At 41.9% G+C, this 144,179-nt stretch overlaps 5 protein-coding genes and 2 long non-coding RNA genes across 16 annotated transcripts in view; 5 read left to right on the plus strand and 2 right to left on the minus strand.

The window, feature by feature from the left end:
* Positions 1–4,094: 4,094 nt before the first annotated feature.
* LOC139578839 (leucine-rich repeat LGI family member 2-like) lies at positions 4,095–15,542 on the plus strand. Its single transcript, XM_071406919.1, has 8 exons — positions 4,095–4,464; positions 4,728–4,799; positions 5,487–5,558; positions 5,868–5,939; positions 9,941–10,012; positions 11,234–11,403; positions 11,997–12,161; positions 13,764–15,542. Exons 1-8 carry the CDS (start codon positions 4,178–4,180, stop codon positions 14,597–14,599), a joined length of 1,746 nt encoding a protein of 581 aa, XP_071263020.1. The 5' UTR covers positions 4,095–4,177; the 3' UTR covers positions 14,600–15,542.
* A 668-nt stretch (positions 15,543–16,210) lies between these two features.
* Positions 16,211–53,272, plus strand: LOC139578840 (coiled-coil domain-containing protein 149-like). 6 transcript variants are annotated; one of them, XM_071406922.1, is made up of 14 exons: positions 16,211–16,410; positions 18,946–19,093; positions 24,971–25,132; positions 27,979–28,017; positions 31,426–31,533; positions 31,746–31,862; positions 34,157–34,329; positions 34,482–34,554; positions 34,962–35,046; positions 44,248–44,395; positions 44,630–44,706; positions 45,042–45,077; positions 46,363–46,674; positions 46,946–53,272. In XM_071406922.1, exons 3-14 carry the CDS (start codon positions 25,073–25,075, stop codon positions 46,963–46,965), a joined length of 1,248 nt encoding a protein of 415 aa, XP_071263023.1. In that variant the 5' UTR covers positions 16,211–16,410; positions 18,946–19,093; positions 24,971–25,072; the 3' UTR covers positions 46,966–53,272. The 6 variants fall into 6 exon arrangements, with proteins under 6 accessions (XP_071263023.1, XP_071263021.1, XP_071263022.1 ...); XM_071406920.1 differs by lacking the exon at positions 18,946–19,093 and having other exon boundaries at positions 16,212–16,410; XM_071406924.1 differs by lacking the exons at positions 16,211–16,410; positions 18,946–19,093 and adding an exon at positions 20,372–20,917.
* LOC139578842 (extracellular superoxide dismutase [Cu-Zn]-like) lies at positions 52,792–56,165 on the minus strand. Of its 3 annotated transcripts, none has more exons than XM_071406926.1 (2): positions 55,993–56,165; positions 52,792–53,674 (listed from the first exon to the last, which is right to left on the minus strand). In XM_071406926.1, the coding sequence occupies exons 1-2, from the start codon at positions 56,148–56,150 to the stop codon at positions 53,005–53,007; spliced, it is 828 nt and encodes a 275-aa protein (XP_071263027.1). In that variant the 5' UTR covers positions 56,151–56,165; the 3' UTR covers positions 52,792–53,004. The 3 variants fall into 3 exon arrangements, with proteins under 3 accessions (XP_071263027.1, XP_071263028.1, XP_071263029.1); XM_071406927.1 differs by having other exon boundaries at positions 55,908–56,066; XM_071406928.1 differs by having other exon boundaries at positions 55,877–56,066.
* Positions 56,166–56,511: 346 nt separating this feature from the next.
* Positions 56,512–58,148, plus strand: LOC139578843 (uncharacterized). Its single transcript, XR_011675630.1, has 2 exons — positions 56,512–56,612; positions 56,743–58,148. It is a non-coding gene; the product is annotated as an uncharacterized lncRNA (long non-coding RNA).
* A 6,476-nt stretch (positions 58,149–64,624) lies between these two features.
* LOC139578845 (ATP-dependent RNA helicase DHX15) lies at positions 64,625–78,783 on the plus strand. Of its 2 annotated transcripts, XM_071406930.1 has the most exons (15): positions 64,625–64,677; positions 65,091–65,240; positions 67,261–67,609; positions 68,314–68,507; positions 69,110–69,269; positions 70,314–70,532; positions 70,773–70,940; positions 71,207–71,293; positions 73,997–74,146; positions 74,449–74,557; positions 74,807–74,998; positions 76,697–76,819; positions 77,585–77,775; positions 77,916–78,085; positions 78,283–78,783. In XM_071406930.1, exons 3-15 carry the CDS (start codon positions 67,391–67,393, stop codon positions 78,398–78,400), a joined length of 2,100 nt encoding a protein of 699 aa, XP_071263031.1. In that variant the 5' UTR covers positions 64,625–64,677; positions 65,091–65,240; positions 67,261–67,390; the 3' UTR covers positions 78,401–78,783. The 2 variants fall into 2 exon arrangements, with proteins under 2 accessions (XP_071263031.1, XP_071263030.1); XM_071406929.1 differs by lacking the exons at positions 64,625–64,677; positions 65,091–65,240 and adding an exon at positions 66,011–66,211.
* A 27,314-nt stretch (positions 78,784–106,097) lies between these two features.
* Positions 106,098–144,179, plus strand: part of LOC139578867 (storkhead-box protein 2-like) — a 58,905-nt gene continuing 20,823 nt past the window's right edge. The window contains exon 1 of one of the 2 annotated variants that reach the window (XM_071406977.1): positions 106,098–107,169. In XM_071406977.1, the coding sequence (XP_071263078.1) occupies positions 106,848–107,169 (322 nt within the window). In that variant the 5' untranslated portion in view covers positions 106,098–106,847. Of the gene's footprint in view, positions 107,170–124,319; positions 124,504–144,179 lie in introns of those variants that run through there. The other variant, XM_071406978.1, reaches the window with a different exon arrangement.
* Positions 122,582–124,270, minus strand: LOC139578870 (uncharacterized). The gene is made up of 2 exons (XR_011675632.1): positions 124,139–124,270; positions 122,582–122,841 (listed from the first exon to the last, which is right to left on the minus strand). It is a non-coding gene; the product is annotated as an uncharacterized lncRNA (long non-coding RNA).

Genomic DNA, 144,179 nt, shown 5'->3' on the forward strand with positions numbered 1-144,179 from the left:
TATGCATAGTCACTTTAACTATACATTAATGTACATACTACCTCATTTGGGCCGACCAACCAGTGCTCCCGCACATTGGCTAACCGGGCTATCTGCATTGTGTCCCGCCACCCACCACCCGCCAACCCCTCTTTTACGCTACTGCTACTCTCTGTTCATCATATATACATATTCACTTTAACCATATCTACATGTACATACTACCTCAATGAGCCTGACTAACTGGTGTCTGTATGTAGCCTCGCTACTTTTATAGCCTCGCTACTGTATATAGCCTGTCTTTTTACTGTTGTTTTATTTCTTTACTTACCTATTGTTCACCTAATACCTTTCTTGCACTATTGGTTAGAACCTGTAAGTAAGCATTTCACTGTAAGGTCTACACCTGTTGTATTTGGCGCACATGACAAATAAACTTTGATTTGATTTGAATCTTGTTTCTCATGGTCTGAGAGTCCTTTAGGTGCTTTTTGGAAAACTCCAAGCAGGCTGTCATGTGCCTTTTACTAAGGAGTGGCTTCCGTCTGGCCACTCTACCATAAAGCCCTGATTGGTGGAGCTGCAGAGATGGTGTCCTTCTGGAAGTTTCTCCCATCTCCACAGAGGAACTCTGGAGCTCTTTCAGAGTGACCATCAGGTTTTTGGTCACCTCCCTGACCAAGGCCCTTCTCCCCCGATTGCTCAGTTTGGCTGGGCGGCCAGCTCTAGGAAGAGTCTTGGTGGTTCCAAACTTCTTCCATTTAAGAATGATGGTGGCCACTGTTCTTGGGGACATTCAATGCTTCAGAAATGTTTTGGTACCCTTCCCCAGATCTGTGCCTCGACACAATCCAGTCTCGGAGCTCATGGCATGGTTTTTGCTCTGACAAGCATAGACAGTTGTGTGCCTTTCCAAATCATGTCAAATCAATAGAATTTACCACAGTTGGACTCCAATCAAGTTGTAGAAACATCTCAAGGATGATCAATGGAAACAGGATGCACCTCAGCTCAATTTCGAGTCTCATAGTAAAGGGTCTGAAAACTCATGTAAATAAGGTATTTCTGTTTTTTATTTTGTATAAGTTTTCAAAAATGTCTAAACCTGTTTTCAGTTTGTCATTATGTGGCATTTTGTGTAGAGTGATGAGGAACATTTTAATTTAATCAATTTTAGAATAAGGCTGTAATGTAATAAAATGTGGAAAAGTCAAGGGGTTTGAATACTTTCCTAATGCACTGTATACACATTTAAAAAAATGTTTTACCAGAAGCATTTAACTGCAGGGCACTTCCACATGATATGGAATGTGCCTACCTTATTTACATACAATATTTCCATATCCTTAATATCCTTTGTCTGCGCTTATGGACTGTCCTCTTCATTTCAAACCACATGTTTTCAATGGGGTTGATTTTGTGGTCAATTAACAATTTCTCTGTGAATTTTGATGTGTGCTCGGGGTTATTGTCTTGCTGGAAGATTCACTTTAGGCAAAATTTTAGCCTCCTGGCAGAAGCAACCAGGTTTTTGTCTAAAATTTCCTGCTACTTGGTAAAGTTCATGATGCTGTTGACCTTAACAAGCGCCCCAGGACCAGTGGAAGAAAAATAGCCCCATAACATATAAGATCCCCTACCATATTTTACAGTAGGTATGAGGTACTTTTTTGCATATGTTTCTGTTTTTCTACACCAAACCCACCACTGTTGTGAGTGGCCAAAGAGCTCTATTTTCATGTAATCTGACAGCACAACCTGGAGTTTGCTAAACAGCATTGGTACTTGGATTGGAACCGATGCTTTGGTCAGACGACATGAAAATAGAGCTCTTTGGTCACGCACACCAATGGTGGGTTTGGCGTCAAACTGATATTATGCAGAAAAGTACCTCATATACCTTATAAATTGTTTTATTTTATTACTTGTTAAACAAAATCTCTTTCTCTGACCAATTGTTAGTAGAAAAAATAATATAATTTTCTAAATGTTTGTAGTATACAATAAGAACTCAGTTTTGAATAATTTATTTTATTCAGTCTTTTTGCTAATCTTTATCAATGGTGCCACAATTTGGGAGGTAACTGTATATGTTGTGTGGGGGATATAGCCAGAGCACTTACTGTTATAAATGTTTAATGTACACACTTATCGTTAATGCATCTTATCTTACCTAATTCAATCACAATGCCATTAGGGTTGTCAATATATTACATTAGCAGAGGTTATGATATAGAGGTCATAAATCAAAACGATGAGTTGCAAACAAGTCCACAGCCCTACAGGCCTATACAGAGTATTCTATGGTTTTAAATGTAAAATGTGTCTAGGCCTAGAGGTAGAACTATTACATTTGATCTAAGGTAGTCTAAAAGTATGGAATTGCTTCATCATCTGAGCTGGACCTGCCTCACTGTTTACACTAGCTTCTACAGTATATCCGCACAGTCAGATTCCACAGCCACTAATTGAGATTCACAGCTACAAAGTAAGATTGGCTACAAAAATGATCTTAATTGAAATGATCTTAATTTAAGGTTAGGGTTAGGCATAAGGTTAGCAGTGTGGTTAAGGTTAGGTTTAAAATCAAATTTGATGAAAATAAATGGTAAATATGGGTGGGGTTTATGACTTAGAAGCTAGTCTAGGAGTTAGACATGAACCTGCCTCTCCTGTAGTTATCTTTCCTTGTCGTCTGTACTGGTGTAGGATCTTAATGTGATCACTCTTTTGTTGCTGGGAATTTTTTCTGCACGGCAGGAAAATCTAATCAAATGTTATTTGTCACATGTGCCGAATACAACAGGTGTAGTATACCTTACCATGAAATGCTTTCCTACAAACCCTTAACCAACAATGCAGTTCAAGAAATAGAGTTAAGAAAATATTTACTAAATACACTAAAGTTAAAATTAAATAAAGTGGCATATTGTAACGTCCTGACCAGAGTTCTTATGTGTTTTGCTTGTTTAGTGTTGGTCAGGACGTGAGCTGGGTGGGAATTCTATGTTGTGTGTCTAGTTTGTCTGTTTCTGTGTCCAGCCTAATATGGTTCTCAATCAGAGGTAGCTGTCAATCGTTGTCCCTGATTGAGAATCATATATAGGAGGCTTGTTTTGTGTTGGGATTTTGTTGGGTGGTTGTTTCCTGTCGCTGTGTCTGTGTTAGTTGCACCACACGGTACTGTCTCGTTCGTTCTTTTCCTGTTCATGCGTTCTTCGTTTTAGGTAGTTCTCATGTTCAGGTCTGTTTAACGTCATTTGTTGTTTTGTAAATTATTCAAGTGTTCTTCGTGTTTCGTTTTGTTATTAAATTTCATTATGTCTACATACCTCGCTGCGTGTTGGTCCGATCCATGCTCCTCCTCGTCTGAGGAAGAGAACGAATATGACGACCGTTACACATATGAGCTTCATGAATTACACAAATTCACTGAAAACACGCAAAAACAACGGTTATATTAACAGGCTATTGCACTTTTCATTGAGCATAATTTTAGACCAATAATTGCCTAACCACCATTCATGCAACATTATAGACTAAACTTTCAAATCCTGTTAGGCCTACTGTAGGTTTATTTTTCTGCGACAATAGGCCTATTGGTCAAATTAAAATCCTACACCTGTAAATCAACCATATTCTAAACAACTAGGATGGCCCATGAATTTAGTTGTAATCAGGCATCAGACAAAACAAATCTATAAGGGCGCGATATTGGAGATCACGAGACATGTATTAAATTGTTCAAGAGAGGTCACAAATTGTTTAGTTTAAACATGGAGCTGTAACATAATTGCGGACAGTAGCCTATTTAGCCTATTTATAAAGGAGAAATGTATCCCGACAAAAAGCAGATATTGCCATGGCGGACACGTGGGTTTATGCGTTGGGGAAAAAAGGGGACAATTTATTTGAGAACATAAATACACTACAATCCTATTTTCAAACAACAACAAAAACAGTCTCCTTTCTCCGCTGCACATACCAATAATTCAAAAATCACTAGTCTATCGCACATATGGGTCAACTTTCTCACCTATTGGAGCTTTGAAAGAAGGCTAACTACTGATATTATCATCAACATTTTTTAATTATTTTAATCGACCGTAGTTTGCCTGGAATCCCGGAAATCTTCCTGAATTGCGTTGGATGCGAAATTAAGAAGCCTAGCGGGAAGCATCTGCAGCAGAATCTGCTTATGTCAGGTGTTCTTCTGTCCACTGCTGTATTCAAGGCACGGAGCGGTGAGATAGAGGTGGATTGCATCGAAGTCACTCTCTGTCATTGTCATACATTTCAAAAAATGTTAGGCTCGAAGCATTGGTTATGGATCAATTTGATTATACTGTGTCTCGGTCAAGCCAGTCTAGCTGCACCTAAAAAGGTTTTTCGATGCCCTTCGGGATGCTCGTGCTCCAAGGAGACCATTATCTGTGTCGGGACCTCAAGTGTACCACGGACTATGCCGAATGACATCAACTCACTGTGAGTATTGTCCTCAATTTATTCATCATCACACATAGTTGAAAGGAAAATACAGTAGGCCTATCACATGGAATGTTGAAAAACGTGCAAGCATGAATTGTGTAATGACATGAAGTTTGTAATGACTTCAGTGTTACAAATGTAGAATAACCCACTTTATATCTGTCAATGATTTCCTCGTTACAGACTATTTAGACAACTGAAGCATATTAATAGGTTAATGCTGGTTTCATATTGTCAATATTATGTCGATCTTCCACCAGGAGCATAGTAAATGGATCCCTCGCAGAAATCACAGAGGCCATGTTCTCCCTCATGCCATCTCTGCAGTTGCTGTACGTAGCCACATAATTTACATTTTCAGCAAGTACATAAGAATATTTTGTTTTTATAGTAACCTATACATGGATCCAGCAATGCAGGCCTACACCACTAACTGTAAATGCAATTCTGATGAGGCTTTGGTCCTGTACGGCTCAGTTGGTAGAGCATGACGCTTGCTAAATCAGGGCTGTGGTTTGAATTCCTGGTGCTACCCAAACGTACAATGGATGTATGCATGACTAAGTCGCTTTGGATAAAAGCGTCTGTTAAATGGCACAAATTATTACTATATCAGACAGAGACACATGCAGGGAGTCGTGTCAGACTGAATTGCCTTATTTATGAACAGTATCTCAATGACTTCGATAGTCTGTTTGGTCATTGTGCCTTGCAGATCGAAGGTCCGTCACTCACTAAAAGGTCCGTCACTCACTAAATGACTGGATATTATGATGTAACCATGAAAATGATTACTACAGTAATGATTTCAATTCTTCACTTGAAACCACACACACACCTGCGCGAGTACGCATGCAAGCCCTAACACGCACACAACTCACTGCATCCATGCTGCTAATATTTTTTTTCTTCATCTTTAATAAGTTTAACATTTGCCATCCAAATGTTAAAAGTGGAATATGCTATGGAATTTTGGCTAATACGACCCAAAACGTATCATTTTTTTCTTATTTTCTCAGGCTTCTCAATTCAAATTCATTGACCACCATCAAAGATGATGCATTCTATGGCCTTCCTCATCTTGAATATTTGTGAGTATTTGGTTCAAACTAATTTGACTTCCTCTCCCCAGTCAACTGTTTTTGCAGAGAAAGTATGATTAACAAACATCTGAATTAATCTTCAATGTCTAAACACATTTTAAGGTGGCCTATGGAGCACTAGTGTATGTGATACCTGTAATTCGCCATAATTCTTTCTTCATTTTTGTCATATAAAACCAAAAGTTGTTAGCTTTAGTAAAATAAGTAATTTGATGTTTTTAAAAGTGAATAACAAGCTCAAAAGACAGCTAGAGTAACATCATTACTCCCTTAATTTATTACATTTGTGATTAACAGATTCATAGAGGGCAACAAGATTGAGACTATCGCCAAAAATGCCCTCAGAGGTCTCCGAGACGTGACTCATTTGTAAGTCTGCTGATACCATTTCTACCATCTCTATTCTACCCAGGGCTGTAACTGCATATGAAGACACCAAGGTCCGGACCTCTGTAATTGTTTAGAATTTTAAAAAATTACAGTACAAGTCAAAAGTTTGGGCACACCTATTCATTCAAGGGTTTTTCTTTATACTATTTTCTACATTGTATAATAATAGTGAAGACATCAAAACAATGAAATAACACATATGGAATCATGTAGTAACCAAAAAAGTGTTAAACAAATAAAAATATATTGTGTATTTTAGATTATTCAAAGTAGCCACCCTTTGCCTTGATGACAGCTTTGCTCACTCTTGGCATTCTCTCAACCAACTTCACCTGGAATTAGTTTCAAACAATCTTGAAGGAGTTCCCACATATGCTGCTGTTCCTTCACTCTGTGATCCAACTCATCCCAAATCATCTCAATTGGGTTGAGGTCGGGTGATTGTGAAGGCCATGTCATCCGATGCAGCACTCCATCATTCTCCTTCTTGGTCAAATAGCCCTTACACAGCCTGGAGGTGTGTTGGGTCATTGTCCTGTTGAAAAACAAATGATAGTCCCACTAAGCGCAGACCAGATGGGATGGCGTATCGCTGCAGAATGCTGTGGTAGCCATGCTGGTTAAGTGTACCTTGAATACTAAATAAATCACTGACAGTGTCACTAGCAAAGCACCCCCACACCATCACAACTCCTCCTCCATGCTTCACGGTGGGAACCACACATGCGGAGATCATCCATTCACCTGCTCTGCGTCTCACAAAGACCAGTGGTGGAAAAAGCACCAAATTGTCATACTTGATTAAAAGTATAGATACCTTAATGGAAAGTTACTCAAGTAAAAGTGAAAGTTCCCCACTAAAATACTACTTGAGGAAAAGTCTAAAAGTATTTGGTGCTAAATATACTTAAGTATCAAAAGTAAATGTAATTGATAAAATATACTTACGTATGAAAAGTGTAAATCATTTCAAATTCCTTATATTAAGCAAAGCAGACGGCACCCTGTCTTGGTACACTACTACACTCAGACATAATCTACAAATTATGCATTTGTGTTTAGTGAGTCTGTCAGATCAGAGGCAGTAGGGATAACCACGTATTTTCTTGATAAGTGCGGGAAAGTCCTCAACTGGCAGCTTCATGAAATAGTACCCGCAAAACACCAGTCTCAACGTCAACAGTGAAGAGGCGACTCTGGGATGCTGGCCTTCTAGGCAGAGTTCCTCTGTCCAGTGTCTGTGTTCTTTTGCCCGTCTTAATCTTTTCTTTTTATTGGCCAGTCTGAGATATGGCTTTGTCTTTGCAACTCTGCCTAGAAGGCCAGCATCCCGGAGTCGCCTCTTCCCTGTTGACGTTGAGACTGGTGTTTTGTGGGTACTATTTAATGAAGCTGCCAGTTGAGGACTTGTGAGGCGTCTGTTTCTCAAACTAGACACTCTAATGTACATATCCTCTTGCTCAGTTGTGCACCGGGGCCTCCCACTCCTCTTTCTATTTTGGTTAGAGCCAGTTTGCTCTGTTCTGTGATGGGAGTAGTACATCGCGTTGTATGAGATCTTCAGTTTCTTGACAATTTCTCGTATGGAATAGCCTTCATTTCTCAGAACAAGAATAGACTGACGAGTTTCAGAAGAAAGTTCTTTGTTTCTGGACATTTTCTGGCCTGTAAACAAACCCACAAATGCTGATGCTCCTGATACTCAACTAGTCTAAAGAAGGACAGTTTTATTACTTCTTTAATCAGCACAACAGTTTTCAGCTGTGCTAACATGATTGCAAAAGGGTTTTCTAATGATCAATTAGCATTTTAAAATGATAAACTTGGATTAGCTAACACAACGTGCCATTGGAACACAGGAGTGATAGTTGCTGATAATGGGCCTCTGTACGCCTATGTAGATATTCCATTTAAAAAATCAGCCGTTTCCAGCTACAATAGTCATTTACAACATTAACAATGTCTACACCGTATTTCTGATCAATTTTATGTTATTTTAATGGACAAAAAATTTGCTTTTCTTTCAAAAACAAGGACATTTGTAAGTGACCCCAAACTTTTGAACGGTAGTGTATATAGAGAGAGAGATTTTTTAGGACCTCAGTCAAGGTCTCAACTTACTGTTGAGAGTTAGAATAGTAGAATACACAAGGTGCAATTTTGAAACTTAGTTGTGAATCAGCAGTTTTTCTTTTGTTATATGTCACTCACAGACAGTCACTCAATTAGCCCAAGTCAGTTAAAACATTTTTGATTGTTAAATTAGTCTAGTTAGTCTAGCCAGCTATATAAAATTGCAATAATCATGGCTGAATTCCCGACCCGGCACTCAGGGCATGTGCCCAGGGGCCCTGACTTCCAGGGGGCCCCCATTGATTTTGTTTGTCACTCCCACTCAGATATCATATTAGCATGGCATAAGTCATGGCAAAATGTGTAGAATTGCAGAAAAGGTGCTTTAAAACTGCAAAAAAGGATCCACACCCCATGACAAAACATTTAGAATTGTAGGAAATTATCTGTAAAACAGCAACCCCCCAAAAATGATTTGTTTACTTTTTGTTCATAAAATACTTTTTCTGCTTACAAATCCCTTTGTACGCATTCAATTATAGTTTTGAATCCTGGTGCTGAGTTAATGTGTTGCGGCTAATTGTGTAGCTAATAGGCTATGGCTGAATCTCAAACCAAACACTTGGCCACTAAGTCCTTTATTGAGTGGTGTTGTGTTCGATAGTGATCATTCATGTTTTGGCCAAAAGGAGCATTGGGACAATGCGCACTCCATGTCCCAATTGCCTCTTAGCAATATTCAAAATTCTAAATCCATTTGCGAGCATCGTCTCCTGCGATCTGTCTTGTACCATGACTCACTTTCTATGAAACATGGGTACTGGGAACCTGGGGAAGACACCGATGCATACTCGGATAGACAGTGAGAAAGTTGTAAAAAAAAATATGTGCAAGTATATCGGTCACAAGCGCAGCAGCAGAAGACTCAATACTGTACAGACTCAGGGCAGAGCAGGCTGTTTGCTGCTTCATTAAAACGTGTTTATTGTGATAAAATGATGTTACAACAGTCCCTAGCTAACTAGGTAGCTAGCTTGCTTGTGGAAGGAGAATTTCATTTAGTGTTGCACTTAGCTGGTTGGTTAGCTTTTCTTTCGTTTCATGTGAAGTGACTGGCTCAGGCTTAGCTAGTAAGTTATCATGTACATGATCAAACTTCAGAAATACACAAAACCCCTTAGCTAGACTTAAACTTAAAAATTCATTACAGATTTCTTGATTTATCTTGATTTATTCTCATTATTTTTGAGAGAGGCGTAGAAGTGACTGTTGTTGCTATGAAACATGATAGGATTCATTGGAAGAAGTTGCTGCCAAGGGCGCCGAGTCGGCGTTGGATGCGCACTCAATAAAGAGGCTTCCAAAGGGCGCAGTGGAGCCATCAATGACTCAAGTACTAGCATTTTTAGATTGACTCTATTGACTTGTAAGTGCTCGAAGTACTCAAAGTGTTCGGTTTGAGATTCAGCCTATATGTTTATAGATCAACTTTTTGCTGACCCCCCAACCCCCCCTGTCCAAACCTCACTAAAACTCAGACAGACCCTGTCTCTGCCATCTCTTCCATCTTTATTGTCTCTCGATCTCTATTCTATTCCATCTTTATAATCTCTACCATCTCTATTTTCTATCATGTTTATCATCTGTACTATTTCTACCATCTCTTCCATCTTTCTACCATTTCTATCGGCTCTTATCATTTCTCTCTCCCTGATCATCTCTCTGTACCACCTCTGTCATTTCTATCAGATCTATCAATCTCTTATATCTACCATTTCTATTGTCTCTACCATTTATATAATTTCTATTCTCTACTATCTCTATCATCTCAATCCTCCACCCAAGAATCTCTCTCCATGATGACACATTATTTTTCTCTCCGTCTCCTGCCGCACTGTCTCTCGCAGGTCGCTGGCTAACAACAACATGAGGGCTTTGCCAAGGGATCTCTTCCACGATCTTGACTCCCTGCTAGAGCTGTGAGTAAGAAACCCAGCTAGCAATCACTTATAGGACCACAGGTTTCTATGAGGCAGCACTGACACTGCACCAAACATCTCTAATTGACAGTTGGCAACCCGCTCTTATTAGGCTTTTAAGACTACCGCCTTTTGCCCGATGTAAGGAGGATGAATACTGAAGATGGGCTGCCGGTGCTCCTCTATAAGCTTGCTATCAGGGAATGGTGGTTTGCGATTTATTGAACAAGATCACATTGAATATCTGGATATCCAATGAATAATGGTTTTGAATATAATATTGACAATGAGATTAACAGGAAATGGTTGCTATATGAGTATAGCAACCATTTCCTGTTTATCTCATTGTCAATATTATATTCAAAACCATTATTCATTGGATATCCAGATATTCAATGTGATCTTGTTCAATAAATCGCTAGTTCAGTCAGAATGCTGCTTGTGCTTAAAGAGTTAATGGTCAATTTGTGTATATACCTCAATGTTTTGTTTTTAGTAGGTTTAATAAATAAGTGCCTTGTTCAAATGGCACACTACATTTTTACTAGGGACAAGCTTAGTCCCGCATGCATATAGGGCGCCATTTTTGTCACAGAACAGAGCACATATCTGTGAAAAACATTGTAGAACTCCAGCACATATCTGTGAAAAACATTGTAGAACTCCACATTTATAATCTGCAGTGCAATATAATTTGAAAACGTTATTTAATGTTGTGCATAACTGCCAATTGCTCATGCAAAATGTTGCCCGTAATGTGTTGTTGTTTTGGCATTTGAAAAGGTGTATGGGATGTTACGCCTGGTCCAGAGACAACCTTCAGCCCCTTTCCCCTAGGTCCATCTGAAGAGAGATTGGATAGATGAAATCAACATGATGACATCTCTACCTGTTTCATCAAATCTGAAAACCCACAAGGGGCTAAGGAAAGGGACTAGGGGTTGTTTTGAAAAAAGTGTTAGGGTTAGGGTTAATCTGATTTTAGGGAAGTAGATAAAGGGCTTCATTGCCACAATCCCAAACTATCCCTTTAATTGGTGTCCAGGAAACTAGCCCCTATAGTCCAGACATTATTTTCTTGCAGTGTGAGGATACTGGATGGCATACATGTTCCCATTATTTTAACTGAATGCCCTAAGCTTTGCCTTTTACTAAGTGATCACATTCTATCTTTTGGTGGATTCGTTTATGTTACTGCATCCATCCTCTGTCACATGTTAGGGATTTGAGAGGCAACATATTTCAGTGTGACTGCGAGAACAAGTGGCTGATGATGTGGCTGAAAAACACCAACGCTACCGTATCGGATGTCAACTGCGCAGGTCCCATAGAAATGAAGGGCAAACGCCTGAACGACCTTCCCATCCCGCCAGACGAGTGTATCTCCACGGGTAATTTAACCAGCGCACCTCCACACTCCAGTCAAACATAAATGTCACACCCAACCAATTTATATTATTTCTCCTTTTAAGAATTATATTTTTGGTGTGTGTGTTGAGGGGGAATCAAATATACAGTTATGCATTTTATTTATAGGCACATCTGTGTGATACTGTAATAATACTATACACATATACTGTAGTAGCTCTACATACTATGAACCATGTTTGATTTACATATATACACAAAGATTTCATGACACACAGTCCTTTCACACCATATATGTTGTCTGTTCAACAGTTGATCAGATTTCTTGTAACAACACAAATACCTTTTTAACTCTTACATGGTAAAATACATTTTACTTTCTGTAATAATGTATTGGACATCATCAGTACTTTGCTGTTGAATAATTAACCAAAAATTACCAATATGGACAATGGGGGCTTTAATTCTTCGAATTCAAGTTATATTTAATTATTAATTTGTTGTAGCTTATTTGGAGAGTTGCCAGATTATTGTGGCCTTGTGTGCATATCAAATTCTCCTCTGTACACATTTTTGTGTTATGTTCATCATGTTGTGTTCCTTTTCTGCCCCACAGACTTTGTCCGTCATCAGTCCATTCCAACCCAGGCTTTGTCGGCTGACATTTTCTCCCATAAGGAGGACATTTATGTGGCGATGGCTGACCCCAATTACAACAGCTGTGTGGTCATGGAATGGGACCACATTGAAATGAATTTCAGGCCTTTCGATAACATCACAGGTTTGATTTCTTTTCGTGTTTTTTTTTTTGTGTGTGTGTTTTTTTTATTGATGTAGGCCTATCCTTGTTGTTTAGTTAAATATACTAGAAATCTCACCATCCATTTTTTTTGTTTTTCAGTTGTACTATACACTGAGTTTACAAAACATTTCCATGCTCTTTCCATGACATAGACTGACCAGGTGAATCCAGGTGAAGCTATGATCCCTTATTGATATCACCTGTTAAATCCACTTCAATTAGTGTAGATGAAGGGGAGGAGACAAGTTAAAGAAGATTGTTAAGCCTTGACACAATTGAGACATGGATTGTGTATGTGTACCATTCAGAGGGTGAATGGGCAAGACAAAATATTTAAGTGCCTTTGAAAGGGGTATTGTAGTAGGTGCAAGGCGCCCCGGTTTGAGTGTACCAAGAACTGCAACGCTGCTGGGTTTTTCACACTCAACAGTTTCCCGTGTGTATCAAGAATGGTCCACCACCCAAAGGACATCCAGCCAACTTGACAAAACTGTGGGAAGCATTGGAGTCAACATGCGCCAGCTTCCCTGTGGAATGCTTTCGACACCTTATAGTCCATGCCCCAACAAATTTAATTTAGGCCCCAACGAATTAAGGCAAACTCAACTCAATATTTTTTAATTTGTAAAAACATTGTAATTTTTTATTTAACTAGGCAAGTCAGTTAAGGACAAATTCTTATTTACAATGACGGCCTACCCCGGGCAAACCTGGACGACACCCTATGGGACTCCCAATCACGGCCGGATGTGATACAGCCTGGATTTGAACCAGAGACTGTAGTGATACCTCTTGCACTGAGATGCAGTGCCTTAGACCGCTGCGCAACTCGGGAGCAAATATTAGGAAGGTGTTCCTAATGTTTTTTACACTCAGTTTACATTTGTTGTTCCACACACAATTCAATAGAAATCACACATTTGACTGGCCAGGACCTTAAAACAACTTATCTAGTGTGAATGTATATTGAGAAACATTCTTTTCAAGTTTAAGTTTTTATTACACTCATATAGCAGTCAATATAAACTGAAATACATGAGCATACAAAATATTAAGATAAGAGTAACAAAATAAAAAGTGTAAGTAAAGACATTTTATAAAAAATGTCCTGCGTCTTAAAGTGGCTCCTTAATCAATGAGCAGAAATATAAGGTCGGCCCCAACGAATTAAGGCAAAGGGGGGTTGACCTCTTGTACTGTTCAGTTCTAGACATTGGTATAGTCAGTTGGTTTTGGCTGCGGGTGTTCCTGCCTGTCACTGTCAGGGGGGTAACCAGTCTTTGAATTGAGATTTTAGGAGGCTGACAACAAAATCTGTGCAGAGTTGTGTCCTTATTTCATGAATCCGGGGTAGGGACAGGGTCTGAAGTGCCTCAGTATAACTGGAGTATCATCCTAGGATGATGTAGCATGCTCTTTTCTGAATAATTTCCAGGTCATCAGACTGGGCCTGGATCAGTGAACTATTCCATCACATGAGTAGTGGTAGAGCTTATAGGACTTGATAATTTGACTATATTTTATTTCATTTTGTTCTCATTCATAATTTCACTATTACTAATTATTTAAATATTACTCCAGGAAAGTCTGTTGTTGGATGCAAGTCTGTTCTGATTGACAACCACGTCTTGGTAATCGTGACTCAACTCTTTGGCGGCTCCCACATCTACAAGTTTGACGATCAACAAAACAAGTTCACCAAGTTCCAAACCATTGAGGTCTTCAACATCTCCAAACCCAATGACATTGAGGTGTTCCAAATAGCCGGCGAGTGGTACTTCATCATTGTGGACAGCTCCAAGGCAGGCTTATCTACTCTGTACAAGTGGAACGACCAAACGGACCGGAACGAGACCGGTTTCTACTCCTACCAGTTCCTCCACGAGTGGTTCCGAGATACGGACGCCGAGTTCGTCGAGCTAGACGGGAAGTCCCACCTCATCTTGGCCAGTCGCTCTCAGGCGCCCGTCATTTACCTGTGGAACAAGAGCAGCCAGAAGTTCCAACTGCACAGCGAAATCCCAAACGTTGACGACGTGGTGGCGGTCAAAGCCTTCCAGGTAGACGAGGAGCTCTACCTGGCCATGACGTGCTACATCGGGGACTCCAAAGTCCTCAAGTGGACCAGCAAGCAGTTCACTGAGGTGCAGGCCCTGCCTTCTCGTGGCGCCATGGTCCTCCAGCCGTTTTCATTCAAGGACAGGCACTACTTGGCCCTGGGCAGCGATTACTCCTTCACACAGATCTACTTGTGGGATGAGGAGATCAAAATGTTCTCCAAGTTCAAGGATATCTATGTGCAGTCTCCACGTTCTTTCAATGTGGTGTCCACTGACCGGCGTAATTTTTTATTTTCCTCCAGCTTCAAAGGGAAAACTATGGTCTTTGAGCATGTTATTGTCGACATAAGCCTGTGAAACTAGAAAGCTTTTATTTGTGCCTAACACCATCAAATTATTGTTTCTGACACATTTATACCCGTTGCCATGAGTAGTAAATTATTTATTTATTTCATGAAAGATGAATATAGTGTTTTAAATTAGTATTTTTCATTTGCAATGAACTATGGTTTAGACAGTCTCTGCAAAACTATGAATTTCTCTTTGTTTACATTTGTTAACATTTTGTTATTGAATGTAATGATAGATTGGTAAAATTATTTCCATGTTAAGTTTGAAACCAAAATATTCATATTAAAGCAATGACAATATGTGAAATGTAACCCGCATGATGAACAATGGCTGCCAATACCTGCAATGGTCTTGTACAGTGACTTATCAGGGATATGATTATAGCAACTGCACAGTATTTACAGCTAGCTGTTAAACATTAACAACTATTATACCTTTACTGAACATAATGAATAACGGAACTGAAATTGATGATGGCCAGCTATATGATGGAACAGTGCCTGGCTAATAGCAAAACAGAATGTCAATAATGTAGTATGAATTCCTATGCAAGATAATGATACATATCTTTCTGTATATTTAATGCTGTTCTTTATTAATATGCTTTATTATATGCTGTACTACATTAGTACAGTTAGCTAGAACTTCATTTATATAATACACATATATTCCTTATCTAGTGTCATGACCTTGCTGCCTTTACCTTCAACATGTTAACTATGCCCTACTACAGTATGTTACCTCTGTACAATGTTGATGTTCTGAACAAATGGTGTTTTCAGACACATCTATCTATGTACTGTATATAAGTTAGAAATACAGAAAATGTATTGAATGTAGATTCCATTTGGCTTTAAGAAGATCCTCGTGAAATAATTGTTCTCCATTTATTATTTAACATTTGTGGATTTAAAATGCAATAGAATTAAAGCATCTGACAGGAAATCTACTACACTATTGTTTTTGTTCCCATTATTCTGTACAGCATACCTAGCACTTACAAATGCTGAGAATTTGTCTGTGTTGCAATGATAAAGTGCCCAAGATGGCAAAGTTAAGATGTGTAGCCTTGTCAGCACTGGGCCTTTGTGACAGATTTATCTCTGGCTTGCAAGAATAGAGGACATCAGTGCATCGGTAGGCTACATGTATTAGCCAGTCTTATGAGAATAAGAGAAAATGTAATGTGTGGGGAAATTTCCAAACCACTTCCATTCCTTGATTAGTTGTCAATCAATTTTGTAAGAGGAGGGCAAGTAGGCCTATGCTGTTATATTCCTTTCTTTGTGAAACAACAACACATTGTCAATATTCTTTGAATACATTAACAAAGGCTATGAGCATTACCTGATTCTGTATGCTATAGCCTTTAAACCTATGCATTTACCTCAAGATGAGTGTGATAAGTGCACCACCCTATGTTTAAGACCGACATTGCAGGGCATTGAGGCAAAAGGAAAACACAATATTTCGTTTACAAATGCATTAAAATGTACTTTCCATGTCGGCATATTTGCATAACAAAGAAGACACAGATCACACTGAAAGGTCAGTCATATTCATATTAATGACCCTGATAGCTGCGCAACTCTGCTGACGTTTCACACGCACGCACGCAACTGACAGACAGGCGGAAGTGAGGTAGACTGAAATAGCATAATGTCTTCCTATGCAGAATAAATACAGTGATGCTTCCCTCCTGATACTGACTGTACCTCCAAGCTTGATAAACGACAACATTGAAAGGCTGCCATAAAACAAACGAGATGAATTCCTCAAGAAGAAGCGAAAGTGATTGGCAGGGTTTGGTCAGCGAGGTGAGTTTATTCAATATGCCACTGCCTCCATGTCAAACTTAATCCCAACCCCAATACATCGGCTCACAGCTGTCAGTATCTTTATCACGTTGTTTGAAATAAATGTGGCTACAGTATCTCGTTTTTGAAACACTTCCTATAGCCTAAATATGAATGTTTGTCGGGTAGCCTATTTAATCTACAACGCAGTTGCATATTTCAAATTCAACATGCTAGCCTACAACAAACTAGAACTGATGTGTACAGGGTATTTTATTTCCAATACAGAACCGCTACGTCGTTTCTTTTGATAAATATGACGGCTTGAACATGGAATGAGATCCAACATTTTGACGCATGTTCATTTTAAATGGAAATGGATTAACCGTGGTTTAATGCGATTATAACATCGTCCTCGTTTGTTAGGAGGGAGGGAAGACTGCCTAGTACTGCACTAATAAACATCTAAATGTTTTCAATAAAGTCCATTACATGTTTTCCTGCTACGGACATAGTCTTCCTTGTGGGCCTAGGCTATATGCTATCCCCGATAACATTTGGGAGCATAAGGAAGTACATTTTGAGAGAAATCCAGACAAATGTTTTCACACGGTGCTGTACTGTTGGCCTACAGTACATTCTAAGCTTATTTACAGAAGCATTTGTTAACAATTAAGGTAAGGTTAGTCAGTCAAAAAGCACACAGGCGCAGAACAGGAATGTGACAGCTATATAAAGCATTATATAAACTATTCCAATCTTTATTTTGGTCATGTATTCATTAGGTGTGTAATGCAACGCTATGTACAGTCGAAGTCGGAAGTTTACATACACCTTAGCCAAATACATTTAAACTCAGTTTTTCACAATTCCTGACATTTAATCCAAGTAAAAATTCCCTGTTTTAGGTCAGTTAGGATCACCACTTTATTTTAAGAATGTGAAATGTCAGAATAATAGTAGAGTGATTTATTTCATCTTTATTTCTTTCATCACATTCCCAGTGGGTCAGAAGTTTATATACACTCAATTAGTATTTGGTAGCATTGCCTTCAAATTGTTTCACTTGGGTCAAATGTTTCAGGTAGCCTTCCACAAGCTTCCCACAATAAGTTGGGTGAATTTTGGTCCATTCCTCCTGACAGAGCTGGTGTAAGGTTTGTAGGTCTCCTTGCTCGCACACGCTTTTTCAGTTCTGCCCACAAATGTTCTATGGGATTGAGGTCAGGGCTTTGTGATGGCCACTCCAATACCTTGACTTTGTTGTCCTTAAGCCATTTTGCTACAACTTTGAAAGTATGCTTGGTGTCATTGTCCATTTGGAAGACCCATTTGCGACCAAGCTTCAACTTCCTGACTGATGTCTTGAGATGTTGCTTCAATATATCTACATAATTTTCCTTCTTCCCTCTTCATGATGCCATCTATTTTGAAGTGCACCAGTCCCTCCTGCTGTAAGAACCCTTACAACATGATGCTGCCACCCCCGTGTTTCACAGTTGGGGGGGTGTTCTTCGGCTTGCAAGCCTCCCCCTTTTTCCTCCAAACATAACGATGGTCATTATGGCCAAACAGTTCTATTCTTGTTTCATCAGACCAGAGGACATTTCTCCAAAAAGTACGATCTTTGTCCCCATGTGCAGTTGCAAACTGTAGTCTGGCTTTTTTATGGTGGTTTTGGAGCAGTGGCTTCTTCCTTGCTGAGCGGCCTTTCCGGTTACGTCGATATAGGACTTGTTTTGCTGTGGATATAGATACTTTTGTACCGGTTTCCTCCAGCATCTTCACAAGGTCTTTTGCTGTTGTTCTGGGATTGATTTGCACTTTTCACACAAGTACGTTCATCTCTAGGAGACAGAATGCGTCTCCTTCTTGAGCGGATTGACGGCTGCGTGGTTCCATGGTGTTTATACTTGCGTACTATTGTTTGTACAGATGAACGTGGTACCTTCAGGCGTTTGGAAATTGCTCCCAAGGATGAACCAGACTTGTGGAGGTCTACAATAAAAAAAAATCTGAGGTCTTTGCTGATTTCTTTAGATTTTCCCATGATGTTAAGCAGAGGCACTGAGTTTGAAGGTAGGCCTTGAAATACATCCACAGGTGCACCTCCAATTGACTCAGGCTAATTGACATCATTTGTCAGAAGCTTCTAAAGCCATGACATAATTTTCAGGAATTTTCCAAGCTGTTTAAAGGCACAGTCAACTTAGTGTATGTAAACATCTGACCCACTGGAATTGTGATACAGTGAATTATAAGTTAAATAATCTGTCTGTAAACAATTGTTGGAAAAATTACGTGTCATGCACAAAGTAGATGTCCTGACTTGCCAAAACAAGTTTGTTAACAAGAAATTTGTGGAGTGGTTGAAAAACGAGTTTTAATGACTCCAACCTGAGTGTATGTAAACTTCCAACTTCAACTGTAGATGTAATGTATAGGTAACAAATTACTAAAGAAGGAGCTAGAGATAAATATAGTCTAACCAGAAAACCTGTTCCCCCCCCCCCCCCCCCCCACCTTCCAACTGCCCGATTCTGCTGGTCTTCGAAGATTCTGCCATTATGCTCCTGAAGTTGCCGTTAATAGGCTACACCAGCGGTCGCAACCTCATCCATTTGCAGTGCCACGTTATCGTACCATTTCTACTGATCTGCATTGCAGCCTGCAACATTGTAGCCTGCAGGTAGAAAATGTCCAGGTAAAAATAAATATCCTATAAATCACATTGGCTATGCATGGCCTGTCAGCAAGGAACTTTAAACATTGTATTAACTATTAACTTTGATAGCACCATCAGGCTGGACAAACTTTAACATTGTATAAAATCATTTGGGCCCTCTGAGTTTTCCGTGCCAATAAGCTCCTGACAAACAGACACAGCTGTAGACTACCTTCTACCTGATCTGAGTGTTACATTTGTTTTCCCCTTTCATGCTGAGTGGTTGTCAAAAGGGAGAGAGGGCTGTAAAGATTTTTCAAATAGGCTACTTTGAGGAACTATTGTCATTCTCAATGGATGTAAAAACAGACTTTGTTTACTTGCTGTTTGAGGCGATGGTGAGTTAAGACAATCAGAAATAGTATCAGATCCCCAACTGGGCACATTTTATAAGCTATCATTTGCGCGCACGCCAGGTAGCCTAGGCCTACTTCTATGCGTAATCGGGTGCGTGTCCTTACTCAAGATTGACAGTAGCGCTCAAAACAAAAGACAAATAAATTGATAACTCGTAAATGTAATGAAATAAACCCCCCCCCCAAAATGTTCACGTGTAGCCTAGGTTGTGCACCGCAAACAATGTGTGCACTCCTACAATGACAACTTTAAGACTGTAATAATATATTGAATGCATAAACAGAAATTACCGTAACCAAACAAACATTGTAGAGTAGAAATGATGTGAATTAATGGTAAATGTGGTGATACTGGTGTGCCATCCCCGCGGCCTCACTGACAGCTGTGAATGTCTCGTGTGCCATGCATTCTTTTTTATATATTTGCCACTAGTTGACAACAAAAAAAATTGTATATATTTGCCACTGGTCGACCAACAACCTATCGACCAAACAATCGACTAAATGGGATCAGCCCTACTTTAAGAAAATATCTCAGTGACTTTGAAAGAGGGGTCTCAAAGGAGCATAGAGGGTTTAAAGTGTGTGTGTGTGCATGCTCAGGCATGAGATTTCAACCAAATTGAACCATTATGGGAGATTCTGGAGCAGTGCCTAAGACGGCGTTTTCCACCACCATCAACAAAACACCAAATTATGGAATTTATTGTGTAAAAATTGTCACATCCCTCCAGTAGAGTTCCAGACACTTGTAGAATCTATGCCAAGGCACATTGAATCTGTTCTGGTGGCCCAATGCCCTGTTAAGACATTATGTTGGTCAGGGTTCCCATGGGTCCTTGAAATCCTTGAAAGTTTGTTAATTTGAGAGAAAAAAATCCTTAAGTTTTTGATAATATACATAAATAGACATGGGTCATTGAAAGTGCTTGAATTTATATATTTTGTGCAAGAATAGAAATTGCAGTTCTTTAGATTTAATTATTTTGTAACTTAACGTCAGTAACAGACTGACCACACCGCTCGCGTCGCGTGCGAGATGTAGAAAATGTAGAAATCTATGTTATTCAATTATTGCACCCACACTGCTCGCGCACGCCAACGAGCGTCTGCGTTGCCAAGGGCTAAAATAGAAATCAGTTCTATTTCTGATGCAGATGCTCTGCAATTCCTGCCTCTCCCATCTCCTCATTGGTTTATAGAAGCAGGTACCCACATGCCATCTCCTCATTGGTTATACCCATCTCCTCATTGGTTATACCCATGTGGGTGACTGAAAGACGAACAAGGTCAGTGGCGGTAATGCACCTAATTTATGAAAGTTGTCAATCGCAATGTAAAGTCAAGAGAAGAAAAGGCCTGGAAGGAAGAGAGATGACTAGAAACGATTCGGTTGACCGTTTTATGTGTGGATTAATTGGCGAGTAGAGGACCTTGTGCATTTCAGGTAAAATAACAACTCAATGTTTATATCCCAGGACAAATTAGCTAGCCAAATAGGGCAAATTAGCTAGCAAGCTAACTAGCTAAATTGCCATAAATGTTTAATGCTTTTCGACCTGTCCCCAAATTAATATATTTGGTTCAGAGTTTGTTTTGATATTTTAACCTGCGTGTCGTGATCGCGTTTGGTGTGGGGGGACAAAATTAATGTATGCACTATGGCGCACAATGGTTTGGGCGCAGCTGATTTGGGTTTCGCGTAATAGGCTAAGTTCCGCTGTCTGCATGTGTGTCTTCCGCCGTCTGTGCGTCCTTGTTTCACGCGTCACCTGCCTCGCAAGTGCGACGGTCAGGTGCATGCATGAGTGATTGAAGTTGAATGATGCAGGTTAAACAGCGGCAAGGAAGCGAGAAAGCTAACGTTAAGTGAACCTTCAACTCTGCCTGGAAAATGTACATTCCAGGACTCGAGGCTCACCAAAGACATTTACAAAGACTGGCTTGTTAAAGATCCGCGGGACATCCATATGGCGCGATGAAGAGCCTACAGCAAATCAATAAAAGTGCACGCCATGGGCGAAGCAGGTATGACGAGCCATGCTGCTGGAACATCACACATGACGGCACTGCACAAGTTAAAAGCAGGTAGGTCCTACCCCTGGTAACATGTAGAAAGGAATACAACAACCATAGTTAGTTACTAACGTTAATTAGTTAGCTAGATTATTCCATCTCTTCGCAGTTGGGTAAATTAACTTTAACGTTACAGAATTATTCTGTAAAATTAACGTTTGCTAGGTTGTTGTTAACTAACGTTATCTAGATGTCAGTCAGTTCTCCCACAAAATCACACCTGTCAATATAGTGCTAGCTAGCTAATGTTAGCCAACTTGAGGCAAGCAAAGCTGGACAGTGAACATTTAAAAATAAATGACGGTTTGCTGACATTGACTGAAAGTTTACATTTAGTTAAAGGACGTTAACTAGAGTCGTTAGTGACAACGTTTCATGACTAATGCTAGTTAACGTTAACCAGCTAGCTAGTCATTCATCAGACTTGGACACTTATTTTCTTACAGTTCCCACTCTATTGAACTAAGTGGAAAAGTCATTGTCATCTACATCACCACCTAGACAATCTTCTACAACTACTACCACATTCACCACCTCCTCAAGACAGTCCGTCATAACTTCCCAAAGAGGACACATTGTGGGCTGAGACATTGTGGTGTCTGAATATGATGAAGTCTCACTACTCTTTCCACTCTAGTGAACGCACGGGTGAGTGGTATGGTTTATAAACTGTCACCTGTAACATGAAATTATTTTTAGGAACATGTTTGTTTTCATATTCTCTCTCTGAAACACGTTCACACACAGGCTATAAACAGAAATAAGTGTTTGAAATCAATCTTTTAATTTTTTTTAATTTTAGGTGTGCTGTTCTTAGTGATGTTCCCAGACAGTGCAGTAGCCAAGACCTTCGCATGCGGGGCAACAAAGACCAGCTATGTGTGCACAGATGGCTTGGCTCTTCATTTCAGGCATTTGTTGTCTAAAAAACTGTCTGCTGGGGGGGAGGACTATGTTTTTCTCTTTGATGAGAGCCTTAACAGAAAAACAGTCAAAGCAGTGTGACTCACGCCTGTTTATGGGATAAGGACAAAGTCGTGACAAGAATTTATGATTCTAAATCCATGGGACATGCGACTGCTTTGGACCTTAAAGCTGTCTGAGAAGAGCACCGAAGATCTACCAAAGAAAAACATGCTTCAGATCTCCATGGGTGGACCAAATGTAAGTTGGGCATTTTACTCAAAGGTTGAGAAGTCCCTCCTTGATTTTTATGTACACCTTATAAACATTGGCAGTTGCGGTCTCCATATTGAACATGGAGCGTTTCAGAAGGGAATGGAAGAAACCGAATGGAAAGTCGACAGTGCACGCTATGTACCAACTTCTGAAGGATACTCCAGCCCGCAGGGAGCACTACCTTAGCATAATTGGATCATCAGATCCCCCAATGCCACTTAGGTTTTGCAAGGCACAGTGGGTTGAAAATGCGCCCGTGCTTGAACGAGCTTTAAAGTTTTTACCCCATATGGCAACATGTGAAGGCTGTAGATCCAGGCACAAAGTCCTTTGAGGTGATTCAGGAGGCCGATAAGGACCCTCTCATGACAGCAAAACTGAATTTTATCTTGTCATTGAGCAAAGAAGGGACACCATTCCTCCACACGCTACCAGACCGATAAGCCCATGGTGCCATTGTTCAAGCTGCTTAAGAGCTTGATAAGCAGATTCATTAAGCCAGACCTCATGAAAGAAGCGAAGAGCCCTCAAACTTCTTGATGTAGAGGTGAGCCAGTCATCCAATCACATCGACTCCTCACAGGTAGACTTGGGCTTTGTTACTTGAAGAATTGTGAGTGACTTGCCCGCAGGGAATTTTTTTTGCCAGAGAACATTGATGGACTTCAAAATCGCTTGCAAGAAGTATATGGTCACAACTGTTAACAAACTCATTGAGAAATCCCCATTGAAGTACACTCTGGTCTCGCATTTTTCTTTGATCCAAGGGAAATGGCAGGCACAAATGGAAAGATGCTGTCTACAGCAAAATCGAAGATGGCCCTGACCTACCTTGTAAATGGTCAACGGGAGGAAGAAGATTGTGATAACATCATTTGACAATACTCACATTTTATTGATGACATTGTCCAGGCCCAAAACTCAGAGTTTGTAAACTTTGATCCTGTCCAAGACAGCGTGGACACATTTACATGAGTACATGTCAAAGGACAAAGAGTTCAGAAATCCTTGGAAACTTTCCTGCCAACTCCTCTTACTGTCACACGGTCAAGCCTCAGTAGAGCACGTATTCTCCATCAATCGGCAGATTGAAGTGGAGAACTTGAAGATTCATACGTAGCACAGAGATGTATAGTTGACCACATAAGAGCTGTGGGTGGCATACATTTACATTTAAGTCATTTAGCAGACGCTCTTATCCAGAGCGACTTACAAATTGGTGCATTCACCTTATGATATCCAGTGGAACAACCACTTTACAATAGTGCATCTAACTCTTTTAAGGGGGGGGGTTAGAAGGATTACTTTATCCTATCCTAGGTATTCCTTAAAGAGGTGGGGTTTCAGGTGTCTCCGGAAGGTGGTGATTGACTCCGCATAATACATACATAATGTGTGCATTGACAGATCGCTGCTGATGTCAGTGGCATCTGCAAGGCAGAGGTATGTGACGCATCAAGAAGAACAGACAGAAGAATGGATGAGCAAAAAACAGAAAAGACCTTATAGATTAACTTAAAGGGAAGAAAAAGACTGACAGTTGACATAAATGCTCGTGAGACCTCGGCAGACAAATTTGCACTTAAAGCGGAGAGCACAGGCAACCTCACTCTTATTACCAAGTTCAATAGCCTGAGAAGGGGTGCTAAAGATAAGAGCTCAAATAGCTGAAATAGAAACACTACTCAACAAAAAAGTGAATGACCTAAAAGTGAATGATCATGTTTTTGCTCTGCGACATGTTTCGTGTTGTTAAGCTGGTGCTAATGAAATAAACGAGGAGTTACTTAGCTCTTCAACTCGTAAATAAGTCTTGTCTTTATCGCTCATCTTACACAATATATTGTTTTGCTGTAACACAGCACAATTTGAGATGTGTTCACACATTCAAGCGCCTCTCTTTTTAATTGTCTGTGAGCTTCTGTAAAGCCTGCTAGTTCTCATTATAATAATTCTCAGTGTTGTAACTGTAATTAACCTTGATTCATGTCTCAAACTATGCCATGTTGGGTCCTTGAATTGGGCCTGGTAAGGCCTTAAAGTCCTTGAATTTGATGTTTAAGAAGGTGTGGGAACCCTGGTTGGTGTTTCCATTATTTTGGCAGTTAGCTGTACAGTGTGTCCTGCTTATAGAAGTTTAATATGTCCCACACAGTGATCTCATCATGCAGGCAAGTTGCCTTTTTTACAGTATGTCTGATCTGCTTGCACAAGATGACAATGTGTGTTCCTGTCATGTGTACAGTTCCTGGTGTGTAAGCGCAAGTTGGAGAGCAAGAAGGAGGCCCTCCTGATTCTGTCCAAGGAGCTGGATACCTGTCAACAGGAGAGAGACCAATACCAGCTGATGGCCAACCAGCTCCGAGAACGCCACCAGGGACTCAAGAAGAAGTACAGGGAACTCATAGTGAGTCTACACCCTCGGAATAGGGTGATTTTGGATCAGTTATATTTTCAGAATTAGGGGAGGGGAATCTGATCCTAGATCTGTACCTAGGGGGAAACTTCACCCCGGAGCCACTACTTCACACTACTACTCCACAACTGCTCCTCACATTGCTACAATACCTTACTACTGCCAATCTCACACACACTGAATTACTACACAAGAGGGACATTAAATGCCTCATTCAATCAAAAGTTGTATTACCGAGTTTTAATAATTCAAAGTGACACTTCCGGTATCACAAGAAATATGAAGATCAAGTTTGATTTGTTGCATGCTTCGTAAACAACAGGTGTAGACTCAGTGGCATGCTTACTTATGGGCCCTTCCAACAATGCAGAGAGGAAAAAGATAAATAATAGAAAAATAATAACACAAGGGATAAATACACAATGAGTGTATTGATAACTTGGCTATATACACAGGGTACCAGTACTGAGTCGATGTACAGGGCTACGAGGTAATTGATGTAGATATGTACATATAGGTAGGGATAAAATTACTAGTCAACAGGATATACACTGCTCAAAAAAATAAAGGGAACACTTAAACAACACAATGTAACTCCAAGTCAATCACACTTCTGTGAAATCAAACTGTCCACTTAGGAAGCAACACTAATTGACAATAAATTTCACATGCTGTTGTGCAAATGGAATAGACAAAAGGTGGAAATTATAGGCAATTAGCAAGACACCCCCAATAAAGGAGTGGTTCTGCAGGTGGTGACCACAGACCACTTCTCAGTTCCTATGCTTCCTGGCTGATGTTTTGGTCACTTTTGAATGCTGGCGGTGCTTTCACTCTAGTGGTAGCATGAGACGGAGTCTACAACCGACACAAGTGGCTCAGGTAGTGCAGCTCATCCAGGATGGCACATCAATGCGAGCTGTGGCAAGAAGGTTTGCTGTGTCTGTCAGCGTAGTGTCCATAGCATGGAGGCGCTACCAGGAGACAGGCCAGTACATCAGGAGACGTGGAGGAGGCCGTAGGAGTGCAACAACCCAGCAGCAGGACCGCTACCTCCGCCTTTGTGCAAGGAGGAGCACTGCCAGAGCCCTGCAAAATGACCTCCAGCAGGCCACAAATGCACTCTGGAGTAGGTTTTTTCGTCAAGAATCTTTCTGTAATTTTCTCCGTTCATCTTTCCCTCGATCCTGACTAGTCTCCCACTTAAAAACATAATGATGCTGCCGTAGGGATGGTAGGGATGGTATTGGCCAGGTGATGAGTGGAGCCTGGTTTCCTCCAGATGTGACGCTTGGCAATCTTGTGTCTCATGGTCTGAGAATCCTTTAGGTGCCTTTTGGCGAACTCCAAGCGTGCTGTCATGTGCCTTTTACTGAGGAGTGGCTTCCGTCTGGCCACTACAATAAAGGCCTGATTTGCGGAGTGCTGTAGAAATGGTTGTCTTTCTGGAAGGTTCTCCCATCTCCACAGAGGAACTTTGGACCATCAGATTCTTGGTCACCTCCCTGACCAAGGCCCTTATCCCCCGATTGCTCAGTTTGGCTGGGCAGTCTAGGAAGAGTCTTATGGGTTTTTAACTTATTTCATTTAAGAGTGATTGAGGCCGCTGTTCTTTTTTTACATTTCATTTTTTAATTAACATTTATTTAACTAGGCTAGTCTGTAAATAATAATTTGTTCTTAACTATGACTGCCTACCCCAGCTAAACCCTAACGACACTGGCCCAATTGTGCGCCATCCTATGGGACTCCCAATTCACGGTCGGTTTTGATACAGCCTGGAGTCGAACCAGGGTCTGTAGTGACTCTTTTAGCACTGAGATGCAGTTCCTTAGACCGCTGCGCCACTCTTGGATCTTCAATGCTGAAGAATATTTTTGGTACCCTTCCCCAGATTTGTGCCTCGACACAATCTTGTCTCAGAGCTCTAAGGACAATTCCTTTCGATCTCATGGTTTGGTTTTTGCTCTGTCTGTGGAACCTTATATAGACAGGTGTGTGCCCTTCCAAATCATGTCCAATCATTTGGATTTACCACAGTTGGACTCCCATTAAGTTGAAACATCTGAAGGATGACCAATGGAAACAGGATGCACCTGAGCAAAATTTAGTCTGTAGCAAAGGGTCTGAATACTTATGTAAATAAGGTATTTCTGTTTAATACTGTCACGACTCCTACCGAAGGTGGCTCCCCTTCCTGTTTGGGTGGCGCTCGGCGGTCGTCGTCACCGGCCTACTAGCTGCCACTGACTTTTTCCTCCCCCTCCTTATTTGTTTATTGGTTACACCTGTTTTTAGTTAGGGTGATTAGTAGGGCTTTATTACCCAGCAGGCCCGCCTGTTGGGTGTGCGGGATTGTTTTGTTTACTGTTTGTACATGCGTGTATGTCACGGTTCGTGGTAGTTGTATTTTCGGAACTATTTTGTTCCCCTTGTGTGTTGGGGCATTTGGTTGGAGTGGCGTCGTGTTTCACCTTTGTGGTGATTAAAAGTTACGCTACTCTGAAGTCTGACTCTTTCCTCCACTACACCCCGGGCATTACAAATACATTTCCCCCCCAAAAAATAAGAAAACTGTATTCGCTTTGTTATTATGGGGCATTGTGTGTAGATTGAGGGAAAACAATGATTTAATACATTTTAGAACAATGCTGTAATGTAACGAAATGTGGAATAAAGAAAGGGATCTGAATACTTTCCGAATGCACTGTATAGTACTTTATTTCTTTACATTTCATAATTTAATAACTATAGTCATATCAATCATACAATTTTACCTTGACTTAAGCTAAGTGATCTGTCCTCACTATCTTTTTTTTAAATTTTCTACATTCTAGGATGGAGACTCCAGTCTACCACCTGAAAAAAGAAATCAAGTAAGTCGACATCAATAGACGCCATGGCGTCAAAATATTTAAATGTTCTTACTAATTGTAGTAACGTGGCAGTCTAAATGTGTCGACTGAAAAGTAAATGATCAACCGTGTCAAATTGGATGACCAAGGTAATGGTTTGCATTATGACTGTACTCTACTGACATAACACCCTTGGCCAGCAACTTCCCTATGTCAAGGACGTTATAGTATGCTAGACTACACAGCAAATTTGCGGTGTGTTAAAATCTCTGATGAGGTAAGTGTTGTCATTGTAATATCTGAATATTGATTCTAGTGGGGTTAACAGTGGGATCGAAATTGACGCCATATGCGGTGAGTAAATTAAGTGTTATTTGAATCACAGTGGAATCAACGCCAGTTGGTGTTACTCGACTGTGTTGCTTTAATTTCCATTAACTCTGAGTGAAAAAGACATGGGAGGGGCCTCATCATATTTCCCAGCATTCTTTGTTGCAGGTTGCTTTTTAGAATAGTTTATTTTAATATGTATGTTACTGAATTAATTAATTGATCTTATGCTACACAAAGATTAATAAAAATTGGAGTAGTTTTAAAATGTATATGTTAAGTGGTTGGACTTATTTCACCCGTTATTGAGATGGTTGTTCCAGTTTAGGTAGTCTTATTTATCAATCTCCCTACCTTGGCAGGTATTCTATCTACAGATGCGGGTGATTAAAAGTTCCAACTGTTGTATATCCTAAATGGATTCCAATAGGAATTATATAACACTTTGCAAGCCAGCAGAATATTACTTGCCGATGTAGCCTGCAAACCAGGAGTTTCAGACCACTGTGTTAGGGTAAAACTAGGCTGTCAAAGTCTGGTGTTAGGTTCTTATTTTTCTGAGTAAATAACTCAAGAATACTAGAGAAGCTTTAACCAAGTTTAATCATTCCCAAAGGTTCTGTACAGCTGAAATCAGACAGCAAACATTTCAGACATCAGAGTTTATATACATCCAAACTTAAGACACTCCTCCTCCTTACAGTTTATGGCTCCACAGGAAAGAAGGTAACCAGATACTAACCCTGATTACTCCCTTAAGGGGAGCTGACCTCACCTCCTGATCCACAGATATCCATCTGTCTTCCCTATATCAACACATCGCTCTCCTCTCCTCCATCAAACACATTCCAAAGCCTTCTGTCTTTCTTCAGAGAACCATTAACTTCTAACATAGTCTCTTTCATTTCCTATCATTCATTTACTACCTCAATGATCAAAGTTTAGCCAATTCCAACAATGGTATTGTCAAAAAAAAATTGTGTTCTCATAAATAATTAAATTTTTATTATAAAATATGACCTTACACACTAACTTAGTGAAGGCTACAGGACTGAAAACCATCGAATGCAACAATCATGTCTCTGTCACTAGGAAAGACCGTCATGGGTGCAACAGGTACCTCTAAAATTCACTCGAAAGGCACTCTGAGAAATAAATATGCAAAAGGATTTAGTGTTAACACCCAAAAAACAGTTACTGTAAGACCACAGGTGTTAATTCCATTAGACTAAGAAAATGTAACAGCGTCAGCTCTAATAAAGTGTACATTTATCAACAATATTCTGATGGTTCACATACACATTAAGAAAGTGTTACATTTAACATTGTTGGTGTTAAAATTCTGATCTCAAATTTGCTGTGTAGATGTGAAAGAACAGTACCGTGCTTCTACACCTGCATTGCTTGCTGTTTGGGGTTTTAGGCTGGGTTTCTGTACAGCACTTTGTGACATCAGCTGATATAAAAAGGGCTATATAAATACATTTGATTTGATATCATGTACAGTTGAAGTCGGAAGTTTACATACACTTAGGTTGGAGTCCATTAAAACTTGTTTTTTCAACCACTCCACAAATGTATTGTTAACAAACTATAGTTTTAGCAAGTCGGTTAGGACATTTACTTTGTGCATGACACAAGTAATTTTTCCAACAATTGTTTACAGACTTATAATTCACTGTATCACAATTCTAGTGAGTCAGAAGTTTACATACACTAAGTTGACTGTGCCTTTCAACAGCTTGGAAAGTTCCAGAAAATGATGTCATGGCTTTAAAAGCTTCTGATAGGCTAATTGACATCATTTGAGTCAATTGGAGGTGTACCTGTGGATGTATTTCAAGGCCTACCTTCAAACTCAGTGCCTCTGCTTGACATCATGGGAAAATCAAAAGAAATCAGCCAAGACCTCAGAAAGAAAATGGTAGACCTCCACAAGTCCGGTTCATCCTCGGGAACAATTTCCAAACTACTGAAGGTACCACATTCATCTGTACAAATAATAGTACGCAAGTATGAACACCATGGGACCACACAGCCGTCAAACCGCTCAGGAAGAAGACGCATTCTGTCTCTTAGAGATAACGTACTTTGGTGCGAAAAGTGCAAATCAATCCCAGAACAACAGCAAAGGACCTTGTGAAGATGCTGAAGGAAACCGGTACAAAAGTACCGACATAAATTGAAAGGCTGCTCAGCAAGGAAGAAGCCACTGCTCCAAAACCGCCATAAATCCAGACTACAGTTTGCAACTGCACATGGGGACATTTTGAGCTTTTTGGAGAAATGTCCTCTGGTCTGATGAAACAAAAATAGAACTGTTTGGCCATAATGCCCATCATTATGTTTGGAGGAAAAAGGGGGATGCTTGCAAGCCGAAGAACACCATCCCAACCGTGAAGCATGGTGGTGGCAGCATCATGTTGTGGGGGTGCTTTGCTGCAGGAGGGACTGGTGCACTTCACAAAATAGATAGCATCATGAGGTAGGAAAATTGTGGCTATATTGAAGCAACATCTCAAGACATCAGTCACGAAGTTAAAGCTTGATCGCAAATGGGTCTTCCAAATGGACAATGACACCAAGCATGCTTCCAAAGTTATGGCAAAATGGCTTAAGGACAGCAAAGTCAAAGTATTGGAGTGGCCATCACAAAGCCCTGACTTCAATCCCATAGAAAATTTGTGGGCAGAACTGAAACAGCGTGTGCGAGCAAGGAGGCCTACAAACCTGACTCAGTTACACCAGCTCTGTCAGGAGGAGTGGGCCAAAATTCACCCAACTTATTGTGGGAAGCTTGTGGAAGGCTACCTGAAACGTTTTACCCAAGTTAAACAATTGACAGGCAATGCTACCAAATACTAATTGAGTGTATATAAACGTCTGACCCACTGGGAATGGGATGAAAGAAATTAAAGCTGAAATAAATCATTCTCTACCATTATTCTGACATTTCACATTCTTAGGATCACCACTTTATTTTTACTGACCCAAGACAGGATTAAATGTCAGGAATTGTTTAAAACTGAGTTTAAATGTATTTGGCTAAGGTGTATGTAAACTTCCGACTTCAACTGTACATGTCATTCACTCTATCAGTTGAATTTGGCCCAGCTGTTGAGAGACTCCAGAGAAAGGAGTAAGCAGCTGTCTGAAGAGGTGAAGGAGCTGAGTCAACGACTGGCTGAGGCCCAGGGGGATAACAAGGTATGATATCCTTAAGGGATGGGGTCAATTCTATTTCAATTCAGGAAGTAAACTGAAATTCAAATTTTCATCATTTTAACATTTTTTTTCAGTTTACTTCCTGACAGTGCAGCAATGGTTTACGCACATTTGAAATCAAACAGTGGAGTTACTGTCGGTTGCATTCCAAATTGAAATGGAATTGACTCTGTCCTCCCCCTACCCTCCCACAGCTCCTGCGGATGACCATAGCCAGACAGAGGTTGGGGGATGAAGAGGTGGGGGCAAGGCACTTCCAGGCCTATGAGCGGGAGGACCTGGTCCAGCAGTTGGAGACGGCACGAGAGCAGGTGAGGAATGGAAAGGTTGTGCCATAATTTGTGTAACTGTTGGTACCTGAACCCCGGTCTCCCACTCAGGAAACCACCACCTTTAACATTAGACCAAGAGGAAATTCCAGGGCAGGGCTACCTCATTGCAAAAGTGTGAGTCTGATTCACCTCTGCTACATTTGGTTGAGTGGTAATGCGACTAATTGCGTTGGACCACATGTCACTCTAGAGACCAGGGTTCAATTCCCCGGTCTGGCACTTCTGAACTGTTTCCACCCTCATCTGTCTCTCCTTTTTACTGTCTTAAATACATTTTAAAATTCTGAACAAGACTGCATTCTCCTTTTTTTTTTTTTTTTTTTTTTATAAATCAAAGTTGTAGAATAAGTTGTCCTGCAAAGAGGGTATGGTGGTGGGTTAAAAGAAGGCAAGCAAGTGTGAGGAACATACATTGGGTGATTTTGGAAACCACACCAATGGCAGAATGAAGTTGTACAGATGGTTTTAATATTTTCATATAGCAAGATAAGAGATCAATTGTCACAATACCATATTCCCAACCAACCATAATTCAGCCTATGTTGCCCACTCATTACGCAAGGCAGTGTTGGAGGTTTGTCACAATCTGTAATATTATAGGTATTTACAGTGGGGCAAAAAAGTATTTAGTCAGCCACCAATTTTGCAAGTTCTCCCACTTAAAAAGATGAGAGAGGCCTCATCATAGGTACACTTCAACTATGACAGACAAAATGAGGGAAAAAATCCAGAAAATCACATTGTAGGATTTTTAATGAATTTATTTGTAAATTATGGTGGAAAATAAGTATTTGGTCAATAACAAAAGTTTATCTCAATACTTTGTTATATACCCTTTGTTGGCAATGACAGAGGTCAAACGTTTTCTGTAAGTCTTCACAAGGTTTTCACACACTGTTGCTGGTATTTTGGCCCATTCCTCCATGCAGATCTCCTCTAGAGCAGTGATGTTTTGGGGCTGTTGCTGGGCAACACGGACTTAACTCCCTCCAAAGATTTTCTATGGGGTTGAGATCTGGAGACTGGCTAGGCCACTCCAGGACCTTGAAATGCTTCTTACGAAGCCACTCCTTCGTTACCTGGGCGGTGTGTTTGGGATCATTGTCATGCTGAAAGACCCAGCCACGTTTCATCTTCAATGCCCTTGCTGATGGAAGGAGGTTTTCACTCAAAATCTCACGATACATGGCCCCATTCATTCTGTCCTTTACACGGATCAGTCGTCCTGGTCCCTTTGCAGAAAAACAGCCCCAAAGCATGATGTTTCCACCCCCATGCTTCACAGTAGGTATGGTGTTCTTTGGATGCAACTCAGCATTCTTTGTCCTCCAAACACGACGAGTTGAGTTTTTACCAAAAAGATCTATTTTGGTTTCATCTGACCATATGACATTCTCCCAATCTTCTTCTGGATCATCCAAATGCTCTCTAGCAAACTTCAGACGGGCCTGGACATGTACTGGCTTAAGCAGGGGGACACGTCTGGCACTGCAGGATTTGAGTCCCTGGCGGCGTAGTGTGTTACTGATGGTAGGCTTTGTTACTTTGGTCCCAGCTCTCTGCAGGTCATTCACTAGGTCCCCCCGTGTGGTTCTGGGATTTTTGCTCACCGTTCTTGTGATCATTTTGACCCCACGGGGTGAGATCTTGCGTGGAGCCCCAGATCGAGGGAGATTATCAGTGGTCTTGTATGTCTTCCATTTCCTAATAATTGCTCCCACAGTTGATTTCTTCAAACCAAGCTGCTTACCTATTGCAGATTCAGTCTTCCCAGCCTGGTGCAGGTCTACAATTTTGTTTCTGGTGTCCTTTGACAGCTCTTTGGTCTTGGCCATAGTGGAGTTTGGAGTGTGACTGTTTGAGGTTGTGGACAGGTGTCTTTTATACTGATAACAAGTTCAAACAGGTGCCATTAATACAGGTAACGAGTGGAGGACAGAGGAGCCTCTTAAAGAAGAAGTTACAGGTCTGTGAGAGCCAGAAATCTTGTTTGTAGGTGACCAAATACTTATTTTCCACCATAATTTGCAAATAAATTCATTAAAAATCCTACAATGTGATTTTCTGGATTTCTTTTTCTCATTTTGTCTGTCATAGTTGAAGTGTACCTATGATGAAAATTACAGGCCTCATCTTTTTAAGTGGGAGAACTTGCACAATTGGTGGCTGACTAAATACTTTTTTGCCCCACTGTATAAGGCATCTCTTACAATGTTTGAAATGCCATAAAAAGTTTCAAATCGTACATGTTGTGTTTTTTTTGTTTGTCCTAGAATGAGGAGCTGGAGCACAGTGTGAAATCTCTGACGGACGAGCTGCAGGATGTGAGGGCAGAGCGTAACGTGTTCCAGGAAAAGGCCCAGCGGCTGAACCACGAGGTGAACCACATCTTGGGGGGACACGAGTGTCGGATTCTTGACGTAGATGCACTCTGCATGGAGAACAGGTGTGTTTGTGTGTGGGAGAACATAATGTATGTAATATCTGTAATGCCTTACTGAATGCAATAAGGATGTTCATGAACAACTTGCTTCACAATGTATGACTTTGGTCATTTGTTTTGGAATACTTTTTAAATAAACTGATGTTTTCTTTAAGATATTTACATGAGAGGTTCAAACAACTGCAGGAGGAGGTCACCATGCTCAAAATGAATGTCATGAAGTACAAGGTATTGTAAGCAACATATAAACAAGCCTTTAATGTTGTCTGAATAGTACTAATAATACTATAGAATAGAACAATCCTTAGAGATGATCACAAGTAATAACTACTCAAGGCCTTATTTAGTCAGAGCTGGTAACTGGGTTTCTGGGCTCATGTTCTAATGTCAATTAATGTCATCTTTAGTGACAGTTTTGTTGCCAAGATGGCACCCATAACAATTGTAGATCTCAAACCAAGTTTGACAAACTGTATGATATTCTGTATGTTTTTTTTTTATTTGGTAATATTCTGTATGTTTTTTTTTTCTTCTACCGTTTGTATGGTTCACAACCCTCTACTACTACACATGCTCAATCATGTTAGTGAACAGGGGTATACAATATATCATATGAATATTTTACTGGTTTTCAGAGTGCTCTGGAGAGCAGGAAGAACTCCAAGACTTATGGCAAAGCTAACAGCAGTGCACTCACCGGGGTGCTCTCTGCCAAACAAGGTACTGCACAAACTGTTCCCCCACTCATCTTCTTTCTGTTAGTATTTTGTTCATAATGCAAATCAATCATTGTACTCTATCTTGAAAATGTACATACTTCCAGACTTGGAATTGGAAAACACATTTTTGGGGGATTGTATTAACAGTGGACTAATGAACAAAATAAAACATTTTATTTGTATGTAGTTTTTTTTAAATTCATAGTAGACCTATTGAGACCTAGTTCTCTTTTTCAAATGTGACCTGCAAACACAAATATACACACATACAGTACCAGTCAAAAGTTTGGACACCTACTCATTCAAGGGTTTTTATTTTTTACTATTTTCTACATTGTAGTATAATAGTGAAGGCATCAAAACTATGAAATAACAAATGGAATCATGTAGTAACTGGAAAAGTGTTAAACAAATAAAAATATATTGTATATTTGAGATTCTTCAAAGTAGCCACCCTTTGCCTTGATGACAGCTTTGCACACTCTTGGCATTCTCTAAACCAGCTTCGCCTGGAATGTTTTTCCAACAGCCTTGAAGGAGTTCCCACATGCTGAGCACTTGTTGGCTGCTTTTCCTTCACTCTGTGGTCCAACTCATCCCAAACCATCTCAATTGGGTTGAGGTCCGTTGATTGTGGAGGCCAGGTCATCTGATGCAGCACTCCATCACTCTCCTTCTTGGTCAAATAGCCCTTACACAGCCTGGAGGTGTGTTGGGTCATTGTCCTGTTGAAAAACAAAATATAGTCCTACTAAGCGCAAACCAGGTGGGATGGCGTATCGCTGCAGAATCCTGTGGTTGCCATGCTTGTTAAGTGTGCCTTGAATTCTAAATAAATCACAGACTGTGTCACCAGCAAGGACCCCCAGCAATTTGACCATGAAGGCCTGGTTCACGCAGTCTCCTCTGAACAGTTGATGTTGAAATGTGTCTGTTACTTGAACTTTGTGAAGCATTTATTTGGGCTGCAATTTCTGAGGCTGTTAATTCTAATGAACTTATCCTCTGCAGAAGAGGTAACTCTGGGTCTTCCTTACCTTTGGTGGTCCTCATGGGAGCCGGTTTCATCATAGCGCTTGATGGTTTTTGCGACTGCACTTGAAGAAACTTTCAAAGTTCTTGAAATTTTCCAGATTGAATGAGCTGTTCTTGCTATAATATGAATTTGGTCTTCTACCAAATAGGGCTATCTTCTGTATACCACCCCTACCTTGTTACAACAGAACTGATTGGCTCAAACGCATTAAGAAGAAAATAAATTCTACAAATTAACTTTTAACAAGGTCCACCTGTTAATTGAAATGCATTCCAGGTGACTACCTCAAGAAGCTGGTTAAGAGAATGCCACGAGTGTGCAAAGCTGTCATCAAGGCAAAGGGTGGCTACTTTTGAAGAATCTCAAATATAAAATATATTTTGATTTAACACTTTTTTGTTTACTTGATTCCATATTTGTTATTTCATAGTTTTGATGTCTAACCTATTCTACAATATAGAAAATTAATTGTAAAAATAATGAGTAGATGTCCAAACTTTTGACTGGTACTATACATTACATTAAAATACAAAAACACACTCATGGGAAGCATCACAAGTAAACATCACAAATCACCCAGAAAAAGTTACATTCCTCCACAAATAATTCCCCAATCAATACTCTAAACTTCACGAACAGAACCTTAAGATGAAATATATTTAGAATTTTGTTACAGCAATACACTGCATTAAAACTAAAAGCAGATTTACCTAGCTTGGTGGAGACCCTAGGAACCTAGAGTTAACCAATCCTGTGAACGGGTTAGGCAACTCAGGTGTCTATATACTTGAAACGCAAAGTGAGATAAGATGGAGGTTTTTGAAGTATCCCATTTAAGAGTAGTAGCAGCTGCACTTTGATAAATATCAAAATATAAACGCAACATTTTAAGTGTTGGTTTCATGAGCTGAAATAAAAGATCCCAGACATTTTCCATACACACAAAAACCTATTTCTCTCAAATGTTGTGCACAAATTTGTTTACATCTGTGTTCGCGAGCATTTCAACTTTGCCAAGATAATCCATCCACTTGACAGGTGTGGCATATCAAGACGCTGATTAAACAGCGTGATCATTAAACAGGTGCATCTTGTGCTGTGGATAATAAAAGGCCAGTCTAAAATGTGCAGTTTGTCACAACACAATGCTACAGATGTCTTGAGCTTTGAGGGAGCATGCAATTGGCATGCTGACTGCAGGAATGTCCACCAGATCTGTTGCCAGAGAATTACATTTCTCTACCATAAGCTACCTCCAATGTTGTTTTAGAGAATCTGGCAGTACGTCCAATTGGCCTCACAACCACAGACCAGTATCCACACCAGCCCAGGATTTCCACAGCCGGCTTCTTCACCTGCGGGATAGTCTGAGAACAGCTGATGAAACTGTGGGTTTGCACAACTGAAGAATTTCTGCACAAACCGTCTCAGGGAAGCTCATCTGCGTGCTCATCGTCCTCATTAGGGTCTTGACCTGACTGCAGTTTTATGTCGTTACCGACTTCAATGGGCAAATGCTCCCCTTCAATGGCCACTGGCACGCTGGAGAGTGTGCTCTTCATGGATGAATCCCGGTTTCAACTGACCCTGGCAGATGGCATTGTGTGGGTGAGCGGTTTGCTGACATAAACATTGCGAACAGAGTGCCCCATGGTGGCGGTAGGGTTATGGTATGGGCAGGCATAAGCTACGTACAACAACCACAATTGCATTTTATTGATGGCAATTTGAATGCACAGATACCGTGACGAGATCCTGAGACCCATTGTCGTGCCATTCATCCGCTGCCATCACCTCATGTTTCAGCATGATGATGCTCTCCCCCGTGTAGCAAGGAACTGTACACATTTCCTGGAAGTTGAAAATATCTGTCCTTCCATGGCCTGCATACTCACCAGATATGTCACCCATTGAGCATGTTTGAGCATGCTCTGGATCGACATGTTCCAGTTTCCACCAATATCCAGCGATATCCACTTTTCACAGCCATTGAAGAGGAGTGGGTCAACATTCCAAAAGCCACAATCAACAGCCTGATCAACTCTGATGGAGATGTGTTGCGCTGCATGAGGCAAATGGTAGCCACACAAGATACTGACTTTTTGTGATCCACGCACCTAAGGTATCTGTGACCAATAGATGCATGCCTGTCTTCCCAGTCATGTGAAATCCATAGATTAGGGCCTAATAATTTATTTAAATTTTCTGTAATTCAGTAAAATCTTTGTAGTTGAGTTAATATTCAGTGTAATATCACCATAATCAAGAACAGATAAAAAGGTTGACTGAATAATCTGCTTAATGAGCTCATCGATATGTTAAAAAAATAAACGTAAAATCCATATCAATCCAAGTGCCTAAGTACTTACAGTTGAAGTCGGAAGTTTACATACACTTAGGTTGGAGTCATTCACTCGTTTTTCAACCACTCCACAAACTATAGTTTTGGCAAGACGGTTAGGACATCTATTTTGTGCACGACACAAGTAATTTTTCCAACAATTGTTTACAGACATAATTTCACTTATAATTCACTGTATCCCAATTCCAGTGGGTCGGATGTTTACATACACTAAGTTGACTGTGCCTTTTGAACAGCTTGGAAAATTCCTGAAAATTATGGCATGGCTTTAGATGCTTCTGATAGGCTAATTGACATCATTTGAGTCAATTGGAGGTGTACCTGTGGATGTATTTCAAGGCGTACCGTCAAACTCAGTGCCTCTTTGCTTGACATCATGGGAAAATCAAAAGAAATCAGCCAAGACCTCAGAAAAAAATGGTAGACCTCCGCAAGTCTGGTTCATCCTTGGGAGTAATTTCCAAACTCCTGAAGGTACCACGTTCATCTGTACAAACAATAGTACTCAAGAATAAACACCATGGTACCACGCAGCCGTCATACCGCTCAGGAAGAAGATGCGTTCTGTCTCCTAGAGATGAATGTACTTTGGTGCGAAATGTGCAAATCAATCCCAGAACAACAGCAAAGGACCTTGTGAAGATGCTGGAGGAAACGGGTACAAAAGTATCTATATCCACAGTAAAACGAGTCCTATATCGACATAACCTGAAAGGCCGCTCAGCAAGGAAGAAGCCACTGCTCCAAAACCGCCATAAAAAAGCCAGATTGCGGTTTGCAACTGCACATGGGGACAAAGATCGTACTTTTTTAGGAAATGTCCTCTGGTCTGATGAAACAAGAATAGAACTGTTTGGCCATAATGACCATTGTTATGTTTGGAGGAAAAGGGGGGATGCTTGCAAGCCAAAGAACACCATCCCAACTGTGAAGCACAGGGGTGGCAGAATCATGTTGTGGGGGTGCTTTTCTGCAGGAGGGACTGGTGCACTTCAAAATAGATGGCATCATGAAGATGGATAATTATGTGGATATATTGAAGCAGCATCTCAAGACATCAGTCAGGAACTTAAAGCTTGGTTGCAAATGGGTCTTCCAAATGGTCAAAAAAATAAAATAAGAAACAAGGTTTTGAAGTGTTTGTCCTATATCTAGGAGATATAAGAAAGCTCAGGAAATGTATTTATTTATTTTTACACATTTAACCCCTTTTTACAAAATGACCTTCATACTTCCATTTAATATTTTTAAACCAGTACCGGTTACCTTCAGACGAGTCCCGTGAACTTGTGTCATGAGTCTGCCTTGTCCATAAAGTGGTCATAACAGTTTTGGAGGTCAAACTGTTTGGACGCTACAGACGTTTTCTTGAAAAGACCGATTTTTGGGATGTCTCATGCTCTGCCACCTTTCACCACAGATGCGGAAGTGCGACATCAGTTTTCCAATGCAAAAAAACATCTATCTTAAGCTGACAGATATTGATAGGGATTTTTTTTATTATGTTACTTAGAGCGTCAATCAACTCTAGGGTGTTAAATGCATCAATGGTGGCATTTTTTCATACGGAGGCCAATCTGGGCCTAAGCCTGTGTTCCTGGCCTTGACCCAACCATCTTTTTTATGATTGACTTGTGATAATTCCGGAGTTTATCAGGCATTCGATTTACCTTTAACCCTTAGTTTTCTGGAGGGAGCATGATTATCCACAATGGTATTGAAGACATCGGCAAAAAGGCTAAAAGCTAAATCAGGTTCAGGGATAGTTGAAATGCAGTCAAGGTCACTAAAATAAAGATCATGTAAAAGAAGCCTATTCACTGAAGTTTTTAAAGTTCCTCTTTGTGATGACCCGAGGCTTAGATTTTTGTATTTTCACATCACTAACGCAAACAATTGGGCAATGGTCACACATATATTTGGCAAAAACACCAGTAGAAACATATTTCTCTGGTGTATTCGTTAGAATCAGAGTTGACTTTAAAGGATCTTTAGGGTTGGGCCGTATAGGCTTAGTCACCAGCTGTGTTAGGTTTAGATCATTACACATCGTTTAGATTGTCTGAAGCTTGCATTTCCCAATCATATTTTAGGTCACCCAACATCTTTTTCTGATTTCTTGTACATAATGACACACTTTAGCTCTTCAGATATATCCAGTGGATTTGAATCAATATTTTGTATTCAAGATGTTATATACGTCAACTTACAATCTTTTCCATCATACCAACCTTAGAGGAAAAATAAGTAAACTGACTGAAATATTGTTTTGTTGTCTGCACGTCCCAAATATCTCTTTACATTACATTTCTATGTATTCCAATACATAGAAATGTAAAGAGATATTTGGGACATGCATTTTAAAAGCAGGCTGTCGTTTCTGTTGCCTGTATTTCATTTTTGGTAACACTTTACTTGACACCCAGAATCATAACACGTGGTCATAACCTGTCATAATATGGTCATTTCACTGTCATAACACATATTTAGACCTGTTGTGATATATATTGTGTTATTTTATGGCTAATTATGAGACCTACCAAACCTACCACACAAGGAAAAACATTCCATTACACCATAGTCTACTTGTCAACAGTATGTTTATGTTATATACAGTGGCGATTTTAGCATGTAAATCTTTTTTTATTAATTGAATATCCAAAACATACAATATACTTGCAGTGAAGCCGCTCAACAACTAAGCCACACCAGTCATCCAACAGACTCCCATTCAGAGCGACACACACAAGCATCCAGGGTCAACGCCCTGCTCAAGGGCACGTCGACAGATCTCCCACAAGGCCCAAAAAAACGGGGACGCGAACCCTCCAAGACCCCCCCCCCCCCCACAGTTCCCCATAGCAGTCCCTCAAACATGAGACCCCTCCCACAGTCACTCCCCCCCCAAGGAAAGAAAAAAATAATAATAAAAAAATAAAATGTATTCCATTCCCCACGCCCCAAGAAAATTAACTCATGACAAAAAAGAAAGACGCAAGAAAACAGAAAACAACTAAGGACAACTAAAATCATAACAGCAAGGCCAACTATATGTTTGAGTGCATGTCTGACACTATTTACATGTGTCTGTGTGTGTATTGGAATGAGAGTGTGTGTATATGCATGTGTACAAACACCTGCACGGTATCAGCCTCAGGCAAACCGGCATTAGCTGTAAAAACACTGCCCCTCAGTGTCATTCAAACTTACTTTTTATAATGTTTTTTTTTTTTTACTTTGACCATCATTCTATCTCCTGCCCAGCAACTCCACTCCCACTCGTCTACAATTCCATATCTCAACCCTCAGCTTCCCTCAGCCCATTCCACCCATCTCTGCTGGCCAGCCTTTTCGGATTTCTACGCAACATATATCTTTCAACTATGCTGTGATGTTTAACATACAATTTCAATCTATCGAATCCACAGATTGCGAGTTGAAGATAAATACTTTACTAAGAGTATTAGTAATTGACTGACCCGGTCTCTCCAGATCTCGTAACAGTGCTATTTCTAGGGTTAATTTTAGATAAATGTTATGCATTTTCAGCCATTTCTGAAACTGAGACCAGAAACGGGCTACCTGAGGGCAATACCAAAATAAATGGTCTATTGATTCTGTATCCTCACAACAAAATCTGCAGAGCTTCAATGATTTTATGCCCCAAATATTCAACATTTTGTTGGTGGCAAGAATTCTATATAATAATTGTCACGACTTGCGCCAAAGTCGGCTCCTCTCCTTGTTCGGGCGGCATTCGGCGATCGACGTCACCGGCTTTCTAGCCATTGCCTCCATTTGTTTTGTCTTGTTCCATACACACCTGGTTTTCATTCCCTAATCACACTGCATGTATTTCGTCCTCTGTTCCCCTCCATGTCTTTGTGTGAAATTGTATTTATGTTGTGTGTATTGTTACGCGCCATACTTTTTGTCTATGTTCTGTGTTTGGGCACATTTATGTACTTTTGTGCTTTCGTTGGACCCGGAATAAAAAGTGCGCCTCTTCACTACACTCTGCTTTCCTGCACCTGACTTCGCCTCCAGTACACACCCTTAACAATAATTTTAGTTGAAAAGCACGAAGTCTTGAATCTTGCGTCGTTTTATATATCAACTCATACCATGGAATCGGTACATCAACAGTCTCTTCCCAACTATTTTGCAATCTGTATGGCACAGTTGTCAACATACTGGTCCTTAAATGAAACTGGTATACTTTCCTATTTATGCTATTTTTATTCCTCCGCAAGTTTTGATCCTTTATATTGAGCAGACAGACCCAAACGAGGTCGAATCATGATGATGTCATTGATCTTCAGGTCGTAGCTCTAGAAAGAGGCCGGATTTACAATTTCAAATTGGATGACCGTTCAAAACTTATTTTCCCAGTCGGAGCTCGTTTATTCCCAACTTTCCACTTAACTTGACTTCAGTGAGTTCAAGACTTCATAGTTCCGAGTTAAGTTGTTTTAGCGCGGCATAAATCATGCGTCATTGACAGCATGTTGAATGTTTATCATTTTAAACTTGGAAAAGAGCCCCTTAATCCCAGATTTGGGACCACACAGCCACTGTTACTGATTCCTTCCAAACCATTGTTGAATTTGCCACTTACAACTTGTTGCGTAATGTTTATGGCTGATGAGCACCGATATGTTTTAACTATAATTTATTTTCAATATTTCTCTTCATATGACAAGGATTAAAAAGGATTTGCCAGTAGATTGTCGACATGATTCATGATGATGACTGCTAGCTAAGATTTTGAAAGTATGATGTTGACATGATCAGTCCAATCGAAGCTACTGTACATAAAACGTGATTTGACATCATTTTATCTGTGGCCAATGAACTTGAGCCTTCTTGGATGGGCACTTATAATGTAACTCTATGGCAGCACCCAAGGGGTTAGAGTTTTTTAGGTCTACCCTTAGACTTGGCTGTGATGTAGTGTCCCCATGAGTGACAGAACACTGCTGCAGAAGCAAAATTCAGAAGCAGGACAAGACACCCTCATTATGACTGACATAAGGGCATGTACTTGATAGGCCTATCTGGCTTATATGATTATGATGGGCATATTGCTTCTTCACAGTGTCAAATGTATTTTCTTAGTCCAAGTAAAGTGACACAGGATGGTAATAATGATTTATGACCGTGTCAAAGTGTATTTTCTACAAGTTATTTAAAATGTTATGGAAAAAACATGACTAAAGAATTCATTACAACAATAGAAAATGACTTTAAAAAACAAATTTTCAAACAAAAGGAAACTTCTTGGCAGGAAAAAAACTAATCTGGGTAAATGTGGGTTTTGATGTGTGTAGGTGTCATAACAGCCATAAAATAACACTGTCTCAACAGGTAAATATGGGTCATGACAATGTTATGACCATGTTACGACAAGCTGTCAGCTGTTACGACACGCTATGTCAGCTGTTATGACATGGTTAGGATCGTGTTATGACGCTGGGTGTCAAGTAAAGTGTTACCTAATTTTCCTCTAAAGCCAGTGGTGATGTAGATATCTCTGAACATTGTGTCAGTTCTCTGCACATTTCATTTTAGATAATGAATACATAATCAAAATGCTAACATCCCTCTGTATCCAGCTCACATGCTCTTGCACCATGCATTTACTTCCATATGTAATACGCATCAAAAGGCAAAGCTATCTAAGATGGAGACTCAACTTAAACCCCCCCAAAACATCTGCCTAGGCAAACATAATCACAGACTAAATCTAGTAGTCTTTTTTTCTGAACATCTTACCTATCTTAATGCGATTTGTGTGTGTTCAGTGCAGGAATTATTGCTTTCTGAGGACAACGGATGCAGTCTCCCCGTCACGTCTCAGTCCATCTCAGACCTCAAGTCCCTGGCCACAGCCCTACTGGAAACTATCCATGAGAAGAACCTGGTCATTCAGCACCAGCGCCAAACCAACAAGTAGGGAGCTCTTCTGCTCTGTAGAAATGTTTAAATTCCTTCTTAATCAGAATTTCTTCTGTTTTTCTAACTCTCATGACCAATTTCCTCTAGTTACTCTGTAAGTAGCCCTTATGCCGTGTACTCACTTATTGCATTTCTACCTGCAACGTTATGAACATCTCACCTCATTGAATACAGCCCCATGTTTGTTTGTAACTCTTCCTATGTTGTTTGTAACTCCTATGTAAACAGGATTCTGGGAAACCGAGTAGGGGAGCTTGAAAAGAAACTGAAGACTCTAGAGGTGTCGGGACTATGGAGCCTCCCAGGTCTCTGCCACACACTGTTTATTTTTTTGTTCCGAGGTCATTTTTATTATTTTAGAATTTATATCATGATGCATATTGCTCGCATTTGAATGCCCCTGCTGTATACATTTGTAAATGCTGTTTGAAAGTGGCATGAGCTAATATAGAGTATTATTGGCTGGTATGAGGCACCTTTAACTGGTGACTCATACTGATAGCTTTTGATCCTGTATGTGGTCACTGGACAGTATTATTGGTACCCAGTCACTATTGTCAAATTATGAATGATTTTGATTGATGTTCCATTTCTCCCACTGTACTGAGTTTCTTCTCTCTTTTCCTTCTGCTTTCTGGAGGCCTGACTTACAATGTGTCTCTGGGATTCTCTGGAAGTATGTTTCCACTGCTTTACTTTACTTCACTAATACTATACTATAGTGTACTACCATTTTTTTTTTTTTTAAGTTGCTGATGACTTGCTTTATCTCCATCCTGTCCCTGAAAATATCCATGGTACACTTTTTTTGCTATATTTATACTGAGCAATCCCCACTGCATGTATGTTTTGAGATTATTCTGTTTTTTACGGAGAAGAAAATACACTAATGCAACAAAACCATACTTATAAAACGTTTGAGTCACCGCAGAAATCCTGACCGGCCTTCAAAATAATAAGGCCGGTCAGGCAGAGAGAAAGTCATAATGCTGTCCCTGTGTTTCTTGTCTACAGTGTGAACCCAAAAATAAACCGAACTATATTTTTCTGAACATTCTTTCTCACTGGATGGGAAGAATGTCCTTTGCACTGATCCATGTAAACCCAGACTCGACTGAAGAGAGGTAGCCTGGTCCCAGATCTGTTTGAGCTGCATAGTCAACTCCTACGGTCATTTCTGCATTGGTGTGCTACACAGCACAAACTGATCTGGGACCAGTCCAGAAGAGAAGCCACTCTGAAGCCAGACTCTATATTTACCCTGTCCCTTCTACAGTATTATGTATCCAAAAATAAGGGATGCTCTGCCCAGTCACACAACACTGAGACGCCTTGGTTGTCAAAATAATCTATTAAGTGCATGCCAGTTCTTTGTATTGTAAATTCATTATAAGTAAAGATCTTGGCTTTTATGTGCAGGGTAGGTTGGGAGTATAATGTTTTTGTCAATACAGTTGTCGACGTGATCTAGTAGAAATATGTGACAATTGTTGCAACATGGTTATGTTAACACTGTACAGGTATTAGGACATGTTATTATATCAAAAGTGTAATATGGCCCTCCCGAGTGGCGCAGTGGTCTTAGGCACTGCATCGCAGTGCTAGTGACCGGGAGACCTGTGAGACGGCGCACAATTGGCTCAGCGTCGTCCGGGTTAGGGGAGGGTTTGGCCGGCCGGGATGTCCTTGTGCCATTGACTCATGTGCACGCTGACATGGTCGCCAGGAGTACAGTGTTTCCTCCGACACATTGGTGCGGCTGGCTTCCGGGTTAAGCAAGCAGTGTGTCAAGAAGCAGTGCAGCTTGGCGAGGTCGTGCTTCGGAGGACGCATGGCTCTCGACATTCGCCTCTCCTGTACTAGAGTTTTAGCAATGTGACAAGACTAACTACCAATTGGATATCACAAAAAAGGGGTCAAGAAATAGTGCTTGTAATATTATTTGGCATGTTTTGTGATAGGAGGGAGAGATGCCATCATCCTGAATGAAACTCTGCAGCCTATCTCCACTGTGACAAGCTCTGAGGAGAAGGAAGTACCATCCAATGAGCACGAAGTACCATCCAATGAGCACAAAGTACCCCCTACTGAGCACGAAGTACCCCCTACTGAGCACGAAGTACCCCCTACTGAGCACGAAGTACCCCCTACTGAGCACGAAGTACCCCCTACTGAGCACGAAGTAACCCCCAATGAGCAGGAAGTACCTCCCACTGACCACAAAGTACCCCCTACTGAGCAGGAAGTTCCTTCCACTGTGCAGTCTACCACAGGTAAATAAGAATATTCTACGTTCTATGTAATTCTGTGGGGCTAACTGTATAAATAGCAATTTTATGAAATATTTTACATTCCAATTCTCATGCATTCTATAGAGTAATGTATCTTTCACTGGCTCTTATGTACTATATCGTTAATTTGTATTACAGCAGATGACTACACCATTCTCATTGCTGCCAATTTGGTTTTGGGTGTTGAAATCAATGTTACTAATGCTGCTACATTTCAATTATACCATAACATTCTCAATTCTTTTGACCGTAGAGCAGAGGATGACAAGGTAGCCAATGACAGGCAGACCCCCCGTCCCGTCCCAAGACATGTGGGGGGGTTACCCAGTGTGACGGGGGATACAGAGATAAGCACCAAGGAGCCAGAGCCACTAGTGTCACCAGTCAGCCTGGACACATCCAAGCAAAACTAGACAGGCAAAACTGCTGAGGAAGTAACTGACTGTTCTCAAGCAGAGACAATAAACCTGGATGAATGTCAGACTGTCGACCAATCACAAAGTGCAAATGAGGTCACGGTGCTTCCAAGGTACCAATTAGACGAGACTGTAGGCAGGACTCCATCCCCTTCCTCAGGGCCAGACTTGGACATGTCCTGCCCTGTAAGACGTATGCCACCTATCAAAGCCTCTAAAGGACACAAAACCCACCCAGAGAGAGGCGAGTTGGTCAGATGACGACATCTTAAGGGTGAGGTCTGAGGAGATTGACATGGCAGAGGGCTCTATGACAGAAGACCCCAATCTTCCATCCTCAACATCAACATGCAGCTCTCCTATTCAAACAAGTCCCACCCACGGGGAGAATAACCAATCGCACCACAAGGCAGAACATTCAGAAGATGTGAGGGTCGAGTGCTTAACGAATGAGTCAGAAATCCTTCACTTGAACAGTAGCCACTCAAATGCTGAATGTTCAGAATGGGAAAACGGTGAAGAATGACAGCTACTTCAGCCAAAACCATGCCTAGATTGACACTAATAGAATGGGTTTCAATACTCCTGAGGGTGCATTCTGTAAGATGTCGTACTGCTTACTGGTGATTCCAAGCTCACATTTCTGAAAGAGATATTACTCTGCTACTGTTGCTCTAATGTGGAATTGAACCCTGCGGCCCTTCTATTCAGTGGTTGAAGCTGGCCTGGACTGACCAGTACAGAGAACCTACTAGCTCCTCATATGTTCTACTGCTTGAGTACTGGCAACTCTTATAGAATACCGTCTCTAAAATGCAAACCTTGTCTAGTTAGCTCAAATTTAAAGTGCGTGCCAGCACTTTTTTCAATGCACCTCAGAATTCTATTTAACATTTCTAATTGTGTGACTCTGAAATCAATCTTATGGATTGCACCCACCCAGCTCTTTCCATCAGTTGTTGGAGGGGAGAGGAATAGTTATTTAAAGGCCCAATGCAGTAGTTTTATATCAATATCAAATTATTTATGGAAAACAATTAATTACCTTAATATAATAGCTTTCCATTTAAAATGTCAAAATAATGATTTTTTTGTTGTTGCAAAAAAAACGGTTCCTCAAGCAAGAATTTTGCTAGGACTGTCTGAGTGGGGAGGGGAAAACTGAAATCTAGCTGTTATTGGCAGTGATGTTTGTAACTCTTTGGTCTATTAACCAATTTACAGCATGGGGACATCACCATGGAAAGCTGAAACTCCCGCCCATGCAAACCTGCTGATTTTATAAGGTCCTGTGTAAAATTTATTTTCAACCAGCAACTTTCAGGAAATAACACTGATCAAATGTTTTCACATTTTTACAGTGTTAATTTCATCAGCTGTTGTACAATGTGATATAAAGAAAAAGAAAAAAATTGCATTTTGACTGCACTGGGCTTTAACAGTATTGGAACATGTAAGGATTTGCAGGTATATTCATCTGAATTCAATCACTTTTTGACAGCATCCCTTTTGATTTAAACAAAACTTTCCATACATGTTTACCCTTGGAAGAAGTGGTCAGAAAGTGACGTTTTGGACATGAAGGCCAAAACAATCAGGAGATAAAGGTGCTCAAAGTTTACCTATTTTGCATACCCCACCACACCATGAGATATTCATGTCTTCATCACTAGAAAAGATACAGTTAAGTTTGAAATAGTTTAAAAGCTTACAAACAGTGTTGTCACCTATTCTTATTTATTGGAGTGCAAAACAATTTAATAAAGAAATTCATTTTTAAAACTTTTAATGTCAATTATCTAAAACCAGTAAAAAGAACTTCACATCTGAGGTTGTGTTCAGACAATAGCTCTTGAATCCAGGGTAGGTGTTATTTCATTTAAGTGTGTTAACACTTGCAGGGCTGATGGCCCAGATGGCATCCCAAGCCATGTCCTCAGAGCATGTGCAGACCAGATGGCTGGAGTGTTTACCGACATACCGGTATTCAATCTATTCATATCCCAGTCTGTTGTCCCCAACTTGCTTCAAGATGTCCAACATTGTTCCTGTACCTAAGAAAGTGAAGATAACTGAACTAAATGACTATCGCTCTGTAGCACTCACTACTGTCCTCATGAAGTGCTTTGAGAGGCTAGTTAAGAACCATATCACCTCCACCTTACCTGACAACTTACCCACTACAATTCACTTACCGCCCCAATAGATCCACGGACGACGCAATTGCTATGGCACTGAACACTGCCCTTCCCCAACTGGACAAGATAAATACCTATATAAGAATGCTGTTCGACTACAGCTCAGCCTTCAATACCATAGTGCCCTCCAAGCTCATCACTAAGCTCAGGGTCCTGGGTCTGAAACCCTCCCTGTGCAACTGGGTCCTGGACTTCCTGACAGGCTGACCCCAAGTGGTGAAGGTAGGCAACAACACCTCCACACCGAAGGCCCCACAAGGGTGTGTGCTCAGCCTCCTCTTATACTCCCTGTTCACCTATGACTGCGTGGCCACACGTCTCCAACTCCATCAAATTTGATACACTTTATACGTACAGTGCATTCGGAAAGTATTCAGACTCCGTCACTCTTTCCACATTTTGTTACGTTACAGCCTCATTCTAAAGTGGATTAAATAAAAAAATCGACACCTTTTTTTTTTTCAAATACCTTATTTACATAAGTATTCAGACCTTTTGCTATGAGACTCAATTAAGCTAAGGTGCATCCTGTTTACATTGCTCAAGTTGTAGAAACATCTCAAACATGATTGGAGTCCATCTGTGGTAAATTGATTGGACTTGATTTGGAAAGGCCTGTCTGTATGAGGTTCCACAGTTGACATTGCATGTCAGAGCAAAAACCAAGCCATGGGCTCGAAGGAATTGTCCCAGACAGGATTGTGTTGTGGCACAGATCTGGGGAAGGGTACCAAAACATTTCTGCAGCATTGAAGGTCCCCAAGAACACAGTGGCCTTCATCATTCTTAAATGGAAGAAGATTGGAACCACCAAGACTCTTCCTAGAGCTGGCAGCCCGGTCAAACTGAGCAATCGGGGGAGAAGGGCCTTGGTCAGGGATGTGACCAAGAACCCGATGGTCACTCTGACAGAGCTCCAGAGTTCCTCTGTGGAGATGGGAGAACCTTACAGAAGGACAACCATCTCTGCAGAACTCCACCAATCAGGCCTTTATGGTAGAGTGGCCAGATGGAAGCCACTCCTCAGTAAAAGGTACAAGACATACCACCAGAGGTCTCTTCACAGTCCCCAAGTCCAGAACAGACTATGGGAGGTGCACAGTACTACATTGAGCCATGACTACAACTCATTCCACATCAAGTAAATCATGCAAGCAGTAAATTTGATTTTTTTTTAAACATAAAAATACACCTTATGGTACAGCAGGGACTGTGAAGCAATACAAACACAGGCACAGACAGATGCATACACACACAATAACATACACACGTACATGTGGATTTTGTGTTTTAGATACAGTTGAAGTCGGAAGTTGGAGTCATTAAAACTCATTTTTCAACCACTCCACACATTTCTTGTTAACAAACTATAGTTTTGGCAAGTTGATTAGGACATCTACTTTGTGCCTGACACAAGTCATGTTTCCAACAATTGTTTACAGATTATTTAACTTATATTTCACTGTATCACAATTCCAGTGGGTCAGAAGTTTACATACAGTAAGTTGACTGTGCCTTTCAAAAGCTTGGAAAATTCCAGAAAATAGGCTAATTGGCTAATTAGGCTAATTAGGCTAAAATAGGCTAATTGACATCATTTGAGTCAATTGGAGGCATACCTGTGGATGTATTTCAAGGCCTACCTTCAAACTCAGTGCCTCTTTGCTTGACATCATGGGAAAATCAAAAGAAATCAGCCAAGACCTCAGAAAAAAATGGTAGACCTCCACAAGTCTGGTTCATCCTTGGGAGCAATTTCCAAACTCCTGAAGGTACCACATTCATCTGTACAAACAATAGTACGCAAGTATAAACACCATGGGACCACGCAGCCGTCATACCGCTCAGGAAGGAGACGCGTTCTGTCTCCTAGAGATGAATGTACTTTGGTGCAAAAAGTGCAAATCAATCCCAGAACAATAGTAAAGGACTTTGTGAAGATGCTGGAGGAAACGGGTACAAAAGTATCTATATCACCCTGTATTCAAGAGCATGTTGTGTCTCAACTAATGGCAGACATGATGTAAAATAGGGTCTAAGCTACAACGTGAAAAAAATTGGTGTTCATGCCTTTTTAGATAACTGGTTAAAAAGGGACAATTTTTATAAAAAAATACTTTATATTATAAAATTGTTTGACAACCCTGTTTGTAAGCTTTTAAATTATGTCAATCCCAACCATTTATCTTTTCCAGTGGTGAAGACCTGGATGTCTCATGGTATGGTGGGGTATGCCAAATGGATCAACTTTGAGGACCTTTATCTCTTGAATATTTTGGCATTCAGGTCCAAAAAGTCACTTCGGAGCACTTTTACAATGGGCAAATATGTATGGAAGGTTTCGTTCCAATAAAGACTGGTGCTGTCAAAAAAAGTGATAGAATTCAAATTGATTTACCTAGATGCAATATACTGTACCATGCGATTTTGGGCATATGCCCTTCCCACTGGGCACACCACATCATTTCAACGTGGACAATCAGGTAATATTTGGTTGAGGTATTGATCAATGAGATTACAACCTATTATTCGCCCACTCAAAAAGACAGCCAGCAGTTAGTTTGTTGAATTTCCAATGTGTTATCACTACTTTCAACCATCAAAAAGCACACTGCTTGGCTAGTATCTGCTTGGATAGTTCCATCCATGCAACTGGTGGATTGTTGGTTGAGTTGAAGACATGAATCCAACATAATTTGTAAACAATTTATTTGGCTATTTACTGTATTATAAAAGTGATATTGAATTGTGTTTGGTTGTCAACACAAACAAATATAAACATTTGAAAGAGATGTATCTACTGCTTGGAAAGTTCCATCTGTCCTATATTCTTTAACTTTGATTTTTGGTTGAATCCAACATATCAATAATTAACTTGTCAACAAACTGGAACTAAATTTGAAATCAACCAAAGCTTGAAACCCTAGGCCTATATTGTCTATTTTTTGTTGAATCCTGGGTTAAATTGCTTAATCGAAACGATTGAAATACTGCTAGTTTTCCCAGAAAACTGCCCTTTTCATTAGCCAATGCAGCAATTTTGAAATGGAAGTGTCAGCCAATCAGCTCCTTTGTTGTTCAACACAATGTGCCATTCCATAATTGCTAATGCTAGCTAGCATGAGAACAAAAAGGGCAGTTTCCCTTGAAAACTATCAGTATTTCAATCTTCTCAATCGAGCGGTATGGATAAAGGTAACATTTGGAGTACAATAGCATATCCCATCCCTGGATTGAGGTATGTTTTCCGACCCATATCTTGTGCCATCACCACGGTGTCTTAATGTAAACATGATTGCGTTTTGACCCTAGTGCAGCTCGGTGTAAACAAACACAACGGTAGGGTCGGTATCTTCTAGCTAATATAAGAGTATTCAGTATTCATTTGAAAGATCTTTTTTTGATATACCGGTAAAAGTATAATGAAATGTAATGGAAAGAAATACACAAATTTCTCAGAAATTATTTACAAAGCACACTTGGAATTTCAATAAAGATCTTTTCAACGTTTAATACAAGATACATGAATTGCTATCAGCTATGGTAAACCTGTCCTATCCCTTAAAATAAAAGATAAACATGACTTTAAAAGAGAAGGAAACATTTTTGTAATTTAGATCTGGATAAAATTAAAGTAATGAAATGAAGTTGTCTTGCGATGAAAGGTGGTGAGCTCAGAAAGAAAAGAGAAGAATAAACTACGATTCCCATCCCCTTCTTCTCTGCTGTCGATTATGGTGCTTATCCCACAGTTTGGGACTGCTCATCCCGATGGTGCAGCACGCCAGCCTCCGCCCAGCATTACCATGTAGCAGGCTCCCCGCATCCCCGCCCTGCCCTAGGTCGTCTGCCTTCTCATGGACCACCACCGCCCGCCCAAGCACCGACAGCCCCCCGAAAAGAGTGGCACTTGATTCAGTCAACTTGTGAACCCTCCCCTGGTGGGCCACAAAGTTCCCAAAGTCCCCCGGGTGGCTGGGATGGGGGACCCTGTAAGGGTTGTAATGGCCACCTGTGGAATCGCAGCCCTCGCTGAAATCCCCGTACTGGTGGATGTGGATGGCTTTTGGCTGATGATCACTATGACTTGGGAAACCATGGAGAAGAAAGAGGACTTTGAGGCTACCCTCAGGGTATTCCTGCTTGAACAGCACCTGTCCATACACGTTAGGTAGACCTTCGCCTAGTTTGGTGCTGGGTCTCATTTTGCAGGCTGCATAGACAGTTTTGTTATACTCCGTGGCCTCTGGTGGGGCCATGTTGGAGGCAGCCTCCTGGCTGTGTGTAGAGGAGCAGGCTTGGAAGCTTACCAGAACCAACAGGAGTATTGGATGAAATAAAGGCATGGTCCTAGCTATTTTATGTAACCTAGAAGAAAAACAAAATACACAATCAGGATCTCATAGTGTCCACAGGGCAACCATGTTTTATCATTAAACTAACCTGTAGCCTAACTAATGCACATAAATATAAACTGATTTAAATTGGGAGGATGAAGCCTTTAGGTCAAAGTTGGGATTTTAAGTACATTAAACTATTCTATACTATTTCAGTACACTTCTTTATACATTTATAATATTTGCCTAACACTATAGACTTGTAGTAGGCTAACCATTGCCTACCTAACCTTGTAGATATTTTTGAAAGATATGCCCTGTCATATTTACATTTAGAATATTTAGGAAAGGCTATTGAAAAGCCAGGTTTACCTGCCAGGCTGGTATTACAGAGACGTGGGGAGGGTAAATATCTATACTACACTACATGCTTAATTTAGCCAATACTACAATTTCTGTTTAGCCTACTTCTCTAATACGAATAGGTTTAAACACATATAAACACTATAGGCAGTGGTGTAAAGTACTTAAGTACTACTTAAGTAGTTTTGGGGGGGTATCTGTAGTTTACTACTTGTATTTTTGACAACTTTTACTTTACTACATTCCTAAAGAAAATAATGTACTTTTTACTCCATACATTTTCCCTGACACCCAAAAGTACTCATTACATGTTGAATGCTTAGCAAGACAGAAAAATTGTCAAATTCACACACTTTCAAGAGAACATCCCTGGTCATCCCTACTGCTTCTGATCTGGCGGACTCACTAAACACAAATATTTCATTTGTAAAGATGTCTGAGATTTTGAGTGCGCCCCTGTGTAACGGATGCGAAATGGCTAGCTAGTTAGCGGTGGTGCGCGCTAGCAGCCTTTCAGTCGGTTACGTCACTTGCTCTGAAACCTAGAAGTAGTGGTTCCCCTTGCTCTGCAAGGGCCGCGGCTTTTGTGGAGCGATGGGTAACGACGCTTCGTGGGTGACTGTTGTTGATGTGTGCAGAGGGTCCCTGGTTCGCGCCCGTGTCGGGGCGAGGGGACGGTCTAAACTTATACTGTTACATTGATGCTGTTGACCCGGATCACTGGTTGCTGCGGAAAAGGAGGAGGTCGAAAGGGGGATGAGTGTAACGGATGCGAAATGGCTAGCTAGTTAGCGGTGGTGCGCGCTAGCAGCCTTTCAGTCGGTTACGTCACTTGCTCTGAAACCTAGAAGTAGTGGTTCCCCTTGCTCTGCAAGGGCCGCGGCTTTTGTGGAGCGATGGGTAACGACGCTTCATGGGTGACTGTTGTTGATGTGTGCAGAGGGTCCCTGGTTCGCGCCCGTGTCCGGGCGAGGGGACGGTCTAAAGTTATACTGTTACACCTGGCTATCCGTAAATAAAAAAAATGTAAATGGTTCCGTGTGGTTTGCTTAATATAAGGAATTAGAAATTATTTATACTTTTGATACTAAAGTATATTTTAGCAATTACATTCTTTTTTTTACACTTAAAACTTATTCGGGATCAGTGTCCTGTCCACGGGACGGTTAAGCTAACATTGGCTAATGCGATTAGCATGAGGTTGTAAGTAACAAGAACATTTCCCAGGACATAGACATATCTGATATTGGCAGAAAGCTTAAATTCTTGTTAATCTAACTGCACTGCCCAATTTACAGTAGCTATTACAGTGAAAGTATACCATGCTATTGTTTGAGGAGAGTGCACAATTTTGAACATGAAAAGTTATTAATAAACAAATTAGGCACATTTGGGCAGTCTTGATAAAATAATTGAACAGAAATACAATGGTTCATTGAATGACCCTTCTCTTGCATTTCAAAGATGGTATAAAATTAATACAAAAGAACGGTTGTTTTTTTTCTTCGTATTATCTTTTACCAGATCTATTGTGTTATATTCTCCTACATTCCTTTCACATTTCCACAAACTCAACTGTTTCCTTTCAAATTGTACCAAGAATATGCATATCCTTGCTTCAAGGCTTGAGCTACTAGCAGTTAGATTTGAGTATGTCATTATAGCCGAAAATTGAAAAAAGGTTTTTTAAGTATATTTAAAACCAAATACTTTTAGTCTTTTACTGAAATAGTATTTTACTGGGTTACTTTTACTTTTCTAGTCATTTCCTATTAAGGTATCTTTAATTTAACTCAAGCATGACTATTGTGTCGTTTTTCCACCACTGACTATAAGCTATAGCTTGTAGTAATAATTGAGGAAAACACACCCAAATGAACACACATTCCTCAGTCGCTTACGGTCTTTGAAGTCCAACGTATTTCGGATTTGGCATGCAATTTTTTTGAATATATGTTGATGGCGTTCGTGATCTCTGTAGCCTACCTGTCTGGCGAAATCACAATTCTTGACAATTGTCGAAATAAACCATCGAGGTTGTCACAAACTTTGCAGAGCCCGTCAATCTTGAGGGTGTTCGATTTTGTGCACCGGGCTATGGTCCATGACATGAACGGGTAAAAGTAGTGAGGGTGGAGCACCATTCTAATAATCTCAAATAGAAAAAGTAATCTGCACCGCTCGGTCATGTTGTAAACACGGCAGCGTGATGTGTAGTTCAGAAACATACATCTATTTTAGTTTAATTGGGAATTCAGATCAAGTATTTTTATAAAAAGCAATCACTGATGGCAGGGGGAAACACAGAATCTTACTCATTACCACGTCACTTTTGTTTTGAGCCGATTTGGCACCTGGCTCACGGCAGGGTGGAAGCCGGTTCCTAAACGAACGCATTAATAAAATCCTCTCCTTGTGTAACCAGAGGGCGTAGGTGGTGGGTGGAGCCGGGGTGAAGGGACACATTCTTTCCAGGTCATTTCGCTCGGGGGCGGTGCTCTACGTCACGGTGGGCGTAGGTTTCAAAGTGCATGGACTGTCCAGATGCTCGTCCACGTTCAACCGAGGACCCTCCGCCTGGGACCTTCTTCATAAATTAAACTCTGGTGGGTTTATACTTTATAGTTTACAATTGAACTTTCGTATTAGTACATCATTTTGCTTTATTTGAACTAACAATAGCTAGCTGGACCAGTTTTCCCAAAAGTTAACGATGTGTAAAATTTTGCTTTCTAGCCAACCAACAACGTCAATGCTGCTATCAAGCCAATCTACTTTAGATGAAGTGAAATTTATGAAATTGATCATGACTAGATTTAATCTCATTTCACTGCAATTGGTTAGTCAACGTGCAATAATACCTGTATACTGTCAATCACTGAGATTCATTATTTGCCTTCATTAGGAACTCTTTATCTGATGGATTTTTGGATGTCTTTGATTTTATAGATTTTTTTTCAAGGGCCTATACATGAGGCCAACTTTACCATAATTTATCCTGGAGGCATTGGGCATACTCACACATCCAGTCTCATTACTTTGCGTGAATGAAACAGTATCTCTCAACTTTTAACAATGCAAAATATTAATACAAAATAATTTGTTTTAGCTTCTTTATATTCTGTGGCTACATTATTAGCAAACAACGTGAATTCAGAGATTACATTTGTTTAGGCTACTTCATTTTTGTGGCTCCCTGATTAAACAGTAACATCCATTACTGTAGTTAGGCTTGGTATGTCCACCAGATGCATGTCTACCAGATCAGTGGAGACTGGTGGGAGGAGCTATAGGAGTACTGGCTCATTGTAATGGCTGGAATGGAATAATGGAATGGAGTCAAATGTGTGGTTTCCATATGTTTTATGTGTTTGATACCGTTCCATTAATTGCATTCCAGACATTACAATGAGCCTGTCTTCCTATAGCTCCTCCCACCATCCTCCTCAGCACCTGATGCATCAAACTCTTTGCTTTCTGGCGGAGGTCATTCGTTGTCAATGGAGCAGTCAGCAACGCAATGTTGGGGATGCCGCACTAGGCTGCGGTGCGTTCTGTGTACCGCATGCGTTCAATATTTTCAACTCATGCTTTGCTTTACCATGTGGTGGTACAAATGGAAGTACACACACAGACTCCAACTAGCTAGTTTTTAGCTAGTTGAAAAGCGAGCTACACATCAGGCAAAACAAAACGCATCTGCATCTGGTGGACATCGGACGTACCCCTGCACATCGACTCGGTACTGGCACACCTTGTATATAGCCAAATTATTGTTACTCATTATGTATCTATTATTACTTGTATTATTAATTGTTTTACTTTTCTATTATTTCTCTATTTTCTTTTGCTGCATTGTTGGGAAGGGCCCGTAAGGAAGCATTTCACTGTTAGTATACACCTGTTGTTTACGAAGCATGTGAAGAATAAAATGTTATTTTAATTCCAAGTCGGAAACTTCCAGAGCTCCGACTTTCGACCTGAAGATCACTGACGTCATGATTTGACCTAGTTTTTTCAGAGTTCCCAGTTGTCTTGAAAGCACAATGGGTGTTTCTCAAAATCCATACTACTTTGAGGCGTTATATGTGTCTATACCTTAATTGTAAAATGTCATATTAAACTAACAACTGATAAATCAATGATTATTGTAGAGTGATTATTGGAAGACTCGAGCTGCTCATGCTCCGAACACGCAAATTGGACCAGGGAGGCTGGAGTATGAGTCCAAATCAAAGTATGCGAAACGGAGCACGGAGAGCACTTCTCGAATGCGTACTCCGTTTGAACATATTTTGAAGAATGTATTGATGCAAGCTTCAATGGAAGTATGCAAAGAAATATGACGCAACCACAAAAAATGGACGCAAAAATGTATTGAAATCAATGGCGGACATTATTTGAGCTGACATTATTTCTCTCATTATTTGAGAGAAAATACACTCTGACTTCAGAATGAAATGTTGCCTATTCACATCTCATACAGTATGGTTGCCTGACTGCAATATGTTATCTTGATATGTTAATAAATACATGCTGTGTTAATTTTGGCATGTTTACCTGGCTATGTACTATAGATTGCAAGCCCATAATAAGTCAATAGGGGTAACTGGCGAGCTACTACTACTATTTGCTAGCCAGCCAGATAGCCATGAAAAATTGTTAGCAAGCTGTCAATGAAGAATTGACACCTATCTTGCATAATATTTGTTTTAGGTCATTTTTGCCTGTTAAACTATCTGGTTAGCTACATTACCACGATTCACATATAGCTAGCTGATAGTTATGAAGTAAAAGGGTTGCTTTGTGTATATATTCTTCTCTATTGCCATTGTTGTCCTGGCTGGAAGACGGTTCAGTAAATGGGTATTGTAAGTTAACTGACTAGCCAGGAAAAATTGGTGGCTACCCATGAAAAATGTACATCTACCTTGCATATTTTTTATTTTACCTTTAGGCAAGTCAGTTAAGAACAAATTCTTATTTACAATGACGGCCAAGGAACAGCGCGTTAACTGTCTTGTTCAGAACGGAAGATTTTTTACTTTGTCAGCTCAGGGATTTGATCTAGCAACCTTTCGGTTACTGGCCCAAAGCTCTAACCACTAGGCTACCTGCCGCCCCGCATAACAGTAGTTGTAGGTCATGTTTGGCCGTTTAACTAGCTGACTAGCTAGATTATTACGATTCACATATCTAGCTGATAATTATGTATCAAAACATTTGCTTTGTGTATATCTTGTTTCGTCTATTGTTGCCATTGCCATAGCTGGACAAGTTGTATAATTGTTTTATTATTAACAACAAATCAATACAAAAAGTACATGGGGAACACAAGTATATATCAAATCAAAGCAGATGTTATTGTGAGTGTAGCGAAATGCTCTTGTTTCTAGCTCCAACAGTGCAGTAATATCTAACAAGTAATATCTAACAATTTCTCAACAATACACACAAATCGAAAAAAATCTAAAACTGTTATCGTTTTATATATATACACTACCTGTCAAAAGTTTTAGAACACCTATTCATTCAAGGGTTTTTCTTTATTTGTACTATTTTCTACATTGTAGAATAATAGTGAAGACATCAACACTATGAAATAACACATATGAAATCAGGTAGTAACCGAAAACAAATCCAAATATATTTTATAAATCATGTAGCCGCCCTTTGCCTTGATGATAGCTTTGCACACTCGTGGCATTCTCTCAACCAGATTCATGAGGTAGTCACCTGGAATGCATTTCAATTAACAGGTGTGCCTTGTTAAAAGTTAATTTGTGGAATTTCTTTCCTTCTTAATGCGTTTTAGCCAATCAGTTGTGTTGTGACATGGTAGGGGTGGTATACAGAAGATAGCCCTATTTGGTAAAAGACCAAATCCATATTATAGCAAGAACAGCTCAAATAAGCAAAAATAAAAGACAGTCCATCATTACTTTAAGACATGAAGGTCAGCCAATCTGGAATATTTCAAGAACTTTTAAAGTTTCTTCAAGTGTAACCACAAAAACCATCAAGCGCTATGATGAAACTGCCTCTCATGAGGACCACCACAGGAAAGGAAGACCCAGAGTTACCTCTGCTGCAGAGGATAAATACATTAGTGTTAACTGCACCTCAGATTGCAGTCCAAATAAATGCTTCACAGAGTTCAAGTAACAGACACAACTCAACATCAACTCTTCAGAGGAGACTGCGTGAATCAAGCCTTTATGGTCGAATTGCTGCAAAGAAACCACTAATAAAGGACACAAATAATAAGGAGAGACTTTCTTGGGCCAAGAAACAATAGACATTAAACCGGTGGAAATCTGTCCTTTGGTCTGATGAGTCCAAATTTGAGATTTTTGCTTCCAACCACCATTGGATTCAGAGTAAGTGAACGGATGACCACCGCATGTGTGGTTCCCACCGTGAAGCATGGAACATGGAGCTGCATTCTGCAGTGATACGCCATCCCATTTGGTTTGCGGTTATCATTTGTTTCATTATCATTTGTTTTTCAACAGGACAATGACCCAACACACCTCCAGACTGTGTAAGGGCTATTTGACCAAGAACGAGAATGATGGAGTGCTGCATCAGATGACCTGGCCTCCACAATCAACCGACCTCAACCGAATTGAGATGGTTTGGGATGGGGGTTGGTTTGGGATAGGGTTGAGATGGTTTGGGATGGGGTTGGACCGCAGAGTGAAGGAAAAGCAGCCAACAAGTGCTCAGCATATGTGGGAACTCCTTCAAGGCTGTTGGAAAAGCATTTCTCATGAAGCTAGTTGAGAGAATGCCAAGAGTATACAAAGCTGTCATAAAGGCAAAGGGTGAATACTTTAAAGAATCTAAAATATATTTTGATTTGTTTAACACTTTTTTGTTTACTACATGATTCCATATTCATTATTTTATAGTTTTGACGTCTTCACTATTATTCTAAATGTTGAAAATAGTAAAAAAAATAAAAAAATAAACATTGAATGAGAAGGTGTGTCCAAACTTTTGACTGGTACTGTATTTCTAACAATGTCAGACTGGTATTAGGCATACTTGACTACTCAGACCTAATAACCAAGGATAGCTTCATATAATATTGGGATTTTTCTAAAGCTTTTGACACAGTGGAACATCCGTTCCTCGTCCATTCACTTGAGAAATTTGGTGTTGGTGATGTTTCCTGTAAGGCTATTAAGACTTTCTATACGAATGGTAACAGCTCTATTAAACTGACACTTGGCACTTCACCTAGATTTGAGTTAAAGAGAGGAATTAGGCAAAGTTGTCCTATCTCACGTATCTGTTTTTATAAATCATCCAACTTCTTACATTCTTTAAATAATAGGTATTTCCTATTAAGGTATTTCCATAGCTGGTAAAAAAAATATATTATAAGCCAGCTGGCTGACTATTTTCTGAAAGACGCTAGTCAGATTCCCATATCGAGCAATGTGATAGAATCATTTTCCAAAGCATCAGGTCTATGTCTTAACATTAATAAATGTGAACTCAAGGCTGTCAAAGATTGTGTGACACCCTCATGTTATGGTATTCCAGTGAAAGAAGAACTTACATATTTTGGCATAACCAATACTAAGGACTACGGTTTGCCACTGCACATGGAGACAAAGATTGTACTTTTTGGAGAAATGTCCTCTGGTCTGATGAAACAAAAATAAAACTGTTTGGCCATAATGACCATCGTTATGTTTGGAGGAAAAAGGGGGAGGCTTGCAAGCTGAAGAACATCATCCCAACCGTGATGCAGCATCATGTTGTGGGGGTGCTTACAGCAGGAGGGACTGATGCACTTCACAAACTAGATGGCACCATGAGGAGGAAAATTATGTGGATATATTGAAGCAACATCTCAAGACATCAGTCAGTAAGTTAAAGCTTGGTTGCAAATGAGTCTTCCAAATGGACAATGACACCAAGCATATTTACAAAGTTGTGGCAAAATGGTTTAAGGACAACAACGTCAAGGTATTGGAGTGGCCATCACAAAGCCCTGACCTCAATCCTACAGAAAATGTGTGGGCAGAAGTGAAAAATCGTGTGCGAGCAAGGAGGCCTACAAACCTGACTCAGTTACACCAGCTCTGTCAGGAGGAATGGGCCAAAATTCACCCAACTTATTGTGGGAAGCTTGTGGAAGGCTACCTGAAACGTTTGACCCAAGTGAAACAATTTAAAGGCAATGCTACCAAATACTAATTGAGTGTATGTAAACTTCTGACCCACTGCGAATGCGATGAAAGAAATAAAAGCTGAAATAAATCATTCTCTCTACTATTATTCTGACATTTCACATTCTTAAAATAAAGTGGTGATCCTAACTGACCTAAGACAGGGAATTATTACTAGGATTAAATGTCAGGAATTGTGAAAAACTGAGTTAAAATGTATTTGGCTAAGGTGTATGTAAACTTCTGACTTCAACTGTACCTACTTATTAACTAAATTAAGGAAGTTTCTTTAAAAAGTATTAATACATAGTATCCTGCCAACCACTATATGAAGTGATAAAAATTACCACCCAGAAACATATTTTTTGGCATTCTATTCATGTTAGGAATCTGTGGCAAGATATCAGTAGATTTATAACTGAACACATTTATGAATTGAACTATATTTTAAGACAGCTGGAAGAAGCTTCAGTGAATGGGGAGGTGAAGCGTGAGGTAATACAGTAGGGGGGATGCGAGTGCTTCTCAAATGTATTGTTTTATTCATTCTCCACACTCTCGTCCTCACAAGAAAGTACTCAAGAGAACGTGGTCGGAGAACACACTCGGAGCATGAGAGTGTGGAGCACGGTATAATGCATATTGAGAAACACCCAATGTGTCCCCATTGCTTATAGAGCTCGCCAGTTTGTTCTAAAATCCGGAAATGAAACCTCTGGTTTGTTCAGCCAGAGATTTGTGTATAATGAGGAGATGCCCAAACAATGGAAGTCAATGGGCTCGTTTTAGTGAGATAGCAACCGACCGTTGTCCCAAAGGCGGGAAAGGCAGGCAACAAGTTTAGGTCCAAAATAAATCAAGACAAACGTATTGGGCTTATTTTGAACAGATTTTGGGGAGATGTAATCTCTCGCTTCGCCTCTTCCTCTCTGCATCACCCCTTCCGGTAGGGCAGTGGTTCCCAAACTTTTTATAGTCCCGTACCCCTTCAAACATTCAACCTTCAGCTACGTACCCCCTCTAGCACCACGGTCAGCACACTCTCAAATGTTGTTTTTTGCCATCATTGTAAGCCTGCCACACACACACTATACGATACATTTATTAAACATAAGAATGAGTGTAAGTTTTTGTCACAACCCAGCTCGTGGGAAGTGACAAAGAGCTCTTATAGGACCAGGGCACAAATAATAATATAATAATAATCAATAATTTTGCTCCTTATTTAACCATCTTACATATAAAACCTTATTTGTTCATTGAAAATTGTGAATAACTCATCACAGGTTAATGAGAAGGGTGAGCTTGAAAGGATGCACATAACTCTGCAATGTTGGGTTGTATTGGAGAGTCTCAGTCTTAAATAATTTTTCCACACACAGTCTCTGCCTGTATTTATTTTTCATGCTAGTGAGGGCCGAGAATCCACTCTCACATAGGTACATGGTTGCAAAGGGTCTTAACAGCTGGAGTTGCCAAGGCAAGATACTCTGAGTGCAGCCCAATCCAGAAATCTGGCAGTGGCTTCTGATTAAATTCATTTTTCACAGAACCGCTTGTTGCAATTTCGATGAGGCTCTCTTGTTCAGATATCGGTAAGTGGACTGGAGGCAGGGCATGAAAGGGATAACGAATCCAGTTGTTTGTGTCATCCGTTTCAGGAAAGTACCTGCATAATTGCTCACCCAACTCACTCAGGTGCTTCACTATATCACATTTGACATTGTCCGTAAGCTTGAATTAATTTGCACACAAAAAAATCATACAATGATGGAAAGACCTGTGTGTTGTTCTTGTTAATGCAGACAGAGAAGAGCTCTAACTTCTTAATCATAGCCGGAATTTTGTCCCGTACATTGAATATAGTTGCGGAGAGTCCCTGTAATCCTAGATTCAGATCATTCAGGAAAGAAAAAACATCACCCAGATAGACCAGTTGTGTGGGAAATTCGTCATCATACAAGTGGTCAGACAAGTGAAAATGATGGTCAGGAAAGAAAACTTTAAGCTCCTCTCAATTAAAAAATGTGTCAATACTTTGACCCTTGATAACCAGCTCTCTTCTGTATGTTGTAAAAGCGTCACATGGTCACTGCTCATATCATTGCATAGTGCAGAAAATACACGAAAGTTCAGGGGCTTTGCTTTAACAAAGTTAAAGTGTATTTGTATTTTTCTAATAGGCCTTAATGTGATCTACAATTTCTTGTCACATAGAATATTGAATATCCTGAAAACAAGTAGCCTAGTCCTAGAGACAGAATGTAAAACCTGCGGATCTTACGATAATGTAGCCCATTTTCTCAGTGCACGCTACCAAATCACTGTTGTCAACTCCTCAGTAAGGAAAGTAGCTATTGGCTGTCCTAAAAGTCGCTATAAGTAGCTAAATGACGTCATCGCCTAATTTGCATAATTGGCAATGTGCATGTAATTGTGATGGATTCTGTAGGAGAAAGGAATAACGTCGTGGGAGAGACAAAAAGTGAGTAAAAAAACACCCTAAATATGTTTAGAACTACAAATGAACTTTCTTCTGTCAATTCTTGTTTTTTTTATGTCACAATTCCAACCCTCCTGCTTTATCCGGGCTTGGGACCAGCAAAAGTGACTCTAAAGAGACACTGGCGGAGTTACTTAGTTTTTAATAAAAAAAAATATTTTTTTAGTTTAGTTTTCTTAATTTGGTTTGGTTTTTAACCTTATGGTCCACTTAGGAGCCCACAGTAAAACATTAACATTTTTAACCATAACATTTTTTTGTATACAATCTACATTAACAATCTAAAAATGAACTAAAGAGACAATAGAAAAAAACTGTCAATGGCAATGTGAGAAAATTATGGTAACTAGTCTGGCCCTAATTCAGGTTAATTTTTTTTTTTTTATGTAAACCAGGGCCGCATCATCCAGCGGCGGCTTCCCGCATGCGATTCATTTGCAGTCTAGACGAGGAGTGATGAACATGCTCTGACTGCAACTGGGAGGGACTGCTGCGCGAGGACTGGGCGTGGGGCCCGGCCCACCGCAGCACGCTCGTTGAGAAGAGTAAGAACGATACGTGCTTTCACGTCAGAGTCTCCAAAAGTCTCCAATAACACCAGAAAAAGTCGCTAGATTTGTCGCTAGTCGCTTTTTTGAAAATGTGTCGCTAGAGGGGTCTGAATACTTGCTAAATATAGCGACTAGTCGCTAAGTTGGCAACACTGTAAATAGAAAGACACCAAGTATACTGATAACTTCCGCTATTCAACTGTGCTGAAACATTAATGAGTCTGACCGTGTAACAACTGTTATGGCGCAATGATACAGAGGATGGCAGCAGTGAGCAACACATTTGTTACTGTTTTACCGAAGATGTTTTATAACTAAACCAAGATAGACAATCGCCCCTCGTTTCCAATGGGGAACAATTTACCAATAGTGGGCAGATTCAAGCACGAGTTAGCGAGATCCTATTGGCGTGTTCTAGCATGATCTGCATATTTGCGTTAGGGGACGCCTATTCTGTGAAGTGCGCGTGTGCAAGAACTCAATTCGCCTTTGCGCACCTTCTAAACAACACGATTTTTAAAAACGTTTGCATAGGACAAGGTCTACAATACTTAGTCCACTATGTTCATAACATATTCTAGTTTTTTGAACAGACAACTGTATTGAGATCAAATGTTTAATCGATAAGAAAATTTGCAGAATGTCTGCCAAAATCCATCTCCTCCCACTGCCCACTAGTGAGTGGAAACGCCAAGCGGATGCTTCACATTTATAATCCAGTGAAACACCTGTCTCATTGTTCTTGTCCGTGGTTTTACCCTTTTCAGGAGCACAACCAGTGAGCTAAAACAAACTGCTTCCGGGTTACCCGAATTTGCTTCCTCGCGCGGAACACTGTACCTAGCCGGTTGTAAGGAAACTAGCTAAATATACGCTGTTATTTTAAATCTGTGTTTGTTCATCATGTCTAAAAGACACCGTTTAGATTTAGGTGACGACTACTCCAATAAAAAGAGATCTGATGGGTAAGCTTCTCGTTTCATGCATCTACTGTCTTTCGGGTAGCAAGTTGTTGCTAGCGAACGGCTAGATTGTTTTGTTTAGCTAGGTACCAACCGGCAAATATTGCGTCTTACTAGTTATCATTTATAAGCTGGCTACTTTGTAGAGATGATACACTATTAGTTACATATCCGCGAGTTTCCTGTGTTAATCAGCCTGTGACGCTCGTGTAGTCATGTTGACAAGGCACGTGTTGATGTTCTGCGGCCTAGCGCTAACGTTAGAGTAAACTGGCTAGCCATAATGTTAACTCAATTCCACGATGTCTTTACATCAACGGAGTTGGGTGGACTGGAGCTCCGACGTCACATACAATTGAGTTTTTATTTAAAAAACTACGGCACCCCAAAAAATAGCCCGCAATTATGCGACACATTGTCGTTTTCTGTGACATCGGAGCTCCAGTCCGCCCACGTCTTCGCTCAACTCTGTTTATGTACACGAGCTGGGTGGCAGGTAACCGAAAATTTGCCAGTTCTAATCCCTGAGCCGACAAGGTGAAATCTGCCGTTCTGCCTTTGAGCAAGGCAGTTAATCACCCACAACAACAGGTGCCCAATGTGGCAGCCCCATGCACTTCTCTGATTCAGAGGGGTTGAGTTTTGGTTGGGCCTTGTGGGAATTGACGATAAATGTAATCCTTTAATCATGGAGTTGGGGTTTATTTGGCAATTAATTGGCCAAGCTATTTCTCAAGTTCAGGAACTAGCCTCTCAGCTGCAAGATAGCCAAATAACCAACACTTGCGTATTCTAATATTGCATCCAACTTGCATTAGCGCATCATCTGATTTCATCTACATACAATAGTCTTTTGGGGACCAGGTGAAAAACTTGCATATTTGGATTCCATGAATGGGTCATCTGTAAAGTTTCCTGCTGTAGAATGGGCAATGAATAATATAAATACACTGATTATTGAGTAATAATAATGTCCCACTACATTAAAGTGTACTCTATTTCAAGTAATATACTATTGTGGGTTGACTTATGTATATTCTTCTATTTTTCAGGAAAGACAGAGATCGCGACAGGGACCGTGACGAGCGCTCTAAAGACAGGGAGAGGGACAGGGACCGTGACAGAGATCGGGACCGGGACCGAGATAGGGACGTGAAGCCCTCTGTCGTGCCCCCCAACACCATGATGGCCGGGGGAGGCATGCTTCCTCTCAAGCAGACAGCCATGCAGCAGCAGATCAACCCGTTCACAAACCTGCCCCACACGCCGCGCTACTATGAGATCTTGAAGAAGAGGCTTCAGCTGCCTGTGTGGGAGTACAAGGAGCGCTTCAACGACATCCTGGCACGCCACCAGAGCTTTGTGCTTGTCGGAGAGACGGGCTCCGGGAAAACCACACAGGTGCAGTTCTGTTCAATAGTCCTTAAACATTAAGGTCTAAACAGCTCTTCCCATTGGGCAAGTCGGGGGTATTTTTTTGGGTTGGCCGAAAGATTATGATCACTTATTTTCACCTACCCACGGGAGGAACCAGAAAGACCAAACTACTAGAATTCTTTGCATTTTGGTTATCTGTATAAAAAAAATATATATAAAAAAAAAAACATCCCCTGCCCAATGGGGCAACTTGCCTGACTGCTCAGGTCACTTGCCCCGGGAAATAGGGAAACCCTAAATGTTAATATCTGGCTTAAATTCTTCTGTTTCTCTACTTTTGCAGAGGTGCTTCGTTTGCATTTTTTGCATTGGTAAATCTTCATGCTTGTAACAGAAGAAGCAGTTTGGATTGACCTTTAGTTTGATCTCCGGTTCCCTCTGTGTTTGAGTTTCTGATGGAATCAGATGGGTGATATTGCTTACTGTACACCTTTCACCCCCCCACACACACATGCCATGGAAGGGCAAGTGGTTACATCACTATGTTTACACCTACTCTGTTCCCTCAGATCTGCAAACACAGAAGAGGTAGTGTATAAGGGACGTTTGTAATTTGGCATTCCAGTCAATTCTCTCCCTCCCCTCCAAAGCAATGCACTTTGAAATATGTTTATGTTGTTTCAGTTAGACAGACACATCCATAACATGCCCTCCCTTTCCCTCCTCAGATCCCCCAATGGTGTGTGGACATGGTGAAGGGCTTGGGTGGCCCCAAGAAGGCGGTGGCCTGTACCCAGCCCAGAAGGGTGGCAGCCATGAGCGTGGCCCAAAGGGTGGCCGACGAGATGGATGTCATGCTGGGCCAGGAGGTGGGCTACTCCATACGATTCGAGGACTGCAGCTCCGCCAAGACCATACTGAAGTAAGCAACTTATTGTCTGGATAGTAGAGGCTACATCAGGGTTATTCAATTCCAGGCCTAAACACTTCCGGTTTTCATTCTTGCATACTACCAGGATCATAATTATTAGGGCACGCACGTAGCAAAGCGCTGCAAGATGTTATGCAACAAAATTAGAAAATGAGCATTTGTTATTGGATAAGTTCAGATGGTACCACTTCACTCAGTTTTTAAGAGTTTTCTTCTGTTTTGTGCCTACTCAACACAACATAGGTAAAACCAAAAAAAACTAAGCATTTTGGCCCTTCAGAACTGTAATTTGAATACCCCCAGAATACACGATCCAAGAATTTGGGGTTATAGCCAGTTAATTCAATTCAACACACACAGCTTCAGTCAAAATAGTTTGGACATGCTTTAATGAATAAGAATTAAGTTATTTTAGACTACTGTGGTCAACAAGTATTTGGTATAGTTTTGCAGCTGCACACTAAAAGAGAGCAAAGGTTGTTTATAATTATTCATTTTGAAGAGGCATAAGATCAATGAACACCCATTTTGATGTTCAAGCCATCACTCGGTCAGCATCTGCTATGTTTTAAACCGTGTCCTTCCCCTTTAAGGTATATGACAGACGGTATGTTGCTTCGGGAAGCCATGAACGACCCCTTGCTGGAGCGGTATGGCGTGATCATCCTGGATGAGGCCCACGAGAGAACGCTGGCCACGGACATCCTAATGGGAGTACTGAAGGAGGTGGTCCGACAGAGGTCAGACCTCAAGGTACAGCCTCCGAGTCCAGGGGGGAATCTCAAGTCTTTCCTCGATTCCTCGTGTCCTTGATTTGGATCTTCTCCTTTGTGTTTTGAGAAAGAGGCGAGGAATCAAGGAAAGACAAATGAGGGTTGGTATCTCTTCTTTTTTGTTGTTGCATTTAGTCCATTCTGGAGATAAATTTGATTCATTAGTTTAATTTAAATTAGCTTGTTTTTGGATGGAGTTAAAATATCATTGACCATAACTGAATGAGTCGCATGAAGAATGAAAACCCACATATGAATTGTAAATTTTGCTTTACCGTTGAAATTATTTTCAAGTCCCAAAACAACCCCTGGCTTAGCCCATTCCCCATTCCTCTACAAAAGGCCAAAAGAGCCACTGAACACGCCAATTGGCACGTGTTTTTCTGTTGCTTATTAGAAAAATTAGATTTCTGTCTTGGTGTGTTTCCTGACAGATTCTGCATTTGGTTAGTTTGTCGCCCATGAGACACTGTAGACACGGAAGCCTATTTCACTTCTGCAAAATCCCCAGAATGACTCTTAAGATACTGTAACTCAAGAAATTTGTTAATTAAGACATGTTTGCAGAGGATGTTTTAGTTGGTCAATTTTACGTGTAAGTTGTTTGTGCAGTATTTGCAATCACTGCAGCTGTTCACCCCCATGATAGTGGGCAAATGGACATTGTCAAATCAAAACCCAACCTTAATTTATCCGTTGTGGCGCACTGATTATCCAAACTGTTTAAGACGACACAAGAATAACTGTTTCTGACTCATATCGATGCCACAGGCCGTTTTCAAAGGGATTTCTTTGCTTATTAAAGGCAGTCACTCTTTTTAAGGGTTATGTTTTTGGATTGCTTTTGACTTACCTTAGTCCCAATGTAATTTAGCCAAATTATTTGCTCGCCCATTCTAGATCCCTATTCAAACGTAGATGTTTCCCACTTTGGCTCCCATAGTCAGGATTTCACTATTGTACACTAAAAGTGACATTGCAACAACCACAAAGCATTATACAGGAATATGTTCTTTGCCCACAGGTGATTGTGATGAGTGCCACGTTAGACGCCGGGAAGTTCCAAGTGTACTTTGACAGCTGTCCGCTGCTGACCATTCCCGGACGCACACACCCCGTGGAGATCTTCTACACCCCTGAGCCGGAGCGGGACTACCTAGAAGCCGCCATCCGCACGGTCGTTCAGATCCACATGTGTGAGGAAGAGGAGGGGGACTGTCTGCTTTTCCTCACCGGACAAGAGGTATACTTCCACCCCTTCTCAAATGCAATCCAGATAGTTTGAGTTGGTTCGCTGTTCAAGAGATATACCTCCAGCCCTTCTCATATGCAGTCAAGATGGTTCAGTTCAGTGTTGAAGAGTGATACTGAAAACACCAAGGTTGTCGCCTGAATATAAGTTGAATTGTTGGGGAGGTTTAACTTTCAGGATACCTGTCTGCTGCTCAACATGAATATTGCCTGACTCTGAACTGTCTATCAGGAAATTGACGAGGCCTGTAAACGGATCAAACGGGAGATCGACGACTTGGGACCTGAAGTCGGAGACATCAAAGTCATTCCACTATATTCCACACTGCCTCCCCAGCAGCAACAAAGAATCTTTGAGGCAGCACCCCCCAGGAAGCCCAGCGGTGCGATAGGAAGAAAGGTAGACCAGCAGAACACTGCAAAAACAGGGTTGTGTTCAGTAGGAAGAAAACATTTTGGAACTGAGTGAAATGGGAAGGTACCTCCTGAACTTATACAATCAGATTAAAATTTTCAATTTCTAAATGTTTTACTATGGGGTGCCCTACTGAATATACAACCCAGATTTCATACATTGGTGCTTGTTTATCACCAAATATTTCCAATGGCTTATGATGTAAGTATGCAAATTGTCTGCTAGTGCTAACCCCAATGCCTGTTCCCTAGGTTGTGGTTTCGACAAATATTGCTGAGACATCCCTTACCATCGACGGAGTGGTGTTTGTGATCGATCCCGGTTTTGCCAAGCAAAAGGTAGGCTGCTACTCCTCTCCCTCTATAATTGTTTTCCTTGTCTCGTCATTTCAAACCCAGAGGGAATACCAGGCACTGGTACTATGAACTTGTACTTTTTTCAATAACAGGGACACTTGAACTGTCTGTAGTCCACAATCTGAGCACAATGCAGATAGAAAAGTAATAGTAGTTCATTAACCAGGTTTCCATCCAACCAGTTCAAGCGGATGAATTACCTGACGCATAAAACAACTCATGACAGGCCTCATAGAAACAGAATGTTATCAGTAAAGTTTCCCAATGTCGACAAAACAAAATACGAAAGACAAGACAAGATAGGATAGGATCTTTTTTTTGTCTGTGAAGTAGATTTTGCGACAATTGTGGTAGAAATGCTTTATGTGCAAATATTGATATTAAAACCTTCATACTTTTGGCCATGAAGTGTATATGGACACCCCTTTTAAATTAGTGGATTTGTCTATTTCAGCCACACCCATGTATAAAATCGAGCACACAGTCATGCGAATCCCATAGACAAACATTGGCAGTAGAATGGCCCGTACTGAAGAGCTCACTGTCTTTCAACGTGGCACCGTAATAAGATGCCACCTTTCCAACAAGTCAGTCCTGCTAGAGCTGCCTTGTCAACTGTAAGTGCTGTTATTTATTATGAAGTGGAAAAGTCTAGGAACAACGGCTCAGCCGCTAAGTTTTAGGCCACACACACTGCCAAGGGCTGTAGCGTGGAAAAATTGTATGTTCTTGGTTGCAACGCTTACTACCGAGTTCCAAACTGCCACTGGAAGCAATGTCAACATAAGAACTGTTTGTCGTGAGCTTCATTAAATGGGTTTCCATGGCCGAGCAGCCGCACACAAATCTAAAATCACCATGCGCAATGCCAAGTGTTGGCTGGAGTGGTGTAAAGCTCGCCGCCATTGGACTCTAGCAGTGGAAACGAGTTCTCTGGAGTGATGAATCATGATCTGGCGGTCCGACGGTCAAATCTTGGTTTGGCGGATGCCAGGAGAACGCTACCTGCCCGAATGCATAGTGCCAACTGTAACGTTTGGTGGAGGAGGAATAGTGGTCTGGGGCTATTTTTAATGGTTCGGGCTAGGCCCCTTATTTCCAGTGAAGGGAAATATTAACGCTACAGCATACAATGACATTCTAGACGATTCTGTTCTTCCATCTTTGTGGCAACAGTTTGGTGAAGGCCCTTTCCTGTTTTCACATAACAATGCCCCGTGTACAAAGTGAGGTACATACAGAAATGGTTTGTCGATCGGTGTGGAAGGACTGGCCTGCACAGAGTCCTGACCTCAACCCCATCAGACACCTTTGGGATGAATTGGAACGCAGACTGCGAGCCAGGCCTAATCGCCCAACATCAGTGCCCTACCTCACTAATGCTCTTGTGGCTGAATGGAAGCAAGTCCCCGCAGCAATGTTCCAACATCTAGTGGAAAGCCTTCCCAGAAGAGTGGAAGCTGTTATAGCAGCAAAGGGGGGGACCAACTCCATATCAATGCCCATGATTTTGGAATGAGATTGTGCCAATGTAGTTTCTAAGTGAACTTAGTCATGTGATATATTTTGTTGTACTACCACTCGAAAAAGCATGCAGAATTTATAGGCAGATGGAATAAGTTATGATCAACTTTATAACTTATGTCTTTTCTTGGTGGTTAAGTGCACTGTGATGAGCTTCATGCAAATTTCCACTAAATATCAAGGGTAGGCGATCATTTGAATGATGCTGGTGACATGATGACCGGTTTGCTTGGCTGCCAATTATCAATTACAAATGATCTGGTTTTTATCATATAACCTACCCTGTCCACTTTATCAGCAAACTGTCTTTAGAGCATGCGCCAAAAACATATTGGGCAAGTTTGCTATATTATCGCAACAGTTTTTGGGACAAAATCATCGGTGGAGTTGAAAATGCAATGGAAACCCATTTAACTTAGATTATTTAATTCGGTACATGGGGAATTTAACCGCAAAGTTATTTAATGTTCACTACGTCATTACACACAACGTTTATCCTCAACAAATCAGTTTGACGGAAACGCGCCTCTGGTGGGAAAATGTGCTTATCTGTCGCCAATTGTATGAAACCTAGCGACAGTGAATTTTTTGAGAACATACATTTGTTCCCTTATTACCTGTTTATTTGACCTGGGATTTGAACCAGAAATTCTCCCGTTACTTATCCACCTCTCTGCCGTTGCAGACTAGCACTTGTGTAATGGGTTTCCCTTCGCCCCATATCCAAATCCCTCCAACTGTACCTACAGATGAACAAGTGATAATCTTCAATCATTTGTGTATTCATTGATTTTCACCTGTACATCTGTGGTACAGTTTAAGTAATGAATGTATGATTTAAGATTAACTCTAGAAGGGCTGTCCATGTCATTCACTGTGGACTTAACTGTTAAGTTCATGTTTTAAGTATCCCTATATTTCTGTTATTACGGCGATATCACTCTGTTGTTAGTACACCTGCGCAGTAGTCTCACTGTAGATGGACCTGACTTGAGTTTGATGGCAACTATGTACTGTGGTCATACGGTGAAGTAAACATTGTTAAACTGGGACGTGGTGTCATTTTGAGTTAACATTAACCAACGTGGAATCAGCATCCAGCATTTTTTTAAATAAAATAAAGACTTGAGTGAGAATGTTGTCTACACCTATAACCCACAGGTGTACAATCCTCGTATCAGGGTGGAGTCTCTCCTGGTCACGGCGATCAGCAAAGCCTCGGCGCAGCAGAGGGCGGGCCGTGCCGGCAGGACACGGCCAGGGAAGACTTTCCGCCTCTACACTGAGAAAGCCTACAAGACCGAGATGCAGGTGAACTGTCCTGGATTGTAGAAATGTTGGGGCAAAGTATACGGTCGAATGAAATATTGAATAAATTGTGTTATCTTATGGATAATGTTGAGGACAATTAATTTATTAAGGAAATGTTTGTAGTCTAACGTATCTCATGTGGTGCTGGGCATTTTACAGAAGCCTGTTTCGTCCTTTACGTTCAGCTCTTGTTAAACACATGATTTGGCAGAATTAGCCGAACTTGTTACACAACGGATTATATGATACCAGTAGAATGGCTTCATGTTCTACTGATCTGACTATTTTCCTTTCCACTACAGGACAACACGTATCCTGAGATTCTCCGGTCCAACTTGGGTTCTGTCGTGTTGCAGTTGAAGAAGCTGGGTATCGATGACCTGGTGCACTTTGACTTCATGGACCCACCAGGTGAGGAGCCAAGGTTTTGCTGGAATACCTGCCTGTTGGAAGTGCTACTTTAGTTTGAAACTGTTTCATTTGAAACTGACTGGCAGCCATTTTTCTTGATATACCTCTTGACCAACCATTTTATCATAAAATATAATTTGTTGATTGATTCTTTGACAGGCAGAAAAGTAAAAAATGACAAAGAGATCAAACATGTTCTATGCTGTACTGATCACTTGCTCCTCTTGCTTCCTCCCTTGCGATGTCAAGCCCCGGAGACCCTGATGCGGGCGCTGGAGCTGCTCAACTACCTGGCGGCGCTCAACGACGACGGCGACCTGACAGAGCTGGGCTCCATGATGGCAGAGTTCCCGTTGGACCCACAGCTGGCCAAGATGGTGATCGCCAGCTGCGAGTTCAACTGCTCCAACGAGATCCTCTCCATCACCGCCATGCTGTCAGGTAATGGCCCAGGGCCGGGGTGGCTGGCATCCAAAGTCGCCCAGTGCCCACCCTTGGCACCAGTTGGCACCCTCTCAACCCTGTGGTTTCCAATTTAATGCAAGATGGAGATCTCTAAATTGATTGTCTCATCAGTGCTTTGTTAATGCTATTTGTTAATTCCTGGAAGAGTTAATTAATATTTTGGGAAAGTAAGGAGGTGGCCCACAGTTAAGGGGGCTTGCAGATCTAGTTAGCAAAGATGCTAGAAAGTATTAGATTTATATGGAGGGCTCAAGTTAACAATATTTGGTAAGTATTCCTCAAATCAAAATGTGATATAACAAAAAGCCAAATGTGGGAAACTTCTGCTGTAGAGGGCCCCACGGACAAATACACTTTTTTTGGTCTACATAAAGGATTTGGATTGCTTACTGGTTAGATACCTTAAATTGCTAATTGTCATTATCAATCAAGTGATGGTTGATGGAAAAGTAAACTGAAAGCCAATTGTATTCTGTATCAAATTGAAAAGTTGACCATGTTTCTTCCAGCTTCTTGAAATATGGGAGTGTTTATCCTCAGTGCAATTGGGCAGGGCAGGCATCTCAATGTAGTGTTCTTAGATAGGTCTAAAACATTGCCTCTGCATTTGTTTAGTGGTTTGTCTATGGCTGCTTTAATGGTGTCTCTTGATGTATTATTGGACCAATTGCACCGGCAGTACAAGATACCATGGCAAGCAATGTTTTTTTATCGTCAAGATGTTGTCATGGTCTTACTCGTCAAATTTATTTCTCATCAAGACCTGATCTTTATTTTTGATTTAAGTGAGGTTTACACATTTTACAGGATGATTTGTTATCTGCATGTGGGTGGTTGATTTAGGTTAAGCTTTCTTGGCCAGTTTTGGTTTTACTACCGGGGGGAAACTATTTGCGTTCAATATGGCAAGATAGATTTCTGATTTTATCATATAGAATGTTCAGTGTTTGGACTTTTCACAGTATTTCAAATTGGCATTCCCCTCGTGTTTTACTCATACACATTTGTGATTTGGTTGTGGTCAATTCATTATCAACTCAGGAGATTCATAGAAATTCCAGTTCAGTACAAAGGCCATACATTTTTTGATTCTTGTAACGGTTCCTGAAATTCATGTTGAATTTGGTCTGCGACTGTAAAATGACTACCTTGAATGTCAAATATTCATTTAAACATGTATGAGTAAAGCAAAATTAGGCTTACAGGCGGAACATGAAAGTAATGATCGGTGGTGTTGCAAAAACTCCCAATTTGGACATATTGATGTTCTTCCATACAAAGCCGTATGTCAGTAGTGACATCGTATAAGGACATCTATTTCCCTTTTTATAACGTCAAGGCCATTGACTTGAATGTGAAATGGACTTGGATTCTCTTGAATGTTATACATATATACACTGTTCTCAAGTTCAATGCTCTTTTAACGCTCTGCAGGTGTGTGAAACCTCTTTGTTTTGCAGATGTGGTTAGGTGTTGACTCCCTTGACAAGCTAGTAGCCAGTCATCATGCAGTCGGAAGAGCCCCCCCTCATAAACACACCACTTGGTCCTGCCCTGCCCCCCTATGCTCTCTGTCAAGTTTTCTAGCTACAATAGGCCTTGTTCCTCTGTTCTGTGAATGCTTGACTCATCCCTATGGGCGTCTGTGTTGGGGCCCATACCAACCTTGTCTAGTCCCGCAGTGTTTCGTCCGCCCAACCGAGGCTAAGAAGGCGGCGGACGAGTCCAAGATGCGGTTCGCCCACATCGACGGAGACCACCTGACGCTCCTCAACGTCTACCATGCCTTCAAACAAAGTAAACATAGCCACCACAAACATCTTATTTTGATAGGGTCAAATTAATTAAAGGGACAGATTAGACTCCAAAATCAACGTTAATCAGATGTTTTAGACCTCAAAAGTCCTATACCTATACATCCTATACCATCGGTTGTGTAGACCAACCTTAATTAATGAAAGACTAAAGATAAGCACCACAAATCTGGAATTAACATGGGATATTTGGATCTATAAATTGATGGACTGATACATGGGCCGTGTCCGAAATCTACTTAATTGTACTACATACTATTTAGAATGTACTGTTTAGTAAAAAACCTAATGCAGTAAGCAACAAATGTCACCCATCCTGAGAGTGCACCATCTGATGCGCATTTGCGTTGATTCCCGCAGTTCGTTAATTTGGGTATAGCGTGTCCCCTTATCTCATCATCAGCTAATAATCAGCTGTTGTCAAACACACGTGAGTCTGGAAAGACGATTCTCTTCCTCAAGTGTGCAGCAAATTCTAATAGAAGAGAAGCCGAAATGAGTATAACAAACATCCTGCATTTAAAGCATACTTTATTATTTTTTAAATTTACTATAAAACATTCGGTTTTCGCATACCTAAAATGCCTACTATGTAGAACGCAAGTATGGGTAATCGAACATGGCCATGGACTTATCTCAACAGAAGATTAACTTTTGAAGACTGATTTTTAAGTGTTATGTCCCTTTAAGTAACTTACTTTGAAACATGATGCTTATTTGACTTGCCGTCTTTGTTGTCGTTTCTCAGACCACGAGTCTACACAGTGGTGCTACGACAACTTTGTGAACTACCGTTCGCTGATGTCGGCCGACAACGTGCGCTCGCAGCTGTCCCGGATCATGGACCGCTTCAACCTGCCCCGGCGCAGCACCGAATTCACCAGCAGAGACTACTACATCAACATCCGCCGAGCGCTCGTCACAGGCTTTTTCATGCAGGTCAGTCGGTGCACAGCAGGGCAAGTTCCATTTCAATTAACTCCGAATTGCATGAATTGAAATGGAATTGAGTTAAGTGAAAAAAATACGATTTATCTCGCATTGTGTGCATTTTCGGAAATGTTTTCTTGTTTGCTTAGGTGGCTCATTTGGAGCGCACGGGCCATTATCTCACAGTCAAGGACAACCAGGTGGTCCAGCTACACCCGTCTACCGTCCTGGACCACAAGCCAGAGTGGGTGCTCTACAATGAGTTTGTCCTCACAACCAAGAACTACATTCGCACCTGCTCGGATATCAAACCGGAATGGTACGTTTGTGGTCATGAAGTATAACTCAGAAATGTCCACTCAAATAAAACGATTAGCGAATACACTGTAAATAACAAGGGTTTTTGATAAGCATCAACATTTCAAAACTAATTTACTCGTCGTTTACAGGTAATGCTTTTATTGGATATTTTGATTATATTCTACGACTTTGCTTTAATTGATCTTGTCTCCCCAGGCTGGTGAAGGTTGCTCCTCAGTACTACGAAATGGGCAACTTCCCACAGTGTGAAGCCAAGAGGCAGTTGGAGCGAATCGTTGCCAAACTCCAGACCAAGGAGTATTCCCAGTACTGATTAACAGCGACTGAAGAGAGGAAGACATCCTTGAAAGAGCTTGGCACAATTCATACTTTAAAGTTGTATCCTATCTTCAATCTTAATGTTTCTTGATTCAAGATATGATTTTTATAACTTTTTTGTTTGTGGTTTTTCTGTCCATTCAATAGCAACGTGTATAACTGTAAGCATTTATGAAATTGATCTCAATGGTGAATATTAGGCTATTCTGATTAGAGATTTTCGAAAAGGAATACAATTAACATGTTAAGCATGAGTATTCATGTGGATATTGTTGATGTTCCTCTAGGAAATTGTGAACCCTGAGAAAGTGTACTTGCCTAGGTTGTCCTTGTTTCTTCAATAAAGGAGCTTCGACTTGAATAAAACAATGAATAATAGCTCATGGTCTTTATCTAAAATGTTCAACTGTACATTATTAACCTGTATACCCAGGGGTGAAAGTGGATTTAATTTCTTACTGGTAAGGGAATTACTACTAAAAAAATGTTATGCGTCTAATCATAGAATTACATATAGAATCCCAATTCATTTAGTGACCTCCGTGGGCCAATTAGGCCTATAAAGATTAGTCAACTTTGATCATGTGTTTATACCACATTAAAAGGTAATACAACTACTTATGTTTTCATCTGATTGTCAAAAAATCGCTTCAAAACGCTCTCCTGTTGACTACCGGGGCATATTTCACCTCACTAAATTCCAGCATCCAAACAGTGCACCTGCAATTTGATGAATGGAAAGCAAAATCTGTTAAAAAACCAAAATGTGTAATGAAGTTCCGCGTTTGTCATTAGGCACACTACACTTATAGCCTGAATTGATGTGTCCAGTGCTGTATGTGCACTTCTCTGTCTGGCCCACATATCTCCGCCTTGATAACATTTTAAGGTTCTTGTCGAACCATGATGCAATTTGGAGAGTATACTGCACATTTTGAAGTCAATTTGCTCATGTTCAGGCAGCTGACATGCGGTAATGTTAAATAATGGTGCAATTGCCAACAGTTTTTGACAGATTTTATTATTGTGCTAGGCTTGTGTTTTACTGGTATGGCGTACCCCACTATTTATTTTCCTAACATTGAAAAATAACTTCAATGCAATTTGAGAACAAGTATTCTTTAACAAAGCTACTTCACATCCAGAAACTGTATGAAAGCTTGAAATTAGTCTGAACTCTTGGATGGCCTCTCTTTTTACTGGGTATAGGTCCGCCCAACAGTATATTCTATTAACGTAATATAGTATTTTGGGTGAGCTTGTGGCTCTGAGGATTCTCTCTCCATCCCCCTCTGTGTGTTGTCTGTGGCTGGATCTGGAAGTGCTCTGATGTCTTGTTCCTCCTCTGAGCCTGTGTACACCACATTGAAGCATGATGCATCTGCTTTCCGCAGTACTGTTGCTGGTGTCTGAGGTTGTAATCCACACACGTTAACCTTCTCACAGCCCAGTGTCTGATTAAAGTCTACAGTTTGTGTTTGTTTCAGCTGTTTGTCCCTCAGGGAATGCCTTCCTGTTAGGCCATTGGGGTTTGAGCTGAGCTGGCGAGACAGGCAATGGGGAACGCAGCCTCCTGCCCATAAGGAGCTCGGCAGGCAACGGCCCATGATGCAGTGGTGTGACCATGTAAGCTAACAGCCCTGTACGGATGCTTGTTCTTTTTCAACAGTCCCTTGACTGTTTTCACAGCCCTCAGACTCACAGTTGCTTTGTGCGTGGTATTGGTTATTGGTCACGTGTGAAGTCAAATTGTGCTGGAAAAGGAGCTTGTGGAGACCTGGGAAGCGTTATCTTTAACCAGGACCTCAGCTGATGGTAATCCATTGATAACCTCAGCTGATGTGGTTATGGGTGTCTTTGCTATTTCAATGTATCTTGAATAGTAACCTACAACTAGCAGATAAGTCATTTTTACAATAAAACATATATGCCGCTACCTTTTTCAATGTCCATGTGTCCCTCGTGCACTCTGCCTAGCATTTCCGGTTGTAAAGTTTCTGGGATTACAATACGTTGTACTATCATGAGAAGGTCCATTACAGTGGAAGTCACTTTGATGAATCCAATAGGGCTTCAGCAGCTGATAAAATGGTTATTAATCCCCCAGATGGGAAATCTGATTGTACCAGTCAATACTTACATTACCAGTAAATAGACCATAAAAACACAAGGACACACAAACATTAAAAGCAGCACATCAATGGATATTTAAAAAAATGAAGTCTCATGGCATATGGTAAGAAGGATCTGTGGAAACTGTTTTGGCCCTGGGTAAAATACATCTGTCTGCCATCGCACTGCAATGTTCCAGGCAGGTACTGTGGCTAGTGTTGGCCTCTATACTTCTAAGCAAACTAGAGTCCATTTATCCAGCATGGGCTCTAGTTTGTCCTGGTTGGTGCCGATGGTAGATCCAGCCTTCTTGATGATTTTGTTGAGCCTGTTTGCTTCCTCCCTAGTGATGTTACCCCCCCAGCAGATTACACTGTAAAACAGGACACTAGCCACAACACTATTAAAAAACTTTTGGACCATTTTTGAGCAAACGTCAAAGGATCTGAGCTTCCTTAAAAAGAATAGGCTTTGCTGAGCCTTTTTAAAAACCATGGAGGCAGTCTGCTGTGTAGCGGGTGAAGAGGAATGGTGACAAAAACGTCCCTTGTGGGGCACCTGTGTTAGTGATGATCGTGTCTGAGAACGAGTGGTTCTGTAATCTTTTATTTAACCTTTCTTTAACTAGGCAAGTCAGTTAAGAACAAATTCTTATTTACAATGACGGCCTACCCTAGCCAAACCCTAACTCAGACGGCGCTGGGCCAATTGTGCGCCGCCCTATGGGACTCCCAATCACGGTCGGTTGTGATACAGCCTGAAATCGAACCAGGGTCTGTAGTGACGCTTCTACCACTGAGATGCAGTGCCTTAGACCACTGTAGGTACACTAGAGGTAGACAGTGACTGCATGAAGATAAAGTGCAGGATCCTGCTCAGCTATTCAGCACAGTCCTTGAGCACCTGGGGTCTGACTCCATCCGGTCCTGCAGGCTTCCTGGCATTTGTCAGTTTTAATTATTTCCTTACCTGGTCAACAGTTCGAGTAATAGCAAGACTGCTGCTGTAACCTCTCCATAGACCCTTCTGTCTTTCTGTGGAGAAATCGCAGTTATCAAAGCGTGCAAAGAACAGGTTGAGCTCATTAGCTGGTGCCTCCACAGTTCCCTCAGCTGAACGCCCACCATATCCAGTCATGAGCTGCATCCCCTTCCACACCTCCCGGATGTTGTTGCGAGCAAATTGATGCTCAATCTTGCACTTGAAGTCCCTCTTCCCAGCACGGATCAATTGTTTTAATTCCTTCTGTATCCATTTCACCCTGACTGTCACCCATCAGGAATGCTTGTTTTTTCATATTGAGTGTGTTCTTAATGTCTCTTGTAATCCATGGTTTGTTATTGGGGAAGCACTTCACAGCTCTCTGTGGAACAACATTATCCACACAGAAGTTGATATAGTCAGCAATACTGTTGGATAGAAGGTTTATGTCACCGCCAGAGGCATCAATGAATGTATTCCACTCAGTACACTCAAAGTTTCACCTCAAAGTTTCACAGCTGTCCTGTGACCATTTCTGTACCATGATGGTTTTGGGCTTCTGGTGCTGGACAAGTGGTCTGTACTTAGGCAGGAGGTGGATCATATTGATGCAGTTTCTCCTGGCTGGGCAAATCCATCCATTCTGGAAACAGAAGACAAAGGGCTGTGAGACAAGAGCTTAATCGTGGACACATGAAAAGTAGGATGTATACAGAGGGTACGGGGTAACAGCAGATGAACAGCAGTGGGACTAAGGACTCTAGAGATGGGGAAAGGACCAATGAAACGGGGGGAAAGTGGCAGGGGGTAACGATGCTTAACCGTGATGTTATTGAGGCCCCGGTAGTCGATACATGGACGCAGGGTCTTGTCCTTCTTCTCCACAAAGAAGAACCCTGCACCCGCAGGGGAGGCAGAACAGTGAATGTTCCCGGCAGCCAGAGAGTCCTCATTGTACTCCTCCGTGGCCTTGGTCTCAGGACCAGACAGGGAATATAGCCGGCCTTGAGGCAGTGTGGTGCCCGGGAGGAGATCAATAGTGCAGTTGTAAGGACGATGCGGAGGAAGAGAGGTAGCACAAGCCTTGCTGAAAACCTCCAGGTTATGGTACTCTGAGGGAATGGCAGAGAAATCTGAGGCAGTACTTAAACCTGGAGGAGGATGTTCGAGGTGAGGCTGCACCGCCTTAAGGCAATGTGAGTGGTAAAACGGGCTCCAACCCAGGATTGAAACCGTTGTCCAGTCAATAACGGGGTTGTGCTTCTGGAGCCATGAGAATCCCAAAACAGGAGGTCGGATTTAGGTATCCGACCTCCTGCAGTCCCGTAGACGCCTATCAATCCTAATGGTTAGGGCAATGAGGTGATGGAGGTCCAAAGGTAACTCCCGAGCTGCGAGATCGTTTTTTATCTCCTCCGACAGTCCGTGAAGGAAAGTATCGAATAGGGACTCCGGATTCCAGGCACTCTCGGTGGCCAACTGCGTAGTCTGTCACACTACGGGAGTCTTGATGTAATCCAAGTAGTTTTCGGGCCACCTCTCTCCCGGATATCGGAGAATCGAACACCTTCCTCCCCTCCGTCATGAAAACTTTCAGATGGCGACAAATGACGGATTGTTGCTCCCAAACTGCCGTCGCCCAGGAGAGCGCCCTTCCAGACATTAGCGTAATCAGATACTCTATCTTCGAGCGATCTGAAGGGAACGATGACAGTTGCATCTCAAAAACGAGGGAGCACTGAGAAAGAAACGCCCGGCAGGTTCCAGGATCCCCAGAATATCGCTCTGGAGGAGATAAGTGGGGTCCTCAGAGAGCCGGGGTCGGCTGTACCAACCCACCACTGGTAGGGGAGTTACTGAGTGACTTGGAGGTCTCTGTTGTGGTACGCTGCCTGTGAGATAATCCACGGAATTGCTCCAGTAATGTCTTGAAGCCCTGTTCGTGGCGTTCCACCAGCGAATGGAGCCCTTCCATAAGATTCTGGAGTAGCTCCTTATGTCTTCCAATGGTGGCTCTATGCAGAGAGACAGTTTTGCGGAGCTGGTCCGAGTCTGCTGGGTCAGTCATGGCCAGGTCATACTATAACGACACAGGGCGAGACCCAGATGCAGACACAGGAGGCAGATGGTTCGAGTCTCTGATATTTAAGGGGCAGGCAAGAGTCTTTGAGGACAGGCAAAAGGACAGGCAAAAGTTCATAAACCAGGTCAGAGTTCCAAACGGTACATGGCGGCAGGCAGGCTCGAGGTCAGGGCAGGCTGAATGGTCAGGCAGGCGGGCTTAGTGTCAGGGCAAGCAAGAGGTCAGAACCGTGAGGACTAGAAAAACAGACTAGGAGAAGAAGCTCGGAAAAAACACGCTGATAAGCTTGACAAGACAAGACGAACTGGCAACAGACAAACAGAGAACACAGGAATAAATACACTGGGAATAATGGGGAAGATGGGTGACACCTGGAGGGGGGTGGAGACAATCCCAAAGACAGGTGAAACAGATCAGGGTGTGACACTTTCAACCATGGTCGACAGTAACCAGCCACACCCAACAAAGACATTGTGCTGCTTGCTAACAGGTTTAGGCACATTTTTAATTGCCTCTAATCTATCTTTGGAGAGGACGCCAGCACCAGAAGTAAGGTCATGACTAAATACTTAACAGAGCTTTATGACCATTTTCTGCCAAAAAAATCAACAATGCCCTAGTGTCCATGCCATATCTCGGCTGATTTTGAGCAAACCAACAAATCGTCAACATACTGAACCAAAGTACTCCCTCCCAGAGAAACAAAACCCCCTAGGTTTTGAGACCAGCATGTTTCAAGCAGACCACCATAGTCCCTGTGCCCAAGAACACAAAGGCAACCTGCCTAAATGACTACAGACCCGTAGCACTCACGTCCGGAGCCATGAAGTGCTTTGAAAGGTTAGTAATGGCTCACATCAACACCATTATCCGAGAAACCCTAGACCCACTCCAATTTGCATAACGTACAAACAGATCCACAGATGATGCAATCTCTATTGCACTCCACACTGCCCTTTACCACCTGGACAAAAGGAACACTTATGTGAGAATGCTATTCATTGACTACAGCTCAGCGTTCAATACGCCATAGTACCCTCAAAGCTCATCACTTAGGTAAGGATCCTGGGACTAAACACCTCCCTCTGCAACTGGATCCTGGACTTCCTGATGGGCCACCCCCAGGTGGTGAGGGTAGGTAGCAACACGTCTTCCACGCTGACCCTCAACACTGGAGCTCCCCAGGGGTGCGTGCTCAGTCCCCTCCTGTACTCCCTGTTCACCCACGACTGCATGGAAGGCACAACTCCAACACCATCATTAAGTTTGCAGACGACACAACAGTGGTAGGCCTGATCACCGACAACGACGAGACAGCCTATAGGGAGGAGGTCAGAGACCTGGCCGGGTGGTGCCAGAATAACAACCTATCCCTCAACGTAACCAAGACTAAGGAGATGATTGTGGACTACAGGAAAAGGAGGACCGAGCACGCCCCCATTCTTATTGACGGGGCTGCAGTGGAGCAGGTTGAGAGCTTCAAGTTCCTTGGTGTCCACATCAACAACAAACTAGAATGGTCCAAACACACCAAGACAGTCGTGAAGAGGGCACAACAAAGCCTTTTCCCCCTCAGGAAACTAAAAAGATTTGGCATGGGTCCTGAGATCCTCAAAAGGTTCTACAGCTGCAACATCGAGAGCATCCTGACTGGTTGCATCACTGCCTGGTATGGCAATTGCTCGGCCTCCGACCGCAAGGCACTACAAAGGGTAGTGCGTACGGCCCAGTACATCACTGGGGCTAAGCTGCCTGCCATCCAGGACCTCTACACCAGGCGGTGTCAGAGGAAGGCACTAAAAGTTGTCAAAGACCCCAGCCACCCCAGTCATAGACTGTTCTCTCTACTACCGCATGGCAAGCGGTACCGGAGTGCCAAGTCTAGGACAAAAGGGCTTCTCAACAGTTTTTACCCCCTAGCCATAAGACTTCTTAACAGGTAATCAAATGGCTACCCGGACTATTTGCATTGTGAGCCCCCCCCCCCGCAACCCCTATTTTACGCTGCTGCTACTCTCTGTTTATCATATATGCATAGTCACTATAACTATACACTCATGTCCATACTACCTCAATTGGGCCGACCAACCACTGCTCCGGCACATTGGCTAACCAGGCTATCTGCATTGTATCCCACCCACCATCCGCCAACCCCTTTTTTACGCTACTGCTACTCTCTGTTCATCATATATGCATAGTCACTTTAACCATATCTACATGTACATACTACCTCAATCAGCCTGACCCTGACTAACCGGTGTCTGTATGTAGCCTCGCTACTTTTATAGCCTCGCTACTGTATATAGCCTGTCTTTTTTACTGTTGTTTTTATTTCTTTACCTACCTATTGTTCACCTAATACCTTTTTTGCACTATTGGTTAGAGCCTGTAAGTAAGCATTTCACTGTAAGGTCTACACCTGTTGTATTTGGCAAACGTGACAAATAAACTTTGATTTGATTTGATTTGACATTTCTTGTGCAAAGATTTCCGATGATTCCACGTAGCCTTGTGGCATCACTGTCCATTTCCTTTTAGTCCCAAAAAACGTAAACCAGAACCAGTCCTGTGACTCTTCAGCCACTGGGATGCTAAAGAAAGCATTAGCTAAATCAATTACTGATAAACAACAACTACCTGGAGGCACCTGGGATAAAATGGTAACATTGTTAGGCACCAGGGGTGCTCTAAGCATGTACAACATTGTTTACTAGTCTAAGGTCTTGCACAAAATGATAATCCCCAGATGGTTTCCTATCAGGTAAAATTGGTGTGTTTACAAGGCTAATTCGGGGAGGGAACCAGAGCGCCTCTTTCAACTAATGCACTATGAATGAGAATGATACCCTTTTCGGCTTCCTTGCTAAGAGGTTACTGAGCTCTGTGGGTGCTTTTTGGAATTACCACAACTGGTGGAGCTCCTTTCATGTGTCCAATGTCAGTCTTTGATTTAGCCCACAGTTCTTCAGGGATATCTTTTAGCCAATCAATGTGTGAATTATTTTGTAATACCACAGGCATGGTTTCAACGGGAATTAGTTATTTTCTTGGTGTTGTCATTGCAGTAGCCCATTATGGGTAATAGAAAGTTGCTGTAGAAGCTGACCACTGTCCTTACCCTTCCCAGGCCACCCAATCAGTTGCTTCCATCACTTTCTTCATCCAAATACCCACATCTTTCCATTGTTTTCCTGGAGCTTTTGATAAGCTACAATGGGGAACAGAGCCAGGGACTTCATACAAACTCATCTGAGTATCCGTCAACAACACTCCAGCTGCTACAAAGTCTTCTCCTCTATATACCCCATTCATGGTTATCTCCACTTTCTCTTTTTGTTTTGACCATCTCTGTTGGTATTCAGTGTCATCTTCGCATGAGGGAACAGCAGCAGTACAATGTAGGTATTCAGACACTTCCCAGTTACCATGCAACGGGGAAGAGAGGGATTGCTTTCTCAGATGTCCCTCAACATGGTGATCATTCAGGTGCCAAGCATAGTAACAGTTCATCAGGTATGGGAAGATTCCATTTTCTCTCAATCCCAATGACAATCCTTCTTCAGTACAGGCAACAGATAAATTAATTTTACACATCAAATCTCTTCCTAATAAATTTACTTGGCAGTCGGAGGAGTACAGGAATCGGTGTCTCCATTTGCCCTCTCCCCACATCCAGGGGAAAAGTCTAACATTCTTCAGATGGAATTCCAGACGCTCCCAATGTGTGCATAGTTTTTCTTGAGGGGGAGACAGACAGGGCAGACATTTTCAACACTGAGACCACTGCCCCCTCAGCCCCCTCATCCACCTCCTCTTCCAAATGGGTTGTTCACCTGCACGCCCACAGGTAGGGACGGCCACTCTCCTTGGCCTTCTCCTACTGGGCAGTGTGTTGTAAGATGCCCTACCTTCCCACAGTTGTAGCAGCTCCAGTCTCTACCTTTGTCAGCTCCAGTGCCCACTTCACGGCAATGTCTTGAAAAATGCCCTAACTTCCCACAGTTGTAGCACTTCCAGTCTCGCCCCGTCAGCTCCAGCAGGGGCCCCTCGACCTCCACCATTGTCCCAATGTCCTCTTCCTCCTCCAGAGTAGTACATCAGCTGTGCCTTCTTCAGTGTCTTTCGTTTCATTTTCCTTTAACTGTGGGTGATATATGGATTTACGTCAGACAGTGGTTTCGTTTCCCGTGCAATACATTACATTTACATTTTAGTCATTTAGCAGACGCTCTTATCCAGAGTGACTTACAGTAGAGTGCATACATTTTATAACATTTCTTTTACATACTGAGACAAGGATATCCCTACCGGCCAAACCCTCCCTACCGGCCAAACCCTCCCTAACCCGGACGACGCTATGCCAATTGTGCGTCGCCCCACGGATCTCCCGGTTGCGGCCGGCTGCGACAGAGCCTGGGCGCGAACCCAGCCCAGCCTGGGCGCGAACCCAGAGACTCTGGTTGTGCAGCTAGCACTGCAATGCAGTGCCCTAGACCACTGCGCCACAAGTTGTAGTTACAGCTGTCTTCAGATCTTGTCTCAGGCCTGTCACCACAGCATGGCACAATAAGCTGCTGTATGAGTCTTGGTCAGGCATCAGACCTGAGTGTTAGAGGAAGACTGTCTCCATTCATTCCATGTAGTCACTCAATTTTTCATCAGTTCCCTGTTTGGTGGAATGGATTTTCTGCCAGTCTGTGTGTTTGGGGAAAGCAGCCTTTATAGCGGTAAAAACTGCATACAGCTGGTCACCACGATCATCAACTGGTACATTGCGGTCCCACATGTGTTTATAGTCCCCCCATTTAAATTTCAAGCAGTGGCCTATACACTTCTATTTCTCTGGTGGTGGGGTTGTACATGGAGATGATTGCTTTTACCTCTTCCTCAAACTTCACATCATCCTTTGCTGGGTCATTGACATCGCCCACTATTGCTTTTATTTCGTCAACATCCCACGGTTTCTCCATTTCCAATGTCCCACCTCCATTGGTGTTGGGGTAGCGTATTATTGGAAACACTCCCTCAAGCTTCTTTTTGGAGGTTTTCTTTCTGTCATTCTGCTGGTCTTTTCTGCTTTGTCCTTCATTGCTGTCCTCGCTGCTGCTCCTTTTATCTTCGTCTTGGCTACTTTCTTCTTCATTCCTCCTGCTTGCACTCCTTAATTTGCTTATTATTTCTCCACTTTTGTTTTTTCTCATACATTTCTCCAGTTCTTTCCTGAGCTCTTATAGCTCCTCTTCTTCACTTTCCCTCTCCTCTGTTTTTCTCTGCTCGTTCGCTCTGGTCCTTGTTTTTTGCTGTTAGCTTTCTGTCTTCAGCTCCAGCACCCACAGCCCCTTCAACAGCTCCTAATCCCATGGCTCCTCCACCTGGCACAGACCCAACCCCCTCTTTCTTCTCTGGTTCCACTTGCTTTACCATCAGTCCTCTTATAGCTTTATGTTTTGTATTTTCTGCTTCTCGCTCCCACTTTCTGAAATCGTCCCACTTCACTTTAACCTTCTTGTGTTTTCTTTCAAGTTGGCCTCTCACAGACTCCAGTCTTTCTGTGCTCAGTGTCCCATCAACAGGGAAATGACCATCTATCCATTTTGTCCAGTCCTCTGTTTGGTTCAGTAGCCCCTACAATTTTTTTCTCCATTACACTACACAGCCCTTTTGGTTCCCAGCACTGATCCTCCATCTTACTCTTACTATTTCCCTTTCCCATACTCAAACCCTTTGTTGAACTCTTCAGAAAAAAATTCCAGCTTAACACGTCACCCCACATTCCCAAACACATTCAGTAATCTCCCGTATCACTCGTCGTTACCTCCTATGCATACATATGCATCTTCTGCAGTTCCTCTATAGTCTCCATAGTTGCCATAGTCGCTACAGTTTCCATAGTCCCTGAGCGTCTTCTACAAACAATTATCAGTGGGGCCTCTCCTGCCCTCACTCTAGCCTTCTCTTATGACTAGTTCTAGCCTTCTTCTAAGACTAGTGGTACCCTTCTTCTACATCTTTTTGTTAAATTTTATTGGTTTTATCATTTTTATTTTATTTTATACAAATTCATTTAAATTGACTTACTGATATTCAGTAGACGTGTCCCTCAGAGGTTAGCGGATCAGGTATCTTCCTCCGGGCAGCTCACAGTAAAAGTCTGGTCTGGGCGGGTCCTTGTCGTCTTTGGTCAGACAGGAATTTCCCTTGCACGCCTTCACATGGAATGCATCACTGGTGTTCCATCGCAGACCTTCACTGGGAAGCTCCACAAGTAGAATCATTGATCAAGTTTGAACGCCAGATTGTGGTGGAAATTCAACACCAGGGACACCTGAAACCAATCTTAAAATGAATCACTCTTTATTATCAGCAAGCTGGAGAGGTTACAACAAACTCTGCACACCGTACATATCTATCAGAAACTCTGTTGGAGCGGTCCCAGCAGTTGTCTTATATACGGCTATACACAGACAAGTTATATTTACATGATGTAGAATAATGAATTCATCACTACCGGTGGTTCGCACATGTGACTGACCAATACCTCACGAGGCTTTCTCTGTCTCCGAGTTGAGACCTTGAAACTGAGATACCTCGGTTGTTCCCATAGCAATACTCTGGGCATACTGCCAAGTTGAGGATCAGTGATAGTGAGCATTCCTCCATACACAATAAGTCAGTCACCTGCATGATCCCATCTAATTAGTTATCAGAAAGTAGCATTGATTTGATACATAAACAATTTCCTTCACAGAGGTCTTCCAATGCCTTGCAAAGAACGACACCTATTGGTAGATGGCAAACAACAATTTCAAGCAGACATTGAATATCCCTTTGAACATGGTGAATTTATTAATTACACTGGATGGTGTATCAATACACACAGTCACGACAAACACACAGGTGTCCTTCCTAACTCAGTTGCCGTACAGAAAGGAAACCGCTCAGGGATTTCACCATTTAAATTTTATTTTTATTTTATTTAACCAGGTAGGCTAGTTGAGAACAAGTCCACATTTACAACTGCGACCTGGCCAAGATAAAGCAAAGCAGTGCGACAAAACAACAACACAGAGTTACACATGGAATAAACAAACATACAGTCAATAATACAGTAGAAAAAGTAAATATACAGTGTATGCAAATGAGGTAAGATAAGGGAGGCAAGGCAATAAATAGGCCATAGTGGCGAAATAATTACAATATAGCAATTAAACACTGGAGTGATAGATGTGCAGAAGATGAGTGTGCAAAGGAGCACTGGGGTGCAAAGGAGCAAAATAAATAAAATAAATAACAGTATGGGGATGAGGTAGTTGGATGGGCTATTTACATATGGGCTATGTACAGGTGCAGTGATCTGTGAGCTGCTCTGACAGCTGGTGCTTAAAGTTAGTGAGGGTGATATGAGTCTCCAGCTTCAGTGATTTTTTCAGTTTGTTCCAGTCATTGGCAGCAGAGAACTGGAAGGTAAGGCGGCCAAAGGAGGAATTGGCTTTGGTGGTGACCAGTGAAATATACCTGCTGAAGCGCGTGCTATGAGTGGGTGCTGCTATGGTGACCAGTGAGCTGAGATAAGGCGGGGCTTTACCTAGCAAAGACTTATCGATGACCTGAAGCCAGTGGTTTTGGCGACGAATATGAAGCGAGGGCCAGCCTAAGAGGGGCGGCAGGGTATCCTAGTGGTTAGAGCGTTGGACTAGTAACCGAAAGGTTGCAAGTTCAAATCCCCGAGCTGACAAGGTACAAATCTGTCGTGCTGCCCCTGAACAGGCAGTTAACCCACTGTTCCTAGGCCGTCATTGAAAATAAGAATTTGTTCTTAACTGACTTGCTTAGTTAAAGAAAGGTTAAAGGTAAAATAAAAATAAAAAATAAAAAAGAGAACATGCAGGTCACAGTGGTGGGTAGTATATGGGGCTTTGGTGACAAAACGGATGGCACTGTGATAGACTGAATCCAATTTGCTGAGTAGAGTGTTGGAGGCTATTTTGTAAATGACATCTCCGAAATCAAGGATCGGTCGAGGGTATGTCTGTCCAAATCGAGGGTATGTTTGGCATCATGAGAGAAGGATGCTTTGTTGCGAAATAGGAAGCCGATTCTAGATTTAATTTTGGATTGGAGATGATTAATGTGAGTCTGGAAGGTGAGTGTACAGTCTAATCAGACACCTAGGTATTAGTAGTTTTCCACATATTCTAAAGGCCAATGGTGACTTTAAAACAGTTACGGAGTTGAATGGCTGTGATAGGAGAAAACTGAGGATGGATCAACAGCATTAACAATACCAACCTAGTTGACAGAGTGAAAAGAAGGCTAGCTTGTACAGAAGAAAAATATTCCAAAACATGCATCCTGTTTGCAACAAGGCACTAGAGTTATACTGCCAAAAATGTGGCAAAGCAATTCACTTTTTGTCCTGAATACAAAGTGTTTATGTTTGGGGCAAATCCAATACAACACATTACTGAGTACCATTCTCCATAGCATAGTCATGGCTGCATCACGTTATGGGTGTGCTTGTAATAGTTAAAGACTGGGGAGTATTTCAGGATAAAAAATAAACGTAATGGAGCTAAGCTCAGGCAGAAACCAGTCTGCTTTCCACCACACTATGGGAGATGAATTCACTTTTCAGCAGGACAATAACTTAAAACACAAGGCCAACACTGGAGTTGCTTACCAAGAAGACTGTGAATGTTCCTGAGTGTTTTGGCTTAATTGTACTTTAAAATCAATGGCAAGGCCTGAAAATGGTTGTCTAGCTGTCACGACTCCTACCGAAGGTGGCTCCCCTTCCTGTAGGGGAGGCGGTCGTCGTCACCGGCCTACTAGCTGCCACTGATCTTTCCCTCCCCCTCCTTGTCTGTTTATTAGTTACACCTGTTTGTAATTAGGTTAATTACATTTACATTACATTTAAGTCATTTAGCAGACGCTCTTATCCAGAGCGACTTACAAATTGGTGCATTCACCTTATGATATCCAGTGGAACAACCACTTTACAATAGTGCATCTAACTCTTTTAAGGGGGGAGTTAGAAGGATTACTTTATCCTATCCTAGGTATTCCTTAAAGAGGTGGGGTTTCAGGTGTCTCCGGAAGGTGGTGATTGACTCCGCTGACCTGGCGTCGTGAGGGAGTTTGTTCCACCATTGGGGTGCCAGAGCAGCGAACAGTTTTGACTGGGCTGAGCGGGAACTGTACTTCCTCAGAGGTAGGGAGGCGAGCAGGCCAGAGGTGGATGAACGCAGTGCCCTTGTTTGGGTGTAGGGCCTGATCAGAGCCTGAAGGTACGGAGGTGCCGTTCCCCTCACAGCTCCGTAGGCAAGCACCATGGTCTTGTAGCGGATGCGAGCTTCAACTGGAAGCCAGTGGAGAGAGCGGAGGAGCGGGGTGACGTGAGAGAACTTGGGAAAGTTGAACACCAGACGGGCTGCGGCGTTCTGGATGAGTTGTAGGGGTTTAATGGCACAGGCAGGGAGCCCAGCCAACAGCGAGTTGCAGTAATCCAGACGGGAGATGACAAGTGCCTGGATTAGGACCTGCGCCGCTTCCTGCGTGAGGCAGGGTCGTACTCTGCGAATGTTGTAGAGCATGAACCTACAGGAACGGGTCACCGCCTTGATGTTAGTTGAGAACGACAGGGTGTTGTCCAGGATCACGCCAAGGTTCTTAGCACTCTGGGAGGAGGACACAATGGAGTTGTCAACCGTGATGGCGAGATCATGGAACGGGCAGTCCTTCCCCGGGAGGAAGAGCAGCTCCGTCTTGCCGAGGTTCAGCTTGAGGTGGTGATCCGTCATCCACACTGATATGTCTGCCAGACATGCAGAGATGCGATTCACCACCTGGTTATCAGAGGGGGGAAAGGAGAAGATTAATTGTGTGTCGTCTGCATAGCAATGATAGGAGAGACCATGTGAGGATATGACAGAGCCAAGTGACTTGGTGTATAGCGAGAATAGGAGAGGGCCTAGAACAGAGCCCTGGGGGACACCAGTGGTGAGAGCACGTGGTGCGGAGACAGATTCTCGCCACGCCACCTGGTAGGAGCGACCTGTCAGGTAGGACGCAATCCAAGCGTGGGCCGCGCCGGAGATGCCCAGCTCGGAGAGGGTGGAGAGGAGGATCTGATGGTTCACAGTATCAAAGGCAGCCGATAGGTCTAGAAGGATGAGAGCAGAGGAGAGAGAGTTAGCTTTAGCAGTGCGGAGCGCCTCCGTGACACAGAGAAGAGCAGTCTCAGTTGAATGACTAGTCTTGAAACCTGACTGATTTGGATCAAGAAGGTCATTCTGAGAGAGATAGCAGGAGAGCTGGCCAAGGACGGCACGTTCAAGAGTTTTGGAGAGAAAAGAAAGAAGGGATACTGGTCTGTAGTTGTTGACATCGGAGGGATCGAGTGTAGGTTTTTTCAGAAGGGGTGCAACTCTCGCTCTCTTGAAGACGGAAGGGACGTAGCCAGCGGTCAAGGATGAGTTGATGAGCGAGGTGAGGTAAGGGAGAAGGTCTCCGGAAATGGTCTGGAGAAGAGAGGAGGGGATAGGGTCAAGCGGGCAGGTTGTTGGGCGGCCGGCCGTCACAAGACGCGAGATTTCATCTGGAGAGAGAGGGGAGAAAGAGGTCAAAGCACAGGGTAGGGCAGTGTGAGCAGAACCAGCGGTGTCGTTTGACTTAGCAAACGAGGATCGGATGTCGTCGACCTTCTTTTCAAAATGGTTGACGAAGTCATCAGCAGAGAGGGAGGAGGGGGGAGGAGGGGGAGGAGGATTCAGGAGGGAGGAGAAGGTGGCAAAGAGCTTCCTAGGGTTAGAGGCAGATGCTTGGAATTTAGAGTGGTAGAAATTGGCTTTAGCAGCAGAGACAGAAGAGGAGAATGTAGAGAGGAGGGAGTGAAAGGATGCCAGGTCCGCAGGGAGGCGAGTTTTCCTCCATTTCCGCTCGGCTGCCCGGAGCCCTGTTCTGTGAGCTCGCAATGAGTCGTCGAGCCAATTAGTTGGGCTTTATTACCCAGCCGGCCCGCCTGCTGGGTGTGCGGGATTGTTTTGTGTGTACTGTTGTACACGCCTGTATGTCACAGTTGTTCGTGTACGTTAGTTATTTTCGGGACTGTTTAGTTCCCCTGTGTTTTGGGGCACTTGTTTTGAGTGGCGTCGTTTTCACCTATGTGGTGAATAAAGAAGTAGCGCTACTCTGAACTCTCTGTCTCCTGCGTCTGACTTCTTCCTCCACTACACCCCGGGCATTACACTAGCAATGATCAACAACCAATTTGACAGAGCTTGAAGAATTTTGAAAAGAATAATGGGAAAATGTTGCACAGTCCAGGTGTGGAAAGCTCTTAGAGACTTACCCAGAAAGGCTCACAGCTGTAATTGCTGTCAAAGGTGCTTCTACAAAGTGACTTAGGGGTGTGAATACTTCATTAAATTAGATATTTAATAAATTAATTAATACAATTTAATAAATTAGCAACATTTTCTAAAAACATGTTTTCACTTTGTCTTTATGGGGTATTGTGTTTAGATGGGTGAGAGAAAAATTATATTTAATACATTTTGAATTTGTATTTGCCAAAGCAGCAGTTACTCTTCCTGTGGTCCAGCAAAATTAAAGCAGTTTACACAGTTTTAAAACATTACAATACATTCACAGATTTCACAACACACTGTCTGCTCTCAGGCCCCTACTCCACCACTACCACATATTTACAGTACTAAATCCATGTGTATGTATAGTGCGTATGTTAATTTATGTGTGTGTGTGTGTGTGTGTGTGTGTGTGTGTGTGTGTGTGTGTGTGTGTGTGTGTGTGTGTGTGTGTGTGTGTGTGTGTGTGTGTGTGTGTGTGTGTGTGTGTGTGTGTGTGTGTGTGTGTGTGTGTGTGTGTGTGTGTGTGTGTGTGTGTGTGTGTGTGTGTGTGTGTGCATATGTCTGTGCCATTGTTTGTGTTGCTTCACAGTCCTGTTCCATAAGGTGTTTTTTTAATCTGTTTTTTAAATCTAATTTTACTTCTTGCGTCAGTTACTTGATGTGGAATAGAATTCCATGTAGTCATGGCTCTATGTAGTACTGTGTGCCTCCTATAGTCTGTTCTGGACTTGGGGACTGTGAAGAGACCTCTTGTGGCATGTCTTGTGGGGTATGCATGGGTGTCTGAGCTGTGTGCCGGTAGATTAGACAGACAGCTCGGTGCATTCAACATGTCAATACCTCTCATAAATAAAAGTAGTGATAAAGTCAATCTCTCCTCCTCCTTCATCCAGGAGAGATTGACATGCATATTATTAATATTAGCTCTCTGTGTACATCCAAGGGCCAGCCGTGCTGCCCTGTTCTGAGCCAATTGCTCTTTTAATACTAAAGTACTTTTTTTGCCATTACATTTACTTTTGATACTTAAGTATATTTAAAACCAAATACTTTTAGACTGTTACTCAAGTAGTATTCTACTGGGTGACTTTCACTTTCACTTGAGTCATTTCCTGTTAATGTATCTTTCCTTTTACTCAAGTATGACAATTGGGTACTTTTTACACCACTAGCTCCATGTATTCTGCGCTGCTCCCCCAGGCTACGGCAGCACTAGGCTACATCTCTGTTAAATTCGCAAGTATTATCTCACCGGAGAAAGCATCCAATCAAGCAAAACAGCTCTCCTCTATCTTACTATATGGAGCCTATGTATCTGATGCTGTCTGGCCAAACATGACATGCCATTCTCTTTTTGTCCAGACAGCATCAGATACATGGGCTACACATACTAAGACAGAGGGGCGCTGTTTCGCTTGCTCGGATGCTTTATGTGAGATCGATATGTCTTTATGTCGGCATGCGTTTCGTTTAAATATTTTATTTGGACGGGCAAGAAGGTATGGTAGGTCGGGCGGGCCAGGCCCCCTAAGGCCCATGTTTGTGATGGCGCTGATCTTCTCTGGTCCGGCTCTATACCAGCTGTGCTGATTTTGTGTCCCAAGAACAGGACATCTGATTGTGCGAAGGTGCATTTTTCATTGAGTGTCATGCCAACCTCCTGGATGTTTATTTAAATTTATTCAAACAGGGAAATCCCAATGAGACCAAGGCCTCTTTTACAAGGGAGTCCTGCACAGAATCATACAAATTCACAGTAATTACAATTCCAACACAATAAAAACATACAATATTTAGAATCAATTTAAGAAAAGTAACTTACAAAACACGATCATGAAAAACAAATATTTCTCAGTAAAAAAGCCATCAACCAACCATCTGAACTGCCCTAGCGGCACCAAAACATCCAACTTTAGAGAGTTCGGAGATCATTCCACAAGCAAGGTGCAAAATAACTAAACACAGATCTTCCAGATCTACAGTACCTACCTAACTCAGTGGAGCATTTTGCATCATCGTGATGATGTGGCCAGTGACACTTTGTTTCTTTAAAGTCCAATATCTTGAAAACTTGACTGCTGACATGCAAAACATTTTGGGACTGTATCAACAGTGATGAAAAAAAGACCAAAAGATAGTTTGAGTGGATCCTCTGCTCTACAGCCCAATCTCGCTGTGACATCTTGGGAAGAGTGCTTGAACCAGGGAGTAGATCAGCGTGGGAGAACTCAGCTGGTATGGCACCCACATCCATGGCGATACACTGGACAGCGACAGGTGAGTCAGTACTGCCATCTTTAGCACTTGAAGATCTGTATGGATTGTGTACGTGTGCCATTCGGAAGGTGAATGGGCAAGACAAAATATTTAAGTACCTTTGAACGAGGTATGGTAGTAGGTGCCAGGCGCACTGGTTTGTGTCAAGAACTGCAACGCTGCTGGATTTTTCATGCTCAACAGTTTCCCGTGTGTATCAAGAATGGTTCACGACCCAAAGGACATCCAGCCAACTTGACACAACTGTGGGAAACATTAGAGTCAACATGGGCCAGCATCCCTGGTGAACGCTTTTGACACCTTGTGCCCTGACAAATTAAGGTGGTTCAAAGGGAAAAGGGGGGTGCAACTCAATGATAGGAAGGTGATCTTAATGTTTTGTACACTTAGTGTACAGTTCTGTGTGGACTCTTTTGGCTTATTAGTGGATTTCCTAATGCCTGGCCGTCCTCGAGGTTGAGAATTTTTCAAAAGTATTCCAAATTGATAAAGACCCGTTATGAGTTGCTGACTCATGGTTTGTTTAATCCTCTTGAAACTACGAAGGAAGATGTGTGTCCCCCATTCCTGTACTATGTTGTTCTTTGTAGTCTTCCAGGAGATATTAGGTGAATCACTTCAACGCAGGTGTTCAAAGCAGGTATTCAATGCAGGAATATTTTTTTTTTATAAGAATCTTCTGGCTCTAGACTTTGTTGATGGCAAAATTTCAAATTTCTTATCCGGTTTCAACATTGAAGTTCAAAATAACTATACAGAACAAAAATATAAACACAATATGTAAACACATCAATTTCAAAAATTTTACTGAGCTACAGTTCATATAAGGAAATCAGTCAATTCAAATAAATTCATTAGGCCCTAATCAATGGATTTCACATGACTGGGTAGGGTTGCAGCCACTGGGGAGCCAGGCCCAGCTAATCAGAATGACTTTTTCCCCACAAAAAGGCTTTATTACAGACAGAAATAGAACTCAGCAGGTTTAGACAGTCCAGTAAGTTAAGGAAGTCAGCAGCCATAGAGCACTTGGGTGAGTCAACATGGATGTTAAAGTCTCCAAAAAGTACAATGTTAGAGAGGGTGTGGCATACAGAGGTTGTTGGTTCAGAAAAACTCAGAGATAAAAGTCTTCGGAGATTTGGTTGTTTACGTTTAAAAGCAAGGCACCCAAAAGACTGAAAATCAGCAACAGTCATTGGGTTTAAAATAATGCAGTCTCATTGTAAAACAAGAAGGCCTACACTGTGACCATGGCTGCACAGCTTTTTTTTAATGCATTTGTATCCAGGCGCAGCTGCTTCATTAACATGGTAAAAAAGTAACCTTCTCTGTGCCATGTTTCAGTGAGGCAGATCATGTCAAAGTCATTGTCATAGATAAACTCATACGGACATTTAACCCAATCCCTCTGAATCAGTGTCTTGCCACGTTTGTGTTGTTTCCCAATCTACTCTGTCACTCTCTCTCCCCTCTTCTCTCTCTCTGTATCAGATGGTAGGGACCAAGGCAGAATATATTACAAATCATATTTGTGCAATAGAGCCAACTAACACTGTTTATTGCTCTTCCTGCTATGATCGTGTCATGAGTGACTGGCTGATATCTGACTGTAGTCTGATGGAGTGAGCCAAGCCATAATCTGTAGAGTTCTGAATTGTTTCTCTCCCCCTAAATGTTTTTGCTGCAAGGGATATAGCCTTACATGTATTTCCTTCTCCAAAGTGTATCTAATGCAAGGGCCACTAGAGGAAGATGTTGTATAATGTAATTTGTATGAGATGCGCCACTTCAATAGAACTGAAAGGTCTTATGGAGAAAGGAAAGGATGTATATGACAATGAATGAGCAATAGTGTGAGTTTATTATCAAGTCAGCATCGTCAGAATAGCTTCCCAGTTCCATGCAGAGTACCAGTGTAATGTATGCTAACCTTTGTTGGATATGGCAAAAGACATAGGTGGCGTGGAAAGCCAAGCGATTCATGCAGCAAGACCAGAAAGCCTAACAAGACTATCAGGACCATGAAGACCACCTAACCAGTCAGACCCATAGTCACCACCTAACTGGTCAGGACAATGGGCAGTGCCAAAGTAGTCAGGACCATGAATAGCACCTAACTAGTCAAGACCACAGACAGCACCTAATTAGTCAGGGCCATGGACAGCGCCTAGTCAGTCAGGACCAGAATACCTAACCCAAGACCTCACCTAGCTATAGGTAGGTAGGTAGGTGTGTGTGTGTGTGTGTGTGTGTGTGTGTGTGTGTGTGTGTGTGTGTGTGTGTGTGTGTGTGTGTGTGTGTGTGTGTGTGTGTGTGTGTGTGTGTGTGTGTGTGTGTGTGTGTGTGTGTGTGTGTGTGTGTGTGTGTGTGTGTGTGTGTGTGTGTGTGTGTGTGTGCGCGTGCGTGCGTGCGTGCGTGTTAGGCAGGAGCAGAATACCTAACTCAAGACTTCACCTAGCTATAGGCATGTGTGTGTGTGTGTGTCTCACAATGCCTCCTCATGCATGTCAAGCTAATGTCCGTCAAGGGAGAAACATTCCACAGCTTTATTCAGAGGTAACTTGATCCTAATGTTCACTAAGTGTATATCATTATTCCCTCCTCAAATCTTGTTTCAAAACAGCACACATTTCTAATTGTTAGATTAATTATGTTAGATCAAATAATAACAACAGTTATGAATGTTTAGTTATAGTATGTCTGATTTAAACATAAAATCTGGTGCAAACCTACTGACCATCGACGCAAAAAACAACAACAAAGGAAGTTGTATACGCTATATCAGTGTTTCCCAACAGTACATATTTTTGTTGTGGCTCCAGAAAAGGAGCACTCTAAAAAGGAACACGATCAGGTTCCACACAACTAGTATAAACAAACAAAACACTGAAAAACTGACATTCTCTATTTCCTGTTGAGGACACAATGGCATTCCTGCTTTGAATGAGAGTCCACTTCTTTTTTTTTTGGTAGTGGCAGTCCCACTCCTCACATGTCTTTGTTTTGTTTATTGGAAAGATAGATATAGAGAGGAGAGAGTGTGCTCAAAAAGCGGCGGTATATGTGTTCTGGATGCAGTGGCTTAGACCGTTAGACCGCCGTTAGACCGCCGTTAGACCGCCGTTAGACCGCCGTTAGACCGCCGTTAGACCACCGTTAGACCACCGTTAGACCGCTACACTATGAGAGTCCTTCTCATACAATGATAAAAGCTTTGGGACGTAGTGAAAAGTGCTATATAAATGCAATGCAATCCAATTGTATCATCTATGAGTTTCACCTAAATAAATAAACATTATTATACAGTATATTGCTATTGTATTTTTTACAGACAGACTCTCCCTCTTTAAATATGTCTGTAAAATACTGTATTAAATACTCTCAACCTTTGAATTAAAGCTTACCCCTTGAATACTTTTTGAATACTTTCTACCTGAATGCCAGTAGCAAGTACTTCTTTCTAACTTTGGTCATGATGTGAAATATTGTTATATTGTTTAGAATTTCTGGGATAATAACCAATAGTGAACCAGGAATAAGCAGTTGCTTGAATGGAGAGTGTATGGGTTGGCCTGGCACTCTGACAGTAAATAAGTAACTATAGTTTAAAACACAATTTTTGAACATGTTCCATTTTTCAAATATTTCTCTCAAGGAATGGTCTACATACGGAATGGGGTTCCTTGTGAGACATTAGCTAGAGTTTTGTTTCTGCCGCCAGAGCTTTTTAAAATATTTTTTTTAAATATAAAGGCATTATTTCTGTACTGCGGCAGATATTTCAGCATTTTAGATTTACAATTTTTGCATTAGACCAGGTAGATGGAATTGCTATTAATTATGGCTTGCCACTACTAATATTGATCAATTTGCTCAGTTGAGTGATTGCTTTTAGTTGCATAATGGAGTTGTGTGTTTTGTAATTCCACAAGAGGAATATGCCTACTATTCCTTAGTTCACTTGTGTAGCCCTACAAAACTGCTCAACTATGCAAGCAATAAGCCTACAGTAGCCTAACCTACTAAGTAAACATCATTACTAGCCTACATAGACTACACCAAACTGGTTTCTGTAAGGTTCTGTATTTATTTTCTTAGTCAACCTTGTGTTCTGTTTCGTTGTGTTCTTGAACGTAGCCTTGTTTCTTTGTGTTCTTGAACGTAGTCCTGTCTTTCACTTTTGTTCATTGATTTCATCTGTGTTAGTTACTCACCTGGTCTCATCAGCTCCTTATTTAGTTCAGTTCATTCTGTTTGTGCCTTTGTGAGCTATTGTTCGTTTTGACTCCGCAAAGCCTTTTCCTAGCTCGTTTGTGAGGACCTGTCATAGCCTTCAGTCCTAGTTTTGATTCACCTGCCTGTTTGCCTACCTGTGTATGACCATTGCCTGCCTATGACCACGTTTCCTGCCTTCTGTGAAGGCGAAATAAACATCTGCCGCACTCTGCCGAGTATGCCCTCGAGTTCCGCACCATGGCTGCAGGGAGTGGATGGAGTGAGGCTGCTTTACTTACCGTCTACTGAAGAGGGCTCAACAGGGAACTTCAGGTGGAGCTAGCCTGTAAAGGTGACCTGGAACTACATTGATGAAACACTCAAACGGTTTCATTCGTCCTTCTTCCCTGGCTGCGTCCAGCTTCTCCTTCGGAAAAAAAGACGGTGGTCTCCGTCCATGTATTGATTACCGTTCCCTGAATGACGTCACGGTCAAGAACCGTTTCCCTCTGATCCCAGCAACCCTTGAACAAGTGGGCCGCGCCAACATCTATACAAAACTTGACCTGCGAAGTGCATATAACCTTGTCCGTATGCGTGAAGGCGACGAATGGAAGACGGCCTTTATCACCGCACGAGGGCACTGCGAATAGCTGGCGGTGGATACCTCCGAAGTAGGAGCCATACTCTCTCAGTGGGTGGGAACACCTCCCAAATCACATCCCTGTGCCTTCTTCTCCAGGAAGTTTTCCTCCGCTAAGAGGAACTACGATGTGGGGAACAGAACCCCTCGCCGTCAAGCTGGCCCACGAGGAGTGGCGCCACTGGTTGGATTGGGCACAACATCCCTTTCTAATCCTAACAGATCATCGTAATCTGGAATATATCAGAGGAGCCAAGAGGTTAAACTCCAGTCAATCCCGCTGGGCTCTCCACACGCTTCCATTTTCATGTTACTTACATCCCTGGAAAGAAAGACGTAAAAGCTGATGCTCTCTCCCGCCAGTCTGACCTTCCGACCAGTAACTCAGACCCTACACCCATTCTTCCTTCCTCTTGCATTATGGGACCGGTACAGTGGGAGGTTCACTCTGCCATATAAAAAGCCCTAACCTCAGACCCTGCTCCTCCTGAGACACGAGCTGGGAAGAGTTACGTACCAGCAGCTGTTAGACCCCAACTGATGCAATGGTATCACGTCCTTGGGGTCAGGACATCCGGGCATTACACGAACCACCGAACTTCTAGCCTGGAAGTTCTGGTGGTCCTCACTGGCATCCGACGTAAGGGATTACGTACTCTCCTGTCCAGTCTGCGCCCTAACCAAAAGCCCTCATTTCCCTTCCGGTAAGCTTCAATCTTTGCCAATCCCTCACAGACCCTGGTCCCACATAGCTGTTGACTTCATCACAGACCTTCCTGGTAACACCACCATACTTGTCATAGTAGACCATTTTTTTTAAATGTGTCTGGTTCCTCATTTACCTAACGCCATAGAATTGGCTGAGTGTGTGTTCCGTCTGTATGGGATTCCGGAGGACATCGTCTCTGACCGCGGGCCCCAGTATGGCAAGCCTTCTGTGACCGACTGGGGGTTATCCTCAGCCTCTCCTCCAGGTACCATCCCCAGACCAACGGGCAGACAGAATGCTTGAACCAAGAAATAGGGAAGTACCTTCGCCAACAATGTTCTGCCTCTCCACATGACTGGAGTCGGTATATGGCCTGGGCCGAATACGCTCAGAACTCACTCATGCATTCATCCCTCCGCCTTACTCCGTTTCAGTGTGTACTTGGTTACCAACCCCCCCATGTTTCCCTGGGAGGTGGAGCCTGGTACTGTCCTAGCTCTCGACGACTGGTTTCGGCGTAGTGAGCGGGTATGGGAGACCGCTCACCGGCATCTAATACCCAGAAAAGCTTTACCGACAGACGCCGCCGACCTACTCCACTCTTTCACCTCGGACAGCGTGTGTGGCTCGCTACCAGAGACATCCGCCTCCCCTGCAAAAAGTTCTGTCCTCGCTTCATTGGTCCCTTCAAGATAACCCATCGCATCAACCCTGTCACGTACCGCCTCCAGTTACCCCGTCAGTATAAAATCTCCTCGTCCTTCCATGTGTCTCTGTTAAAACCGGCCACCTACAGTCCTCTTCATCCTCCAGTCTCAACCCGCAGTCTGCCCCCACCGTTGGACGTCGGAGGGGAACCTGCCTACGCCATTCAGGCCATCCTTGATTCCAAACGCCTGAGGGGCCGCATCCACTATCTAGTGGACTGGGAAGGTTATGGGCATCCCCGACACATCCTCGACCCAGAGATGATTCAGGCATTCCACCGTAACATCCCTCCCCCCGAACAGACCCACTGGACATCAGCCTTGACGCAGAACGTCGGGTCAGTCCACGACCTTGTCGAACCAGCCTGCCGGGCCTCACCTCCGAGGTAGGCGGCCGCCTCTGCTCCCCTGCCCGCTCCACCCTCTGGTGCCGTTGGGTTGTCAGGAGCCTCCCTTGGGGAGTGGGGGGTACTGAAAGGTTCTGTTTATTTTCTTAGTCAACCTTGTTCTGTTTCTTTGTGTTCTTGAACGTAGCCCTGTCTTTCATTGTTGTTCATTTATTTAACCTGTGTTTGTTACTCATCTGGTCTCATCAGCTCCTTTAGTTCAGTTCATTCCGTTTGTGCTTTTTGGGTGGTATTGTTCGTTTTGACTCTACTAAGCCTTTTCCTAGCTCGTTTGTGAGAACCTGTTATAGCCGTCAGTCCTAGTTTTGATTCACCTGCCTGTTTGCCTACCTGTGTATGACCATTGCCTGCCTATGACCACGTTTCCTGCCTTCTGCGAAGGCAAAATAAACACCTGTAGCGCTCTGCGCGTGAATCTACACCTCTTTCTCTCTGAGTATCCATTAGTTTCAGAGCATTTCATATTATTCTGTATGGAAATCCGAGACACTCCATTTTGTATAATATCTTACTTTTCATATGTATTAATTTGTGGATGTCCCTCAATTTCATGTGATATGTTACGAATTGCAGTTAGTACAGTATGTTATGAATTAGCAAAACGTATATGTTATGAATTCAAATTTGCTGTGGCTAACATTAGGACTGGGTAACAGGTGCGCTCTGTCGCTTTAATAGCTGGGTGCTCTGCCATATGACAATAACCATGCAATGAAACCCCAAGTTCAAGAATCATTGGAAACTCCAAAGTAAAAAAATACAGATGTCCCCTCCTTTTCATCTTTTTATTTTCAGCTGGACAGGCTAATGCATTTCGGCAGTTATGCCTTCATCAGAGCAACGGATATTTCACCAGATATATAAATGTGAAGCATCTGGTTGGCGTTGTCACTCACCACCAAATATGGTGATGAGAGGAAAACCAGTGGGAGACGATGAAGCAAAATGGATTTTGGCTGACATTCTGCAATTTGTTTTTTTTACAGCTGAAACATTTAATCTCCATACAATTCAATGTTTCCAAAACTAGAATCTGTAACAGAGTGGACTGCGTTTTGGTTTTGTAGACTTTACCCTTTGCCAAAGTTTCTAAAGGCATTGTTTAGGAGTGCAAGGGCGAATTGTGTTATTGCACACTTCACAGAGTAGGCGTTTCCTAACAGAAATATGCAAATAAAGGCTAGAATGCATTAATAGGATCTGACTACATTTACATTTACATTTAAGTCATTTAGCAGACGCTCTTATCCAGAGCGACTTACAAATTGGTGCATTCACCTTATGATATCCAGTGGAACAACCACTTTACAATAGTGCATCTAACTCTTTTAAGGGGGGGGGGGGGTAGAAGGATTACTTTATCCTATCCTAGGTATTCCTTAAAGAGGTGGGGTTTCAGGTGTCTCCGGAAGGTGGTGATTGACTCCGCTGACCTGGCGTCGTGAGGGAGTTTGTTCCACCATTGGGGTGCCAGAGCAGCGAACAGTTTTGACTGGGCTGAGCGGGAACTGTACTTCCTCAGAGGTAGGGAGGCGAGCAGGCCAGAGGTGGATGAACGCAGTGCCCTTGTTTGGGTGTAGGGCCTGATCAGAGCCTGAAGGTACGGAGGTGCCGTTCCCCTCACAGCTCCGTAGGCAAGCACCATGGTCTTGTAGCGGATGCGAGCTTCAACTGGAAGCCAGTGGAGAGAGCGGAGGAGCGGGGTGACGTGAGAGAACTTGGGAAAGTTGAACACCAGACGGGCTGCGGCGTTCTGGATGAGTTGTAGGGGTTTAATGGCACAGGCAGGGAGCCCAGCCAACAGCGAGTTGCAGTAATCCAGACGGGAGACTAGCTCGTTTTTGGTTGTACCCACCTTCTTGTTTGTTCTGCCCACTATGATTAATTTACTCCCATTTTAAAACGACAGGCTCTGGTCTATCTTGGGTTAGTTATAAAAATCGTTGCTTCTATTTTATGTAAACATACCAAACGTAACATATCATACTAATTTGAGTGTTCTGGATTTACATTTACTATGTTACGTCTAGTCTGAGACCATTCTGCCTACACAGGTAGTCTATAGTTCCATCGCCTGTCATTTGACTGTCAAATTTCTTTTCTCCACCTGTTGCAATACCCCGGTATGGAGCTCGTGATGTTCAGAGGGTTGGCTGTAGGTGGAGTTACGGTCAAATATTGGGTGTTCCTGTTCCTCTTCGATTAGGCTTCTATCTTCTTTAAAGAACTGAGGGTTTGACTGTGAATGGTATACAGTAGGCTATGTGTCAGGCGTTTTACACAGAACAGAAGAAAATGTAACCCAGTTTGGATTATTTCTTCATTTTTGGATGAATGCGGAGACGCGGTGCGCCCTCGTTGAAAGGGAGGCTGCCTTTGCGCACCAAATGAAGTCATGAACGGCAGAACGATGATGTCATCGCCTGCACTTGCAGCTATATTCCCTATGCACTGATCGACGTACACACACCGCTGAGGGGTTCTCACCGTTTGCGAAAGTAATACGGATAGCCTTCCTTGGGAAGTGGGTCATGGAATATTAGGTTCACCTATTTTCTTCTAAAGGCTATATGTGAAAGCTTGGTTTTGAGAGTTCATTTGTCTGTTAAATTGATATGCTACTGTCGCCTGATAAAAACGTTTGACATGTTAAGATTTGTTTTTGGATACAGATAGCGGGAACATTTATTGTAAGAATAGGCTATAGCCGACATTTCCATTTTGCGTGATGCAGATCAAATGTGTGCTGTCAGGTTTATTGTGTGGTAGCCTACAGTTTTCAATAGGCCTAAATCAAGATTGAAACATCAAGAAGATGTGCTCGTTTTGGAAATATATCAAAGTACGGAATAAAACATACTGTAAAACATGCTGCTCTGAGAAATTGGACGTTGGTATCATTCATGGTGTCGCGGAGAGCAAAGCACTGAGACATGGATAAGTTTCTGCAGATCGCGCCTCACTCCCTGGCCATAGTGCTATCTCGGGTTGGCGCCGAGGAGTCGCCCGCGGTAACCGACAAGCTCCAGCAACATCAGACGGGCTACGAGATATTTGCCGACTTCAAAGCTGTCAACATGCAGCACTTCTGGAATAAGAAAGTGACCGATGCGATATCGGAGACTTTTTTCCTAGGCTGGATTGACGAGGATGTCCTGTTGATCCAAGGGAAGGAACACCACCTCGAGGTGCTCAGAGCGGGATGGACGAGGCGGGCCCTCAAACCGCCCGGAGGTTTCGAGATCAAGTGCATCGGTAAGACTGTACTCAATCAATCATATAGGCTATCTGTGATTATCATCATAATGCCACCCAGGCAGGTTGTTGTCACTTGTTTGTTTTGTTTATTGAGTAGCCTAAGGTTCAGGTCATCTGAACACTGTGGTGGTCCACTCTGCACAATAGGATAGTGTGCCTCAACTTTAATGAGTAAGAGTGGGCACACATTGGTTGAATCAACGTTGTTTTCACGTAATTTCAATGTAATCACATTGAACCAACGTAGAATAGGCGTCGAATTGACATCTGTGCGCATTGGGTTGGGATCAAATGGAATGTGTGAGACTCATGGCGCCCAGGAGGAGTAATGGGAGAACCCTGAGGCCAGCAGAAGAGTAAAAAATACATGTTAATTTATAGCCCTACCTGTGGTTTCCTTAATTCCCACTTTCCTCACCATTGTTCTGCTAGTAAGGGAAATATGTGTGGGACTTTGGAGTTTCTCTTGAAATTAGTGGGATCTGTTTGTATTTCAGGTAAACAATCAGAGCAGTAGAGCTGCACGTGTGGCTAGAGTGAGTGGTGTGTGTGTACACCATGAAGTTTGGGGACATGTGAAGTTGAACCGAGGTGGTTGTTTAGTGCGGAAAACTTCAGGGTCGCTCACTCATAAATGCTTTGAAAGTCTGAACAAAATCTGCTTTTAGGGAGAGTAGGCTATTTGTGTTTTTTTTAAATGTACTGTAAGCAAGAAATAAAATAGCTATTGAGAAACACCATTGCTTTGTGAAGAGACCAAGTTCAGGACCATGTAAACATCTCTCTATCTCTCTCTCTCTTTCTGCCACATCAACAATTTCAAAAGGATGGGAAAGTTACAAAACAGTCAAATATTGATTGAGAAAAAATTTCAAACAAGGGGAGATTCTGTGCTTATTTGTCCATGGAGGGGGGTACCATGCCCTACCTGACCCTACCACCAAAGCAGCCAGCACTGATAAGCTTTGGAATGTTTCCATGATAGCTAATAAATAACCACAGATGAATACAGTCTCTAATCTAATGAGGGCTCTATATTAATGCTCATGCAAGCTGCTAGTGCTATTAGTATTGCTTGGCCAGCGCAGTGCTGAACATACTACAGATGTGGAAAACTCTGTCTGCTGACCCATCTTTCATCTGACAAAACACAGTCATACTGTATCAGGTTCATGTCTTACTGAGTGCTGGAAGTTGAATTCATATTCACAACAGTCAATAATCACATGCACATTGACTTGACTTAAAAGGTGAGGAAATAGAGCTTTTGAAATTGAAAACAATGGTTGGCTCTGGATAGCAAAGTTCAGAGTCACAAGTTGGTCTAACCTAATAAGTTTGTTGAAACTAAGGTGGGGCTTAGAATCACTGGCAGATTCCAGAATTTTCCACATATTTCTAATTCCAATGTTAGGCCATTCTATTCTGTATGTGGCTCTTTTGGACACTTTCTGGTAGTGTTGTGTGGGTGGGCTGTACTTCAGCCCGCAATCCGTATCACAGTCAGTACTTTCTTCTGCATAAACCTCTCCCATAGATGTGTGGGATGGCCATGGTTACTTAGACTAGCTAGAAGTCTAGGAAAGTTGTTTCTGTTTACTTGGGATACATGTCTATCTGAGGTCTGCTTGTTCCTTTCCATTCTGACTACTAGCATGCTAGTAGATACCCACAGACTTCCAGTCACTGCGCTAACGCTAGTTAGCATTGGCTCGCAAAACTACCTCTAACTTCCTTCATACTGGACACAGAGATTTAAAAATGGTATCCACAAGACTCTTGGGAAGTAGATAATTTTTAATCATTGCCAAAATCCTGAAATATCATTTTAACGAGGGTTTTCTCACTTGCCAGAGTCTGTTTTTGTTTTTGTCGGTTTTTGTTAGGTGCAATTGTGAACAATAGTCATGTCAGACATCAAATAAATCTAATAGGCCATTAATAATTCACTGCAGATCAAGGATAAATTGTCCTACCGGCGATGTGGCTAGATGTCCATGCACTCGACATTTGAAGGTCTGAAGAACAAAGGGCTTAGGTTGATCAAGCCAGGTGGGGTGGGCTTTGCCATTTGTAGAAGATAGAAAATCACATAAATTATTGTTTTTACATTTTCGCTTTAACCAGACAAAACTTTAAATGTTTATTTGATGCCAATTGTCAATTGTGTTTGTCATATGGTATTTGGCTGATTAAAAATTGCTGTACGGTTGGGATGTCTTCAGTCCTGAACAATGTCCGGAATTGGTAAGCTACAGATTACTGAACATCTAAATACCACCCAAGGAGATGTTGTGTTTCTTTGAATATCAATGCTCTTGCATGTAATCTGATTTGTGAATTGCAGCATCCGGCAGCAAACGTTTTTTTGCTATTAGGTGTGTGCATCCGTTGACAGGCCCCTTCTTTCCCATCATGTCATTGTGGTAGTCACTGAGTAACGAGGGGGGTAGTGGAGGCAGCTGCTCCATGTGCATACCCACTGGGCACAGGTGTCAATTCCACGTTGGTTCAACGTTATTTCATTGAAACGACTTGGAAACCACGTTGATTCAACCAGTGTGTGCCCAGTGAGTAGGTACTCACCGACTATTTATCTGGCCCAATTTGACAGAGGTAGTGGAAGAATGTTGTCCTTGGTTTTCTCAAGGTTAAAACCCAAACACACCCATTGAATTGAGGAAGGAAAGGCACATCCCACCTCAGCAGGAAAGCCCATAGCAGCTGTGACTGTGGGGTCTATTCGATTAAACTCTAACCGGTTAAGTCAAAAAAGAACATCCAAAACAAAATGTGCATTCCTGTACTCAACGAAACAATGTTTTCGCATTGAAACCAAAATAAAACTATTGCAATTGGATTGAAACATGCTTTTTCTCGCTGTGCGGAAAAGACTGTTTTTTTAACTTGTCCCGGAAACCTGGTTACTAGTTTAATTGAATGAAAGCCCTTTGTTTCCATTTGCAGGCTTCTAACAAAGGGGCTACAAGAAGTGTCCCATGCAGGAAGGAAAGTAGAGGGTCTGTTCAGGAAAGGAACCATGCTAAACACTGAAGCACTCTCCCCAATGGAAGGATGAGGAGGGGCCTGGAAGAGAGAATTGGGGGAAACGATAGACGTCATAGAAATTATTCTGGCAGCATATCCCAGGTGGTAACAGGAATGACTCTGGCAGTATTTCCAAAAGGGTGACAGGAATAACTCTGACAGTGTTTCCCAAGTGGTGGGTCGGGGCCCCACTGATGCGTTGAGAGTAATTCCTCTCTAGGGTTGCGACTTAAGACTGGGTACCGGCCAGAAACATGTTTAATTTCTTGGCGGTCGTGAAGGAGGAAAAAACTTTTGAAATATATATTTTAAGTAGGATACTTTATTTAGCACTGTCTTTTTCTACAGATTTGTGTTTACTTGGTGGGTCACAATAATATAACAAAACCTTTGGATGGGTCACACAATGCCAAGTTTTTTGTCGCGAAAATGTATGGAATGTAGTGAAGTAAAAGTAGTCAAAAATATAAATAGTAAAGTACACATAACCCCAAAAACTACTTAAGTAGTACTTTAAGGTATTTTTACTTAAGTACTTTACACCACTGGTATTTCTATCTGATTCTACTGCTTGCATCAGTTACCTGATGTGGAATAGAGTTCAATGTAGTCATGGCTCTATGTAGTACTGTGCACCTCTCATAGTCTGTTCTGGACTTGGGGATTGTGAAGAGACCTCTGGTGGCATGTCTTGTATGGCTTTCATGGTGGTAAATACAGTAGACATCACTCCCAGGTCCCTTAGTTACCTCACAAGGGCAGCAATCATAACCACATAACTTAATTTGGAGTTACTTTGAAATGATTTGTGCATGGATAAAAAATAAAAAAAAATAAACAAATTGTGTTTTAAAACAGACATTTAAAGTCAATTGAACAGTTGGGTTGACAATGGGTTTCTAAAAGATCTGGAGAAAGTACTCAACAAAAAAGACAGAGATGAATACATTTTTCTCAGCTTTAATCCATTGTTATGATGAGCAGGTTACAGGTGACTGACATTTCGATGTCAAGCTGATGTCTTCCTCAGAGTGACCCAACACTTGCACTCAACTCCTATTTAGAGCCTAGTGCCCTATTGAGACACAACAACGTGAAAATAAACACAAGGTTTGGAGAAAGTGTGGGAAATCTTACCTTGTGGGGGGCCGATGTGGGGGCAGGCTTTTGCTCCAGCCAAGCAATAGCACCCGATTCTACTAATTTAAGTTTTAATGGAAGACGATGAGCCTTCATGGAATTCAGTGATTCATTGGATGATTCGTAGAATCAGGTGTGTTACTGCAGGGTAGACCAAAAACCTGCACCCACAGAATTGCCCACACCAAATCTATAGGGTCGATACAGTAGTGATGTGTGACATCTTGGAGCAGGCTTAGTTTCTCAGAGATGTAGTACCTTATGCTTCATGACATGTCGGCTTGCCCCCTGAGATCAATGTGAGAATAATTTTTTTAATAAAGGTGTTGTAATTATGCTTTTAATTCATAAGGCTTTCTCAATCCACTAACCTGTTTCTACTTGAACGTTCACTGTAGATTTGAAATACAAAATTACAGACCTGTAAATAATAGTCCACATCCTGGATGTCTCTGATGTGTGATGGAAAGTTTTCTGTATTTACCCTCATTAGAACACTTCCTTCACTATGATTATGCCAGCAAATGGGGATACTCGGAAAACTAAAAGTACTGCATTTGGAAATGTTTTTTTAGTACATGTTTAAAGCGTTTTTTTTTTTGTGAATGTTTGTTTGGAATATAAACTTTGGCAAAAGTTTCTGCACTTGTCGTGGCACCAAAATGTGTCGAATTGTAATTGTTGTCTGCCCAGGCAGCCTACATTGACAAAGCCATAGAGGGAAGTTGATACTGCAGCTGCACTGACCTCATTGGCCGATATCAAGTAGCAGTAGCTCTGCAGATGTGGTTGCACATTGAATTAGGCATAATAAATAGTATTTTATTTTCTCACACACACGTACTTACTCTTTTCAATTTCGGCCCAAACGGGAAGTTGGTCCCTAGCCTAATGCTGACCATATTTTGACCTATAGTGCATGATTCCCATACACCGGTTCCATAGAAATTCTAGAATTTAGAAATTCTCCATTGAACATGCTTCTTATTCCAGGACAAGGCTTAATCTGTGTCTCGTCAACTGGACAGATTAAGTTTAGTCCAGGACTAAAAAGCATTCTGAATGGAGAATCTCTGTCTGGGAAACCGGCCCCATAGGCTTTTAATTTAGCAGGGTGAGATTGCTAGTATTGCATTTTGTCGCTAAAGTCACCTTGCTTAAAACCTGAAGATGATTACTGATGAATTACCCCAGCCGAATGGCGAGTTTACTTGTCTTGTTACTATTTATTATACATAATTGGTTTAGCAGTATTAGGAGCTGATTTGTAATTAGGCATATAATATAATTATTCATGCATGTATCTTTAACCGTCTGTCCACTTGGTTTATTAACCAAGGAGAATTCTATCTTGTTAGTGAATTTTTTTATTTTATTTTTAATAAACATGCCTCTTGCTGTGGGCTTTTGGTCTCCATTGCTGTAGAAAAAGAAAGGCGAGGAATAAAGGCCCAGTGCACAATGTTTCTTCTAAGGCCTCTTCTAACACTGTACTTCTGATTCGCCAGCTAAGGGGATGATTCAACTAAGGGGATAGCAGCCACCAGAGGGCACAACACCTGGTTGCATATGACCAGTGGCCCATCTTTTGAGTTCTGCATGACCAGATGCACATTTAAGAGCAAATACTAAAGGCACACCTTGTAAGGTGCACCAACTATTAAAGAGTGGGCCTTACCACCAATCAAAATGTAAACATTGCAAATGCGTCACACTACATTTTCATTTGCAAATAGTGCCTGATCTGTGCTCAATTAATTATATTAGTTTTTTTTAACCAGGCAAGTCAGTTAAGAACAAATTCTTATTTTACAATGACGGCCTACCCCGGCCAAACCCTCCCCTAACCCGGACCAATTGTGCACTGCCCTATGGGACTCCCAATTACAGCCGTTTGTGATACAGCCCATGAACAAACCAGGGTCTGTAGTGACGCCTCTAGCACTGAGATGCAGTGCCTTAGACCGCTGCGCCACTCGAGCCCCAGACAGTTCATAGAAATATAACTTTTTGTTGTAATTTAATAGTCATCATCTGTTTATAAACTGTTCAAGTGCCATAAGACAACTTTGGTTATCACCAGGTAAGAGAGCTGTACTAATTTATTAAGTCATATTCTTTAAACAACTCTAGAGGTTTACAGTGTTTACTCAATTGAAATTACTGGACATTTTACAGACTATGGCTTTAACGCACGCACGCACGCACGCACGCACGCACGCACGCACGCACGCACGCACGCACGCACGCACACACACACACACACACACACACACACACACACACACACACAAATGCTTGCAAACTATGTATTTAATAGTGCTGCTGAGAGACCTGCTGTCTCTAACTCTGAATGATCGGCTATGAAAAGCCAACTGACATTTACTCCTGAGGTGCTGACCTGTTGCACCCTCTACAACCACTGTGATTATTATTATTTGACCCTGCTGGTCATTTAGAACGTTTGAACATCTTGGCCATGTACTGTTATAATCTCCACCCGGCACAGCCAGAAGAGGACTGTCCACTCCTCAGAGCCTGGTTCCTCTCTAGGTTTCTTCCTAGGTTCCTGCCTTTCTAGGGAGTTTTTCCTAGCCACCGTGCTTTGACATCTGCATTGCTTGCTGTTTGGGGTTTTAGGCTGGGTTTCTGTACAGCACTTTTTTGTGACATCGGCTGATGTAAAAGTGGCTTTATAAATACATTTGAACATTGTTGTACTCTACAATGCCTATTTCTCATACAGCAGCCTCAAAGTGTCAGTCTTTTGTATTGCGTTTCCTTGCGTCTGCTGTCTGCCTGTGCCTGGCTCGTCTGTTTTGTCGGTAGTCTGTTCTGTGTCTATAGCTCCAACAACAACTCTTGGCTCTTTTAAGGGATGGCACTCGGTAGCAGCTATGAGATCATCGGACTGGGTTGTCATGGCTACGAGCGCTGTTGCAGCGCGATTGAGAAATAAGATGGCTGGTGTGTTGCGTCTCCCTCCTCCTCCTCCTCCTCTCTTCCTCTCCTATTTTCTCTTTGGTATGAATGAACTTCAGCAAATTTGACACCGTCCCCTCCATCCCCCTCCCTCCCTCATCTCCTCTTTCATCCCTCCCTCATTCCTCCCTCCATCTATACTTATGAGTCAGCAGGCTCTGCAGCAAGCAATGGCCGCCACACTAGAGAGACAATGACTGGGGGCTCCATTGTGAGCTGGGGGCTGCGTTCACACTCAAAAGAGCCCTTTGAGGGTCTTCAACAAAAACAAACGTGCTTTAAGGAAGGCTCCGTTTCTGGAGTGGTTGGCCAAGTTCTTTCTGGCCAATGCACAGTCGCAGTGTCAGTCTGTGGAAACGTATTGTTGCGGGCCGTACAGATGTAGGATCTTACTTCGGACAGTTTGCTACAGCAGGAAAATAATCCTGAAGCAACAGGAAATGTGAATTATTATGTGGATTATTGTAGGGGTTTATAAATTTTTCGTTATGACAAATCAAGTCTGAAATGTCACACAGTGGAAATTAAAAACTTTAAAAGCCTTTTAAAAACTAAAATATATTACAAGTTTGCATTTCCTACAAGAACTGGGTGTGAATAAGTATACAGTACCAGTCAAAAGTTTGGACACACCTACTCATTCAAGGGTTTTTCTTTTTTTTTTACTATATTCTACAATGTAGAATAATAGTGAAGACATCAAAACTATGAAATAACACACATGGAATCATGTAGTAACAAAAGTGTTAAACTGCCTTAATGACAGTTTTGCACACTCTTGGCATTCCCTCAACCAGCTTCATGAGGTAGTCACCTGGAATGCATTTCAATTAACAGGTGTGCCTTGTTAAAAGTTCATTTGTGGAATTTCATTTTTTCTTAATGCGTTTGAGCCGATCAGTTGTGTTGTGACAAGGTTGGGGTGGTATATAGAAGATAGCAGCCCTATTTGGTAAAAGACCAAGTCCATATTATGGCAAGAACATCTAAAATAAGCTAAGAGAAACAACAGTCCACCATTACTTTAAGACATAAAGGTCACTCAATCCGGAAAGTTTCTTCAAGTGCAGTCGCAAAAACCATCAAGCGCTATGATGAAACTGGCTCTCATGAGGACCGCCACAGGAAAAGAAGACCCAGAGTTACCTCTGCTACAGAGGATAAGTTCATTAGAGTTACCAGCCCCAGAAATTGCAGCCCAAATAAATGCTTCACAGAGTTCAAGTAACAGACACATCTCAACATCAACTGTTCAGAGGAGACTGCGTGAATCAGGCCTTCATGGTCGAGTTGCTTCAAAGAAACCACTACTAAAGGACACCAATAATAAGAAGAGACTTACTTTGGCCAATAAACACGAGCAATGGACATTAGACCGGTGGAAATCTGTCCTTTGGTTTGATGAGTCTAAATTTGAGATTTTTGGTTCCAAAAGCAGTGTCTTTGTGAGACGCAGAGTAGGTGAACGGATTATCTTTGCATGTGCGGTTCCCACCTTGAAGCATGGAGGTGTGATGGTGTAGGGGTGCTTTGCTGGTGACATGGTCTGTGATTTATTTTGAATTGAAGGCACATTTAACCACCATGGCTACCACAGCATTCTGCAGCGATATGCAATCCCATCTGGTTTTCGCTTAGTGGGACTATCATTTGTTTTTCAACAGGACAATGACCCAACACACCTCCAGGCTGGGCTATTTGACCAAGAAGGAGAGTGATGGGCTCCCGAGTGGCGCAGCGGTCTAAGGCACTGCATCTCAGTGCAAGAGGCTTCACTATAGTACCTGGTTTGAATCCAGGCTGTATCATGTCTGGCCGTGATTGGGAGTCCCATAGGGCGGCGTACAATTGGCCCAGTGTTGTCGGGGTTTGCCGGAGTAGGCTGTTATTGTAAATAAGAATTTGTTCTTAACTGACTTGCCTAGTTAAATAAATAAATAAAAATTGAAGTGCTGCATCAGATGATATGGCCTCCACAATCACCCGACCTCGACCCAATTGAGATGGTTTGGGATGAGTTGGACCGCAGAGTGAAGGAAAAGCAGTCAACAATAACTCCTTCAAGACTGTTGGAAAAGCATTCTTGGTGAAGCTGGTGGAGAGAATGCCAAGAGTGTGCAAAGCTGTCATCAAGGCAAAGGGTGGCTGCTTTGAAGAATCTAAAATATATTTTGATTTAACACTTTTTTGATTACTACATGATTCAATGTGTGTTATTTCATAGTTTGATGTCTTCACTATTATTCTACAATAAAGAAGAATCCTTGAATGAGTAGGTGCATCCAAACTTTTGATTGGTACTGTAGGTGGAAGGCTAAGCTGTGACTGATCAATTTGTCTAACCCAAAACACGTTTGAAAGTGTGACAAAAGTGTCAATAGCTGTGCCTTTTAGGCATACTGTACAGTCAGTCATAGGGTTTTTTCTGTTGACATGGTGTCGCCACATGTTATAGTCTGCTGTGATGGCAGGAACCACGTAAGGTCATGTACTACCATTAGAGGGGAAAGTAGGGTACCTTAAGCTACTGAGAGGAGGCTATGACCACACTCAAACGCATGAACACGGATAAAATCATATTTGACGTACATCATTGTCCGTTTTTGTTCGTCAAAGGTACAACTCAAGTCAACTATTTGGCAACGGACTGTCAGACACAAAGTCCCAGTGTGCCGATGGCCTACAGGTACGACCACATTGAGATGCATGAACACAGATGAAATTGTATATGACGTCCATTGTTGTCCGTTTTTGTCTGTCAGCCCATCTCTACTTTTTGGGGACCAGTTGTATACTTTAAGGCAACCATATTGTGCAACTATTTTATGGACAATCATCTCTGTTGACATTCATCTGGCAACAGATGACTCACATTAAAAAAACATTGGTTTAATCAGAATTTGCAGGCACAGCATCTGTGTGGCCATACCATGAGAGAACTACTGCCCGCTCTCATTGAAGCCACGGAGTTCAAGGCCGACCGCGGTACTGCAGGCTTTGTTAGCAGAAAACAGGATCAAATTGTATTTGTCACATGTGCCGAATACAACAGGTGTAATGCTTTCTTACAAGCCCATAACCAACAATGCAGTTTTAAGAAAAATAAGTTAAGTCAAAAATAAAGTAATGGAGGGCGAGGGAGTCTCGAGGTTTTGCTCGCCTGAGGTACAGTATCTCATTATGAGCTGTAGACCACACTATCTACCTAGTGAGTTTTCATATGCATTTTTCTTAGCTGTCTTACATACCACCACCGACTGATGCTGGCACTAAGACCACACTCAATGAGCTGTATACCGCCATAAGAAAACAGGAAACCGCTCATCCAGAGACGGTGCTCCTAGTGGCCGGGGACTTTAATGCAGTGAAACTTAAATCCGTTTTACCTCATTTCTATTAGCATGTTAAATGTGCAACCAGAGGGGAAAAAAACTCGCGACCACCGTTACTCCACACACAGAGATGCGTACAATGCTCTCCCTCACCCTCCATTTGGCAAATCTGACTATAATTCTATCCTCCTGATTCCTGCTTAAAAGCAAAAACTAAAGCAGGAAGCACCAGTGACTCGGTCAATAAAGAAGTGGTCAGATGAAGCAGATGCTAAGCTAAAAGACTGTTTTGCTAGCACAGACTGGAATATTTTCCGGGATTATTCCGATGGCATTGAGGAGTACACCACATCAGTCACTGGCTTCATCAATAAGTGCATTGATGACATCGTCCCCACAGTGACTGTACGTACATACCCCAACCAGAAGCCATGGATTACAGGCAATATCTGCACTGAACTAAAGGGTTGAGCTGCCGCTTTCAAGGAGCGGGACTCTAACCCGGAAGCTTATAAGAAATCCCGCTATACCCCCCGACGAACCATCAAGCAAGCAAAGCGTCAATACAGGACTAAGATCGAATCGTACTACACCGGCTCTGACACTCCTCGGATGTGGCAGGGCTTGCAAACTAATACAGACTACAAAGGGAAGCACCACCACGAGCTTCCCAGTGACACGAGCCTACCAGATGAGCTAAATTACTTCTATGCTCGCTTCGAGGCAAGTAACACTGAAACATGCATGTGAGAGCACCAGCTGTTCTGGATGACTGTGTGATCACGCTCTCCGCAGCCGATGTGAGTAAGACCTTTAAACTGGTCAACATTCACAAGGCCGCAGGGCCAGACGGATTATCAGGATGTGTACTGCCAGCATGCGCTGACCAACTGGCAGGTGTCTTCACTGACATTTTCAACCTGTCCCTGACTGAGTCTGTAATACCAACATGTTTCAAGCAGACCACCATAGTGTTCTTGGGCACAGGGACTAAGGTAACCTACCTAAATGACTACCGACCCGTAGCACTCACGTCTGTAGCCATGAAGTGCTTTGAATGGCTGGTCATGGCTCACAACACCATTATCCCAGAAGCCCTAGACCCACTCCAATGTGCATACCGCCCCAACAGATCCACAGATGATTCAATCTCTATTGCACTCCACACTGCCCTTTCCCACCTGGACAAAATGAACACCTATGTGAGAATGCTATTCATTGACTACAGCTCAGTTTTCAACACCATAGTACCCTCAAAGCTCATCACTAACACCTCCCGCTACAATTGTATCCTGTTCTTCGTGACGGGCCGCCCCCAGGTGGTAAGGGTAGGTAACAACACAACCATCACGCTGATCCTCAACACAGGGCCCCTCAGGGGTGCGTGCTCAGTCCCCTCCTGTACTCCCTGCTCACTCATGACTGCACGGCCAGGCACGACTCTAACACCCTCATAAAGTTTGCCGATGACAGTGGTAGGTCTGATCACCGACAATGACGAGACAGCCTATAGGGAGGAGGTCAAAGACCTGGCCGTGTGGTGCAAGGACAACAACCTCTCCCTCAATGTGATCAAGACAAAGGAGATGATTGTGGACTACAGGAAAAGGAGGGCCGAGTACACCCCCATTCTCATCGACGGGGCTGTAGTGGAGCAGGTTGAGAGCTTCAAGTTCCTTGGCGTCCACATCACCAACAAACTAACATGGTCCAAGCACACCAAGACAGTCGTGAAGAGGGCACGACAACGCCTATTCCCCCTCACGAGACTAAAAAGATTTGGCATGGGTCCTCAGATCCTCAAAGTTATACAGCTGCACCATCGAGAGCATCCTGATGGGTTGCTTCACTGCCTGGTATGGCAACTGCTCGGCCTCCGACCACAAGGCACTACAGAGGGTTGTGTGTATGGCCCAGTACATCACTGGGGCCAAGTTTCCTGCCATCCAGGACCTCTATACCAGGTGGTGTCAGAGGAAGGCCCTAAAAATTGTCAAAGTCTCCAGCCACCCTAGTCATAGACTGTTCTCTCTGCTACCGCATGGTAAGCGGTAGCGGAGAGCCGAGTCTAGGTCCAAGAGGCTTCTAAACAGCTTCTACCCCCAAGCCATAAGACCTCCTGAACAGCTAATCAAATGGCTACCCCAGACTATTTGCATTGCCCCCCCCCCCCTTTATACGCTGTTGCTACTCTCTGTTATTATCTATGCATAGTCACGTTAATAATTCTACCTCCATGTACATATTACCTCGACTAACCGGTGTCCCCGCACATTGACTCTGTACAAGTACCCCCTGTATATAGCCTCGCTATTGTTATTTTACTGCTGCTCTTTAATTATTTGTTACTTTTATTTCTTACATTTTTAAGGTATTTTTCTTAACTGCATTGTTGGTTAAGGGCTTGTAAGTAAGCATTTTTCTGTTGTATTCGGCGCATGTGACAAATAAAATTTGATTTTATATCCAAAAGTGGGTTTATAGTTGGGGGCACAAGATTAATATCATATATAGTGTGTCTTTTATGTACTGTATAACTAGCCTAAATGTGGTTTAGTTTACTTACCCACAGAATAAGCATCCTTGCTAACGATTCAGCTTTTTTCCTTTGAGGGTATCCTATGCTGTGGATATGCGGGAGGATGCATATTGGCAAGAGCCAAAAACAGCAAGCTTGGCAGATTTGGTTACTGTTGATATCTGTTTCGGACAGATATGGTCTTGTTGTTTATAATAATAACAAAAATATATTGTTATTATTATAAAGGGACAGATACAATTAAAACATTAACACCTTGAATCATTAACATTCAGATGCATTGCACCATCATGCTTTAACTTGCACTAATTTAAATCCCATCGGTCCCTAGATGGGATTTAACATAGTAGAAAGGAAAGGATTTTTTGGGGGGAAAATGTATGTCACCTGAAACTAACACTGCACAAGTGTGGAACATTTTATCAGTGTTATTTCCTTATAGTTTCCTGATAGTTGCTGGTTGAAAATACATTCTACAACAGGTTTTGCATGGGTGGAGTTATGGCCTGCCTAGTGACATTACCAGGCAGTGTAAGTTAATAGACCAATAACAAAAAGATTTCCAAACCTATCTGCCAATAACAGCTAGTTTTCAGGTTACACATCCCTCCAATTTGGCCCCTCCAATTAGGTCACTCACTCTAAGGACCACTCCTAGACAGTCCAAGCCAAATTCTTGCTTGAGAAATAGTTTTTTGTGTGTTTTTTTGTTTATTTTTGACAATTTTAATGGATAAATATTACGGTAAGGCTCTTAATTGTTACCCAGAAATGATTTGACATTGAGATAAAAACTTCTTATGTGCCCCTGACATTTACAACCAAATTCATGCATGTAATTTTGAGTATGTTAATCTGTTTTTTTTTCATAAATAACATGATATTGGTTTTTCAACTGTGATTAAATGTACTCCATGGTGCAGAAGTAGTCAAGAATAGCCAAGAGTTCACGCCATGACTCATGGAGGATGATGCCTGATAATAGCAACGTTACATTGAATTCGCCCCCCAAAAAGTTTAATCTAATTAGGTGTGTGTGTGTGTGCGCGTGTGTGTGTGTAGAAGCCTCTCTGATCTCATTAATTTGTCTCTGCCATGGCCCGTATTAATTATTAACGCCCTTGAAATACAAAAAAAAATCAATTTTGAGGGGAAAAGGATTAAACACCTTTGGCTCTGTACATACTCAAGTTGTACAACTGATGTACAACACATCTGGCACAACTTTTGTGATACAACAGAGTTTGTCTGCATAAAACGAATTACACAAGTGTTGTGGAGACACTGCACAATTGTTGTGTAAACATTTTGTGTGCAGACAAACTCTCCATTGTATCACAACAATATCAGTTGTATCAAAACCTTTGCATCAAGTAAGTTGTACATCAGTTGTTCAACCTGAGTGTGTTTGGGGTCCGTGGGTTGGGGGAAGCTGCATATCATCATGCCTCTAATCCCTCTCATCTTCCCTGAAATTGTATTACATCTGGAAAACTCATGTAGACTTCAGGGGAACTCCCGACTCCAAGTATTACCTTTAAATCCTTGCCTTTTGGTCTATGATGATTTAATCTACAGTAGAACCTCAAAGATACAAACCTCAGAGCTAAGGACTGACTGGTCTACCAAACATTGTTGTTGAACTACAACATTTATTAAATACAAGAAAATTGGCTTCTGTAGGCTACATAAATGTAGATGAGGTCTTACTGTATGATCGTGATGACACCTTTAAGTTGTCTTTAGTGGAATCACTCACAAGTGGGAATAGGGGAAAGAAGTCCTAAGCATGACATTTGAAGGAAGAATCCCTGTTGTTTAATTTTTTATTTATTTATCTAGGAAAGTCAGTTAAGAACAAATTATTATTTACAACGATGGCCTACCCCAGCGACACTGGGCCAATTGTGCACCGCCCTATGGGACTCCCAATCACACCCAGATGTGATGCAGCCTGGATTTGAACCAGGCACTGCAGTGACTCCTCTTGCATTGAGATGCTGTGTCTTAGACAACTGCACCACTCAGGAGCCCATTTAACAATTGTAAGCCAAGTAAAACTATATGCGGTTTTGAATAGAAATAAGAAATGTGAAATCAATGTAAGTAGGGGCTCCCGAGTGGCGCAGTGGTCTAAGGCACTGCATCTCAGTGCTAGAGGCATCACTATAGACCCTGGTTCAATTCCAGGCTGTATCACAACCAGCTGTGATTGAGAGTCCCATAGGGCGGTGCACAATTGGCCCAGCGTAGTCTGGGTTTGGCTGGGGTAGGCTGTCATTGTAAAATAAGAATTTGTTCTTAACTGACTTGCCTAGTTAAATAAAGGTTAAATGAAAATAATATTGATGAATCAAATCCTTGATGGTATTTTTGTTGTATTATTTAATACCATTCATTGTTATACAGTGGTAATATAGAGGGGCTAATCATTTGAACCATTTCATCTAACAGCAGAGCTTTCATAGGCTGGGCCAGAAGCTGGGGGCGGAGCCAAGCTTTGGGGGTTGTTCAGTTGCATGTAATGCAGAACAGTTCCTCAATTAGCATGGGACATGTCTCAAGAGGGTAGAGGGGGAGATGGTCTCATGCTTATCCAGCCCCCTTTCCTGCAGTGGCACTGCACAGCTGAGAGAGAGAGTTAGAGAGGGATGGAGAGAAAGAGCGAGGGGGGTGGTTAAAAAAAACACTCAGCCAGAGGCTCTCATCATTAGTCCCTTAATAAATTGCTTGCAGGACACATGTGGCTGCTGCATTTTTGTGTGTGTGGATGTTTTTTTTCTTCTTCTCCACTATACTTGTGTCCTCGGTCTCTCTCTCACTCGCTCTCTGCTTCCCCTACCCCTCCCCTTGTCTCAGTCACCCAGACACAGACACACGCATGCTCACGCAGAATCTCGCACAGTGGGCACGCACGCACACACACACACCCTTTCTTGAGGTTCTGGGAGCAGTGGCAGCTGCGGTGGTTAGCGTTGAAAGACATTGGCCGTTGACTGGAGTTAGCTGCAGCCCTGTCGGTTGAATGAATGGATGCTCCAACGAGCCTCTTAGGATTGGATTCTCGTATTGGATTTTCACGAGAGAGGAGGAGGATATCTATTCTGGGATTTGTTTTATTTCTATGCGCTCCATCTTTTTTTCTCTCCCCACCCTTTCTCGGTGTGGTGTCGTCGAGGACGAGCGGGTCTTGCGTGGTGGATTTGGCCTCCGCTACACTCTGCAATCTATAGAGTTTTTCTGTGGAGGTCAGGATAAAGGGCGCTATTCTTTCTCCTTTTTTCCTCAAAGGGGGGGCTCTTTTGTTTTCCGGGGCTCGGCCGAGCGAGCCCTATAGCTCCCATGGTGAATTGAGCTATTGTGGAGAAGAGCCTCGACAGCTAAGCTGCCGATTCTCTACCCCTCTCTTCCCCCTCCACCCAAAAAAATACCATTCACCTGAACCAACCCCCCTCCAACCTTCCTTTCCCACACCTCCTTCTCTCCTCGCCATTCTCTCTCCCTGCCTCCCATGCCCCATTTCCTTCATCCTTACCCCTGCCATCCCCTCCCCTCCCGCAGCATAGCGGCTACGTAATGTGCCTCCCGACGCATGCGAACAGGGATGCTACAAATGGTGGTTTGGACTGATCGCTGACATAAAAAAAGGGTGATGCCTCGTGCAACCATCACCGCCTCCGCCGCAATGGATCAGCCTGGGAAAACGCAGCAGATGCCAATCCACCGCAGTCTGAATTGAGGGGCGGCTGTAGTAGTTTGCCTGTAAATGAGAACGTGCGTGTGTGTGTATGCAAGCGTGCACGCTGGTCCTCTGTCATGTCTCTCGCCTGATCCCTTGCACCGGGCATCCCTGATGATTTTTACAATTTTTAAATTTAAGGTTTATTTAGCTAGGTAAGTCAGTTAAGAACAAATTCTTACTTACAATGACGGCCTACCCCGGCCAAATCCGGGCGACGATGGGCCAATTGTGCGTCGCCCTATGGGACTCCCAATCACGGCCGGATGTGATGCAGCCTGGTGTGGGGGAGGCACTAAGCCTCAGGTTGGCCTCCCCCCGAACACAGTAGTAGCCCCGTGGCAAGCCGCTTGCCCCTGGGGTCGCTATGAAAAAGACCCGCAGCACCAATTTGCGGCAGGCCTGGCCCAGTTCGGACCTGTCCGAGCGGCTGCCGGAGCGCACTCGCTCCCGGAGCGAGAAGGACTTCCGTCTCCAGCAGAAACACCACCACACTCCCCCTCCTCCACCCCACATCTCACCAGGTCCCCCCAGGGGCTACCAAATGCCAGGTGAGTCTGACAGCAGCCCCTACCACAACCACTACCATCCCTAATTCACCATCTTGTCAGATGTTGGCAAGCATGTGTGAAGTTGTACGTGAGGGTTAGTAAAGGTCTTGGTTTCTTCCAAGATCACATTTTTCCAAGGCTACTATTGGGTTTCTATGGATATGGAATATGTGATGACAAAGGGTTGAGTTTGTGAGTGTCTGTGTTCTGTAATGCTTGTGAAATAAAACATAAAAAAGTTGAAGTGACATAGTAAAAGGGTAAAGACAATATTGGAATATTGGTTATTCCAATATTGGAATAACCAACCGCATTATGGTGGTTGGTTATTTATTAATTAAAATGGTAATATTAGGATTTTAGTACAACCAAGGGCTGAAATAGTAAGCAATGGGATGTTGTTGGAGCTAAATCTTTGAAACCCTCCCATCACAGATTTTTCTTTCCCCTTGAATCATGGGTTGAGGTGTGAGTGATCTGCATATCCATATGGCATGCACATTTCTGTGAGATGCTTGTCCATCTGGTATTGTTGTGTGAAGTGTCAGATAGGACTGTGAAATGGGGTATAATCAATAATGTAGTTCATGGTCAATGTTTTTAATGACACCATGGTACGTTTTAAAGGTTTTATTTTTACGTTGCTTTTGTTTAAACAGCCAATTTAAAAAACAAAACATTTTCGGATGAAAAAAAATCTCCCCCGTTTAGCATATTTTAAATTTAATGTAGAAGTCATCTCAAAATAATTTAAAACCAAATCATTGTTGTGCAATACAATTCATTATAGAGATGTTTTGGGCATGAAATATAAAAACATTCTAACCTTGGAGTTTGACTTGTTTAAGTTGTGATGTTTCATCACAGACTAACTAGCTACATGATCTCCTTGCTTGACTGCTTGACAAGCTAGCTAATTTATTAGCCAACATCAGCGACCTATACTGAACAAAAATATAAACGCAACATGTAAAGTGTTGCTCCCATGTTTCATGAGCTGAAATAAAAGATCACAGAAATGTTCCAAAAAGCGTATTTCTTTCAAATGTTGTGCACAAATTTGTTTACATCCCTGTTAGTGACCATTTCTCCTTTGCCAAGATAATCCATCCACCTGACAGGTGTGGAATATCAAGAAGCTGATTAAACAGCATGATCGATACACAGGTGCACCTTGTGCTGGGGACAATAAATGTGCAGTTTTGTCACAACAAAATGCCACAGATGTCTCAAGTTGAGGAAGCATGCAATTGGCATGCTGAGTGCATGAATGTCCACCAGAGCTTTTGCCAGAGAATTGAATGCTAATGTCTCTACCATAAGCTGCATCCAAGGTTGTTTTAGAGAATTTGGCAGTATGTCCAACCAGCCCCACAACCGCAGACCACATGTAACCATGCCAGCCCAAGAACTCCACATCCAGCTTCTTCACCTGCAGGATCGTCTGAGACCAGCCACCTGTACAACTGATGAAACTGTGGGTTTGCACAACCAAATAATTTCTGCAGGGATTTCTAAGGGAAGCTCATCTGCATGCTCATCATCCTCACCAGGGTCTTGACCTGACTGCAGTTTGGCGTTGTAACCGACTTCAGTGGGAAAATGCTCACCTTCGATGGCCACTGGCACGCTGGAGAAGTGTGTTCTTCACAGACGAATCCCGGTTTCAACTGTACTGGGGAGATGGCAGACAGCATGTATGGCATCGTGTGGGCGAGCAGTTCGCTGATGTCAGCGTTGCGAACAGAGTGCCCTGTGTTGCTGTGGGATTATGGTATGGGCAGGCAGAAACTATAAACAATTTATCAATGTCAATTTTAATGCACAGAGATACCGTAACGAGATCCTGAGGCCCATTGTCGTGCCATTCATCCACCGCCATCACCTCATGTTTCAGCATGATACTTTACGGCACCATGTTGCAAGGATCTGTACACAATTCCTGGAATCGGAAAATGTCCCACTTCTTCCATGGTCTGTACAGTATACTCACCAGACATGTCACCCATTGAGCATGTTTGGGATGCTCTGGATCGATTACAACTGTACCCTATATGAATACTTCGTTCTTACCTTCCTTGAAGTAATCACAGACGTGAATTGGTTGGATCTGTGAAAGTAATAGGATGGTACCTTGCTGACAGCTACATTTGTGTGTACCTCCAGAAAACAAGGAAGGATGCATTTCTAAAGAATTCAAAGAAGTTCCTGGTGGTTCCTGTCCACTAAGCAAAATATAGTTGACAATACAATAAAAAGGCGTCTTTGTCTGACATTTAAGCCACGTTCATTTTCAGTTCTATGTGAAATAGTTTAAAATACAGTTGAAGTCGGGAGTTTACATACACCTTAGCCAAATACATTTAAACTCTGTTTTTCACAATTCCTGACATTTAATCCGAGTAAAAATTCCCTGTCTTAGGTCAGTTAGCATCACCACTTTATTTTAAGAATGTGAAATGTCAGAATAGTAGTAGAGAGAATGGTTTATTTAATATTTTATTTCTTTCATCACATTCCCAGTTGGTCAGAAGTTTACATACACTCATTTAGTATTTGGTAGCATTGTCTTTAAATTGTTTAACTTGGGTCAAACGTTTCAGGTAGCCTTCCACAAGCTTCCCACCATAAGTTGGGTGAATTTTGGCCCATTCCTCCTGACAGAGCTGGTGTAACTGAGTCAGGTTTGTAGGCCTCCTTGCTCGCACACGCTGTTTCTGTTCTGCCCACAAATTTTCTATGAGATTGAGGTCAGCGCTTTGTGATGGCCACTCCAATACCTTGACGTTGTTGTCCTTAAGCCATTTTGCCACAACTTTGGAAGTATGCTTGGGGTTATTGTCCATTTGGAAGACCCATTTGCGACCAAGCTTTAACTTCGTGACTGATGTCTTGATGTTGCTTCAATATATTCACATAATTTTCCTCCTCATGATGCCATCTATTTTGTGAAGTGCACCAATCCCTCCTGCAACAAAGCACCCCACAACATGATGCTGCCACCCCCGTGCTTCATGGTTGGGATGGTGTTCTTCGGCTTGCAAGCCTCTCCCTTTTTCCTCCAAACATAACGATGGTCATTAGGGCCAAACAGTTCTATTTTTGTTTCATCAGACCAGAGGACATTTCTCCAAAAAGTACCATCTTTGTCCCCATGCATGGTCCCATGGTGTTTATACTTGCGTACTATTGTTTGTACAGATGAATGTGGTACCTTCAGGCGTTTGGAAATTGCTCCCAAGGATCAACCAAACTTGTGAAGGTCTACAATTTTTTTTCTCGGGTCTTGGCTGATTTCTTTTGATTTTCCTATGATGTCAAGCGAAGAGGCACTGAGTTTGAAGGTAGGCCTTGAAATTAGAGGTCGACCGATTATGATTTTTCAACACCGATACCGATTATTGGAGGACCAAAAATGCCGTTACAGATTAATCTGCCGATTTTTATTTATTTATTTGTAATAATGACAATTACAACAATACTGAATAAACACTTATTTTAACTTAATAAAATACATCAATAAAATCAATTTAGCCTCAAATAAATAATGAAACATGTTCAATTTGGTTTAAATAATGCAAAAACAAAGTGTTGGGGAAGAAAGTAAAAGTGCACTAGTGCCATGTAAGAAAGCTAACGTTTAAGTTCCTTGCTCAGAACATGAGAACATATGAAAGCTGGTGGTTCCTTTTAACATGAGTCTTCAATATTCCCAGGTAAGAAGTTTTAGGTTGTAGTTATTATAGGAATTATAGGACTATTTCTCTCTATACCATTTGTATGTCATATACCTTTGACTATTGGATGTTCTTATAGGCACTTTAGTATTGCCAGTGTAACAGTATAGCTTCCGTCCCTCTCCTCGCTCCTACCTGGGCTCGAACGAGGAACACATCGACAACAGCCACCCTCGAAGCAGCGTTACCCATGCAGAGCAAGGGGAACAACTACTCCAAGTCTCAGAGCGAGTGACGTTTGAAACGCTATTAGTGCGCACCCTGCTAACTAGCTAGCCATTTCACATTGGTTACACCAGCCTAATCTCGGGAGTTGATAGGCTTGAAGTCATAAACAGCAGAGCTGCTGGCAAAACGCACGAAAGTGCTGTTTGAATGAATGCTTACGAGCCTGCTGGTGCCTACTGCTGTAGTGTTCAGACTGCTCTATCAAATCATATACTTAATTATAACATAATAACACACAGAAATACGACCCTTAGGTCATTAATATGGTCGAATCCGGAAACTATCATCTCGAAAACAAAACATTTATTCTTTCAGTGAAATACGGAACCGTTCCGTATTTTATCTAACGGGTGGCATCCATAAGTCTAAATATTCCTGTAACATTTCACAACCTTCAATGTTATGTCATAATTACGTATAATTCTGGCAAATTAGTTCGCAACGAGCCAGGCGGCCCAAACTGTTGCATATACCCTGACTCTGCGTGCAATGAACGCAAGAGCAATGACACAATTTCACCTGGTTAATATTGCCTGCTAACCTGGATTTCTTTTAGCTAAATATGCAGGTTTAAAAATACAGTATATACTTCTGTGTATTGATTTTAAGAAAGGCATTGATGTTTATGTTTATGGTTAGGTACCTTTTTCGCGAATGCGCACCGCATCAATTATATGCAACGCAGGACACACTAGATAAACTAGTCATATCAACCATGTGTAGTTAACTAGTGATTATGATTGATTGATTGTTTTTTATAAGATAAGTTTAATGCTAGCTAGCAACTTACCTTGGCTTCTTACTGCATTCGTGTAACAGGCAGGCTCCTCGTGGAGTGCAATGAGAGGCAGGTGGTTAGAGCGTTGGACTAGTTAACCGTAAGGTTGCAAGATTGAATCCCCGAGCTGACAAGGTAAAAATCTGTCGTTCTGCCCCTGAACAAGGCAGTTAACTCACCGTTCCTAGGCCGTCATTGTAAGTAAAAATGTGTTCTTAACTGACTTGCCTAGTTAAATAAAAGGTGAAAAGAAAACTTGAAATCGGCCCTAATTAATCGGCCATTCCGATTAATCGGTCGATCTCTACTTGAAATACATCCACAGGTACACCTCCAATTGACTCAAATTATGTCAATTGGCCTATCAGAAGCTTCTAAAGCCATGACATAATTTTCTGGAATTTTCCAAGTTGTTTAAAGGCACAGTGAACTTAGTGTATGTAAACTTCTGACCCACTGGAATTGTGATACAGTGAATTCTAAGTGAAATAATCTGTCTGTAAACAATTTTTGGAAAAATTACTTGTGTCATGCACAAAGTAGATGTCCTAACCGACTTGCCAAAACTATAGTTTTTTAACAAGATATTTGTGGAGTGGTTGAAAAACGAGTTTTAATGACCAACCTAAGTGTATGTAAACTTCCGACTTCAACTGTACATATTTTACGGACGTTATAATGACGACTCTGCCGGAATTCCTATTGACATCCAGTTTAAGATGTAAGTGAACATTTAAACATTTCAACTTTAGAGAGATTAAAGTATGGAATATTTATTATTGCACTTCTGTTAGCATTTTAAAATCTTCTGAACTGGCAGTAATCATGTTCAATGTGTCAAATCAAGGCCAGTCCATTTGGGACTAAATGGACCAAGCATTGATAACTATTTTTGGTCCAAATCAAGGCCATCCCAAAAATCAACTGCCCAATAAAAGCCAGGGTGGACCAACTTAATTTCAACCATTTATCAATTTACATGGACGTCCTGTAGAAACAGAAAGCCAAACTAGCAATTAGGTAGGTGAAAATAAGTCATTTTTAACTATGAACAACTATGAATCTCATTGGATAGTACTTGAATAATTAATGACATGTAACAGGATGCATTTGAAGAAGTGACATATGATAATCAGCCTTTACTCACAGCAATTTCGTAAGACTTACATTTTTAGAGAATCATAGCTTTGACAGGGTTTCTCCACCCATCAACTGATTGTTGTTAGCTGATTCAGAATTTGAAAAGTACACAAAATCATAGAGGAAATAATAACTATACTAGTCCCATTTTCTATGGGATCAAAGTGACTTACATTTGTGGAAAGTGATTTATTACTTGTGGATTGGTGATTTACATTTGCGAATACATTTGGCTTGATATTGATCCCATAATTTTCACCCACTCTATTAGTCTTATGTACAGGATGCACATGGTATACACCGTCCAACAAAATGCTTACTAGCAGGTTCTTTATTGTCAATGCAACAACAATAATAAAAGATAAGAATACAAACGTAAAGTAAATGGCTCAGTAGAATGGAAAACATTTTAAGCAGAAGTATAGTACAGGAAGGCACAATTTATAGCACAATATTTACACGTGTTTTGGGGATTGGGGGACAAGTGCTAAAAGTTTGCAGTATTTAGCAATAAAAATACAAGTCTGGAAGCATCAGTTGTGATGTGTGTGTGTGTGTATAGCATGAATGTGTGTGTGAGTGTCTGTGTGGGTGGGTGAGTGCGTGTGTGCTAAGGTGCGGCGAGTCAGTGCAGGTGGTCAGTCCAGTTCAAGTGTTCAGCAGTCTGATGGCTTGTAGATAGAAACTGTCTCTGAGCTTGTTGGTGTCAGACCTCATGCTCCGATACCGTTTACCCGACGGTAAGGGAGTGAACAGCTCGTAGCTGGGGTGTGTGGGGTCCTTGATGCTGTGGGACTTTCTCAGACACCGCGTCGAGTAGATGTCCTGGATGGGTGGAAGCACGGTCCCATTGATGTACTTGGCCGTCTTCACCACCCGCTGGAGGGCCTTGCAGTCGTAGACAAAGCAATTCCCGTACCAGAACATGATGCAACCGTTCAGGATGCTCTCGATGGTGCAGTAGTAGTATTTTATTCAGCCTCCTTAGGAAGTAGAGGCGCTGTTGCGCCCTCTTGACAAGAGTGGTGGTGTTGTTGGTCCATGTCAAGTCCTCTGATGTGGACACAGAGGAACTTAAAACTGATGACTATCTACTGCAGTCTCGATGATGTGGATCGGCCCATGGTCCCTGCTTCCTGAGGTCAACAATCAACTCCTTTTTATGATGTTGAGGGAGAGGTTGTTGTCCTGGCACCACAATGCCAGTTCACTTACCACTTCCTTATAGGCTGACTTGTGGTTGTTGGTTATCATTCCTACAACCGTGGTGTCATCAGCAAACTTGATGATGGAGTTGGTGTCGTGCAAAGCCACGCAGTTGTGGGCGAACAGGGAGTACAGCAGAGGGCTGAGGACACTCCCCTAGGGGGGCCCTAGGGGGGCCCTTAAGTTGCATGAACTTACTCTGTGTGCAATAATAGTGTTTGACAATATTTTTTTGAATGACTACCTCATCTCTGTACCCCACATACAATTATATGTAAGGTCCCTCAGTCAACCAGTGAATTTCGAACACAGATTCAACCACAAAGACCATGAAGGTTTTCCAATGCCTCACAAAGGGAACTTGTTGGTTGGTAGATGGGTAAAAAAAACAGACATTGAATATCTCTTTGAGCATAGTGAAGTTATTAATTACACTTTGGATGGTGTATCAATACACCCAGTCACTCAGTTGCCAGAGAGGAAGGAAACTGTTTAGGGATTTCACAATTAGGCTAATAGTGACTTTAAAACAGTTAGAGTGTAATGGAGAAAACTGAGGATGGATCAACAACATTGTAGTTACTCCACAATACTAACCTAAATGACAGAGTGAAAAGGAAGCCTGTACAGAATAAAAAAAAAAATCCAAAACATGAATCGTGTTTGCAATAAGGCATTAAAGTAAAACGGCTAAAACAGTTGCCAAGAAAGGAACGTTATGTCCTGAATACAAAGCGTTATGTTTGGGGCAAATCTAACATGACACATCACTGAGTACCACTCTTCATTTTTCAAGCATGGTGGTGGCTGCATCATGTTATGGGTATGCTTGTCATCGGCAGGGATTAGGGTAGTTCTTTAGGATAAAAATACATGGAATAGAGCTAAGCACAGGCAAAATCCTAAAGGAAAACCTGGTTCATTCTGCTTTCCAACAGACACTGGAAGACAAATTCACCTTTCAGCAGGACAATAACCTAAAATACAAGTCCAAATATACACTGAAGTTGCTTACCAAGACGACATTGAATGCTCCTGAGTGGCCTAGTTACAGTTTTGACTTAAATGGCAAGACTTGAAAATGGCTGTCTAGCAATGATCAACAACCAATTTAACACATTTTGTAAATAATAATCTGCAAATATTGTACAATCCAGGTGTGCATAGCTCTTAGATTTACCCAGAAAGACTCACAGCTGTAATCGCTGCCAAAGGTGAATCTAACATGTATTGAAACTAACATGTAAATGAGATGTTTCTGTATACTTTTTTTTTATACATATGCTGTCACGGTCGTCGTAAAGATGAGACCAAGGCGCAGCGTGAGTAGAGTTCCACATAATTTTAATCAACTGAAACTCACCTAACAAAAGAACAAAACGAAACATGACGCTACAGGTGTGCACTCAGGCAACTCGATGTAGACAAGATCCCACAACACAAACGAGGAAAATGGCTAAATATGATCCCCAATCAGAGACAACGATAAACAGCTGTCTCTGATTGGGAACCATATCAGGCCAACATAGCATAACATAACAAAACCACTAGACATACAAAACCCCTAGACATACAAAAACCCTAGACATACAAAACTAGCGTACCCACCCTAGTCACACCTTGACCTAACAAAAATATATAGAAAAACAGAGATATCTAAGGTCAGGGCGTGACAAATGCAAACATTTCTAAAAAGTCTATTTAATAAATTTTGAATTCAGGCTGTAACACAATACAATTAGGACTAAGTCAAGGGTATATGAATATTTTCTGAATGCACTGCAGAAGCAGATGTGCTTGTAATCTAGCAAACACATTTTAACATTTGGCTGTCTGTTTGTCTTTGTGAAGTAGAGCTGGGTCTGGTTTCTAAAAGCATCTGAAGGCTAAATGTTATTTCTGGCTCAATTCTTGGCTAGGACCGTGTGGACCTGGGCCCCAGCTGCAGTTGAGGCGTGGGTAGAGAAATCAGGCCACGGTAGTGCTGCGGTGTTAGCCAGCCCTCTATGTAGTAATACGTATAGAGGAGAGGGAGAAGGCTGCGCATGAGTAAGCCCTTGTTCCCTGCCTCCTGTCAGCTGTTTGAGTTGTAGAAAATCAGTCAGCCACTAAGATGATGCCTCTTAAGCCTCTGGAACTGGTACTGTATATCTCTTTCTCTCTCTCTCTCTGTTACTCACTTCGGGCCAAATCCTAATTACAGTTACGTGCAACTCGAACGTTCATTCAAATATTCAATATACAGTATATCAATGAAGGATTCGTGTGACAGTTTGAGCTACTCATCTCGTTGTCTCGCTCCACATTCATATACTGAACGAGGATAAAAATAATCACCCTCATTCTGATCATCCCAGATGCTGACATCACTGACTAACCTCTGTAGGATTTCCTCAGGATGATTGTATTAAGGGTAGCAGAGAGGAGCTTGAGAGATGGAAGCACTAATAGCTCTCTCTTCTCTGCATTCTTCAAACATGGACTGTATACAGGCAGCAGAGTTGTCATTGTTAATGTACTTATTAATGACAATGCAAGAACCCAGTGCAAGAACCCAAATTAAGTTATTTTGCTTTTACGAGAAGCTGTAAATTCTAGATGGCATCATAAAAATTAAGGAAATTTTGTAAAATGTGACAGGTGAATAATAGGAACACTGGTGTCCTGTCCGGCAAGAATAAATGAATGAATGCAAAGCTTAACTGCCCTGTTTTCGTCATTGGACCTGTGTTAGCCTCAATTACCAGGTTTCCATCCAACCATTTCATGTGGATGAATTACCTGACGCGTGAAAAAAGTCACGATGGGCTGATGGAAACAACAGGAAATGCCGGTACAATTTTATAAATGTCGACAGAATTTGTTCATTCGACATGGTGGGGTCTTTTTGGTACGTGGGTGGAAGTGTAGCTAATATGGTGAAGATACGTTCTACCAGTTTTCATCACTAGCTTGGTTTCCATCCACAAAAAGATATGTGCATTTACCAGCAGTGGTGTGTTTCCATCAAACTGTTTTGTTGCGAATAGCAAGCTGTGTGTAATGTCTTATATACTTTGTCCTATAACTTTTAATTGATCAAATAAAAAACATAATTTCTTTGTTTTATTCTGTCAATGGTTTTGCCATAAAAAGCCTTGCGATAAATGTCAAATTTGCCCACCCTGGCCTTGGCACTTGCACTCTTGCCAACAGCTCACAGATATATTGCAGAGGGTACATGATGAGATTATTGATAAAATCAACATAATATTGATTTTTCAATTGGCAGCTAAACACAAATTAAGACCCTTCATATCAATCAATCAATCAAGTTTATTTTATATAGCCCTTCGTACATCAGCTAATATCTCGAAGTGCTGTACAAATAACCCAGCCTAAAACCCCAAACAGCAAGCAATGCAGGTGTAGAAGCACGGTGGCTAGGAAGAACTCCCTAGAAAGGCAAAAACCTAGGAAGAAACCTAGAGAGGAACCAGGCTATGAGGGGTGGCCAGTCCTCTTCTGGCTGTGCCGGGTGGAGATTATAACAGAACATGGCCAAGATGTTCAAAATGTTCATAAATGACAAGCATGGTCAAATAATAATCAGGAATAAATTTCAGTTGGCTTTTCATAGCCGATAATTTAAGAGTTGAAAACAGCAGGTCTGGGACAGGTAGGGGTTCCATAACCGCAGGCAGAACAGTTGAAACTGGGACAGCAGCAAGGCCAGGTGGACTGGGGACAGCAAGGAGTCATCATGCCCGGTAGTCCTGACGTATGGTCCTAGGGCTCAGTTCCTCCGAGAGAGAGAAAGAAAGAGAGAAGGAGAGAATTAGAGAGAGCATACTTAAATTCACACAGGACACTGGATAAGACAGGAGAAGTACTCCAGATATAACCAACTGGCCCTAGCCCCACGACACAAACTACTGCAGCATAAATACTGGAGGCTGAGACAGGAGGGGTCAGGAGACACTGTGACCCCATCCGAAGATAACCCCGGACAGGGCCAAACAGGAAGGATATAACCCCACCCACTTTGCCAAAGCACAGCCCCCGCACCACTAGAGGGATATCTTCAACCACCAACTTACAATCCTGAGACAAGGCTGAGTATAGCCCACAAAGATCTCCACCACAGCACAAACCAAGGGGGGGCGCCAACCCAGACAGGAAGATCACGTCAGTAACTCAACCCACTCAAGTGACGCACCCCTCCTAGGGACGGCATGAAAGAGCACCAGTAAGCCAGTGACTCAGCCCCTGTAATAGGGTTAGAGGTAGAGAATCCCAGTGGAGGGGAACCGGCCAGGCAGAGACAGCAAGGGCGGTTCGTTGCTCCAGAGCCTTTCCGTTCACCTTCACACTCCTGGGCCAGACTACACTCAATCATATGACCTACTGAAGAGATAAGTCTTCAGTAAAGACTTAAAGGTTGAGACAGAGTCTGCGTCTCTCACATGGGTAGGCAGACCATTCCATAAAAATGGAGATCTATAGGAGAAAGCCCTGCCTCCAGCTGTTTGCTTAGAAATTCTAGGGACAATTAGGAGGCCTGCGTCTTGTGACCGTAGCGTACGTGTAGGTATGTACGGCAGGACCAACTCGGAAAGATAGGTAGGAGCAAGCCCATGTAACGCTTTATAGGTTAACAGTAAAACCTTGAAATCAGCCCTTGCCTTAACAGGAAGCCAGTGTAGGGAAGCTAGCACTGGAGTAATATGATCAAATTTCTTGGTTCTAGTCAGGATTCTAGCAGCCGTATTTAGCACTAACTGAAGTTTATTTAGTGCTTTATCCGGGTAGCCGGAAAGTAGAGCATTTCAGTAGTCTAACCTAGAAGTAACAAATGCATGGATTAATTTTTCTGCATAATTTTTGGACAGAAAATCTCTGATTTTTGCAATGTTACGTAGATGGAAAAAAGCTGTCCTTGAAACAGTCTTGATATGTTTGTCAAAAGAGAGATCAGGGTCAAGAGTAACGCCGAGGTCCTTCACAGTTTTATTTGAGACGACTTTACAACCATCAAGATTAATTGTCAGATTTAACAGAAGATCTCTTTGTTTCTTGGGACCTAGAACAAGCATCTCTGTTTTGTCCGAGTTTAAAAGTAGAAAGTTTTCAGCCACCCACTTCCTTATGTCTGAAACACAGGCTTCTAGCGAGGGCAATTTTGGGGCTTCACCATGTTTCATTGAAATGTACAGCTGTGTGTCATCCGCATAGCAGTGAAAGTTAACATTATGTTTTCGAATAACATCCCCAAGAGGTAAAATATATAGTGAAAACAATAGTGGTCCTAAAACGGAACCTTGAGGAACACCGAAATGTACAGTTGATTTGTCAGAGGACAAACCATTCACAGAGACAAACTGATATCTTTCCGACAGATAAGATCTAAACCAGGCCAGAACTTGTCCGTGTAGACCAATTTGGGTTTCCAGTCTCTCCAAAAGAATGTGGTGATCGATGGTGTAAAAGGCAGCACTAAGGTCTAGTAGCACGAGGACAGATGCAGAGCCTCGGTCTGACGCCATTAAAAGGTCATTTACCACCTTCACAAGTGCAGTCTCAGTGCTATGATGGGGTCTAAAACCAGACTGAAGCATATTTATTGGAAATGAGCATCAAGCTCATCACTGTGCACTTTCACCACCATGGGAAGTTCATCATCATTTATTTAATCTGTAGCCTAATAAACTGTGCATTCTTTTCCAAGTAGTCAGAGGACCACTTAGCATCACATGACTGTAGTTTACTTGACAGTTATTATATCAACAATTGCGCCAAAAAGCTTTTCCACTGCTATTGTCGCATGATCTATTTCACTGACCAAAAAAATTGTTCCTCCCTGTTGAACGTTTTATTGTTTTGTCGACATTTAGGGAAGTTTACAGACAACTTGTTGTTTCCATCAGGCCTGTTTTTTTCCTGACACGTACTTGACTCGCATAAAAATGGTTGGATGAAAACATGGTTACAGTCCCACAAACATTTGGTCTATTTCCAATATATCATTGGGCTGCTGATACTGTATGTGCGACACCAAGGATACATAGTATTTATTGTTGGACTATATATACGTGGAGTATACCAAACATTAGGAACACCTTCCTAATATTGAGTTGCATCCGTCCCGTTTGCCCTCAGAACAGGCTCAATTCGTCGGGTCATGGACTCTACAACTTGTCAAAACCGTTCCACAGGGATGCTGACCCATTTTGACTTCAATGCTTCCCACAGTTGTATTTATTTGTATTTATTAGGGATCCCCATTAGCTGCTACCAATGTAGCAACTACTCTTCCTGGGGTCCAAACACATATAAAACAAAATATAAAACAGTACATAATAAAACATTATTACACCACTACATATCTACAATACAAAATGTATAATACCACCATATAACAGTATTACAATGTACGTGTGTGTAGAGTGCATGCACTAGCATTTGTGAGCGTACGCCTGTGTCTGTACCTGTGTGTGTGTCTCCACAGTACCTGCTGTTCCGTAATGTGTATTTTTATCTGTTTTTAAATTTGATTCTACTTCTCGCATCAGTTACTTGATGTGGAATAGAGATCCATGTAGTCATGTCTCTATGTAGTACTGTGCGCCTCCCATAGTCTGTTCTAGACTTGGGAAATGTGAAGAGACCTCTGGTGACATATCTTGTGGGGTCTGCATGGGGGTCTGTGCTGTGTGCTAGTAGTTGTCAAGTTGTCTGGATGTCCTTTTGGTGGTGGACCATTCTTGATACACACGGGAAACTGTTGAGCGTGAAAAACCCAGAGTGTTGCAGTTCGACACAAACCGGTGTGCCTGGCACCTACTTCCATACCCCGTTCAAAGGTACTTAAATCTTTTGTTTTGCCCATTCACCCTCTGAATGGCACACACACAATCTGTCTCAATTGTCTCAAGGCTTATCAATCCTTCTTTAACCTGTCTCCTCCCCTTCATCTACACTAAGGGATCATAGCTTTGAACTGGATTATCCTGGTCAGTCTATGTCATGGAAAGAGCAGGTGTCCTCAATGTTTTGTATACTCGTGACAAAGTGAAAATGTACAGTTTCCATCAACCTCGCTCGCGCTGCGCCAATGTAAATATTAAAGAACACCACCATTCGTGGCAGAGTAGTGGGTGAAACCATTCACTTCAGAAAAAGGTGTGCTATTAATCAAGTTTCCGTTTATTATGTGTTGTCGAATTCATAGAAATATTTACTGCCACTGTAGTAAGGTGGGCAACACAAGGGGTCTTCAGACTTTTTTGTATTATTTTCCTTGAAAGAACAGCTAGTGGGTTTTGAGTGCTTCTCCCCTATTTGGAAAGTTGGTCTGCCTGCTCTTCAGTCTGATATAGATATTCTGAGAGCAGGTTTGTGTCTCCCTTTCTACATAAAAACTGTTTAACACAATAGTGTCTTTTGAAAACTGGTTCATATATCCCAAGGTCAATAGCGAATGTGACTATGCATATATTTATGTTGCCGTTAATGTATTTAAAGCCTATTTCGGCAAGTTAACCAAGTGTTTGCTGGCTTAGCAATATATATATATTTTTTAACCTTTTATTTAACTAGGCAAGTCAGTTAAGAACAAATTCTTATTTACAATGACGGCCTACCCTGGCCAAACCCTAACGACGCTGGGCCATTTGTGCGCCGCCCTATGAGACTCCCAATCACAGCCAGTTGTGATACAGCCTGGAATCGAACCAGATCTCTAGTGACGCCTCTAGCACTGAGATGCAGTGCCGTAGACCGCTGCGCCACTCGGGAGCACACTCGGGACTGCTGCGCCACTCAGGAGCTAGCCATGTTAATGACGAGCTAACTAGCACCGTCAGTCAGTGCACTGTAATGTCACGCTAGCTATTGCTAGCAGGTGATTTATTGGTAATTAAAGACTTCTTTATTGAAATATTAAGTGAATGTTTATTTTCTTACTACCTGAAAAGGTTTATATAAAAAGGGTTGTACTTGTGTCCTGTATTTATGGATTTATTGCACTTCAGATTGAGGGCATGTATCATTACTGTTGCTCCTATCTAAAAGATATATCCTGTCCTACCTAACCAGTGAACATGTGGCTGTGACCAGCCTGTCATCACTGTTTGATATCTATTACTGCAGTTATGTCTTACTGTATTTTTGTTATTTTCTAAACACAACGCATTTATACTATGCGATCACTTTGTGCATTCAGTCTGATAGAGATATTCTGAGAGCAGTGAGCATGTGGCTGTGACCGTACTGTCAATGCCTGTCATCACTGTTTGATATATTTTACTACAGATAAAAAGTCAATCTGAAGTGTGGGTGTCTGTGTCTTTCTTCTGTGTGGCTATATGAAGTTGGTTACACTCAGTGTGTATCAGTGGCGGTCGGTGCCGTTTAAGATGAGGGAGGACGATATTTTTTTTTTATGAGCATGGCCTTATTTCTATTACAGCACATTGGATGACATTTATATTCCATTCACCCAGCTCAATGTAACATTGATAGGTTTAGGCTACTACATGATACTCAAATTCTCCCTATAACCATCATGAGTTTGCTACAACCTAGCCTATGAATGAAAGTGTACAATGTAGGTGCACAGGTCGAGAGAAATTTGAGTAATCAAGGTGACAGACATCAACACATTCAATACTGCCTCACACACTCTTGCCTGCATCTAGCTGATCTAGGGTGTAACCATTAGTCCAACAGTTGCAAACAAGAGTTTCTATTGAACAAATTCAGCTATGTTTATCCACGTTTTGTTACGTTTGCTTCCGTTTAACAAAAATAAATTGAACAGAATCGGCGGAGTGAATACACCGCTGATCACACGCAGACACAGATCACTTTCATAGCCGCCACATACAAACAGCATGATCCCTTTGATCATTGGATAATTATTTCTCACATCTATGCGCTCACCTCCTCTCACCTTTGCCGTTTGCTTCTGGACTTGAGTACACAACACATCAGCTGTCTGTGACCAGGTGAAAAAACCTTTCCAAGCCAAACCTTCATAGCATAACCACATTGCTACACACATCCTACATCGTTGTCACCATATTAGCTAACGTCAAGTCAACATAGCTACTAAAACTAATGCCTTAGTAAACCCCTACATTCATGCAGTACAGTTAGCAAACAGTTACACATGCGGGCCCCGTTGGCAATAAATTAATCCAACCAAAAGGTTACCTTAACTTGGAAGAGTTCCAGTGTTGAATAGCCATAGCCAGCTAGGTAACATAGCATCCTTCTCGGTTTGAACCGGACGTTTGAGTAGGCTAAACTAGCTAGCTGCATTTGCTAGCTAAGTAAGTAACAGTGGAGGACGGGAACTAGCTGTCCTCCGGCTACACCATGGTGCTACCCTACAGAGTGCTGTTGAGGCTACTGTAGACCATTGCAAAATAGTGTGTTTTTAATAAATTACTTGGTATAGTTTTATCTAAAAAGGATACATTTTTTAATGATGAACTATTTACATTTTTCTCCCCTTCCTCCTCTGGTGTGTATAAATATATATATATAATGTCATTAATTAGACGCTTTTATCCTAAGTGACTCACGTCCATATGTGCTTACATTGTCGAATGGGTGACTTTAATTGCATCAAGAAGTTCCCACTCTGCAATTTGGCCCTCACACAAGTCTTTCTGTACAGCTGTTAATTTTACACTATTATTATGAAAAAAGAAATCCAGAGCTTAAAAACAAAAGTGTCATTTCACGCTGACAACTGAAATTTCCTCTTAAATCCACAATTTGGATCCCTGCACAGCCTCAACGAGGATGTAGATAATTTTTCTAAAATCTCTGGATTACAACCGAACTATGATAATTGTACCATTTTACGTATTGGATTGTTAAAAAGTGCAACTTTACCATGTAGTTTACCAATAAAATGGTCTGATGGTGAAGTGGACATACCCGGTATTCATATCCCTAAAGAAATAAAGGAACTTACTACAACAGATTTGAACTAAAAGTTAGCAAAAAAATATCTTTCTACCATGGAAAGGTAAATACCTGTCTATTTGTGGGAAAATTGCTAATTATTTAGTCATATCCCAGTTTACCTATTTACTTATGTGTTCAGGGGGGCATTTTTTAAATATACAGTACCAGGCAAAAGTTTGGACACACCTACTCATTCAAGGGTTTTTCTGAATGTTTTACTATTTTCTACAATGTAGAATAATAGTGAAGACATCAAAACTATGAAATAACTCCTATGGAATCATGTAGTAACCAAAACAGTGTTAAACAAATCAAAATATATTTGAGATGCTTTAAAGTAGCCACCCTTTGCCTTGATGACAGCTTTGCACACTCTTTGCATTCTCTCAACCAGCTTCATGAGGTAGTCACCTGGAATGCATTCAAATTAACAGGTGTGCCTTGTTAACAGTTAATTTGTGGAATTTCTCTCCTTAATGAGTTTGAGCCAATCAGTTGTGTTGTGACAAGGTAGGGATGGTATACAGAAGATAGCCCTATTTGGTAAAAGACCAAGTCCATATTATGGCAAGAACATCTAAAATAAGCTAAGAGAAACAACAGTCCACCATTACTTTAAGACATGAAGGTCACTCATTCTGGAAAGTTTCTTCAAGTGCAGTCGCAAAAAAAGAAAAGCGCTATGATGAAACTGGCTCTCATGAGGACCGCCACAGGAAATGAAGACCCAGAGTTACCTCTGCTACAGAGGATAAGTTCATTAGAGTTACCAGCCCCAGAAATTGCAGCCCAAATAAATGCTTCACAGAGTTCAAGTAACAGACACATCTCAACATCAACTGTTCAGAGGAGACTGCGTGAATCAGGCTTTCATGGTCGAATTGCTGCAAATAAACCACTACTAAAGGACACCAATAAGAAGAAGAGACTTGCTTGGGCCAAAAAACACAAGACGCAGAGTAGGTGAATGGATGACCTCTGCATGTATGGTTCCCACTGTGAAGCATGGAGGAATTGGTGTGGGAGTGCTTTGCTGGTGACACTGTCAGTGATTTATTTAGAATTCAAGGCACACTTAACCAGCGTGGCTACCACAGCCTTCTGCAGCGATACGCCATCCCATCTGGTTTGCGCTTAGTGGGAATATAATTTGTTTTTCAACAGGACAGTGATCCAACACATCTCCTTTCTGTGTAAGGGCGATTTGACCAAGAAGGAGAGTGATGGAGTGCTGCCTCAGATGACCTGGCCTCCACAATCACCCGACCTCAATCCAATTGAGATGGTTTGGGATGATTTGGAACGCAGAGTGAAGGAAAAGCAGCCAACAAGTGCTCAGCATATGTGTGAACTCCTTCAAGACTGTTGGAAAAGCATTCCTCATGAAGCTGGTTGAGAGAATGCCAAGATTGTGCAAAGCTGTCATCAAGGCAAAGGGTGACTACTTTGAAGAATCTGAAATCTAAAATATATTTAGATTTTTCTACACTTTTTTGGTTACTATATGATTCCATATGTGTTATTTCATAGTTTTAATGTCTTCATTATTATTCTACAATGTAGAAAATAGTAAAAATAAAGAAAAACCCTTGAAAGGGAAGCTGTGTGCTAACTTTTGACTGGGACTGTATATTAATTAATTAAACCTCCCACTAGAATCATCAGTCATACAGAAGTTATACTTAAACCTTAACTAGTTCTCCAGTAGATTAGTAAGAATGACTCACCCCTTTTTTACCTTTTATCCAGATTACAACCTCTCACTTTCAGTTAATTGAAAATGGAACCTTTTTCAAAATACCGCCCTTTCTAAAAACAAGCCATGGACAGCCAGTTCTAATTCCAGTTTCATACTCCAGAAAAGACAGAACAAATATTACAACAAATAATATTGTTAAATTCAAATAATGCTAATTAATAAAAAAATATATTTATATATAAAAAAAGGAATTATCTTGTCAATTATATTATGAATAAGAAAGGTGGAGTTATGTCACATGTGCAGTAAACAAACATATATGGAAATGTTTGCTCTATCCAACATTACAACAAACTGATTGCAGCATTACCACAAAAATGGAGGAGGCAAGTGGAAGGGGAAAAAGGTAGGGAACTTGTTTGTTTACCCTTTAAGTTAATAAAGACCAAAATTGGCAACAATTTTTTTTTAATAAATAAGGAAAAATATCAGTTTTACTTGATGACCAAAATGTTGAACATAGTGCCATAGAGGTTGAAAAATATTTTTTCCCTGATGTGCTGATTCTGTGGCACATGGTTTTATGAACTGATACACTGATACAATGATTGGTTAAAAAAAAAGTTTTTCAATTTAAATTATTATACAAAATTCTTGCCACAAACAGAATGTGATGTATATGGGTCATACAACCATCTCAGCTCTGCAGATTTTGCTACTAAGAGACAGAATCATTAGATCATTTGATTTATTTGTTATTGCCCCTATGCAGCTTGTTTCTGGTCACAGGTACAGGAATGGCTGAAAAATCACAACATTTATCTTAAATGAACCATACAAATAGCACTGTTGGGAGATTTGGAAAACCATAGTCAATCAACAATATAATAATACTTTTATTAGAAATATTAATCTTTAACCTGTTGAG

The sequence above is a fragment of the Salvelinus alpinus genome, chromosome 6 (assembly GCF_045679555.1).
Source record: "Salvelinus alpinus chromosome 6, SLU_Salpinus.1, whole genome shotgun sequence".
In the NCBI taxonomy this organism is placed as follows: Eukaryota; Metazoa; Chordata; class Actinopteri; order Salmoniformes; family Salmonidae; genus Salvelinus; species Salvelinus alpinus.

Coding starts and splice junctions, on each gene's coding strand:
- LOC139578839 (XM_071406919.1), top strand. CDS start 4,178: ATGTCAGGTGTTCTTCTGTCCACTGCTGTATTCAAGGCACGGAGCGGT. Junction 5,559..5,867: donor CTTCCTCATCTTGAATATTT/GTGAGTATTTGG, acceptor TGTGATTAACAG/ATTCATAGAGGGCAACAAGA. Junction 12,162..13,763: donor GCCTTTCGATAACATCACAG/GTTTGATTTCTT, acceptor ATATTACTCCAG/GAAAGTCTGTTGTTGGATGC.
- LOC139578840 (XM_071406920.1), top strand. CDS start 16,360: ATGAATTCCTCAAGAAGAAGCGAAAGTGATTGGCAGGGTTTGGTCAGC. Junction 34,555..34,961: donor TGAATGTCATGAAGTACAAG/GTATTGTAAGCA, acceptor ACTGGTTTTCAG/AGTGCTCTGGAGAGCAGGAA. Junction 44,396..44,629: donor CACCAGCGCCAAACCAACAA/GTAGGGAGCTCT, acceptor CTATGTAAACAG/GATTCTGGGAAACCGAGTAG.
- LOC139578842 (XM_071406926.1), bottom strand. CDS start 56,150: ATGGTGCTCCACCCTCACTACTTTTACCCGTTCATGTCATGGACCATA. Junction 53,675..55,992: donor ATTGTGATTTCGCCAGACAG/GTAGGCTACAGA, acceptor TTTTTCTTCTAG/GTTACATAAAATAGCTAGGA.
- LOC139578845 (XM_071406929.1), top strand. CDS start 66,150: ATGTCTAAAAGACACCGTTTAGATTTAGGTGACGACTACTCCAATAAA. Junction 68,508..69,109: donor TCCGCCAAGACCATACTGAA/GTAAGCAACTTA, acceptor TTCCCCTTTAAG/GTATATGACAGACGGTATGT. Junction 70,941..71,206: donor GCGGTGCGATAGGAAGAAAG/GTAGACCAGCAG, acceptor CCTGTTCCCTAG/GTTGTGGTTTCGACAAATAT.